The sequence below is a fragment of the Coptis chinensis genome, chromosome 2 (genome assembly GCF_015680905.1).
Source record: "Coptis chinensis isolate HL-2020 chromosome 2, ASM1568090v1, whole genome shotgun sequence".
In the NCBI taxonomy this organism is placed as follows: Eukaryota; Viridiplantae; Streptophyta; class Magnoliopsida; order Ranunculales; family Ranunculaceae; genus Coptis; species Coptis chinensis.
Window position 1 is genome coordinate 101,653,038 of NC_141457.1, and position 112,562 is coordinate 101,765,599.

At 36.4% G+C, this 112,562-nt stretch overlaps 14 protein-coding genes and 1 long non-coding RNA gene across 22 annotated transcripts; 6 read left to right on the top strand and 9 right to left on the bottom strand.

Moving 5' to 3' along the window:
• Window positions 1–6,283: 6,283 nt before the first annotated feature.
• Window positions 6,284–10,552, top strand: LOC147519713 (uncharacterized). Its single transcript, XM_086591270.1, has 7 exons — window positions 6,284–7,083; window positions 7,166–7,308; window positions 7,752–8,023; window positions 8,691–8,845; window positions 9,014–9,276; window positions 9,598–9,660; window positions 10,069–10,552. The coding sequence occupies exons 1-7, from the start codon at window positions 6,825–6,827 to the stop codon at window positions 10,315–10,317; spliced, it is 1,404 nt and encodes a 467-aa protein (XP_086447396.1). The 5' UTR covers window positions 6,284–6,824; the 3' UTR covers window positions 10,318–10,552.
• Window positions 10,553–12,000: 1,448 nt separating this feature from the next.
• On the top strand, window positions 12,001–15,011 carry LOC147519714 (AAA-type ATPase family protein). Its single transcript, XM_086591271.1, has 10 exons — window positions 12,001–12,237; window positions 12,448–12,567; window positions 12,651–12,787; window positions 12,999–13,160; window positions 13,281–13,367; window positions 13,454–13,540; window positions 13,627–13,764; window positions 13,839–14,030; window positions 14,120–14,218; window positions 14,650–15,011. The coding sequence occupies exons 1-10, from the start codon at window positions 12,102–12,104 to the stop codon at window positions 14,722–14,724; spliced, it is 1,233 nt and encodes a 410-aa protein (XP_086447397.1). The 5' UTR covers window positions 12,001–12,101; the 3' UTR covers window positions 14,725–15,011.
• A 1,369-nt stretch (window positions 15,012–16,380) lies between these two features.
• On the top strand, window positions 16,381–30,422 carry LOC147519715 (NAD(P)-binding Rossmann-fold superfamily protein). 3 transcript variants are annotated; one of them, XM_086591272.1, is made up of 10 exons: window positions 16,460–16,754; window positions 18,383–18,460; window positions 18,651–18,743; window positions 20,403–20,478; window positions 20,576–20,657; window positions 27,858–27,897; window positions 27,994–28,128; window positions 29,070–29,207; window positions 29,328–29,606; window positions 30,267–30,422. In XM_086591272.1, the coding sequence occupies exons 1-9, from the start codon at window positions 16,540–16,542 to the stop codon at window positions 29,599–29,601; spliced, it is 1,131 nt and encodes a 376-aa protein (XP_086447398.1). In that variant the 5' UTR covers window positions 16,460–16,539; the 3' UTR covers window positions 29,602–29,606; window positions 30,267–30,422. The 3 variants fall into 3 exon arrangements, with proteins under 3 accessions (XP_086447400.1, XP_086447398.1, XP_086447401.1); XM_086591275.1 differs by having other exon boundaries at window positions 16,465–16,754; window positions 18,383–18,515; XM_086591274.1 differs by lacking the exon at window positions 18,383–18,460 and having other exon boundaries at window positions 16,381–16,754.
• A 365-nt stretch (window positions 30,423–30,787) lies between these two features.
• Window positions 30,788–33,880, bottom strand: IMPL2 (inositol monophosphatase family protein). Its single transcript, XM_086591276.1, has 9 exons — window positions 33,322–33,880; window positions 33,152–33,230; window positions 32,964–33,058; window positions 32,825–32,874; window positions 32,170–32,294; window positions 32,003–32,069; window positions 31,808–31,897; window positions 31,539–31,650; window positions 30,788–31,242 (listed from the first exon to the last, which is right to left on the bottom strand). The coding sequence occupies exons 1-9, from the start codon at window positions 33,644–33,646 to the stop codon at window positions 31,172–31,174; spliced, it is 1,014 nt and encodes a 337-aa protein (XP_086447402.1). The 5' UTR covers window positions 33,647–33,880; the 3' UTR covers window positions 30,788–31,171.
• A 3,941-nt stretch (window positions 33,881–37,821) lies between these two features.
• On the top strand, window positions 37,822–38,444 carry LOC147519717 (uncharacterized). Its single transcript, XM_086594175.1, has 3 exons — window positions 37,822–38,125; window positions 38,237–38,308; window positions 38,371–38,444. The coding sequence occupies exons 1-3, from the start codon at window positions 37,822–37,824 to the stop codon at window positions 38,442–38,444; spliced, it is 450 nt and encodes a 149-aa protein (XP_086450301.1).
• A 129-nt stretch (window positions 38,445–38,573) lies between these two features.
• LOC147519718 (uncharacterized) lies at window positions 38,574–39,005 on the top strand. The gene has a single exon (XM_086594176.1). The coding sequence runs from the start codon at window positions 38,574–38,576 to the stop codon at window positions 39,003–39,005; it is 432 nt and encodes a 143-aa protein (XP_086450302.1).
• A 14,718-nt stretch (window positions 39,006–53,723) lies between these two features.
• LOC147519719 (uncharacterized) lies at window positions 53,724–54,119 on the top strand. The gene has a single exon (XM_086594177.1). The coding sequence runs from the start codon at window positions 53,724–53,726 to the stop codon at window positions 54,117–54,119; it is 396 nt and encodes a 131-aa protein (XP_086450303.1).
• A 5,753-nt stretch (window positions 54,120–59,872) lies between these two features.
• On the bottom strand, window positions 59,873–60,960 carry LOC147519720 (uncharacterized). The gene is made up of 2 exons (XM_086591277.1): window positions 60,555–60,960; window positions 59,873–60,438 (listed from the first exon to the last, which is right to left on the bottom strand). The coding sequence occupies exons 1-2, from the start codon at window positions 60,855–60,857 to the stop codon at window positions 60,220–60,222; spliced, it is 522 nt and encodes a 173-aa protein (XP_086447403.1). The 5' UTR covers window positions 60,858–60,960; the 3' UTR covers window positions 59,873–60,219.
• Window positions 60,961–63,322: 2,362 nt separating this feature from the next.
• On the bottom strand, window positions 63,323–67,522 carry LOC147519721 (uncharacterized). Its single transcript, XM_086591278.1, has 4 exons — window positions 67,318–67,522; window positions 66,612–67,075; window positions 64,515–64,552; window positions 63,323–64,412 (listed from the first exon to the last, which is right to left on the bottom strand). The coding sequence occupies exons 2-4, from the start codon at window positions 66,922–66,924 to the stop codon at window positions 63,438–63,440; spliced, it is 1,326 nt and encodes a 441-aa protein (XP_086447404.1). The 5' UTR covers window positions 66,925–67,075; window positions 67,318–67,522; the 3' UTR covers window positions 63,323–63,437.
• Window positions 67,523–76,890: 9,368 nt separating this feature from the next.
• Window positions 76,891–77,378, bottom strand: LOC147519722 (uncharacterized). The gene is made up of 2 exons (XR_015214275.1): window positions 77,299–77,378; window positions 76,891–77,174 (listed from the first exon to the last, which is right to left on the bottom strand). It is a non-coding gene; the product is annotated as an uncharacterized LOC147519722 (long non-coding RNA).
• A 3,005-nt stretch (window positions 77,379–80,383) lies between these two features.
• LOC147519723 (uncharacterized) lies at window positions 80,384–81,710 on the bottom strand. Its single transcript, XM_086594178.1, has 2 exons — window positions 81,156–81,710; window positions 80,384–81,061 (listed from the first exon to the last, which is right to left on the bottom strand). The coding sequence occupies exons 1-2, from the start codon at window positions 81,708–81,710 to the stop codon at window positions 80,384–80,386; spliced, it is 1,233 nt and encodes a 410-aa protein (XP_086450304.1).
• A 357-nt stretch (window positions 81,711–82,067) lies between these two features.
• On the bottom strand, window positions 82,068–86,211 carry LOC147519724 (uncharacterized). Its single transcript, XM_086594179.1, has 5 exons — window positions 86,182–86,211; window positions 85,829–85,885; window positions 85,525–85,711; window positions 82,948–83,952; window positions 82,068–82,747 (listed from the first exon to the last, which is right to left on the bottom strand). Exons 1-5 carry the CDS (start codon window positions 86,209–86,211, stop codon window positions 82,068–82,070), a joined length of 1,959 nt encoding a protein of 652 aa, XP_086450305.1.
• Window positions 86,212–86,669: 458 nt separating this feature from the next.
• Window positions 86,670–88,835, bottom strand: LOC147519725 (protein VACUOLELESS1-like). 2 transcript variants are annotated; one of them, XR_015214276.1, is made up of 4 exons: window positions 88,603–88,835; window positions 87,537–87,625; window positions 87,366–87,423; window positions 86,670–87,245 (listed from the first exon to the last, which is right to left on the bottom strand). XR_015214276.1 is itself a non-coding variant. In XM_086594879.1 (4 exons), exons 1-4 carry the CDS (start codon window positions 87,765–87,767, stop codon window positions 86,991–86,993), a joined length of 432 nt encoding a protein of 143 aa, XP_086451005.1. In that variant the 5' UTR covers window positions 87,768–87,802; the 3' UTR covers window positions 86,670–86,990. The 2 variants fall into 2 exon arrangements, 1 of the variants encoding a protein (XP_086451005.1); XM_086594879.1 differs by lacking the exon at window positions 88,603–88,835 and adding an exon at window positions 87,738–87,802.
• A 5,302-nt stretch (window positions 88,836–94,137) lies between these two features.
• Window positions 94,138–96,048, bottom strand: LOC147519726 (uncharacterized). 2 transcript variants are annotated; one of them, XM_086594881.1, is made up of 3 exons: window positions 95,570–96,048; window positions 94,803–94,858; window positions 94,138–94,626 (listed from the first exon to the last, which is right to left on the bottom strand). In XM_086594881.1, exons 1-3 carry the CDS (start codon window positions 95,652–95,654, stop codon window positions 94,495–94,497), a joined length of 273 nt encoding a protein of 90 aa, XP_086451007.1. In that variant the 5' UTR covers window positions 95,655–96,048; the 3' UTR covers window positions 94,138–94,494. The 2 variants fall into 2 exon arrangements, with proteins under 2 accessions (XP_086451007.1, XP_086451006.1); XM_086594880.1 differs by having other exon boundaries at window positions 94,138–94,635; window positions 95,570–95,961.
• Window positions 96,049–106,283: 10,235 nt separating this feature from the next.
• On the bottom strand, window positions 106,284–111,137 carry LOC147519727 (poly [ADP-ribose] polymerase 1-like). Of its 4 annotated transcripts, none has more exons than XR_015212329.1 (6): window positions 110,962–111,137; window positions 110,603–110,652; window positions 110,291–110,477; window positions 109,816–110,006; window positions 106,693–107,524; window positions 106,284–106,619 (listed from the first exon to the last, which is right to left on the bottom strand). XR_015212329.1 is itself a non-coding variant. In XM_086591280.1 (6 exons), the coding sequence occupies exons 2-4, from the start codon at window positions 110,650–110,652 to the stop codon at window positions 109,983–109,985; spliced, it is 261 nt and encodes an 86-aa protein (XP_086447406.1). In that variant the 5' UTR covers window positions 110,962–111,115; the 3' UTR covers window positions 106,284–107,295; window positions 107,442–107,524; window positions 109,816–109,982. The 4 variants fall into 4 exon arrangements, 2 of the variants coding, with proteins under 2 accessions (XP_086447406.1, XP_086447405.1); XR_015212330.1 differs by having other exon boundaries at window positions 106,284–106,889; window positions 107,442–107,524; window positions 110,962–111,122; XM_086591280.1 differs by having other exon boundaries at window positions 106,284–107,295; window positions 107,442–107,524; window positions 110,962–111,115.
• Window positions 111,138–112,562: the final 1,425 nt, after the last annotated feature.

Sequence of the window (112,562 nt, forward strand, 5' to 3'; positions counted from 1 at the left end):
CCAAGGAAAGACGCCAGATGGAGCAGGTTAGCCAAAGATATGTTTTGTTAGATGGGGATTTGTACAAAAAGAGTTTCAACGGCCCCCTACTGAGATGCATAGGGCCACAGCAGGTGCAAGAAGTTTTGGCCGAAGTACATGAAGGTGATTGTGGAAGTCACTCAGCGGGTCGAACCACGACCCATAGATTGATATCGCAGGGATATTTTTGGCCTCATATGAAAAAGGATGCGACAGAGTATGCAACAACTTGTGAGAAATGCCAAAGATTTGCCCAACTAATCCATTCCCCGGCAGAGCCACTCCATAATGTGTTTAGTCCGTGCCCGTTTGCCATGTGGGCACTCGATATAGTGGGGCCGTTGCCCGCGGCCAGCGGCAAGAGAAGATTTATGTTGGCCGCCACTGATTATTTCACCAAGTGGGTAGAGGGAGTGGCGCTCCAGCAAGTCAAAGAGGAAAATGTGAAGAAGTTCCTCTGGGAGAACATAATATGCAGATTCGGTTTACCCCATACAATCATTGCAGATAATGGAACACAATTTACTGGAGGAAAAGTACGTCAATTTCTTCAAGCCTACAAGGTGAAACAAAAGTTCTCGACGCCTTATAATCCGGAAGGGAACGGCCAAGCCGAGGCATCAAACAAAATCATCATGGACAATTTAAAGAGAAAATTGGAAGACCGAAAAGGAGCGTGGGATGATGAATTGAATCATGTGTTATGGGCTTATCATACTACACCGCGGACTTCGACGAAGGAATCACCATTCGCAATGGCATATGGCGTAGAGGCTGTCATACCGGTGGAAATGATAGAGGAAACGACAAGAACCAGGGCCGTGGAAAGGGGTCTTAATGAAAATATATTAGCCACTGAGTTGGATATAATGGAGGAAAAAGAGATACGTACTCGCGATAATGACCGAGGAGGAGTATCATAGAAGGTTACAACGACAGTATGACAAACGAGTGAAGCCGCGGGAATTCACGGTTGGGGACTTGGTGCTGCGAAGGGTTACACCAGCCACTAAAAAGGAGAATGACGGCAAACTGGGACCCAACTGGGAAGGACCGTATGTCGTGACGGCAAAGGGAAATTCGGGTACTTACAAATTAGAGACCCCGGAAGGGGTAACTGTGGAGAAACAATGGAATATAAGAATCCTGAAAAAATTCCATGAGAGGAGCAGTGTGTAGCTTTCATTGAAACAAGCATCTTTTGTGTAATGTATATATGTTATGTGCGGAATTCTAAGTCAATGTAACAAAGATTGCATTCCTGGCTCAATAACTTGCATAGAAATTAATCGATACTGTAAAGGGGAGAGCCTTCGCGACAACATTCCCGAATCCAATCGGGGCAAAATGAGCCGCCTCTATCAGCTTCACGTACCGTTAAGATAGCCGGGGATGAGTCCTTCGCGGACTATCGTCCGAATCTAATCAAGCAAAACGAGCTGCCCCTATCAGCTTCACAAATCGCTCAAAGACAGCGGGGGCGAGCCCTTCGCGGACCGTGAGTCCGAATCCAAATTAAATTGAGCTGCCCCCTATCAGGCTTCACAGCCGTTTAAAGACAGCGGGGGGGACGAGCCCTTCGCGGACTATACGTCCGAATCTAATCAGGGCAAACGAAATGCCTTTATCAGGCTTCACAGCCGCTCAAAGACAATGGGGACGAGCCCGCCCGGATCGTGAGTCCGAATCCAAATTTGGGGGCAAATTGAAGCTGCCTTATCAGCTTCCACATACCGCTTAAAGACAATGGGGGATGAGCCCTTCGCGGACTATACGTCCGAATCTAACTGGGGGCAACCGAAATGCCTTTATCAGCTTCACACCGCTCAAAGAGCAGGGGGAGATGAGCCGCCCTTCAAGATCGGAGTCCGCATCCAAATCAGGCAAATTGAAGCCGCCCCTATCAGGCTTCATAGCCGCTCAAAGACAGCCCGGGGATGAGCCCTTCGCGGACTATGGAGTCCGAATCCAAATTGGGGCAAACCGAAATTTGCCTATCAGCTCCACACCGCTTAAAGACAAATGGGGATGAGCCCTTCGCTGGACTACTATCGTCCGATCCAAATTGGGCAAAATGAGCGGCCTTATAAAGGCTTCAAACTGGAAGAGAGCGGGGATGAGGCCTTCGCCTTCGGTGGTCCGAATCAAACCGGGGGCAACCCCCCAAAAGCCCAAAGCGAAGCTGGGGACAAGCCCTTCGCGGACCGTGGAGTCCGCGATGAAACTCAAACCCGACCCGGCTTCACAAATGTCCCAAAGCGAAAGAATGAGGGCAAACCTAACTTGTGTAAAAATTATGCAAATGGTAAAGGCAGGAGGAAGAGAGCTCTTCACCAACAGTGCATCCAACTAACAAGGGACAATCATATCTAATGTCCAGCTAACGGAGTTTGGGATTGCAAATGAAAAAGGGTTAAGTCAATGTAACATATTGATCAATAGCTTTATGCATAAAGAAGTTAAAATACGTTGTAATCAAACACAACGAAAAGCGAATTACTTTGCAAAAGGAGCACAAAAGTACTAGCTACAAACAATATGGTTCCTGACAAAGACAAAGATAATTGTTTAATTATTACAAAACCAAGGCCATCTACAAAGAAAGTAAGCCGAGATAGGTTACTACTGAGGCGCTGTAGTCGGTTCTTCAGGGGAAGTATTTTCATCTTCACTGATTGGGATGCTGGCATCTTCATTCGCCTGTATTGGAGAAGGGACCGCGCCGTGGATGGGAGGCGTGACATCCGTGGTAGGCGTCTCAACAGCTTCAGATGGTTCTCCAAGGGATGATGTCCCTACAACAAGAGGAGGAGGGGGAGCGATCGGCCCGGCGGCGCTTAAAGGCGATCAAGTTGTTGTTGCGAGTTCGTCGCGATCTTTTTTCAGAAAGCAAGCGCCGAAATCGATCCGCGGCCTCTTGACGACCTTATCCACGCGGCTTGAGTGGCAAGCCTCCCGCCTCTCGAGGTCTGTCCATTTTGAATTGACACCCGCCACGTAATCGCGGTGTCCGTCCCCGCCTACCGATCTCCTTATGAAGCTTGACCGCCTTTGATCCGGTTCGCGTCCCCCTTCTCTCCAGCTTGCGCATCTTTGCTTTCCAGCCGCCGTATCGTGTATCTCGTGGCTTCGCCCGGCGTCCAAATTCTCCACGGTCTTTGGTCGCCACGCAAAGACATAGCCGATGTCTAGACTCACTCACCGCAGAGACACAAAAGGTATAAGAGTAGCACAAAGAATGGATAGATACCATTAACAATTGGTAGACACTACCCACTAGCCCAAGACATACCTTTTCCCATCCAAAGGTAAATGGAGGCCCCGGGAAGCAACGATACCGGCATCTCCATAAGCTTGATCCCGGCGGTGAGAGCTGAAAATAAAAAGAGGCGGCAACGGGGTTTTCCAAAGCCGAAGTCTCGTGTCGTCACATCGCGTCCCTCGCCTTAAACTTGGGATGCCACACCTCGGCAGGCCCAGAGGTTACCGACCAGCCAAGATCGAATCCCGCTCTAGGCGTCGCGATACCACGCACTTCGGAGGTTCATTACGGCCTGTAGTTGGGGAAGGAACGGCGGCGGAAGTTTTAGCCCTTTTGGCGGGGGGCTCTTATTTGACAAGTCAACAGGAGCGTCCCCATCAGAGTCCCTGTCCCAAAGCTTGTATTTGTTCACATCCATGGCGGTGGCAGAATGGGGAGCGGTATTAGCAAAGAAAATCGTCCTCCCACTCACCACACGACGAGTAGGAAGGAGGAAGGGTTTCCGCGGTAGTAGCCTTGTTTTTAGTAGCCGCGGCACGTTGAGCAACAGCTCGTGAATGGGAGATTTTCTTGGTATAGTTGAAGGACTTGTAAGACGAACGTTGTCTTTTTTGAGGTGGGGATGGTTTGGGCTTCCTTTCTTTGGGGGGCGGCAGACGATAGAGGGGGCCTTGGTATTTGCCAATGTTATTTAGAGAAGGGTCAAGTAGCAGAGGGGTGGCTTTTTCCGGATCAATGCCAAGGACTTCACACTGTGAACTACCGAGTTCGCGGAGGGATTGGAAAATTTCTGAGTAAACACCGTTGTATATTTGGGATCGCGAATCTGGTCTCCAACCTACATCACCAAGAGCAAAGACAAATTAGTGACAGGGGAGAGATAAATATCGCGACTCCTAACGCTTACTTACCACTTGTTAGAAAAATGGAGATGCCTCGGAGAAACTTCCGGAGGAGGTCCGCTGGATAAAAATTTACCGCATTACATACAACGGTAATGCGATGCCACACTTTGTCGGTGGTAATGTGAAGAAGGAAAGACTTCTTTTGAGGATCGGTGCAAAAGGATCGGTATCCCACACCCCCCGCCTTTAGTGCTTTTCTTTATGTAGAAGTGGGCAAGGATATCACGGAGTTGTATTTTGGGGAGTGAGTCTCATTGTAGTGGTTGGCGCATACATAACACGCCCGTTGCCTATGCCCCGACACGGAGGAATGTTGAAATGGTTACGACCTCGACGCCAAGGGGAGTCAAAGGGGAAACGTAAGTTTACCGCTATCCGTCCCTACAAGAGCTACTAGATAACCGTGTCGCGATACTAAGTGAGGAAAGTGGGTGACGCTTGCACACATGTTCGAGATTAACGTCACCGGAATGCCGTAAAGCGGCCTTAACGACATCTAGATTGGGTCCGCGGTAATAGGGCCGGCTGGGATGGCGAGAAGGTGTCCCACCGAAAGTAGAGGGAACAAAGGGGATCGGTAGAGTTTGAAGCCGGGGGATTGGATCGTCCGCGGATTGATGGCTAGATCTAGGGGTAGAGGATCCAGATTGGCCTGATGTGGTGGCGGAGGATTGGGTGGAGGAGATGACCTCACATTCCGATGAAGGCATAATGGAAACAGTGCAAGGAGGGAAATTCAGAAAAAGATGGATGCGCAATCTAGGAAAAGAAGATAATGAGGAAGCAACCTCCAAAATAAACAGTGAATGCACAAATAACGAGAGGAAAGGAATGGAAAATAAAAGACAAACCTGAAACAAGAGGGCCAAAGCAATGGGAGCGTAACCAAGACGTGCCGGAGGTTGCACGAAGAAAGTGACGACTGGAAAGGGGGAAGAGGTTGAAGAAGATGAAGTGGAAATTGAAGAGAAAAATGGCGAGGGTTTACTGTTGAGGGTTTTTGAGGGTTGTGAGAGGAGAGAGAGATTTAAGCGGGATTTGAGGGGGCAGGCAAAAGAGTAACTGACCGACAGAGAACCAAAGGAATAGGGACGCGTGTCATCTCGATTTTCGAAGGGGCAGCCTACGAGGCGCGTGCGCCGTATTTCGCCGTATTTCCAGTTGGCAGTACAGAGGAAGCACGTGGAACACGTGCTGGGAAAAAGAGAATATGTCAGAAGTGGGAGGATCAAACAAGAAGAATTCAGCAGAGGGTGTACGGAAAGAGAAAGAGGAGTTCTCGGCACCATTGCCGTCCGCGACCAACAATGGGGCCGAGAGGGGCATCTCAGATAGGGCGCATACATGACCTAGGAGGTTAGTGGTGACAAAGGGACCGGATCGCGGTATAGCGAGGAAGACGAGGTGCATAGGATCGATCCAGCGGTATCCCAACCGCCTGAAACCGCCGCGAAACATGGAGAGTGGGAGAGCGGCACCGGAACTGCAAGGTAAATCATTGGCGATGCGGGAAAGAGAGAGGATATAAGATAGAGAGAAGAGCGCCAGAAAAGAGAGAAAAGAGAAAACAGAAAAGGAGGAGAGAGGAGGAAGATTAGAGGTTGTAATCACAGTCGATACAGTGTTGTTACTGATCATACATTATGTTGATGTATGAATTTATGAACAATAATAGGTATAATAATTCATGTGTAATGGTATGAACAATGATTGTTCATACTCCAGTAGGTGTTCTTATTGACCATACATTATGCTGAGGTATGAACACTCGTGTGTAATATGTATGAACAATGAGTGTTCATATGAACAGTGATTGTCCATACTCATGTTGAGGTTGTCCATAGCTCGGGTTGTTCATACCACCCCCCTAAAAAAAATGTATGAACAACCAAATAGGTATCATACGAATAGTGATTGTTCATAACTCATGTTGATGTAGGAATAATGATTGTTTATACAAACAATGGTTGTTCATACATATTCCAATAGGTATGAACAATGATTGTTCATAGTTATTACTGACCACACATTATGTTGAGGTATATGAATATTGATTGTTCATATCCTATAAATAGGTTCATTGTCCATACTATATACACTGGGTCATTTCGGTTGGCCTGGACCATTTATTATTTCGCATCAAGAGTATACTTGATCTTTCATCTATCCAAACCGTTTTTAATTTTGTGTTAAGGGTATATTTGACCTTTCATCTAATTTGCGAGTCATTAAAAAACAAAAATTGGTTACGAGAATTATTTTTTGTCCGAGAGAGAGAAGGATTCCGTTTCCGAAATCTCGGTAGACATTCATAATTTCGTACTCGAAATCTCGGGCTTTGAGTTGGGCCTTGTATAATAGTCAATGTGGAGGCCTATGTAATTTTCTGATGGACCATAACACAACCCCCGCACCCCACTTATGTCCTGTTTGCCTGTCTCCACTTTCCTATTCTGTTTCATCAAACATCGAAACTCAAATTTCCTAAATTTCTTCAAACTCAAGTGTGCAAAATTCTGCATCAATGAAGAATACCAAACATAACTCATCCTCTAGAAAAACTTGTCTCATTCTCAAAAAATCCTAGAAAAAAGATCCAAACCCTAATAAAAGATTCTTTTATATTATAAAATAAAATGGCCAAACATTCAGTGGGGTGGATCACATTTCAAAAGAGATACTTATTAATGTTACTTGTAATATTTTCTGTTTCAACTGCAATTGTATTTGTAATTAGAGCTGCATTTGACACATGTGATCGGCATTATGAGAGTGGAGCTAGTAATAATCGAGTTAAGATAACTACCCAACCCGTTGGTAACAACAATCTTGAATCTCTTCATTTCATGAAGTCCAAGCTCGTTCTTCTCGTTTCTCACGAGCTTTCTTTATCAGGTACGAATTTTGGAAATTTGAGCTGTTTCTTTAACTTCTTTTGTTTCGAGTTAAATGAGTTTGGACATCTGTGTGTATTTAGGTGGGCCATTGTTGTTAATGGAGCTAGCGTTTTTGTTAAGGAGTGTTGGTGCGCAAGTTGTTTGGGTTACGAATCAAAAGCCAACTGGGACGGATGAAGTTATATATAGTTTAGAACACAAAATGCTGATTCGAGGAGTGCAGGTTAGTTTTTTTTTTTTGTTGTGTTAGTTGATAGAGCTTAGAACATGTTAAAGGATTAGAAATGCAGTAGGATAAGGGTCAGGTGGGTTACTATGCTACTCGTTGGTGACTTTTGTTTGTGGAACTCATAGTATGTTGAGTAGCTGGTTTCGACGGTTGCATTCCCTTGCAAAATCACGATAATAGATACAAAATTGTTACAAGGAGTACGTTTGTGGCGCCTTGTTTGGTTATATTCTGTTTATTACAATATCAATGTTTTCACTTTTTCAGTGTACATGTAGATCCTTTGTTTACTGTTGTTTGTGATATATGGATTCCTGCACACTCACATGATTATTTTGAGCTGCTGTTTGGTTATAATGATTAGCATGGTCTAGAATGGTCCCTGATGTGACACTTCGATATCTGCCTATGTTTAATTGGTTTCTATGCATTGTCAGGTGTATTCTGCAAAGGGTCAAGAAGCTGTAGATACTGCTTTGAAAGCTGATTTGATTGTTTTAAACACAGCTGTTGCTGGAAAGTGGTTGGATGCTGTTCTCAAGGAAGATGTACCCCGCGTCCTTCAGAAGGTTTTATGGTGGATTCATGAAATGAGAGGGCATTACTTCAAAATGGAGTATGTTAAGCACCTCCCTTTTGTTGCAGGTGCCATGATTGATTCGCATACAACGACTGAGTACTGGAGGAATAGGACTCGAGAGCGCCTAGGGTATGCCTACTCAATGGTTTTCTGAAACTAGTTTATGTTTGAATTGTGCACATAAGTGTATCATGCACTGTTACTTTAGTAAGCCGAGAGAACTTAGTGTGTAGTTCGATGCAAGTAGTGTACAAATAATTTTTTTTGTTATGATTGGTAAAAATAAGTTTGGCTCGATCTGAGCTGGAACATGCTTTATCAACGCATAAAAATCAGAACGGAAGGATCTAAAAGTACATTTGTATACTGTTTCTGTCTTAATTTTTTTTTCACAAAAACTCATAACAAACTTAGTTCCAGACTTCCAGCCTCATGATCAAGGTTTGACTATTTTTCGTAGACTATCAGTGAATTATATTATCTTGAACAAATTCCATTAATTTTCCTAGAAAATCCTTGCTATCAATTTCGCCCGTCATCCTCAGATCAATTTTGTTATATTGTTTTTCTTATCAAGTCAAACATTTCATAATATACTCTATCCTATTTGGATGTTTCTCCGTTGGTCATTTGATAATTTAGAAGGGCCAGTTGGACACCTATGATTCTCAACTGTTTGTTGTCCATTTATATTGCCTGGAGAAAAACTTTACCTATCTATTTTATTACATTGATTTTCAGAACTGCTCTTTCATTCTTTTCACCTATTATTTCTTTTGGTCATTCTGCTTTGCAGGATTAAGATGCCCCAGACCTATGCTGTGCATCTTGGAAACAGCAAAGAGTTAATGGAAGTAGCTGAAGATAGCGTGGCGAAAAGGGTCTTACGTGAGCATGTACGTGAGTCACTTGGAGTGCGGAATGATGATATACTCTTTGCCATCATTAACAGTATGTCTTTATTGTTTCTTAAGTAATCAGTTGGTACTTGGTCACCATCCTTTAGAATGAAATATTTTCTCAAGGATTCTCGAATCCAGTTGTAGTTAACGTTCATTTTTTTTTTCTGTACCTCTTTCTTTAAATTTCTGTTGTTTGAACACTGGAAATCTGTAACAGGCGTTTCACGTGGGAAGGGTCAGGATCTATTTCTGCGTGCCTTCCATGAAAGTCTGGAGCTCATCAAAGAAAAGAAATTACAAGTGCCTTTGATGCATGCAGTAGTAGTCGGAAGTGACATGAATGCTCAAACCAAGTTTGAAATGGAACTCCGTAACTTCATAGCAGAAAAGAGAATTCAGGATCGCGTTCACTTTGTGAATAAAACCCTGACTGTTTCCCCTTATTTGGCTGCTATTGATGTACTCGTCCAGAACTCTCAGGTAGTTGTCAGTCTTATACCAATCTTTTTATATCAGTTTATAAGGAATGTGTGGGTGTCTTTCGAGGGTGGGGGTGTTTATATCATACTTATGTTGATACCCAGGTGGCCAATATTGTTAGCACTGTTTTGAGGGGTGGGGGTGTCTTTAAAGAAAATTCCTAAAGGATGAGTAATCTAATATGCTGATAGTAGCCAGTTATTCTTTTGAAGTGTTTTATTTTCCACATACAGTTTCTTGGATGTATTTTTGTAACATCCAACTGTGGTTCAGGGAAGTATTTAAGAATGAGAAAAGGCTTACCTATTTTATTGTTTGTAGGGTCGTGGGGAATGCTTTGGGAGGATAACAATAGAAGCTATGGCATTTCAACTGCCAGTATTAGTAAGCCTTGTCGCAACCTCCTTTTTCTATATTTAGTTTGTTACATGCATGTCTACGAAGTATCTTGTTTCCAATTGTGACTCATATCTACTTTCCTAGTGCTTTTGTAATATTTTTCAGTTGGATCCATGATACAATATTGAAGTCAGCTCAATTAGCTGAACCATATCCATCTAAGTAGCTGGTTAATGGTGGTGAATTGGTGATTCCATTATTGTGCATTACTATAACTGTTTTATTGAGCAAGCATTCCTATGACAAAGTATCACCTCTTAAAGAAGGAGTGTGTTGACATGCCATGTTTGTCATATTAACCAAATTATTACTATCACCATGCTCATATTAACTAAATTATTCATATCCAAACTCTTCTCTTTGTAACATCACCCCAAAAAAATCATGTTTCAGGGAACAGCTGCAGGAGGCACTAATGAGATTGTGGTCAATGGGTCCACGGGTTTGCTGCATCCTGTTGGGAAAGAGGGCGTGACACCCCTTGCAAAGAACATTGTGAAACTTGCCACTCATGTTGAGAGGAGATTGACAATGGGAAAGAAAGGTTATGAGAGAGTTAAGGAAAGGTTTATGGAGCAACACATGGCACATAGGATCTCTTTGGTTTTAAAAGAAGTGCTGAAGAAAGCGAAGAGCCACTGACATTTATGAAATGCACAATTCTTTTACTGATGAATGTGAATTATAGCTTCTGACTGCAGTTTTTAGAGGAGTTAGTGGGCTGTTTCTTCAGAAAACTGCGGTATTGTGAAAATTGATGTATAATTTTGCCTTGTTGTAGTGTTTTCTGTCTTTGTGTGGTGTCCCTGGAAATTCTGTACATATACACATACACATAGTGGTGGTAATTAGTCCTCCTACTAGCGTTCTCAGTCTTTATACTCCGTTTTCATTCTTTGAAATATTTGGTATCCCTTTGTAGTTTCAGATTACAAATGGATCCAGAGCGGTAAAAAAATATAAGACTTGGTATGGTTACATCACGTTTTGATATTAATTGCAATCCGGGCTTTCAGCCCAGCAAATAGATCAGTTTAAACTAGGGGTGACTTCGGATCGGATTAACCTCTTTCGGAATTTTTCCAAATTTTTTTCAGAACCTAATATGCTAGCCAAATCCGATCTAATATTTTTTCGGAATTAAAATATATTTTCAATTTCGGAAATTTCAGAATATTTGGTAAATTTTCAAATATCTTTATACTTTCAATTATTTTTGGAATATTATACGCTAATGTTCATTGTAAAGAGAGAAAATCAGGTCCAGAACACCAATATACCAACAACAATACGTACTTGTTTACTGAGAAAATCTATTTTCATTCAAACAAGTGATTCAACAAAAAATAAGAAAAAGAACCTTCAGCCACCAACAACAAGCATTGCATTCTGTTGAGGTCTGGGTATTTGTAATGTTTCAATCTTTTTTCGTGTGTGGAAATTGAAGTATATATTTTTGTGGTACAATTTTTAGAATAAATTGGCAATAATATCGGAAATTTCGGATCGACTATATATCGAAACTTTCGGATCGGATATTGGATTGGATCGGTTTTTTGAGTTATATCCGAATCCGATCCAATTTTTTTTTTTGATCAATTTTCGAAATCGGAAAATCGCCCATGAAATTTTTGAGTTAGTTTGATGTATTTGCATACAAGTTTCGATTTTTTTTTGATTAACTACACCCAAAACAAATAGATCAGTTTAAACACGAATTTATTAATATTGGTTTACATTGCAATACATGCAAACACGTATCTATATCTTAATAAGTTAATATTAAATCTCCCACAAGGGGTATTTTTGGAGCTCTATTAAAATTCCATGTCATTTATTTCCTATTTGAAAATATGGGAATCTTTTTTTACAACGGGAATTCTTCTCCTATTAAAACAAATTATAGCATTTCTAATTAAAGCGAGAATTATTCTCCTATTAAAATGGGAATTTCTCTCCTATTGAAAAGGGAAAATCTAACATATCTAATTAAAATATAAATTATTCTCATATTAAAACATGATCTCTCCCTCAATTGAAAAAATGGGTTTTTAAAACTTTATTTAAAACAATTTGTTAGAAAATTAAAACGGATTAGCGACTAAAACGGTAGTCCCAATTTTTTTAAAAAAATCTAAATGTTTTCAAAAGAACTGGTGCGTATGCACGGGCCTACAAACTAGTATCTATGTAAATCAATGATTATGACTTTTGACATATAAGTAGGTCAAAATGGTTAAGTGGGCCAGTCAAGTTTGGGCCTGAAACCGACTGAATCCAGTTCGGGTTATAGTTTCCATGTCCAAATAAATTTCGAATTCGGGCACCACAAGAAAGAAGCCCAAATCGCATCACTTCTTAAACAAGGCAGAGTTGTTCTTTTATAAACTAAAACCGGGTGTTAAGCTTCTTTATTGAATCTGAACATGGAACAACAACAACAACAAGGTGGTGGTGGTGGTGGTGAACAAGATGCCGCGGCAGCACGTCGACGCACGGTCGTAACAGACTACCGTAAAAAACTATTGCAACACAAAGAACTTGAAGCCAAAACTCGAACAGGTTCCTTTTTTATCCTCTCACTCAATTACAAACCCTAGCTTTTTTATTTCTTGAATTAACAAATTGTTAGTTATTAGAGTAAGAAGAATTTTGTGTTTGATGATAAGAATTACGTGAGTGTTTTAAGTTGGAAAGAACACTTTTTTAATTAACTTTGGAGAAAAATTGGATCCACGTCATTGATTTAGACTGTGAATGTTGAATATGCAGGGAGGGAAGCTTTGAGAGCTGCAAAAAAGGAGTATGCTAAAACTGAAGATGATTTGAAGTCTCTTCAGAGTGTTGGCCAAATTATTGGAGAAGTTCTTCGACCTCTTGATAATGAGCGATGTAAGTCTTTCATGCGCTTGCACTTGTTTCCCATCAAAATTGACAAGGAGCGACTGTTTAACTGATAAAGTTTTTTTTTTCAGTGATTGTTAAAGCCAGTAGCGGCCCGAGATATGTTGTTGGCTGCCGGAGTAAAGTGGATAAAGAAAAATTGACTGCAGGAACTAGAGTGGTTCTTGATATGACAACTCTCACGATCATGCGTGCCCTTCCACGTGAAGTAAGTGATTGATTTAACATTCTTCATTGGATTGGATTATGACTTGTTGAGTTTGACTGGATTGTAGTTGGTGCCCAGTTGTCCACCTATATATTGTCAACTATACCTGATTGTTGTTGGTATTTATCCTAGCAAGGATAGCCAAAATGTATTTTGTTTGTTGGACTATTTGTGCTTGTGGGTATCTTTCTAATCCAATAGTCTGTTCCAGGTTGATCCAGTTGTCTACAACATGCTTCATGAAGATCCGGGTAATGTTAGTTACTCTGCAGTTGGTGGATTGTCTGACCAGATTCGAGAACTAAGGGAATCGATTGAGCTGCCTTTAATGAATCCTGAACTGTTTCTTAGAGTTGGAATTAAGCCTCCCAAGGTTTGCTATTTTCTAATCGTGCATTAATTTATCTTTCAATCCATCTCAGTTTGTGTGTCTGTACCTTTATTCAATGTGTCTTATCTAAGATTCTTATTTATGCAATTTATGTTTTTGCAGGGTGTTCTTCTCTATGGTCCTCCTGGAACAGGAAAGACACTCTTAGCTAGAGCTATTGCCAGCAACATTGATGCCAATTTCTTGAAGGTTGGGTCTTGGTCGAGATTTATCTTTCTGTCGCAATATCTTCCTTTTTTGTTCGGATGTGATTAATTCTGATTGTCTGCATACAGGTTGTTTCAAGTGCCATAATTGATAAATACATTGGTGAAAGTGCAAGATTGATACGCGAGATGTTTGGATACGCTCGTGATCACCAAGTAAGAAAAACAAATCTGTGTGTTAGGTTTTCATTGTGATTTATATTCCATGTGTGTGCTCATCAACTGTTTTTTCTTTTGTTTAGCCTTGCATCATATTCATGGACGAAATTGATGCCATTGGAGGTCGCCGATTTAGTGAAGGAACAAGCGCTGACCGTGAGATACAGAGAACGTTGATGGAGTTACTTAATCAGCTTGATGGATTTGATTCGCTTGGCAAGGTGTGTATAGGAAATAGTAATATCTTGTTGGAGAAAGTTTTTAGCCAACTAATTTAGTACTTATGCCATTACAGGTTAAAATGATCATGGCAACGAACCGACCGGATGTCCTAGATCCAGCTCTTCTTCGTCCAGGCCGATTGGACAGAAAAATTGAGATTCCATTGCCAAATGAGCAATCAAGAATGGAGATTCTGAAGATTCATGCTGCTGGCATTGCCAAACACGGAGAGATTGACTATGAAGCTGTTGTAAAACTTGGTGAGGTGAGTTGTGTTCTTAATTGTTAGACAGTTTTACTACTTTTGTTTATCTAGGTTGGTGTGCAAATTGTTTTACTGTAACCTCCTTGCAGGGATTTAATGGAGCTGATATGAGGAATGTCTGCACTGAAGCTGGGATGTTTGCTATCCGTGCTGAACGTGATTATGTCATCCATGAAGATTTTATGAAGGCAAGTCTCTTTATGTTGATCATCACATTCTTCTATATGTGACTTAGCTTTATTGGGTATAATGGGTGCTAGTTTTGCTATGAATTGCTGACTGCAGTTGCCAGTGAGTTGTTATTGTAACAGACCTGAGGTTACCAAAAGTAATCATAAAAAGGAAAAGAGATAAATGTTCACACTTCACACACTTTTTTTTTGGGTGGGTGGGTGGGTGTCACGCACAAATAGAGACACCTTTTAAAATGCATGTCAAGGACTGCTATGTTTTATAAAAACTCATCTGCAACTTGTCTCTTCGTGGTAAAATTAAAAGAAAATTGTACGTTCATAGTGAATGCATATTGTTTCATACTCAAGCTCTGTCTGACATTTGTGATGTCTACTTTTTTCATGATTATTGACTAAATTATATCTAATTTGGTTTACTTGTCCAGGCTGTTCGGAAATTAAATGAAGCAAAGAAATTGGAGTCAACGGCTCATTATAATGCAGACTTTGGCAAGGATTAATTTGAAGAATGCTCATCATTTGAAAGCCATGGACGCTGAGGCAGTGCAATCCTCACACCTGATCCGCCCTCTTCTTACTTTTCATATAAGGTCCTTGTCCGTTAAGAAAGATGCACCGTTTGCTTGTTTGTTATTCTGTAAGATCTCGGGAGTTTCAGTCCCAGTCTTAAAAGGATTGACACCGACAGGGTGTGGCATTATTACAATCTCTTTGTCGGTTATGTTTGCCAACTGAATGTTGAACTGAAACTTTTAAGAAAATTTATTTTTCGTGCTCTTGAAGGAAACACATGCTTGCAGTAAATATGATACTGTGGTATGGTATAGGAAACACACGTTTGTCATTATATTGGCTTAATCTTTTTGCTGTGGCTTAATCATCCAATCCCCGATCCTTGGTGCAATGCTTGACTAGCCTGCCAGTTTGCCTGAAGAGTGTACTTTGGGTAGCCCATGATCTTCAGACCTCGGTGATAATCAACTGCCAGGATGCACTGGAATGAGGAGTTAGCCTAAAGCAAACTCGCAATTACTAGGCACCCTTCCGGACTTTAGACTTACCATTGCATGTAAGTGCAGTATTCAAGAGTTATGGTCAGCTGTGGCGAAGTTCACCAGTCCGTGCCCAATTTGTGGTTTTGCAAAACTTCTACTACCTAGAATTCAAGTTACCCACTGACGTAAAAATAGTTGGCATTTAACCTAACTAATTTAATTAAGGATTTCATGCCAAGAATTAAGACCTGAAAAAAGAGTGTTTTCAATGAGCGCCTGTACCTCAAAGTCATTGAGTACATATACAAAATAATCATTGTATTCGAGAATCTCACAGTTCACAGTAAACATTCATCATTTTTGGACATCGCCCTTTTTTTGTGAGGTTAGAAAGTCCCAAATCTTTGAGTATGACTAACTTCGAGATCATTCTCGCTAAAAATCAAGATCTAACTCCGTGTCGTGTTGTTTTTGGTATGATTTTCTTCATGCCATGAAAACTTCATATGGAGATCAATCTCTACACTATATGATAGCCACACTATATGATAGCCGGGTATTTAGCAATCCCTCTCCACTGTTGAGTAGGCAATTTGTAATTTCCATAGTTGCTCAATTTCAAAACACCTCCCCCACAAAAATTAGAACAAACCCCCTATTTATTAATAATTTAGAAAATCCTCCCTAATATCATTTTAAATTATATAATTATCCACAATTTCCCTAACTAATATTAGAACAAGCTCTCTTTTATTAATAATTTAGATTTTTTTTTTTCTAATGTCACTTAAATAACATAATTATTCCCTATTAAAAAAATGGATGAGTTTTTCCTATATAATTAGGATTACCAATTACAATTAGAATCCAAAAAAATCATGTAATTATTTCATATTAAAAAAATAGATGAGCCTTTCCTACATAATTACAATTACCAATTACAATTAGAATCCAAAAAATTCATGTTAACTATCGAACTCGGTTTCAAAACTTTAAGACTTTATAAAAAAAAAAAAAAAAAAAACAATGTGCAGCCTGGTTTGCATACTTGTAGAGATTAGAGAGAGGAATAAAAAAGGAACCGTAAAAAACTCAGAGAGGTCAAACCGAAATTGGACACCTGGAATGTCGGTAAATACCGTCAAACTATCGATTAATATCGGTAGAAAGAAAAATAGGTTAATATCACCGTGACAGCTGGAATAATACTTGTTTTCCAAGTTTGTAAATCAACCGACCACCAAACTCTACAAAACTTCCAACATCACAACGCAGTTCCACCGTATCAACTTTTTCAGTTCTCATTTTAAATTTCCGAATATGCAAATCTGTTCCATGTCAGTTTCATCTTTCCCCAGTGCTCCTCAATTATTCCGAGTTCGTCATGGAAACTCACTTGGTTTTCCCAAAGTCACGTGCAATGAAAAAGAGATTTTGGGAGGAGGATCTAAGAATAATAACCGCACGATGTTTCTTCTAGGGTTTGGCTACGTTGCTCAGTTTTTCGCCAAAGAGTTGATCAAGGACGGCAACTGGTAACGTTATTTTTTTATCAGTTTTAATTCTTTAAAAATAAGCTCTTTTCATTCTTTGGAAGTTTTTCGCAAGAATATTTTTCTGTAGGTTTAAGCATAGTTAACAACTTAGTTGAGTGCTGGACAATGCAAAAGAGGGATGGCATTATTGTTGAGTAAACACACTCTTTGCCCCTCAGTAACTTTTCCAACATCTCCTTCATTTGGTTTCTGGGGTGATTTTTCAAAATTTGTGTTTTTCATTTTGTTTTACTATGGTGACAAGTCCCGTTTGCGTATTTTACATATAGTTCAGGTCTCAAAATGATCTCTTTTTGTTTACCTCTTTCTTGATGATCTGTTCTGATTCAAAAACATCCCTCACTCGCGATCTTTTTCTAAAATAGAGTTCAGATTCAATTGGTTTTAAAAAAACAGTTATTTATTTGCTTTTTTAGATTCCCCCCTTTCGTAATATTCATTTCTCTTAATGTTATGCTTTTAATTCCTGTCTTTGACTTTGTTGATTGTATTATTATAGCTGATATTTCAAAAGTATTGCTTATATATCTCAGTTATTTATGCCTTTTTAAGCGATTTTTATGTAGTTAATTTCAAAATTTCTTGTATTTTTGTGAAGCGCTCTCTCTCTCTCTCTGTCTAAAATTTCAAACTATATTTTTTTTGTTAAGCCTGCCTTTATTTCTTAACAATTCTTTCTATGCTCTCTATTTAAGTAAATAATTTGGCACATATGCAATATTAATTTTTCGATCTTTTTTTCCTCCATATCATTGAACTTTTTAAATCTTATTAGTTGGTCTTTAGGTTATTTTCTTCTTTTAGCATGGATAAGGACTTACGATTGGAGGCAAAACACAACAAAATGAAATGATCAGAGCAGAGAAAGGAAAAAAAATAATATCGTGATTTCTCTACACCAATATATTTCTAGCTGTAGAGCCTGTAGTTGGTTAGTGGAGATTGGAGAATCTTCTAGAGGGGCACCTCTGCAGTGCACAACAGTGTAGACTTGGAACATTATTTGGCAGGAACATTCCACGCGCCTGAATAAGTTGTCCTTTTAGGTAGGGAGTGATGTGGAGCACTAGGCTTGATGAGGGCTCACAGAAGGTATGCTTGTTGCAATCTTGTGTGGGTCTCTTTGACGTGTTCGTTGAGGTGTCTGTTATAGCCTCCAAACTACATTTTCAAGTCATGCTTCCAATTCTTTGTCCAGGAAGTGCTTGCCGAGGTCCGTGTAGTCGTCCGGGCTACTTATTAGGTATCTTTAGTACATTTTTTAACGAATCCTTTCAAGTACAAACACCAAGAGTTTTTTGCAGCAGATGAAAATAATACTTTTAGTATTGGTTTTGGCTGCTATAATATCTTAATTTATAGATAGTCGTAGTTACCCTATATTTTGCTTCAGATAACTTAGTCACCAGTGCATCCTCACTGTCATAGTTTTTCATACAATAATATGTAATTAGTCGTTAGATACGCCAACAAGATCATACTATATTTCAGCTGTGATGTTCTAGAAGTGGTGAACTAGTTGGATGGACTGTGAGGTTAAGAAATTCTGAAAATGCAATTGTTTAGCCTTGTGAGAGCTCTGTTCTAACTCTGAACCCCAATTTTAGGTCCTGGAGATGTATCAACTTTTATTATGAGTTTCGGCACACTAGGAAGGGTACATGCATAAGACAAATTAGGGAAAGGTGTGTGAGCCTGTACTGGCTTTCTCCAATGTGGGGATCCCCCTGAGATTTTAAGGTCATCCTTGATTTCAACTTATTTATAGTTTAGATTGTTGATGTGGTATCCTGTATTATGGCATTATGGTCAGAGTCCATAATGAGTTGGCAACTGAATACTGATGGCAGGTAATCCATGGAAATTGACTTGTAGGAAGGTGTTGGGGACTTGCACAAGTACAACTAAGAAAAAGAAACTTGAGGAAATGGGACTTGGTGTTCAAGTCTTCAACTCTAGTGACAACGAGTAAGTTGACTTTTATTCAATTCTAGTAGAATTATGATTGTCTGTTGGGATTTTCAGGTGTTGAAGTTAGTACTTGGTGTATCTTACACACATTTTGATTTATTTACTCAATGTTTAGGATACATACACTGATCAGAAGCATAGAAGTTTACATTGAAGACACTGTTAAGACGGAAAAATAAAATAATAAAAAAGGGGAAAAAGTAATATGTTGAAGATGGAAGTTATTGAAATTACTGACATTGAGCATGACCATGAATCTTGCTTAGAACTCTTTTTTTTAATAGAAATATGCGTTAGACAAGACCTAATTACAATCACGATTCATGAAAACTCAGATGTTCTAAGATATTGCTGGGGGAGTGAGAAATTCAACAACCTTCTAAGATCGCTTGTTATTTGTTTTTTTTATTGAGTAGTACATTTACTTACCTGAAACCATAGGAAGTATTACAACTTGTCCTTTTTGGGTGTCTGTCAAGGATTCCAATCAGGGTTTACACCAATATGATTTTATCACAGTTGTGGTATTTTATATTTGCTGTCATTAATATTTTCATCTGGTGAGTTGTGGGTGGGTGGCTGAAGCAGGAATACAAGCTATCAATCCCGGAAAGACCCAGCTATTTTAATGCCTAGATAAATAGATTTGTGGATGTCTATTAAGAGGATTTGGTCTATAAGAGAATACAAGTTGCTTTGATGGAGTTTGAGATAACCTTCTTTACTTCATCTTTCTTGCTATAGTCAGACCTCAGAAGTATATCCATACTTGTTTTTTTATGTATATCTTGATAGTCCTTTTAAATTCTTGGGAGTTGCTGGTTTTGAATTTTGAACCTTTGTAGGGAAAACATCTACTTGAAGAGTAAAACAGACCAAACTATTACTTCCAAACATTTAGTTTTAAAAGAAAGAGGTTGTTTTAAATTTTTTTTCTTTGGATTGAGATAAACTTTAAAACTATTAGATTATGTTATTTTTAATTAGTCTTTGTTTATAATTATAAAGTTTAAATTTGAGATTTTTAATAACAAATGATAAATGATTAGAAATGTATAATCTTTACAGGATTTAACTGTATACATAACTAGTAACTTTGTCAGGGGCAATATGTGACTGGCCTTGACTGGACCAAAGGACTATCATTTGGGTAAACCCAAGACTTGCGAGATCAAACTGTGATGAAAAAGGGCACAAACTGTTGTCTGTCATCCAGAAGAGCTCGCTAATTAACTACCAGATTAACAAAGTTTTGGCCTCTTTTTTGTTCCGCTCGCTTTATTGTATTAGTTGTATTTTACCTCCTTTCTGTGTTAAGACTCCTCTTAGGGTTTGAACTGGGATAGAGTTGAATGGGGTTGCATCAGAATTCTTTGTTGTTCTCTTAATTTTAATGCATTCATTTTGGTTGTTTTGTATAGGTAAACATTGATGTCATAGATAGTTGGGTTGAACCACTTTAAGTTTTATGCTTTTCCTAATGGCGCTTTAACTCTATTACGCTCAACACTTGTATGTTTCTTCGTGGAAAGAGATTTATGTGATTTTTAGGGTTTAAAGTTGTGAAAGATGTATATGGTTAAGAAATTTATTTTAGTCGAAAAGAGATCCAAGTGATTCGTTTATGACTTATATGATCATTCTCATTTGTTTCAGGGTAAGTTGCTTGAATTCATTAACAGATGCTACTCATCTTCTCGTGTCCATTCCTCCCATTACTAGTGGTGATCAGGTAAGCTAGAATTATTTTTTCTTTTATTTATTTATTTATTTATTATTAATTTTTTGGCTTGCCATGTGGCTCATTGGGTTTGTTGTATATTTCCTAGGTGCTTGATCGACATTGGAACCTTTTACAAAGTAAACTATGCAATGAAAATTTGCAATGGTTGTGCTACTTATCATCAACAGGTATTATCCTAGAAAAAAATCTAAAAAATCTTTACGAGAGTTCTATTTTGTTGTAACTATTATAATAAATCTGCTCAGTTTTGTTGATTAAGTATTTTGTATTTTGGGCTCTTTGGTTTAAGGCAAATAATTACGTTCGTATAAAAATGTTTCTAATGCAGTTTCCCATGTGCAACTCAAGATAACTTGTATGATGTATAATAAGTGGATTAATTTTTTCCTAGAGTTTTGATGTCGAAGCAATTCTCTTGACCACTTTGTATAGAGTGCTTGTAAGACCAAACTAATTTCGAAAATTAATGGTTGGTTAGATGATGTTTTGGAGCAAAAGAAAATAAGTTTATTTATTTACTTCTCCAGTATTTTGCTTATACCTTCCTGGTATTTTACTCCTTTTTTGCGATAATTTATATTGATTTATGTTATATATATATATGAGGAGGGATAGAGGCACATTTTTATGCGCACATTATAGTCATATTGTAAATGAATCCAAGCAAAATTATGGACTTAAAAGTTGAATTAAGGGCTGATTTTTTGTAGATATGATCTACCCACCATGGAGAACGTGTTCACAAAAATTCATCTCATTCAAAGAAGTCTAACATTAGAACATGCTCATAAAACTTTTAGACCGTTAGATGAAAAGTTAAAAAATGAACACTAATTTTTTACATGGTTAAACATATCTAAATATTATGATTTTTTGTGAGAATGATCTTCATGGTGGGGAGATCATCTCTACAAAAAACTAGGCCTTAGTTTATTTGTATGTCGAAAATGTGGCTATAATGTGCGCATAATGAATGTACCTCTATCCCTCCCCAATATATATATATATATATACAACAATCTTACAGCAAAATTTCGGCCGATGGATTCAAAGAAATCCAGATCAAGATTAAAAAACGAAATTTCAAAATGGACCTCACAAAATATGAAATTTCAAAAGAAAGCTCACAAAATACAAAATTTTAAAAGACAGCTCACAGAAACTCAACAATGGTTTTGAATTCTTTCCTCTTGATTCCAAATTAAACAATTTGTGCTGACAAATTAAACATAGGTAAACACGAAAAAAAAATCAAATAACCTTTATACAATTCGTCTAAATCATCTCCAAATTCAAACCACCGAAAATTCAAACCCAAAATCAAACCACCCCAAATTTTCCTTCTTCCTTCTCCAAATTGAGAACTCAAACTGAAAATTTAAAAATGGAGTCACAATACGAGGGACAGTGAGTGGATTGGTTGTGAGAGTTGGGTAGGTTTTATTTGAATTGGGGTTTTGCTTAACTGTGGGTTTGGCACCGGTTCATTTGAATTGGGGCGTTTTCATATCAACTGAAATTGGTAAATTCATTATTTTTTTTTTGTGGGTTTCATTTGCGAACCAGTTTGTGGGTATCACTTTTTTTTGTATATGGTATGTTGAATTTTAGTTGTATGATAGTTTTTTGTAACTTTTTTCATATGAAGCAATCAATCCGATCCATTTGTTGCAAATTTTGGGAAACTGAGTTTATTGTATACATGCTAGCTAGTTCTTGCTTCTGTGGTTCTAGTCTTCCTTTTGCTCGTATGAACGGATTATTTTTAATTTTGCTTGTATTTTGATGGTCCAACTAAGTATAGGTGCGTGATATTTATTATATTAAATGCCATACAAAAAATTAGACATTTTGTTATTCAATGATGCTTCTCTAATGGACAATTAGAGAAAGCAAGAAATTATTGAATGTTAATCTTATATACTAGAAAGTTTGTATAATAGATTGATGGTTTGTATGTGTGGGATATTAACTCAATAGATTCGTGTACTTTAGGTTTTGTTACTTGTAGGTTTATTGTTTAATGGAGTTTATTCTTTATTTTGGTTGACATGGGCATTGTTGATTTTTAGAGAATTGGCTAGTATGAGCTTTTACCCTACACACTTTCACCAAGTATAGGAAATTACCTATGTTGTTTAGTATTTTTCATATGTTTTTCTGAGAGTATATATTGGTAGTGGAATCGTGGGAAATTTTAGGGATGTCCATCTTGCCCGAAACCTGAAACCCTCCCAAAACCCGAACAAAATACCCGCACCGAACCTTGTCCAAACCCGACAAAACCCGAACCCGAACCGAAATACATAGGGTAGGGTTTGGTCACACTTTCTAAACCCGGCCCGACCCGATAATTTAGCCCTAAACCTGTTAAAAGGGCTAAAAAATCCGAAATCGAACCCCAAATCCGGTTTCAATTGCATACTACTAATCTCATATAAAAAAATGAGTTAGATAAATATTTGGATTATGATCTCATTCATGTTTACAATGATGAGTTATTTAATATATTGGATTATGAAAACATTTATGTCGGGATTTCCAATTTTTTCAATAATTGCACGTGATCATTTGTATATAGTTCATTCCAAGTCCATCTATTTTTAAATCATATCAAATAATTATGTCCGAGTATAGGTGATAATTACTTCCAAATTCATTAGAAGTTTTATTTTGTTTAAAAGATTGGTGGATAGCCGGAGAAGGAAAAAAATATAGATATATATTTCAAATAAAGTTTTTTATTGTCTTTTTTCATTTATATTGGGCTTTATCCTATTTGAAACCCGAACCCAATGGGTATCCGAAATATAGGGTTAGAGTAGGGTTTGGTCACACTTCTTAACAAAATACCCGACTTCGAACCTGACCCGCTGAAAACTGGTCCGGATTCGGATAACCCGATACCAGTTCAAAACCCGAAAAGTCGGGTTCGGCCTGGGTTGGGTACCCGGTTGGACATCCCTAGGAAATTTGAGTGTAAACACATTAGCAGACGCTTTACCTTGGTGTTTTTTTTATTAATTGTTTTTTCATTTGATTATTTTTTTTTTTTCTCTTTGATAAATAGTGAAATTCCATCAAGAAATGAGGTGCCCAATATGTGGAAGTATATTGTTTAAGAGAATTTCAAGAACATCAGCGAATCCTGGACGTCGTTTCATCGTCTGCGAGAAACATTTGGATCGTCTTCCGAGGGAAATGAGATGTATTTTCTTCAAGTGGAATGATAACGAGGACAATTATGGAAGTTGTTTATCGTCGAATATCAATGTTGAATCAAATTATTGTTCTACTACTCCAGCTCCAATTGAGAGTCCGGTTTCTATTTACACAAGGAGGGTAACGACTTATTCAGAGATTAATTTTATCGGGCATTCGTATAATATTTAAATTTAGAGACTAACAACAATTTAAATATTATACGAATGCCGATAAAGTTAATCTCTAAATCAGTTGTTATCCTCCTTGCGTAAATAGAAACCAAACTCTCAGTTGGAGCTGGAGTAGCAGAACAAAAATTTGATTCAACATTGATATTCGACGACGAACAACTTCATAATTGTTCTTATCTCATTTCCCTCGGAAGACGATTCGAATGTTTCTCGCAGATGATAAAACGACGTCCAAGATTCGCTGATGTTCTTGAAATTCTCTTAAACAATGCACTTCCACATATTGGGCACCCCATTTCATGATGGAATTTCACTATTTATCAAAAAGATAAAAAAAATTTAATCAAATGAAAAAACAATTAATAAAAAAAAATAGGGTGAACTAGTGTTACCCCCCTACTAGATGAGCCAATTAGATTCCCCTAGATGATGGGGATTAGGGTCTCCCCCCTAAATACACACAAAAAAAATTCGGTCAACTCACTTTGACTTTTTTTTTTTTTTTTTGTATTTAGAGGGGAGACCCTAATTTCCCATCTAGTGGGAGGGAAATCCTAATTGGCTCATCTAGTGGGGGGTAATATTGGTTAACCCAAAAAAATACTAAGGTAAAGCGTCTGTTAATGTGTTTACACTCAAATTTCCCACGATTCCACTGCCAATATATACCCTCAGAAAAATTTATGAAAAAAACTAAACAACATAGGTAACAAACAAAGCTATGCTTGGTGAAAAGCAATTTAAACAAGGACTCACATTAAGTGAGTTAGATTTCCTATAGTTGGTGAAAGTGTATAGGGTAAAAGCTCATACTAGCCAATTCTCTACAAATCAACAATGCCCATGTCAACCAAAATAAAGAATAAACTCCATTAAACAATAAACCTACAAATAACAAAACCTTAAGTACACGAATCTATTGAGTTAATATTCCACACATACAAACCATCAATCTATCATACAAACTTTCTAATATATAAGATTAACATTTAGTAATTTTTTGCTTTTCTCTAATTGTCCATTAGAGAAGCATCATTGAATAACAAAATGTCAATTTTTTTTTGTATGGCATTTAATCTAATAAATATCACGCACCTATACTTAGTTGGACCATCAAAATACAAGAAAAATTAAGAATAATTCGTTCATACGAGCAAAAGGAGGACTAGAACCATAGGAGCAAGAACTAACTAGCATGTATACAATAAACTCAATTTCCCAAAATTCGCAACAAATGGATCGGATTGATTGCTCCATATGAAAAAAGTTTCTTCTATCTAATTATTCACACATAAAACTATCATACAATTGAAATTCAACATACCATATACAAAAAAAATTGATACCCACAAGTTGGTTCGCAACTTGAAACCCACAAAAATAATAATAATGAATTTACTAATTTCAATTGATATGAAAATGCCCCAATTCAAAAGAACCTTGCCACTTGCGGTGCCAAACCCACAGTGACGCAAAACCCCCAATTCAAATAAAACCTACCCAACTCTCACAACCAATCTACTCATTGTCCCTCATATTGTGACTCCATTTTTAAATTTTCAGTTTGAGTTCTCAATTTGGAGTGGTTTCAATTTGGGTTTGAATTTTCGGTGGTTTGAATTTGGAGATGATTTGGACAAATTGTATGAAGGTTATTTGATTTTGTGTTTACCTATATTTAATTTGTTAGCACAAATTATTTAATTTGGGACCGAGAGGAAATAATTCAAAACCCTCGTTGAGTTTGTTGAGTTTCTGTGAGCTCTTTTTCAAGTGGGAATGACGTGGTTTGGAGAGAATTTGCACACTGGGTAGTATAAATTGAGGGCATTATGTGATAGCGAGAATAGTACGAAGAAAGAGAGTCACCAAGAGGGAGAGAGAAAATAGAAATTTATTTCCCTATTTTTAGTGCGTGGGTTTTTTTTAGTTTCTTTCTCACGTGAGATTCTATTTTTTTTGTCTAAGTCCGTATAAAGATGTCCGTCTAAGAGCCGGGCTATATATATATATATAGCCCGTTATAGCCCCATTTTTCACATACAAATGAATTAAGATGTGGTTTTTTGTGGAGATAATCTCCCCACCATGAAGATCATTTTTACAAAAAATTATAATATTTGGATATGTCTAACTATGTAAAAATTAGTGTTCATTTTTTAGTTTTTTATCTAACGGTCCAAACATTTTGTGAGCATGTTCTAAGGTTAGATTTCTTTGAATGAGCTGAATTTTTGTGAGCATATTCGCCGTGGTGGGGAGATTATATCTATAAAAATTCAACCTTTAATTCAACTTTTAAGTCTACGATTTTGCTTGAATTAATTTACAATGTAGCTAGAATGTGGCTACAGTGAATATGCCTCTATCATTTCCGTGTGTGTATATATATACTTAAGTTAACTTTAAAAGTAGCTACTTAAGTTAACTTTAAAATAAGTACGTAAGTAAAACTTCATCTACAAAATGAATTTAAACCTATTTTTTTGTGGATATGATATACTCAATATTAAAATCATCTTTACAAAATTTCAGCTCATTTTGAAACCTCTAACATTAACAAAAAACAATTACAAAAATTCAACATTTCTGGACCGTTAGATTTATTTTTAAAGATGACAACAATTTTTATCTATGTTAGAGGTTTTCAAATGAGCTGAAATTTTGGGAAGATAATCATTATGGTGAGTGCTTCATAACCACAAAAAATTAGGTTTGAATTCATTTTGTAGGTGAAGTTTTACGTTGCATTTCATTTATTTTAAGTTAACTTAAGTAGCTACTTTTTAGAGAATTACTATATATATAAATATACTATGAAGCACCGATACGTCCCTAAGGGTGAAGTATCCGTGTCTGATACGTGTCCGACACGGATACGCCCCGATACGTGTCGGATACGCAATTTGGAGTATTATATTTTATAATTAATTTTTTAATTTCCGATATGCGGGGGACAGTAATCTCACACATCCAAGAAATTTTTTTGGAATTTCAACAAAAAAAAACAAGTGAAAAAAAATCCAAGTTAAGAAGAGATGCAAGAGAAGAAAGATGAAGTGAATCCAAGTTATACATGTAAGTTGCTACTTAATGTGTTTGAATTGGTCATTTTATGAAGTAGAATTGTCATTTTAATTTGAATTTGGTGAAAAATGCTCAATTATATAATATTTATATATATATTATTCAAACGTGTCCATGACGTATCTGTGTCCTATATTTTTGAAAAATGCCGTGTCTGCGTATCGGTATCCGTGCTTCCTAGTATATATATCATTTTCAGTTTTGAGAACAAATTGATTACGTTATGTTATTCCTATTAAAGTGTTGAGCTTCATGATTTTGCTTGGCTTGAATGACGTTGTCCATAGCTAAGATGGATGGTGGTTGTATTTTGTGCATCGTCTTTATTTATTTTTGGTTCACATTCCTTAATGGTTTTGTACAATTTTGTTGTTTCTTTCCTTTTTGTTGTTTTGTTGTTGGTTTTTTTTTCCCCCTCTTTTTCATTTTTTAACTTATCAATTGAACCATCTGTTTCTCAATAAGTACTCTGTGCTTATTTCATTCTAAGGTTAAGATTTACGGTCTCTAGATCGAAATCGAATCTTCTAGGCATAGATTTACGATGTCCAACGATAGTACACTAACTGCAAGAGTTGTTGTGCATATTGAGTCAGTGATTACAGGATATCATGGATTTGTTTCTGGCTCCTTGGCTAATGACCTGGAATGTTTCTGCCTTTCCGGTCCTCTCATGACCACCTTGTCTTTTATCCTGTGGACATGTTTATAAATGTGAATATGAATTTCAATGTTTTATTTATGAGCACTAATCCCTTTTTCCTGATACATCTGGCTTAAAGATTTTCTTGTACATTTTAATGAGCTAAATATTGTGGATTGTTTGCAGTCCTTTGCTTTACGACTTGGGCATTTTAGATGGTCAGTGTCTCTTCTGATTTTCAGGTGTGTATGGGGATTGTGGCGGTGCATGGGCTGATGAGGAGTAAGCAATTGTACCTGCACTAAGTGAAAATGGCATGTAACTGCTTATGGAAGAAATTGAGTCAGATTTCACTGACAATTTATTTTCCAATGGCAGCTATCTTACCAAGCCTATGAGTGATTCAGGTAAAGCAAGGTTGGTTGCAGAGAAACAATGGTTAAATCTAGGACATGATCTTGGAGTATCAGTGCAACTATTTCGACTTGGAGGTATCTATGGACCTGGAAGAAGGTATTCCCAATAAATATATATGAATGATCTACTACGTAATTGCATTGTTACATTTATTGTGTGTCGTCATAGCTTGTATTGAAGACAATTATCGACCATAAATCTTTTAGTGGCTAGTATGTTAATAGATGGATAACAAGAGAAATTATTGCTATCATAAGGTCCAGAAAATATTTAAGTTATGTATCATAGAGGACAAGGACAAAATGAAAAAGTTCCTAAAATGAGATCGTACTTCCTTACTTCTTAGATGAGTGGCAACCAGGAAACTTATGTTTCTAGAGAATTGCTAAAAACTTAATATTGGTAAAACATATGATAGATTGATGACAAAGAGGTCTGGTGTAATATCGATGTTTTTCTTAGCATAGTTGCATGTTTTAGTAGTGAAACTAGTGAAAGGTGACTTGGTATATTAATACCTCCAAAAAAATCAGCCCTTAATTCGTGGTGTAGGGGTCTTATGTGTAGGTATTTAGCGTGATAGTGAGAGCAACTATGGATACACTAAGGGTTCATATTTAACTTGATATATAATTGAATGGAGAAACAGGGATCTTAGGAATTTCAGCTGACTCCATGCATCCTAGGGACTTCTTGACTTGGATATGGTTTTGTGATATCTGACTATGTCTTGGTTGTGTTTGTACTCCATTTTTCTGAATTTTTTTTGTTACTTACTTCTATAAACTATGTAAGTAAAAATATATTATACATATATCATTATTGGGAGAATACTGTTGGAAAATTGATTTTCTGGATATTCTCCCTGTTTGAGTTATTTGCTGGAAAATGTTCTTCTAGCAGTAAAACTAGTTTGTCGTTCACATCACCACATCCATATAATATTTAACTTCTTAGTCTAGTCTTATTTGTGCCTTGATTTTCATTAATTCTGCCGTACTTAACCATTTTATCTTATTAATAATGATGTCTTTCAGTGCTCTGGACACCATACTTAAGCAGAGATCTTTGACAGATAGCCAGAGGCTAAGGGGAGCTAGACAGTATACATCCCGAGTTCATGTTGCTGACATTTGTGAAGCACTGAGAGCCAGTATTCGCAAGCCATCTTCTGGGTAGAATATATGTCTCGTCTTTTTTCGTTTTAGGACTGGAAGTGGGATTATTCTAATTTTAGTCCCTGTGTTAGTGTGTTATATTGTAGACAAGCGACTTACTAATGATGTTTGTATCAGGAGAATATACAACATTGTCGATGATGACCCAGCCTCGCGTGCTGAAGTATTTGCATTTGCTCATACCTTAATTGAGAAAAAATGGCCTGGGCAGATCAAAACAAGAAATTACTCTGATATGTCAGGTTCAAACAACCAGGCACAGGTACAGCCGGGACAGAAACGTGTCTCAAATGCTCGATTAAAGAATGAGTTGGGGGTGCAGCTTTTTCATCCAACATACAGATCAGGGTTAGAAAGCATTATAAAATCAATGGAGAACCCATTTCACTAACTTCGGCATGTAAATATAGAGAATTGCTAGCGTCCTGACCCTTTCTGGGGTGTCAAAAAAAAAAGTCCCATTTAAATGGTTCTATTTTTATTCACAAAGTCGGACCAATTAAAGTTGAATTAACTTCTTTCCTTTCTCTAATTTTCTTCTTCTTCTTCTTCTTCTTCTTCACCCATCAATCCCCCCCACCACTCCAGTCACTGCCTCCAACCACCACCGGGTTTGAACCATTCTTGCATCTTTTTTTATTCATCCAACATACACAAAAGTGAACTAAAGAATCATGTCCCAAACAAGAAAAAACCCGAATTTTTGCATGGAATGTTGGAATATTAAGAAGAGCTAAAGATTTTAGGTATTTACTTGATGGAAGAAGTTCTTGAGTTGATCCTTTCTTTCTTAAACATCTATCTTGTCATTAACCATAAACAATTCCTCAAAATTTCATGATGGAAAAAGAACAATAGTTTTTTTTAGCTAAAGCCTTTTAATTTATAAAAATCAATGGAGAAGGTGGTGATGTTTAAATAGATAGTGGAAAGGAAATAGAAAGGAGGAAGAGAGAGAGTTTGCAGGTGGGAGAAGATAAAAATTAGAAATAACCTATTTTACAATTTTTGGTCACTTTTTTTTGTTTCTTAAGAGGTAGAACGGTCCTCCCCCAGGCATGTAAATATAATTGAACAAATGAACTTTCCCAAGGGTTTTCGGTAAGACCCGCAAACTCAATTTTTCACGTTCTTTTATCTTGCTTTTGCCAATCCACCAAATATGGCGGATTTGTTTGATTTTACCATTAGACTTTTTGAAGATCTTGAAAACACACTCTAGAAACTAGATGGTGGACTGGTCGAGGCATGTATCTACCTTCACATCTTTTTCTTTTAAATCTGACGAGATTGATTTTGTAGAATCTGAGACTAATACAACAGAAAATAAGATACAACACAACTTTGGCGCTGAAACCCCAGGAAGGAATTACCATACACGCACTACTTTTACTAGGTTTAGTGAATAATGTGGTCAGTGCAACTATCAGTGCCTTTGTTCTCGAAGATTTAAAGAAAACAATTGCCACGTACTGCCGGCACAAATTTACAATTTCCCTGGGCATCATCTTCCTTTCATACACTCATGAATGGTGAATTTTCACTAGTAACCTTGTTCTTCACGCACTAGAGAGTAATACTGTTTTAATAACTAAACATTTTACTAAAAGAAAATATCATATCCGAATAGAGAGTCGCCAATACATGATGGGTTTTCAACACCTACTTGAAAATTAGCACCTACCTGACGACTGAGGGTCGCTATAGGCTTGTTTAGATAAGCATTTACTCATCCAAAATCATCCTTTCTGATTTATACATACCACAGCGCCGTAGCGAATATACATTCTGCCAACGGGCGATGCCCCAATATAAATTCTTGATCAAACTTGAAAGGAAGAAAATCAATATGGTTCCCTGTTTCTCTTCATACCAATATTTTCTGGAAGAATTTCCTTCAGAGTGGATAAAACAACAAACTTGGACTTCATTTTCTCATTCTGATAACTTAAACATTGTCTTTACTGCCACTGTAACGAGTCTAAAGCCTGTTGGTGAAGCTGCTTATCTCCAGCTGCCAACACGTTGAAATCTGAAAAATTACAGGACTTTCTTGTTAAGAAAAAAAAAGGCAGGAAGAGTTTTGACAAAATAAGATACGGCAGAAAAGGAACTTTATAAGTTGGAGCTTTAAAGGTAGTCTTAACTCATGAGAAGTTGAAATGAACCTGGAACTCTTAAAAATGTTTAGAAGAAGAACCAGTTGTTTGAGTTCTTTAAGAGTACTCAAGTGAGACTGCTTGGTCCTCAGGTGGTGAATAATTTTTTAACTTAAGCAATAAGCGTAAGGAAATTGTTCAAGGAACTCTTGATGGAAAGAAACCATACTGGCTGGATTTGAATCTGAAGAGGCCTCCCAGTGTAGTTGATTACCCCTCCAATCAGTTATCGAACCTCCAGCACCTTCTATCACCGGCACCAGTGACAGGAAATCATAGGGCTGAGTAACACAACGATCCGGATTAGTAACAATACTACAGTATTTATTAGGTTCGGCATAACCATAAACAACAAGAGGCAGTATACCCAACAAACAACAGGATATGTCTTAAGCACCTGGATATGTCTGAAGCGAAGAATGGGAAATGAAGTCTAACCTTGAGGCCTGATTCAACAACAAGATCGACAAACCCAGAAGCCAAAAGTGCATATGCATAACAGTCACACCCGTATAATGGAATTTTCACCTTCATGGCATGAAGAGAGGAAAGTTAGAATTGGCTGGCTAACAAAATTTGTCACACTGCTTTAAACTCCACTGCCAAAATTTTAGTTTATGGATATGAACTGACCTTACTTCTAACACGATCAAATGCCTTTTCAGCATCACCACTGAACAGATGTGGGCTTGTAGTGTACCTGGAAAGAAAATTATGGGCATAACTGCATAAGTAACAATATCATTCATCTATCACGATACTCTCTAAGAATCACAACCAAGAGAAAAGGAAAAACATACAAATAAGCATGGGAAAGTTTTGAACAAGAGCGGGTTGAAACTTCTTGTCCGTTTAGTGTAGTTTGCCTTCCAGTCATCCCAATCCATCTTTCTCTTAAAATAGGTTGATCAATAATGCCAACAATCTGAACGGACATGAACTTCATCAACAGTCTAATACAGGTTTTAACTAGTTTGTGGAACAGAATAAGAAATGACAATAGAAAAAATGTAATTACACTTTGGTGCAATGGTCGTTTGTTATTTACAAATCACGTAGGTGCCCATGTCTTCTCCTCAACATCAGTGAAAACAAATGCAGACTCACCAAAGTTTTTCTTATATTCATAAGCTAGCATTTGCTAACACTAATACGACTTCAATGAATATCAACTCACCAGCAACAAATACATGTATGTGAGCTCATCTAAACAATCATTCTAGATTTGCAGGAAAAGAAATAAGGAATTCGAGATACATTTTTTATACAACAAGTGAAATAGACTACTGTATGACGGGCAGGGCCTGTCTATGTCCATAACATATATGTTTATTTTGCTCTTACATAAATAATTAAACACAATACCCCATGAATGTCATGAAGAAACCACAAAATGCTACGACTTTCATTACTCAGCTTAAGAAAATGCTAATAAGTTTGTAACAGTAATCATACCGATTTTCCCTTGTGTAGAAGGGCAATGAGAGTACCAAACAAGGGCTTCCCTGAAAACCAGTAACTTAATAAGTCAAATACTCAATTACATAAATTAAAAAAACAACTCAGCTGATAGTAATTTCAACATAAAAACTACCTGTAATGAAACTCTTTGTACCATCAATTGGATCCAAAACCCAAACATACTCAGCAGTTTTCTCTTCACACTTCCACCCATTCTCCTCTCCAAAACTACAATCCAACTCATCTTTAAATAGCTTTACGCTAAAAATCATATATTTTTAAACTAAAAAAAAAAAAGAATAAACTCAAAATACCACTCACATGGCATGTGAAGGAAAATTCTCCAATATAATCGATACCATTGCCTCTTCTGCAGCTCTATCAGCAATAGTAACAGGACCTAAAACACACAAAAAATTAAAAAATTAAACTTTACTCAAATCCCAATTAACTAAACAACCCCGAATTCAATTTACCGAAAATCTACTTACTTAAATCTTCTTTATCGAGAATTTCGAAACTTTTTCTGAAATATTTACGAATAACTTCACCAGCTGCATCAGCAACCTTATTCCCAACTTGAACAAATTTATTTAATTGGTCATCTTTTAATGTTAAAGATTGAGTTCCATTTGAATGAGTGGAAGAATTTATACTCATGTTAGAAAAGAATCTTGTTTGTGAAGAGAGAGAGAAAGTTGTTAATGAAGGAGTTGGGAAATGGAGATTATTATTTTTTCTTGTGGTGGAGAGAGAAAGTGGTGGGAATGGATTAAAGAATGGGTTTTGAGTAAGGGGGTGTGATTGTGAGAGCATTGTGTGTGTTGTTGTTGTTTAAATAGGCGGGAAAAGAGAGTGATGAAGAAAAGTGAGCGAGAGATTGACGATTGGAGCTGTAAAAGGTAGAGAAATGCAATGTGTTGGATTTATGGGCTTTGACGTGGTGCGCACCGTTCTTTTGCTTTCTTTAAAAACTTGGCAGTACATTACATTGTGTTTCGGAGTTCAGACTTTAAAATTTGTTCATTTGTCCCTCAGCGGAAGTGTTGCTTACACTACATGCCTTAGCCCTTAGTAAATATTCAAGCTCTATCTTTCTCCCAGTGTTTTCAGAATGTCATCTTTTATATCCTTAAATAGTCTCCAGACAAATGATTATATTATCAGGTTTGGAGCATCTTTATTAGGGGTGGCAGATTTATACATGACCCGCTAACCCGACACGAAATTAGCGGGTTTAGATTGGGAAAAAAGTATTTTTGGGTCATTTAAGGGTTGACCCGTCAAACCCATCAAATAAATGGGTTGGATTAGGGTCACACATATTAACCCGGTAATCCGTTAGTATACCCTATTAGTTCCCGGGTTCAATGGGTCGGGTCATCAACGCGTATGACCTATTTTAAGTCCTTAAACATATATATTTTCGTATTTTATTTAATCTCATAATCCCAATTACCTAAAACAAAATACTAAAAAGAAAAGGATCAGCTGGATTGAGTGGCATCAGCTGGCAATCCAACATATAGAATATTATAGATTCATTCAATAAAAATATGATAACATTAACATTGAACCCTTACCCTAGTCTCAATTCTAAAAAGTGAACAATTAAACTGTCAAAGTCACATTCAAGTATTCAACCCCAATTCCTCAAACCCCTTACTTTGATTTACTTGTAATTCATCTTTTTTTTTTTCCCTTTGTTTACTTAGTTTATGCCTCAAATCCCTTACCTTGATTTACTTGTTTGGTTCAGGCATTCAGTAGATATGTTTCAACAACTCTGCGCACTTTTGCAAGTTATTTTATTATTTAGATTAATAAATATTTTTTATCCAAAAAAAAAACTTACAGATTATCTGTTAACCCGATCCAAAATTGACCCGTTGGCTTAGCGAGTCACCCGTTGGATAACCCGTTACATATGCGGGTTGGGTTTGGATTTGACAAACTTGATACGATTAATAATTGGGTCGGCTTTGGGTTTGCTCTCCTAACACGTGACCCGAGTATGACACGACACGAAACCGATCCAACATGACCCATTGCCACCCCTAATCTTTATGGTGGATATGGAAATGTCGAAATAAAAGTCGATTTGATGGTTCTCAATCTGATACAAGACGTACTCTTCGTTCGATCAATGCACTAGTATCGAATGTTCTAAATTGGACTACAGATTCAACGAATCAGTTCACTCAAGAACTCTTCTTCCAGTATTTTGGAGTTTTCCAAGAAATGGATGGACAAAAATAAATACAGATGGGTCTTCGTTTGGTAATCCTGGTCCGAGTGGAGCTGGTTGTTTATTTCGACGGGATGATGGTTCTTTCATTTGTGTAGGGTTTGTACCTATTCCTTATGCAACATCTTTGTTGGCTGAAACTTTTGCTATTCGAATAGCACTGCGCTTAGCTTCACAGCTTAGAATTCCTCTAATAGTTGTTGAAACGGATTTCAGTTTCCTATGCGATCTCCTTAATCATCAAAATAGCCAAGTTCCATGGGAAATTAAGGAAATTGTGGAAGATATATGGGAATTGATAAGTGGAATTCCACAAACTTTGATTTAGCATTGTTATCGTGAGTGTAACTCTGGGGCAGATTGTCTTGCAAGAATGGGATCGACACGAGCTCAACAAACAGATTGGTCATCCTCCCATTAACTACATAATGAAAACTATCCCTTTCTCCCTGTTTATAGTGAACTTTGGTTCTCCACACCTCCTGTAGGAACCGTTATTTCAGAATGCAAAATTTCTACAAAACGCGAGAACCCATGCGCAGCGGAATCAATGGGGTTCTCACGATTTTGAATAGAAAACATACCTTTGAATCCGATTTAGATAACTCTGAGAATCCAAGCCCTTGATCTTCTGTTGTATTCCTTTAGAACAGATTGGACGTTGTGTGAGCAACGATCTACCAAACCCCTTCTTTCTCACAAAGCTAGATCCAATTTTAGATCTATCTTTCCTTGCCTCTTTTTCTAATCCAGTGAATAGTGAATTTTGGCCAAAGAGAGATTATTCTATTTATAGGCTACAACAGGGACCATGAGGAGAAATTAAGGTTGGGCCTCCTGACGGGCTTAGGCTTCCCATGTTCGCCCAGAACACACGGCCCAAGTCCGTCAACAAATGGTTTATTCAACTAAAGGCCATTGTTATACTACCGCCTTAATCCTAAATTACGTGTCAGCGTTTATGGGCTCCATATTATATGCTCGTTGATCTCCCTGTGTTTAAGATATCACATGTCCGTTGATTAAGTCAAGTTACTGACAACTACATTAATCAACTTCTTATGTCCTTGAGTAGTACCACTCAACCTCATTGTCATGTCGGAATAAATCCACTTGCAGGGTTTACATGACAATCTTTTTGAGCTCCTCAAGGGGACATCATCAACCCGACTTCTTGCGGGACACGGATTCCTTCTATAATCAACAGCACACCTTACATACAATGTCGTTACCCAATCCATTGAGTTTGTTGATTCACAAATGAATCTCACTCATTGATGATTTAAAACAATGTACAATGCATGTAAGTGCCCGTTATTATATCCGGATTAGGAGGACAAACATCCATAATAACAGAGACGTTTGTTCTCTTATATAGTCAGTATAAAGATAAACAACTTCACTTGGTCCTGTTCAATACACACAAAGTGTACTAGTGTAATCCTATAGTCAAGATAGACTAATACTATATTATACTACAACCGTACTAATGGTTTGTCCAAATCCATCTAGGTTGTGAACGATTACTTATACTTTATAAGGTACTGATGATATGATCTTCTGTGTGTTCACACCATATCATCTACAACATAAAGTATTAGACACATGCATATAACTAATAATATATATAATATGCATAACATTTGCCCATATGATTATCATTCAAAATATAAAGAATTAGAGTTAATACAAAAGTAATACTTTTAGTATATAACCCTATCACCTCCATCTTTTTTATGTAATATTCATAGTATAGACGCTACTGGTGTGGTGTGTGTATAGATACCATTTGGTGTAATTAAGTAATTAATAAATTAGTTTAGTTAACAAAAAAAAAATGTTGCTTATACTGGCTGGACCTATAACCTCGACTTGGTTCAAATTCAATCACTTCAATGTCATTGCTTTATATAGCCATTTCGTACTACACCAAGAGAAACCAAAAAAAGAAAAGTCAGAAGCTTAAAGGAACAGATGTGATTGAGCCCTAATTTTGTAGTGGTGTCATACACTAATACACTCATATATCAAGTACACTCCTAGAGTCTTAGAAGCAACAGAACTATTGCCTATCATGAGCTTGGGATTTGGGACCATCATCCATCACCATAATCTTGTATTGTGGCCTCAAATCCGGTCGCATAACCGGATTTAAGAGCATCTCTAGGTGGTAGTATAACCTGTGTTTTTCTTTAAATTTGAAAGAAAAGTTTAAAATTTCTCGGAATTCCATCTCTAGGTGGCCTCAAATCCGGTCGCATCACCTGCTTGTTCGCATTCTTGTTCGCAAATTTGGCAATTTGGATGTGGATGCGACGTGATATTAGTAATGGCGCGCGCTATTGCATATGTCGCCCCAATTTTTTTTTACTTTGACCAGCATCACGTGCGCCAGTGGTACCGCCCGCCTAATGTCGCATGCTCTAACGGGCAAAAAACGGCCGGAATTCTACATCCTATATCTACACTCATCTCCTTCTTCATTTTACATACTCTCAACCTCAAATATTTTTATCAAACAACTCAACCATTTCACATCAATCCTTAACAAACAACTTAACCATTTCACATCAATCCTTAACAAACAACACACACACATTGCCAAAAAATGGATCATGAAGTGTATGAGATGTTTCCCTTTCAATCTTCATCTTCATCTTCATCGTCGTCTTATTCTTCATCTTCTCCAGTGGAAAACTCGGTAGATAGTCTTAATGAAGAATTTGTTAACGCCATTCCCCTTATGAAGCACCATTTGGTTGTACATGCTCTGAAGGCACCACATGGTGGTTCAAAGAAGGGTCGAAAAGTGAAACATAGAAACTATGCTCTGACTTTGGAAATCTTGAAGGCCAACTACTTCGTCGATCGTCCTGTCTTTTCGAAAGAGGATTTCAAACGGCGCTTTCGTATGAAAAAATTTTTATTTCTTCACATCTTCAACGATATTCAAACTCATTTTAAGTACTTTCAGCCTAAATTTAATAATGTTGGTAAACCTGATATAGATCCTCTGATCAAGGTGGCTGCAGCTTTGCGTATTCTTGGTTATAATACGGTGGCTGATCAACTTGACGATCAATTATACATTTCTAAGCAAACTGGAAACTAGGCGTTGAGGCATTTCTGTGATGTAATTATCAAATTGTATGGTTCAGTCTACTTGCGAAGGCCAAATATTACAGATACAGAACGCTTGCTTGCACATTTTGCCATACGTGGATGGCCGGGTATGTTGGGAAGCATTGATTGTATGCATTGGGAATGATATAATTGTCCAATTGGATGGCAGGTGCTTATAGTGGTCATTCTGGAAAACTATATGTTATTCTCGAAGCTGTTGCAATCGAAGACCTGTGGATATGACATTCTTTCTTTGGGATGCCAGGGTCATATAATGACATCAACGTGTTGGACAACTCGCCGGTATTTGAGCACTTGATCAATAGTACTTCTCCACCTGTTTATTTTGATGTAAATCAACATAGCTATAATATGGGTTATTACTTAGCTGATGGTATATATCCTGACTATGCGGCATTTATACAAACAATTTCAAACCCTAATGTTCTAAAGACGAAGTGGTTCGCAACGATGCAAGAAGCTGCAAGGAAAGATATTAAAAGAGCTTTTGGGGTTTTGCAAGCTAAATTTGGGATTTTGGCAAAACCTTGCACATTATGGCATGTGGAGACAATAGGTACTGTTATGAGAGCATGTATATTGCACAATATGATAATCGGAGCTAAGAATAAAAATTATGAAATGAGGAGGTACATTCCTGATCCAGAAGGGCAACCACAGATCCCACCTACTCGGGAACATTACATTGAGGGGACTCTACGAGTTCAATCAAAGACTATGCATGATAGACTTAAAAGCGACTTTGTCGAGCATCTATGGAGCATTAGGGGTGACCGACGTTGATTGTTGTAATTTAATTTAATTTCGTAGATGCATATTTATTTTTAATCATCAATAAACAATGTTAATCAATTTCTATTTTATTATATATATATTTTAATTTAAACTAACATATATTTATATAAAATTAAAGTTTATTCATATTAAAAAAAAAACACATTAAGTTACATAGTTATAGAAAATAAAATTATTAACATTAACCACTCACATTACAACACTCTAACCACTCTTAAACCTTTTTCCATTACAGCATCTAACCACTCACATTTTTCACACACTAAACACTTCAATAGATCAAGACCTTTTTCTTCAAAGTTCGCAAACTTTTTCAGCTCTTTAACACCATCACAACCATTTGGGCATGATATCTGTGTATAGGGGCAATACATATACCAATGATCATCCTCGCCACAACACGTGCATATCAACAAACTGTCTCTCTATATATATATATATATATATATATATATATATATATATATATATATATATATATACGACATATATCATACATGCATTTCAAAAATCTTACTTCTTCACCATCTTCGTTACAACTTCTATATATGAGCATATATATAACCTTGACAATGTGGTGCTTTAGGACATCTTTTGTTCATATACTTGCATGACAATGCAATGTGTTTTCTTGAGGTGCAAATTTGGCACCTTTCTTGATCGAGTGTATCAAAATAATAGGATTGTTGAGTTGATTCGGCAACGTTGGTATATTGACTAGTTTTCAATGATAAAGAAGAAGTCATAGTTGTGGAGATAGTTTTGGAGCGTTGGGTGTGAATGAAGCAATTTGTGAAATCCCAGACTTTCTACTCGATAGCACGCGACAAGAATAATGGCGGCTGGTATCTTGGCCACAGTGGTGGTCTACACAATCAAATTTATGGGTCGAAATTTGCGACCACCTAGAGTTGGTCGAAATTTGCGACCAGCTTCTTCAAAAAAAATTCAAATTTTAAGAGTATACTACCACCCCCTAGAGATGCTCTAATTCTTGAAATAAATTAACGGAAGTTTAGAGAAAAAAAAAAAAATCTAATATCCCACTTGTAAAAATTCTAATATCCCACTAGTTTTTTTTTTTTTTTTTTAACCATCATCATATATATTAAGGAATATTTACAGACACTCAATTCTCTTGCATAATGTCCGTTGGAGTGAAGCTTCCCAAAAGCAGCTATGGTGTGAGCAGTTATATTACATGTCCTGCTGACCCATTTAAAACAAACTTTGTCTAGTAATGGCAAAATAGATAGTGCATCATATAGGTAAAGTTGAGAAGTCCATGAGATATTAGCTTGTCCCTTCTCCAAAAAAGACCTGACATTTTTGTCGTCGGTTTCAATTTCCCGTTGCATTAGTTTGAACTTCCTGCTCCATTTGATTGCTTGGAGCATTCCTTGACTTTCTGCATCTTCTGCTGTGAGGTCCCATCCATTCCCAAGTCCTACAACAATAAAATCACCATTAGTATTTCAAAACATAGCCATAACTAGATTGTTTCCTTTTAACAAAGGAAGCATCAGTGTTGAGTTTGAAGAAGTTGGTTCCGTTCACCACACTTTTTATATCAAAGTTTATACCATGCCCCACAACTTCACATACAATGTGAATTATAACCTAGTTTTTTGGATGTGTTTAACTAACCATAAAGATCACCTCTATAAAATTTCAACTCATTCGATAATGTTTAAATATATCAAAAGATGATTGCAAAATCGAATAATCTAAGTCGTTAAAAAAAATTCAAAGTTGACAATGATTTTTAACTAGGTTAGAGATTTCCAAATGAGATGAATTTTTGTGTAGATGCTATCTATGATTAGTGGATCATATCGACAAATTATTAGCCCTTAACTCATTTTGTAAGGGGGTGTGGTATAAACCATGGTATAAAAAGTGTGGTAAACGGAACCCATATATATATATATCATGGTTTTTTATTTTATACTACGCCCCTTTACAAGATGAGTTAAAAGCTAATATTTTGTAGATATGATCTCCTAACTATGGATATATTTTCCACAAAAATTCGGCTCATTTGGAAATTTCTAACCTAATTAAAAATTGTTGACAACTTTAATTTTTTTTTAACGGGCCCGATTTTTCGATTTTGCAATCTTCATTTGACATTGGTAAACATCATGAAATGAGCTGAAATTTTGTAGAGGTGATCTTCAAGGTTTGTTGGACATATCCACAAAAAATTAGGTTCTAGTTCATCTTATGGGTGAAGTTGTGGGCCATGGTATGAAAATCATAGTATATTAATCCCTCCCCATCCATATATATATACTAGCTTTCGAACCCGTCCTACGAACGGGTGCCGTTATATTAAATTATTGTAAAAAAATATTAGCAACTATGCATAGCTATGAGATATTAAAATTATATTAATCAGTCATTCAAATTTCTTGCACCACTCTCTATAAAAATGAAGCATCAAACCTTGATAAAACTCATCGACTTTTTGTTGTTGTTAAGTTTAATAATAGAAGTTTGATTGAAATTTTGTGAGAATGTCTAATGTGACGAAGATAATATTGAAGCTATTTGAATAACATGACATTCTTAATCATAATAAAAAAATTATGATAAACACTACTTAAAATGAAAAACTATATTTGTTGAAACATTTATTCCCTCTACTTATAATACAAATATGTTTTAGGGTTATTAGTTCAATGCATTTGCATTAAATTTATGATTTTCTATTAATTATTCTTTGAAGTTAGTTCAATGTAGTACATTGCATTCAGTTTCCAATTTCTCATTAATTATTCTTTGAGGTTAGTTCAATGCAGTTGCATCAAGTTTTCGATTTCCCATTAATTATTATTTGAGGTTAGTTCAGTGCAATTGCATCCATTTTATAATTTCACATTAGTTATTCACTAAGGTTAATTTAGTACAGTTGCATCCAATTTTTTATGTTTAATTAATTAGTCTTTGAGATTAGTTCAATACATTTGCATCAAGGTTCCAATCTCTTGTTAATTACTCTTTGAGATTAGTTCAATACATCTGCATCCAGTTTTGATTTTCCGTTGTTTATATTTTGAGGTTAGTTGAATGCAGTTGCATCCAATTTTCGATTCTCGTTATTTATTTTTTGAGGTTAGTTTAATACAGTTGCATCAAATTTTCAATTTCTCATTAATTATTATTTGTGGTTAGTTCAATACATCTGCATCCAATTTTCAATTTCATGTTAATTGTTCTTTGAGGTCAGTTCAATGCATTTGCATCAAGTTTCTGATTTCCGGTTAATTATTTTGTGAGATTAGTTTAATGTATTTGCATCCAGTTTTCGATTTCTCGTTTATTATTTGATAAGATTGCATTTGCATCTAGTTCCCGATTTCCAGTTAATTATTGTTTGAGGTTAGTTCAATGAATTTGCATCCAATTTTCGATTTCCCGTTAATTATTTCTTGAGGTTAATTCAATGCATTTGTATCCAATTTACTATTTATGTTTTAAGGTTAGTTCGATGCAATTACATCCGGTTTCTGATTTCTCGTTAACTATTCTTTGAGGTTATTTCAGTGCATATTTGCATTTAGTTTTGATTCCCACCAATTATTATATGAGGTTAGTTCAATGCAGTTGCATTTGGTTTTTGATTTTATGTTAATTATTTTTTGACTTTAGTTCAATGCATTTGCATTCAGTTTCTGGTTTCCCATCAATTATTATTTGAGGTTTGTTTAATGTTTAATGCATACCGTTTACAATTTCCCATTAAATATTTTTCAAGGATTTGCATCCATTTTCTAATTTTCCGTTAGTTGTTCTCTGGCGTTAGTTTAATGCAATTGCATCAAGTTTTCGATTTCTAGTTAATTACTTTTTAGTTTAGTTTATTGCATTTGCATAAAGTTTTTGATTTCCCGTTAATTACTCTTTGAGCTTAGTTATGTATTTGAATCCAGTTTTCGATTTTCTTTTAATTATCCAATGTGGTGTGTAATACCAACTTCTACTGATCTATCTATATTGTCCTTCCAAACATGACATAAAAAATAAATTATGTTTGATTTACTATGTTGGATCATCAAAGATTATCTAGTTCCTAATTTCCCATTAATTATTCTTTAAATTATGCATGACTCACTATATGGAATCTGCAAAGATTATCTACGAACGGGTGTTGTTATATTAATTATTCTAAAAAATATTTGTAAATATACATAACTATTATATATTAATATTATATTTGTCACTCATCCAAATTTCTTATAACGTGAAAATCTTACTCTCCATTAAAAAAAACTCACATTTGATAAAACTATTCAATTTCATTTTGTTGTTTAATAATAGAAGTTTAATTGAAGTTTTGTGAGATTGCCTAATAAGGCAAAGTTCATATATATTGAAGCTACTTGAATAGCAAGAAGTTACCAATCATACGGAAAGAGATAAGATAAACACAATTTTAAATGCAAAACTATACTTATCGAGACATTCTCACAACATATAATCCAACTATGTTTTGAGGTTAGTTCAATGCATTTGCATCCAGTTTCTGATTTTCCGTTATTTATATTTTGAGGTTAGTTCAATGCAGTTGAATCTAATTTAACTAATCGATAATTAGAGAGACCATTCATGTCATGAATAATCCCCCTTCCAATGAAATTCAGTGCTAAAGGACCAACATGAGAAAAATTGACTTAGAGCAAAGTCCATTGTTGGCCAATATATCTGCAACTCTATTACTTTCTCAATAAATATGGGAGTAACGAAACTCCATTCTTGAGACAATGAACAAACAATTCCGTCACCTGGCAAGAAGCCTCCATGGAACAGATTGAATATTTGAAAATATGCAGTGCCAATTTGGAGTCGCATTCCAACCAAAGTTTATTCCATATTTCCATCCTTTTCGATGAGCTTCCTCTATAGCTAAAATAACTCTCGTTAACTCAGCAAACATAGAGTTCTGAATTCCTAGCCTCCTAGGTAGGCTATAAAACAACCCTTTACAAACCCTCTTGAATTTCTAAAAATTGCACCACATGATGAATGACCAGGCAAACAGTGTGCAGCACCATCAATATGCACTTTGACCCAAGAAGGAAAGGGTGGATACCACCAAACTTCAATTATTCTAGGTGCACGAGACGGGCGTCCTGTGACTCTCAGTTGATGTTGAATTGACATGTCTGTCATAATTTGTGATTATCAAATCTAACTTGATTACGAGTTGTCCATATGATCTAGAACCCATTAATTATGGAAGCATGCCATAAGTCCTTTATCCGATTGCTAAATTGCACCTTAGATGCCTTCTTAACAAAACATAATGCGTCTTCATCAAGAGATAGTCTTCTCTTAAATATAGAAAAAACCCAATTCCAAACACAGGAAGCAAAAGAGCATTGGAAGAATAAATGACATGCTGTTTCTGCACAAGGAGTTTCACATAGTATAACACCCCGCTTTTTATTTTATTTTTCTATAATAATAATAATAATAATAATAATAATAATAATAAAAATAAAAATAAAAATAGATAAAATAGATATATGATAACTATCAGCTTAGGGATAAAAGTCCCGTAAGTAAATAGATAAGTGTTATCCTTGTTTTTTGGTGAGGTTTTTAAAACTAATAAAAAAAAATGTGTTTTCTCACGTAGAGTTTCTGGGGGAAAAACACAACGAGAGTTTTATACAAAAAAAAGGGATTTTACTGAAAGAAGAAAAGGAAGAGTTTTATTCTGAGACCTAACTGATAGTTGGAGCGTAATACGGGTGAGTAGAGAATATCTCACTTCAATTGAATATGAAAGTTCTTACTCTTATTACTCTTACAGCATGTTTTGGGTTTACCGACAAAGATATAATGATATCCGTTTTCTGCTTTACTGCTCATGTTAAGTTTCTGTGTTTACTCACTCTGTATGTATAGCGGAGGAATTGGAGAATACCTATTGTGTTCACATGATAAATTTTATATTTAAATTTATATGGTTTAACTACTGTTTTCTCTAGTTCAAAAGTGTCTCCAGAAAATCTGCCCGATCTATTGAAACAAAACGAGGACCTAATTTGATTTGATTATGATTACTGTAAATGTCGAGGTGAACTAGGTAAGTATCTATGCGTCTTAGTGAGTTGAATTGACGGCGATTTGTTGGTGTCGTGAGATGAGGGCTGTCGAAGCTTGGAGGGAGCATTAATGGCGTCGCCTGTTTGGATTGTTGTTTGAACTCTTGTGTTATTAAGTTGTAAAAAGGTTAAATACTGGATTGGGTGGGGCAGTTGAAGCTCCAGAGAAGCCATTAATGGTGTCGAATCTGGTTTTTTCAGTATAATGGAATCTCGATTTGTTGGTATATAGGTACATGGGGTTTTTCTCCAGGAACCAAACCGCTGGGTTCATATTGGATATAGATGGCCAGTGGTGGCTGCATAGGTGGTGGAGGCGCTGGTGAAGGGAGGAGGAAGAAGGAGAAGAAAACGTGCTATTGTTTTCTTTTTAGCTGGGCTTGGGCTTGGGCCGGAATATGGCATGTGGGCTTAGATGTTTTAAACTTTAGATTTTCATTTTTGGACTTAAGTTTAGACTTTGGGCCTTAGTCTCTGGGCTTTTGGGTTAGAGGAGTTTAGGTCTGGTTGACTGTTGTTGACCTGGCTGGTTGAATGTTGTTGACCATTGGCAGGTTGACTTTGACTATTGACCAGGGTTGACTTTGACCAGTTGACTCAAAAATTGATTTTTAACTCGGATTATGATTCGGCCTATTAGGATAGGTCTAGGACTATTAGCATGCTTGACTTTAGGCTAAGACCTTTCTAAATATACTTGTGTACGTGTATTAGCTACTATGTGATAATTCAGTCTTTTACGATATACAACGTTATGACACTTAGACATCCATAATAATTAATAACGCGTAAACCAAAAATACAAGAAACAAGATACTATTTCGTTCTCTGAAATAATACATGCAATAAAGTTCAATAATGTGTAAACAAATTTACAGCACCCTTTTAGAACTCTCCACGCCTCAAGTTTTGGAATTGAGTTTTATGATTGATGATGTCATATGTTAGGTGGGCATTTATTGAATATGTCATAAATGGCCCGTTAGCGTTATATATGGCTATTCATTGAATGTGCCATGAATGACCCAGGTATTCATTGAATGTGCCATGAATGACCAGATTATTTGGACTGGCTTAAAGAGGAACTAAGGTATTCGCCTTGCGGGTTAGTTGTATTCCTTGAGTGTACGAGAATGTATGGTTGGGTATTCCTTAAATGTGGCGGGAATGACCCAGGGCATTCATTGAATGTGCCATGAATGGCCCGTTAGTGATATGATAGGTATTCTTTGAATGTGGCGGGAATGACCTAAGGTATTCATTGAATGTGCCATGAATGACCTGAGTTTTTGTGCCCAAAGAGGCTGTGAAATATGTGTATGAAAGCCCAGAGGTGGCTATGATATTGTGGTCACTATACCAAAACAAGATATCCTTAACGGTTTCTGGCCCTTACTAAAAATTTTTGTAACGCTTTTTATGCGTAACTGTTTGGGCGTTATTAATGTGTTAATTTACTTAGTTATGGTTTTTCACCGTTACAAATTATTTATAGTAACGGTTATTTAGCGTAACTGAAATTAATTACTAACGGTTTTTCACCAGCACGTGTGTTATTTATTTCTAACAATACTAACGGTTTCCTTTAGATTCTAACAGTTATAAAATGTAACTTTCTTTAGCTATTAGTAACAGTTTGTATAAGTTGGTAATGTTTGTTAAACGTAGAATATGTGTTACTAATTGAAGCATTTACTAACGGTTTTTTCACCCATTGCTAACGCTTTTACTTCCACACAAGTGTTACTCAATGAAGAGATTAGTAACGGTTTCTTGCCGTTACTAAACAATTTTGTATTTAAAAAAAATTATTTTTGCCCTGCCACCCATTTACCATTTACCTGCATAACATGCCTCCCTTTTATTTTTAATGAATTCCACAAAAGCTATCAATAAACATAAAACCTCACAAGTACATCTGATCAAATACTAATTTTTATTACTACCAAAAAGTCATACATAATGAATGAGTATGCGGATTTTGAAATTTACAACTTATCCGTGACTTATCCAATTTATTGATTGACCTGCCTTCAGTACTTCATTATGGCCAATTAACAAAACCTCGTGACAGAATTTGCTACAAAGAATGCCGGTAACACCTAGTAACCACGGTAACAATAAAGAATCAACTCCCAAGTATGGAAGACCAAAATGATAAGAGAATATAAGTTCTAGATCATATATTCACACCAAAATGATATTATATTGATATTATATGCAAGAAAACACAAGTGCAAACTCACCTTTAACACACCCATGACATTAGCTAAGGAAGACTTCATCTCATTCATTTCCCACTTCAACTAATGTGTAGTATGTGGAGATCTTTAAGTGCACAAGATACTTACGAATATAACGGAAAAAAATAAGAAAGTAGTGATATCATAGTTTCTACTTCATTTTGTCATAAATTTCTACCCATAAAAGACCTGAATAGACTCTCCCGAGGGTGTACCACATAAGAGTTGACGTTCCATTGTTACGTCCCATGTCCCGGCCCAATGCGTTTTTGCCATAAAAAAAGTCGAACTAAACATACAAATTAGATGTGAATGTCTTTCGTCAATAGGTAGGTAAGATATGCTCAAACTAACCTTTACAGCAGTAAGACGAGTTATCTCATTACCCATCCGGTCAACGAGTATAGGGAGGAATGTAGGCAATTCTATTTGAAGATTATCACCAAAGGTTGAGATGACAAGGCCCACGCAAGAAATAGCACACTATTTAACTTCCTGAAATTAGAACTCCCAAAAGTTATGTCACAAAAATTCAGAAATAATGCATGCTTCTTCCATTCCCCCATAAAAGAATCTAAAAAAACAAAATAGACAAAAGAACATCTATTGATCGATATTTATCAAACCTAATATTGATCTTGGTTTACTAGACGTTTCAAGATGGCATTATAAATTGGATGGACATAAGGTTTAGAGTCAAAATCACAAGCCTACAAAACATATATATCTTTACTTGTCAAATATATATTATAATAACAATCGTTATTATTATTATTATTATTATTATTATTGCAAGAAATATATCATTTGAAATTTTTTGTCACCATCAACTGCAACTACAATCACCTGAAAATTTGGGCATTAACTCGGACAAGCTCCCCACATACTCTTAAGGCCTCAAAGAAGAACTTTGTAATACCGCCACTAACAAAGATACAATATAGGACTAGATAGGACCTGAGTGAAAAGAACATCAGTGAAAATACTCAAATAATGTATCACATCATCATACACCTATGAAGCATTCCATCGCTTTGAATTGGAATACTAAATTGAGGCCGTACATAACTACATACATGTTACAAATGAGAGATCTACCCGCAACAAATAACACTTAGAGTCTAGGATGAGACTATTCAAAGGAAACTCTTAGAAGCTAAAAGATTTGAAACTATTGCTCATTTCCAAACAATCACAATAATGAAAAACGTTTGATGGCAGTATGACATAATTTCCATTGGTACCTTTATGTAAGGGTGGAAAACCGAAGGTGAGTATGAAGCCATAACCAATATTGTAAAAATAAGAGCCTCAATCTTTAGATTTGAGGTAGAAGATTTGTCCTAGAAAAGAAAGGTGAATGCACGGATGAGTAAAAAAAACTCAGTAAACGAGCCAATCACTTAAAAACAGAACAAAAGGTGATACTTACATTTAAGGCTTTTTCAATACCAGAAACAAGTGAACCAATATGGTCAAGAAGACAAATCGGCAACACCACAACGAGTTAAAGATGGAAAAACAGTCCAAGGCTCCACCCTCCGGGACCGGCATAATTGGTTTGCACAGGCGGAGTTAAAAATGGGTTAGTACTTTCTTCAACCTACTAAGCAAACAAGCATACATATACTGCAATCAAATTGAATTTTTCATTGAAGGAACACAAGATATCAAAATAAAAATCGCACCTTTGGTTACAATTGAAGCAACTAACACCAAAGTTTAGTTGTGAACTAAACATAAACCCAAGAAAAAGAAGGCAAAGGGTGGCGGCAGCAGTGTTGATGAAGGGTGGCGTCAACAGTATTGATGAAGGGTGGCGGCGGCAGTGTTGATGAAGGGTGGTGTCAGCAGTGTTGATGAAGGGTGGCGGCGGCAGCAGTATTGTAAAAAGGCGGTCGTGGCTAGAGAGAGAGAGGAGAAGAACAAAGATAGAGGCGATGAAAACTATAAAAGAAGAGAATTAGTTTAAGAGGGAGAAGAGAGACGAGCGCTATGTTTCAATTGTTTTTAATTCCCCTCACCAAACTTTAATTAATTTATTTATTTTCTAATATTATTTTAACCTTTACGGTTTGTAGTCGAAGCAAAACTTTCAAAATACGTTACCAATTAATTCTCAAATAAGATAAAATTAAAGCAACACTTTCTGAACCATTTAAACGCCCAAAAACCGTTAGGAACCTAGTTACGCTGGGAAAACGTTAGGAACTAAAATATCTGGGCATTAGTAATATACTGTTTTGGTGTAGTGGGTATTCGGTGGGAGAGAGGCACACAGGAATGTGTGATTTGGCAAATGTGTGGAGTGCAAATCGTGGAGTAGGTACTAAAGGGTGGGTGTATAAGAAAAGTAATTGATTAATTGATAAAAGAAATTGATTTGATTATGCGAGTGTGTTTGGTCTTACATTTGAATACATATAGGATATCTACATATGTTATTTAAAATTTCTAACTTTCTTTTGCAGGAGGGTAGGACTTAATAATATTTTGTGTAGGGACACGGTCCTACCATTATACAGCAGTGAATATCGGTAAGTTTTAATTCAATTATTTAGATATTAAAACGAGTTAGTAGAATGAGTTAATATAATGGAAGTTTTGCTTGGGAAGAAACTATGCCGGTTGAGATGACAGAACTACCTGTCTTCCAAAATGAGAATGATTAGGTTATGATAGATTTAAAGTGTTAGTTGGATAAGTAAAGACTGGAAATGTTTATATGTGGTTAGTTTACTCATACCAGCAAATTCCATTTTGCTAACCCATGTTTGCTTTGTTTTGGCAACGTGGGTGTGTTCTTGCGAACATAGGTGGAAGGCAGTGGAACTGGGCGTGTGATTTGGATTCTTGCCTGGAGCAATCCGTTAGTTCTTTTATTAGGTCTGATTCTTATTGAAATGATGTAATAACGTAGTTTATATTTTCAGCATGACATGAGAACATGGTAGTGAGGACTATTATTTAGAGAGTCTGTTTGATGTTTTGTTTGGACGGGAGATAGCTTAATAAAGTGATGGTGGAAAATTGTTGGGATTATTTTAATTTAAGATGATTCTTGTATGATGTGGGTTTTAGGTTTTGACATGTGTTGTATCTACCCCGTCATAGCCTGGGTTTTTAGACAATTGAACCGAGTGATGTTTGAGATATTTATATTTCAAATATTCATTTTGTAATTGTTTAGAAAATTCGGGCTGTGACATTTTTGGTATCGGAGCCTAGGTTAGCTTAGATGAGAAAGTTTAAGTGATCCTCGGATGTGGAATATGGGTTATAGTGTTGAGAGTTTTGGATATATATGAATATTAACGGAGTTTTGTTTGAACTGTAGATCATGGTTGAGACACGTAATGGTAATACTACTGAACCTGCAGTGAACACTCCAAATCTGCATGTCGAGGACAAATGAATCGGTTGTTGCGGGCTATCGCGAGAATAACCATCCTGTTCATGGAGATCCTTTTGCTAAGCGCAATAAAGAGTTTGGTACTCTTGGTGGGTAGCGATTTACTGGTGTTGGGACTGCGATCACAGCGGAGTCTTGGATTCAAAGTTGTGAAAATGTATTTGAGCGTATGCAACTTACTGAGGTTCAGAAGCAGGAGTTGGCAGCTCACCAACTTGATGACGCTGCTAGGTTTTGGTAGCGAGCTCTCACCCATAGTCTGGACACTAGAACTTTGACTTGGGAGGACTTCAAGATTAGGTTTGAGAGTAAGTTCATTCTAGAGGCAATAAAAGAGCAGTTGGCTCAACAATTCTCTGAGTTGACTCAAGACAGGAAGTCTGTGACTGGGTATGTGACCAAGTTTAATGAGTTGTCGAGGTTTGCTCCCTATCATGTGGATACTGATAAGAAGAAAAACCAAAAGTTCATACGTGGGTTAGAGAGTCACTTGTCCAGCAAGTTGATTCTTTTTGACGGGGACACTTTTGATCGTGTGTTGGACTTGGCATTGAGATATGAGGACTAGAATGCAGCCCTAAGAGAGTCGAGGGGGAAGAGGAAGTTTGGTGAGATACTAGTTGTTGGTCCTAGGCCTTTTGAGAGCAGGCAGCTGAATATGTTTAGGCCTTATGATATACCCTCGAGGGTCCGTTTTAGATACCACCATCCCGGGGGTTTCGTGGAGGATTTCATCGCCAGGTGGTTATAGGCCATCAGCGCATCGGGTTATAGCTATAGACCTCCGGAGGAATAAGACCTCAAGGGAATAAGTGGTAGAGGCGGTCTCCCCGTTTTAGGGTCGAGCTCCCACTCTTCCGTGATCGACCCGGCCCGAAGATTACTTTTACTCCGCACTGACCAGCGAGCCATAGTTCATGTTGAAAGGGCTTTTTGGAGTGTAAAGAGTGGGTCATTTATCTCGTTATTGCCCTACCAAGCCGGTAATCAAGAAAGCAGAGCACCGGCACTACCACTCGTGCTAGAGCCTATGCAGCTATGCCAGACACAGGAATGTTGAAGGTACCTTTAGTTCATCTCAGTTTACATTCAGAGTTTTGTTTGATTCGGGTGCTTCACATTCATTTATATCTCGTCAGTATGTTGAGAAAGAAAGTTTTAAAACTACCCTTTTATCTAAGCCCTTGTGTGTTAAGACACCGTTAGGAGCTTCTGTTACCTTATATGATGAGTGCAAATGTTTTAAGTTATGTTTCTTAGACCATGTCTTTATGGTAGACTTGATCGTTTTGGGGTTTGAGGGTTTCCATTTCATACTTGGTATGGACTAGTTGACACGTTATCATGTTATCTTGGATTGTGCGAGGAGGGAGGTTATAGTGAATACACCTAGCATGCCGAGGTTGATTCACACCTGTGTTACTAAGGAGGACTCGGTGATGTCTAGCTTCCTGTGCTCTATAGAGATATCCACGAGGGATATCAGCGATGTGGAAGTAGTGAGAGACTTCGAAGATGTTTTTCAGGAGATTCCAGGGTTGCCACCCAAGAGGGAGGTGGAGTTTCGTATAGACTTGTTACCGGGGACTGCTCCAGTTTCGAAGTCGGCTTCCCGTTTGGCACCTAAACTTTTGGACGAAATGAAAGTGCAAGTCGAGGAATTACTCAAGAAGGGGTAAGAGTTTAAGTTTTAGTGTTTTTGTTTGTGGCTTAACCATATCTTTTGAGTATAGGGGTTTGAATCTTTTAAGGTGTGTATGACAGGTTCATACGACCGAGCAACTCACCATGGGGTGCGCCTGCTATTTTTGTTTCAAAGAAAGATAGTACTTTGAGGATGTGTATTGACTTCAGGGATTTGAACCGGTGACTATAAAAATAAGTATCCACTTCCTAGGATTGATGATCCGCTTGGACCCGGTTGAAAGGGGCTAAGATATTTTCAAATTTTGATTTAAGGACTGGTTATTATCAGATGGGAGTTGAAGAGAAGAGTATTCCTTTGACTGCATTTAGAACTCGGTATGGGTTGTATGAGTTTTTTGTGATGCCTTTTGGGTTGGCGATGCACCTGCATTCTTTATGGACTGATGAATCGTATTTTCAAGCCCTATTTGGATAAATTTGTGATTGTTTTCATTGATGACATTTTAGTGTATTCACAAAACACAGAAGAACATAAGATGCATTTGAAGATAGTGATGCAGACGTTCAAGAGAACGAAGTTGTATGCTAAGTTTAGCAAGTGCCATATTTGGGAGGAAGAAATTCGTTTCTTGGGACATGTGGTATCTAATGAAGGGATTCTTTGTAGACCACGAGAAGGTTCTTTGTAGTGAAAGAATGGAAACAACCAACCACCGCTACGAGATTAGGAGTTTCACGGGGTTAAAATGGATATTATCGGAGATTTATTGAGAAGTTCTCACTTATTGCACTCAAACCACGGTTAACTAGGAAAGATGTGAAGTTTGTGTGGACTAATGATTGTGAGAAGACTTTCTTAGAATTGAAACAGAGGTTGACTACAGCTCCAATTCTAGTAATCCCGACTAGAGGCAGAAAACTAGTGGTTTTTACAGATGTTAGTGGAACTGGTTTGGGTTGTGTGTTAATGCAAGACCAGAAGGTGGTGTCGTATGCTTCACGACAATTGAAAATACACGAGAGACGTTATCCTACTCATGGCCTGGAGTTAGCGGCAGTGGTTTTTGCTTTGAAGGTGTGGAGACATTATTTATATGGTGAGAAGTTTGAGCTTTACACAGATCACAAGAGTTTGAAGTATCTTTATTCACAGAAAGAGTTGAATATGAGACAGCAGAGATGGATGGAGTTCATAAGTAGTTATGACTTCGAGATTCAGTATCACCCAGGCAAGGGCAATGTAGTTGCGGATGCACTTAGTTGATTGCCTGGTGTTTTGACCACTCTTATGGTGCAAGAGTGGAAGAGTTTAGAGACTATAGCAGCTTATGATGTCCGGATTACACCAGATACAGATGAGGGATATATATGTAGTTTGGAGGTTAGGCCGGTGATTTTCAGTAGAGTGATTACCATGCAGCATAGAGACCGATTTCTTTTGAGTCGGTTAGATGATCTGGTCATTGATATTTTAGATAATTGTCCATCTGATTGGGCAGTTGATTCTGAGGGAGGATTGAGATTTCATGAGAGATTGTGTGTACCAGATGACGCAGAGTTAAAGAATGAGATATTATATGAAGCTCATCATTCTCGATTTACAATTCATCCTGGAGGAACGAAGATGTACCAAGACTTGAAGAGGACCTTTTGGTGGGAAGAAATGAAAAGAGATGTCGGATAATATATTTCTCAGTGTTTAACTTGTCGCCAGTTAAAGCGCGTAACATCGAGAGGCCTTCTCGGATTATTGCGACCATTAGAGATACCGATTTGGAAATGGGAGCACATTTCTATGGATTTCATTGATGGCTTGCCTAAGTCTCGGAGAGGTAATGAATCTATTTGGGTTATTGTTGATCGCTTAACGGTTTTGCTCATTTCATTCCTATTGACGCATGTGAAAATACTGAGATAAGTTAGTTTCCTTATACATTCGGGAAGTGGTCAGGTTACATGGGATTCCAGTGAGTATTGTTTCAGATCGAGATCCTTTGTTCACTTTCGAGTTCTGGAAGAGTTTTCAGCGTGCTATGGGTACTAGTTTAGCAATGAGTACTGCTTATCATCCTCAGACAGATGGGCAGACGGAGAGGGTGAATCAGATATTAGAAGATATGTTACACTCTTGTGTAATGGATTTTGGTGGAGGATGGGAGGAGCATTTACCTTTGGTGGAGTTTGCATATAATAACAGTTTCCAGTCGAGCATTGGTATGGCACCCTTTGAGGCTTTGTATGGGAGTCCATGTCGATCACCTGCTTGTTGGGCAGATGTGGGAGACCGAGTATTGCTTAGGCTTGAGATAGTGAGAGAGACATCTTAACAGATTAAAGTCACTAGAGAAAGGATTAAAACAGCACAGAGTAGGCAGAAAAGTTATGTAGATTGAAGAGGAAATGGGTTGAGTTTTCTATAGGCGATTTTGTGTTTTTGAAGGTTTCCCCTATGAGAGGAGTTATGAGGTTTGGCATGAAAGAAAAGTTGAGTCCACGATATATTGGACCATATGAGATAGTAGCCTCCGTTGGTAGTTTGGCGTACCGTCTTGCTTTGTCGTCTAACTTAGCGATGATTCCTGATGTCTTCCACGTGTTTATGCTACGGAAATGTGTGAAAGATCCTACTGAGGTTGTTTAGCCAGCAGAGCTAGAGTTGAACGATGATGTAACTTTTAGAGGCTTGAGTAGATAGATGATGCCGCCAACTTTTAACCCCGAGAAGCAAGCCCGCCAATAAAGTTCCCATCACATTGATTTATCCCATAGATTGTGTGAGCCCTAACACCTATTGTTAGGGGATTGTAAACCTTTCTTTGGTAAAAAGCTAATCTCGTTCAACATGCATCTAGAAATTTGAATTTCCTGCTTTCCAGTAAGACATTCTTATTGAGACTAGAACTCATGGGGAAGAAATTGGCCCTGCTAGTAGGTAAGGCTTAGCTCCTATAGTCCTAGATTCCAGTTACCTCTCTTTCCAGCAGCTAGTAGCTCATAAGTAGGAGGAGGATTGTAAACCTGGTAAAAGTCCTTTTAAAGGGAAAATGATGTGATTGGGAACTTAAGATAAGATAAAGGCGGATGCATCCCGAGCTTTTCTTTCTATCTTGAATCCTATAATCCTTTTAATATATTATAACACCCCGCATTTTCTTTTATTTTCCTATAATAATAATGAAAATAGATAAAACATATATATGATAACTATCAGCTTAGGGATAAAAGTCTCGCAAGTAACTAGATAAGTGTTATCCTTGTTTTTCGGTGAGGTTTTTAAAACTAATAAAAAAAAAGGTGTTTTCTCACGTAGAGTTTCTAGGGGAAAAACACAACAAGAGTTTTATACAGAAAAAAGCGGTTTTACTGAAAGAAGAAAAGGAAGAGTTTTATTCTGAGACCTAGCTGATAGTTGGAGTGTAATACGGGTGAGTAGAGAATATCTCACTTCAATTGAACATGAAAGTTCTTACTCTTATTACTCTTACAGCATGTTTTGGGTTTACCGACAAAGATATAATGATTTCCGTTTTCTGCTTTACTGCTCATGTTAAGCTTTTGTGTTTACTCACTCTGTATATATGCGGAGGAATTGGAGAATACCTATTGTGTTCACATGATAAATTTTACATTTAAATTTATATGGTTTAACTAATGTTTTCTCTAGTTTGAAAGTGTCTCTTGAAAATCTGCCCGATCTATTGAAACAAAACGAGAACCTAATTTGATTTGATTATGATTACTATAAATGTTGAGGTGAACTAGGTAAGTATCTATGCATTTTAGTGAGTTGAATTGACGGCGATTTGTTGGTGTCGTGAGATGAGGGATGTCGAAGCTTGGAGGGAGCATTAATGGCGTCGCCTGTTTAGATTGTTGTTTGAACTCTTGTGTTATTAAGTTGTATTTCTTGGTTTAGTGTTGGTTGTAGTGGAAGGGTTAAATACTGGATTAGGTGGGGCTGTTGAAGCTCCAGAGAAGCCATTAATGGTGTCGATCCCGATTTTTTCAGTATAATGGAATCTCGATTTGTTGGTATAGGTACATGGGGTTTTTCTCCATGAACCAAACCGCTGGGTTCATATTGGATATAGATGGCCGTGGTGGCTGCATATATGGTGGAGGCGCTGGTGAAGGGAGGAGGAAGAAGGAGAAGAAAACGTGTTGTTGTTTTCTTTTTTAGTCGGGTTAGCTTGGGCTTGGGCCGGAATATGGCATATGGGCTTAGATGTTTTAAACTTTAGATTTTCATTTTTGGACTTAAGTTTAGACTTTGGGCCTTAGTCTCTGGGCTTTTGGGTTAGAAGAGTTTAGGTCCGGTTGGACCGTTGTTGACTGGCTGGTGGTTATTCTTTGTTGACCATTGGCGTGTTGATTTTGATTGACCGACTGGGGTTGACTTTGACCAGTTGACCCAAAAATTGATTTTTAACTCGGATTATGATTCGGTCTATTAGGATAGATCTAGGACTATTAGCATGCTTGACTTTAGGCTAAGACCTTTCTAAATATACTTGTGTACGTGTATTAGCTACTATGTAATAATTCAGTCTTTTACGATATACAACGTTATGACACTTAGACATCCATAATAATTAATAACGCGTAAACCAAAAATATAAGAAACAAGATATTCTTTCGTTCTCTGAAATAATATATGCAATAAAGTTCAATAATCGTAAAACAAATTCTGAAGACCCTTTTAGAACTCTCCACGCCTCAAGTTTTGGAATTGAGTTTTATGACTGATGATGTCATATGTTAGGTGGGCATTTATTGAATATGCCATAAATGGCTCGTTAGCGTTATATATGAGTATTCATTGAATGTGCCATGAATGACCAGATCGTTTGGACTGCCCTAAAGAGGAACTAATGTATTCGCCTTGCGGGTTAGTTGTATTTCTTGAGTGTACGAGAATGTAGGGTTGGGTATTCCTTGAATATGGCGAAAATGACCCTGGTCATTCATTGAATGTGTCATTAATGGCCCGTTAGTGATATGATAGGTATTTCTTGAATGTGACGGGAATGACCTAAAGTATTCATTGAATGTGCCATGAATGACCTGAGTTTTTGTGCCCAAAGAGGCTGTGAAATATGTGTTTGAAAGCCCATAGATGGCTATGATATTGTGGTATTCGGCATGGCCCAAAATATTGCCGAGATATCCGATATCTCGCTGATATATCTCGGTAAATTGGTACACTGATATCGATATTTCCGACATATATCCACCGAATATTGAACCCCTTTTTTCCGAATATATGTTTCCGATATGAAAGTTTATATCGCCCATATAATTCGCTATCGATATTTATAACTTAATATTGAAATTTACGAAATTTTCCGACCATATTTTAATAACTTATTTTATTTTGAAATTTGTTAATAACTTAAAAAATTTCAAATATCCGGATATCCGATATATATCGGTAGATATCCGATATTTTAGAAACTTTGATCCGTCACCAAAAAACGATATATCCGATATATCCAATATATTTCGGTTTTGGGTACACCGATATATTAACCGATATCGAAATTTTGGTCCTTGGTATTCTTGGGGAGAATGTGAATGTGATTTGGCAAATGTGTGGAGTGCAAATCGTGGAGTAGGTACTAAAAGGTGGGTGTATAAGAAAAGTAATTGATTAATTGATAAAAGAAATTGATTTGATTATGCGAGTGTGTTTGGGCTTACATTTGAATACATATAGGATATCTACATATGTTATATAAAATTTCTAACTTTCTTTTGTAGGAGGGTAGGACTTAATAATATTTTGTGCAGGGATGCGGTCCTACCCTTTTATACAGCAGTGGATATCGGCAAGTTTTAATTCAATTATTTAGATATTAAAACGAGTTAGTAGAATGAGTTAATATAATGAAAGTTTTGTTTGGGAAGAAACTATGCCGGTTGAGATGACGGAACTATCTGTCTTCCAAGCTGAGAATGATTAGGTTATGATAGATTTAAAATGTTAGTTGGATAAGTAAAAACTGGAAATGTTTATATATGGTTAGTCTACTCATACCAGCAAATTCCATTTGGTTACCCATGTTTGCTTTGTTTTGGCAACGTGGGTGTGTTCTTGGGAATATAAGTGGAAAGCGATTGAACCGCGTGGCATTTGATTTGGATTCTTGCCCGAGTCCAGTTAGTTCTTTTATTAGGTCCGATTCTTATTGAAAAGATGTAATAACGTAGTTTATATTTTCAGCATGACATGAGAACATGGTAGTGATCGAGGACTATTATTCAGAGAGTCTGTTTGATGTTTTGTTTGGACGGGAAATAGTTTAATAAAGTGATGGTGGAAAATTATTGAGATTATTTTAATTTAAATTGATTCTTGGATGATGTGGGTTTTGAGGTTTTGGCGTGTGTTGTATCCAGCTATAAAATATGATTTTTAAATTGAACCGAGTGATGTTTGAGATATTTATATTTCAAATATTCACTTTATAATTGTTTAGAAAATTCCGGACTGTGACACATAGGGAAAGGAAATAAGCACTTGTACGTACTCGGTCTCGAATCTCCCATGTTAACTCTAGTGGAAGAACCCAATTTCCATCAGCCACAAAATCTATAAGAGTTGACTGCACTTTTTTGGAAACATTCAATTTATCTGCAATTTGTTCTGAAAGCCAACAATCAGTCCAAAAATTAATAGACTCCGTTTCCAAATATACGTTGCACTTTATTTGTCGTACGAGTACTCTTTATCCTACTAGTTAAGGAATGAGGTTTTGCTTTATCTTTGGTTTTTAGCCAACGCCCCATGCCCCCATGGATTGATAGTCACTGTATACATGTGCTGATTAGAAATACGAACCAACAGGCCAAGTGGCCAACACACGAGAAATACACACCATGAGTGATGGGTTTCAGTCTTTCAGATGTATTGGAAAAATAGTCCAAGCTATCAAATGGATTGTATCAGACGAAAAGTACGCATTGTGAGCAGATAAGCAGTATCTTAACTCTAAAATTTGTATCTATCTTGGTGCTGTTGAGAATCTCCATCTATCTTTCGTAATAGTTGTGCGTGGCTCTCCCATGTATATTGCTTGTTGTATTTTTTTTTTCGATAAAGTCTGCTTTTTGTATCTGATTTCGGTCATTTTATTTACAAAAATCTTATACCATAAAGTATAAGATTTAGAAAAGTGCTAAAAACGTAGAGAATTTTTGGACTGACGTCGATCGTTTTGGGAGATTGTCTCAATGAAACCAAGTAGCAATTGGTGGCATTTTTCTTTTCCAAACTTAAAAAAGGTATCAAGGAGAGCCAGAAAAGAAAAAAAGATATTGGTAAGATTTTGTCCTCTTCTCGTTTACAATTACAATTTTGTATACTAAAGCTTCTGAAACAAACGTTACAAGTTTATAAATTTTGTTAAAAGTTTAAATCATCCATCAAAGCAACCATTGTACAAAAAATCAACAATTTTAAGTTGGAACACAAACAAATAACAATTTTGTACTCCCAGACGTCCCAGCTACCGCTTGCTAGATAAAATATCAAACAAACATATTTAAAAACAAAAGAAGAAAAAAAAAAACAAGATGCACTGCTGAAAAGCTACAGTAACACAGATTTATAATGTAAAAAACATGCACACAACAAACAAACAACAATAGCCCAGTAACATATAAATGGACACCATCACGTAGCACTTATTTTTCACCATGTGTACCAAACGAACAGAGCACTCAAGGCACTAGTAACTAGACGTTCATTTTGGCACCTACATATGCCTTGCTACATATCGTGTCTAATTATGATGACCAGGCAACTTCTCCTTGATTTTTTCCACCATTCCCTTCTTCTCACGAGTCCCAGTCGCATAGCCTCCCCCTGTAGTACCGGGAGTAGTAGTAGTAGTAGCACCGTACCCCGGCTCATTCTTGTGTCCACCTGGCAGCTTCTCCTTGATCTTCCCTTTCACTCCTTTCTTTTTCCTTCTTCCGCCCATACCATCGTCCTCAGATGACTAAGACAGAAATGGTCCAAATTAGTGAAGGTCAAAAGAGAATTTTTATGACTTAGCCAGGTATCTCTAATTTATTAAATGTTAACAAATGCACGTATGAAAATGGTTTAACTTACTGAGCTAGAGCTTGAACTCCCAGAGCGATGAAGCATGCCAGTAACTCCTCCTCCATGTTGCTGCCCAGTCCCAGTGTGACCAGTCACACCGGTATGCCCAGTACCTGTTCCAGCACCATAACCACCGGTCACGCCAGTGTGCCCAGTACCAGTACCAGGACCCGTACCATAACCACCAGTGGTACCAGTATGGTGAACAGGGTTGCCGTATTGGTCTGTCTGGCCAGCAGGGTTGCCATATTCATCCCTTCGTGGAACCAAGTTGCCATGCTCATCAGTAGTGCGAATTGGATAATCTGCCATTTTTCCCTTGCACAAAAACTAAATACTAGACTGCAAAATGCAAATGCTTTGGTCTTGAAATAAACAAGCTGTATTCAGTAAGCTATTAGATGAAATGTTTGATAGAAGCCACAGATGTGATCGTGTTTATATAGCATAACAAGTGAGTGACTAGTGTCTTAGTGAGGTGACAATGCGATTACACGTGGTCCTCTGTCTACTTTGGGGAGCAATCGTGGCAGCATTTCGGGAGGACAGGAGTCAAACTTTATTAGCAATGTAAAAGTTAGATATTATCCACAACTTTCCCATTGAAGTCAAACTACTGTTTAAGTCGGTGAGTGGCCACGATGCTGGGTTGCTACAGCATCCTTCTAACCAAACGTTTATCCTCGATATCCATAAAAGAGATAGATTAACAGCTACCACAACGGAGACGTAGCTGAGCGCTATCGACCGAAAGTGGACCGTGGAAAACAGTTTAATGAATTCAATAATAGTAGATAGAAAAATAGACACTTGTCAGTAGTCAGTACTCACTAGCCTGATCGCCGCATAAGGTCTTGAAGACAAAATCAAATAAAGAGTATGTTCCTCGGGTAAGTATCCAAGGCTTAATTTGAAGGCCATAGACCCATTGTCAATGGATTTGATGGAGGTTGTGTACTTGTGGCACATTTTTGTTCAATGTTATCCATCTACTCTATGCTTAAAAGCCTTAAAAACAGTGTTTGCCCGGTCTTACTTAATCCCAATAATTGGAAAAGTAGTGGTTAATATATCGATGTATTTAAAAACCGAAATATATTGGAAATTATTGACCAGTCAAAATTTTGTTTTGTATGTCGATATATTAAAAATATCATAAATTATATCGAAAATATTGTTGATATTAATAAAAATCAGTCAAAATCAACAATTTATATTGGATATATCATATATATTAGTTGATATATATCGTTATATTAGAAATTACGATATATATTGGAAAAAAAACATATTCAATATTCGGTTGAAATATATCAGATATTTCCATCTCGGTGTACCCAAAAAACAAAATATATTAGCGATATCTCAAATATATCGGCAATATTTTGGGCCTTAGGTCATGCCATAACCTACAAAACTCAATCCTCTCAAACAGTCCTCTCTCCCCTATATGAATAGGGTTTTATTGGCGCCGAGACCAACTAGTGAATGGCGTGGTAACCCTGCTGCTCTTCATGGGTGTATTCAATTTTTTTTATTTTTGACGGTCGGTGTAAATGGTCAACTCGGTTTCCTAACTGTTAAAAGATTTTAAGCGAGACGTTCAATGCAGCAATTAGAACCACTAGCCTTTTGGGCACGCTCGATGAGCGTGAAATTTACCGTGAGCTACATGTTCATATGTATAAAGATTGTTACATATAATCATCTACTATACAATTTTGCTATTTTGCATGTGAACATATGTAAAGGAGATGAAATATAAAAGTTGAATCATGTATAGACAGTATAATTCATAATTGCATAAATGATAGCTCAATTTGATTAAAAGCTCGGCTGAAATATACAATCACTCCAGTAGACTAATGCGTAGATGAAAGCTCAATTAAACCAAAAAATTCAAATATAAATAATTGGAACCCGAACCCAATCGTGTTTATAAAATTAAACCGATCCAAAAATTCCAATTCAAGATATAAATGTTCACAAATGTAAATATATTGAATTTGTGGTGTAAAATAATGTAAATTTCAAATTTTAGAATATATCAAAATTTCATCCAAAATTTCAATCTAGAATTTTTGAAATTTTGGATATGAGAGTGAAACTGTGAAAGAGACGTGAGTTATGGAAGAGAAAGAATAAATAGAAATAGAAAGAGATATGAGATATGAGATATTGAGGAAAAGATGAGATGAGATATTAATTTATTAGGAGAAAGAGAAAAAAAAAAGATTTAAGATATTGAGGAGAAAAAGAAAATAGAAAAAGGGATGAGATACGGTAAATACGTTTATACCCATCTTTTACCTCACTTATTACATTATTTTGTTTATATATTAATGAAATAATTGAAAAGCACCAGGGACAGTTTTGGTATAGAAATTATCTAACTTGTGAATTTGTCTTTAGTGGGGGTATTTATTACATTATTTTGTTTATATATTAATGAAATAATTGAAAAGCACCAGGAACAGTTTTGGTATAGAAATTATCTAACTTGTGAATTTGTCTTTAGTGGGGATATCTAATGTTCGTTTTAACCCTTCACACTATCAATTATTATATATTTTTGTTTTGGCAATAACTGAAATAAGTGAAAACGGTTAGGAGCAAAATTGGAAAAAAAAATCCAGTCGACCCAAAATCTACTGTTAGTCAAAGAGTTATCTTTACAGAGTAAAGATATGTCTTTCTGCTTAACTATGCAAATTTTGAGTAGTTTTTCACTTTTTCTAAAAATAAATAAATAAATAATAAAAGTTGGATCAACACCATGAACGGAACTTTGGCCGCATTGAGATAAATAAATCTAGATCAAGTACATTAACACAATCAGCATATACAGAATCACAATCACTCCTTTAGTACCAGCTTCAGCTGGAAGGATGCTCACCCCTTGCGGTATCTTGCCCAGAACCCCTTCCTACTAGGAGATTTGATGGTAAACTCATTATCCAATATAGATTTAGCAGACTTCGATCCAAGAGAGAAGTGACGCCTCAAGAAAGGTTTTGCAAATGAGCTTTTCATGCTTGAACTGGAACCCAGCTTGGGACCCTTTCCCTCTCTTCTGGTACTTATCCAATGATCAGGCACAGTGTAATCAAAGTGTATATTGCTATCTACCACACGATTTCTAGAAATTCTGTTTCTTGCCTTGGAGTCTATATCTATCTTTACGGTTTTTCCCTTCTTCAAAGCCTGCTTATCTCCAGTTGTACAAACTGGGCAAGGTGGATCAAACCTATTAGTTTCGGATGTGGTGTTCTCCAAGCACTCTGCATGATAAACATGCCCACATACCAGGACAGCAACCACTGAGAGCTCCACACCAACAATGAGTTTTTGGGCGACCCAGGGAGATCTCTCCATCAAGAGCTTCAAACACACCCCACAGGTTCGTAGATCAGTAGAATGGGAAGCTAAAACATTGCTGTTAGATCTGGTGACCTTACCACGAGAAGAGTCCAAGGTCTCACTATCAAATGACCACCTCTCTCTTTGGGAGGAGGCAACGAGCTCAGAGAAGGTAGACATTGACCAACCATCTGAAGACCCACCACCACGGGAGCCAACTGTTAAGTCATTGCTGCAAGTTGATATGGATTGCCTGCCTTCAGATATTGAGTTGTTTGGTGATTTGAAAACTGAGCTTTGACCATCCGAAACCTGTCTCTGTAAGTTAAATGAGTATCCAGGTGAATGACGAGCCTTCCACGATGGAGTGAATTCGGCAGGCAGTGGACGGCACCTTGATGAAGAGTCTCCTATGGGCAATGAAGAAGTAGAAGCTACAGGTATTGAAACTGGGAGTATCAGAGCCAATGAATCTGCAACTGCTGCTGATTCTTTCAAGTCTTTCACCTATACAATAGTAAAAAAAATGCATAAAATGTCCACGGAAGCAAGATGTACTTTCCTCAGAAATATAGCACCAGATTTTTCCCTACATTTCTTCAAACTCACCTCAGAAAGGGAACTGCTCCTCATACACGTATCAGTTCCTAGAACAAATCACAAAATATTAGTTGTGAATTTGTGATACACTCACAACAAAGTATAAAAGCCTTCAAGGTAGTAAATCAGATTCTTAGGTTAGAGGAAATGGCCGAAGTCAATATGTTAACAGTCATCCAAAAAGACACTACTAACACTTCAGATCAAATAAAGACCAAAGAGGTGCATGTATAATGAAGGAAATCATAACAAAAAAGAACATGATATCATTAAGGAAAGCTCATATTTAACGACTTTCTTTAGTCTACATGTTAGGTTCCAAAATATATCATATACACTACTGTTGGAGACCTAATATTGATTAGTTAAAAGGATAGACCACAACTATTTCAAAAGCCCATTATCAAAATATATATATATATAAAGCTAGCAGGTACCAGGTGGTTCAGCTGGTAAGGTTTATGGGAGTTCTTAGCACTTCGCACAGACCAGGGTTCAAATTTTAAAACCAGCCCAGATTACATAAAATTTTACCAAACAAAATAAAATAAACTAAATCTTCAGAGTCTAGTAATGCAAGAGTTACAACTCAAACTAGTTAAATGAGACATGCCAAAACAATGTACAGGAACTTGCGAATTTCCTTTCAAGCTAATACTGTCTTGTCTGTAAGCACAAACAATTTTCCTCCAATATCTCAGAAGTTATATCGCCACGGGTTCTTAGAAAACTGTTAAAAATGGTTAACTGACCCTTTTCAAGCCTATAAGTGTAGAAGGCTAGAACATGTGAAGGTCCAAGAGAACAAATGAGCAATGCCATCAACATTAAATATCCATATCAACAACATACCCAAACCGAAATTTTTACTTCAAAAAGGAACGCTTATAAAACAGGCATATGGAGCAATATGAAGAAGTAAGAAGGAAATGTAGAAAAGACTATGGGACATCACAATGTCCATCACTGTGCAGATAAAATACAAGCACACAGTTTCCTTACATATGGTCATGAACTTTTGTAAAAAGTGATTTTACAAAATTTTCTTAGTCATTGGTTTGATTGAATCAAAAAGTCAACATTCGTCACTTAAACTAATTCATTTTATTATAACACCCAAGTTATATTCCCACGACTTCCATACGTACTTGTGACTGTGGGAAGTACCTTGATTACTCAAGACACCTCCCAGGGCACTAAGAACTAAGAAGGTGAACTTGCAAAAAACCAGTGCGACTACTCAGATGCTGCAAAGGCAGTACGCTTCAGTTAGCTATGTCATGGAAGAGCAAAACAACGTTTATTTACAAGGCAATGTAAAACACTTATTTACTCTCTACAACTTTCTCAATTTCTCAACCATCAACACATATTTTATAGTAAAACTGTTTACCTACCTACCTACATTACTACACATATAAACTTAAAGACATGTAAACAAGTTTTTATATTAAGTACGCCCAAAATTTCTAAAAGTTTGGCACCTCTGGTTATGGTGTAAATTAAAACCAAACTCTATTTGAAAATTCAAAAGTAAGTCTCATATAGTCATACTGAGAATGGATCGGATAGCCATGTCCACATACATCTCCTCGACTTGGGAAAATAGAACCCAGCTAACGAGAATCTAGGTATCAATGTATTATTGGGTGATTTGGGTCACAAGAGCATTACAAAAGACGATGTAAGCAATTAAAAATAACAAGATACCAAGAGGAGACCTCAGACATCATCGCCAAAGGTTTGTTTCCTCTAAAAGGTAACCTGACTACCCTCAACAGTACAAAATTTACTCCTTCCAATTTGACAGAGACATGTACCCCGGAAAGCTTTTCAATAATATACTTTGCCGATCAAAACACTTTTCATGACAAGGAAGTCTAAAAAGATTAACAAAAGCAGCCAGTACATTTTGCACTTCAGTGGTGAAATGTCCGAGTTTTGCGTGTAACAGAATAGGGAAAGTGACAGACACTAAACTCCGAAAAAACTTAACAATGTTCTAATTAATAGAAGAGGGAAATTAAGTATTCATACACTTAAACAATAAACAAGGCATATAAATATAAAAATAACATGAAACAGAAACTATTTCAAAAGATTTACCAGAAGCCATCGAACTCCCACCAGTCTGGCGACGACTTGAAGACTTATGGAGCATTTCAGTGTGAATATCCATAAATTCACTCCTTGTCTCCGAAAGATCACCAAATTCAACCTCCAAACTGTCCTTTGACTCAAACCCAACATGAGAATCCGCAGATGTAATATCCTCTACTTCATCAGCAACACGGCCTTGATTATCCCAACGACAATTCCATGTAGGCGAAAATCTAACATTCCTAGAAAGAGCTTCACTGCTAGTTCTGCTGGGTAGCAGATTCCTATCCCTCGCAGCAACGCAGCAAGCTGACCCCATTATTCTCACTCATACAAAACAAACAACCCACCCCTCCAATATTGAATTGACTTAACACTCCATTCCCATATCCCACACTCTCAAAACAAACATACTTTTCAAAGTCTTTTGTAGTATGTTTTTCCTTCAAAAACAATTAATGCAAATAGTCCTGTAAGACACATACTCAAAAGTCAACAATAATATCCAACTTAGCAAGATAAAGAGAGAAAACTAAACAAACAATGGTACAGCAGCCAATATGTGTAATAAAAAACGAATCTTTACAAAAATTTCTTCTTCTAACGAAACCAAACAGGTTATAACTAGAAATGAGTGATGAAAAAGGATCCGAAATTTAAGTAAAAGACCAGGGAAAAAAGAATGAAGAAAAAGAAAGAAGTGATTGACCACCTTTAGGTTGTATAGTGGGGATTTATATATATGTTCGTGCACGTGTGTTTATGGAGGGAGAGATGTGGGAGGAGAGCTGGAGAAAGAGTGCGTGTGGTGTGTGGGAGGAGAGGGAGAGTTTAACCAAAAAACCAAACACCTCCGTTTTTGCAAATGACAAGTCTTGTCTGTTTTTCTATTCTCTCGAGAAACGATGATGTGTTGTTAGTTTTTTTTTTTTCTGTCAGGTATTTAAGGCAAACGTGCCACGAACGGCATTTTGTCAAATTTTGCCACGCGAAAAAAAATATATTAACATTTTCTTAATCCAGTGCCGACGTGCCGTGTTACAATTTTAATCAATTTGTTTTTTTTTTTTTTTGGAGTGAGGACGAACAAGTATGAACAGGCGAGGAGGTAAAGTGAAACAATTTGCGCAGTATGAAACATAATAGTTATTGTGAAATGTTGAAATGTTTATCTGTATCTCATAGTTGAAATGAAACTAAAATGTATTGCTAATTTGCTTGCATATATGTGTATGGATTTGTGTCTGCGTGATTGGAAGAATTTACTTCAATCGGTCACTAGTAGTGAGTGTAGATGCTCATATATTAGTGGCAGCTTTCCCACGTATTCAAAGTATTAGCAACTAGATCTGATTTGATGAGGTAGAAAAGGAAGTTTATAGGCATATACACTATTTCAGTGTAGATGTACGTACAGAAACACATGAATTTTTACACACTCGTTATATGACGTCTACTTAGGGCATCTCCAATGGGGGGTGTAAAATTACCTAAGGACTTTAGGCCATTATTTTTTCACTAATTGTATAGTATTGTATAACTTAAATATCCACAATTTTAAAAAAATAGATTTTAAACTACTAATAAAAAAATGTGTGTTGAAGTGGCGTCCGAAGTTTTAAGTTAAAACAGACGTTATTTTAAGTGGACGTCAGATTAACTGATTTTTTAAATTAGAACGATTTAGCACCCCCATGGGAGAGTTTTTTTATATTTGTTCTCTTTACACCCCCAATAAATTTTAAAAAATCATTTTAGAAACTGATTTTTAGAAGAGATGTTCTCTCCACAATAAATATCATTTTCAGAAAAAAAAAATTAATGTATTAAAGATGTCTAGATGTATCAAAATTAACTTACAATATTATAAAATTATTCAATAGTTTAGATTTTTCAAATTTCAAAACAATTTTTGACAAGATTAAATATTTTCATTTGAGTTGATTTTTTGTAGAGAGATTCTTTATTATAAGAAAACTATCTTCACTAAAAATCAACTCTCAATTCATTTTATAAATCACATTTTTGTAGTAGAATTCATATTACGGGCTCGTAATTTTCAATCGAAAATCATTTTCAATCTAATGGCTCTACTTACCAACCAACTTTATTATTTCATAATAATAATCTAAAAAGTCTCATTCCACATGATTGCGATACTGGCCCTGAGCAAATACTGCTAAATGCTTGACTGTTTTGGATCATAAAGATGGCGCGTCAGCTTAATGTTTGACAAACCCTCTTCTTCCTTTGACAATGTGACGGACGACGGGGTCAGCAATAGTATCCATCACATGAATTAAACTTCGTACCTAGTCTAAAAATTGGTCTGAGTAGTTGGTTGGCCGTTGGCGTATGCCTTCTTCCATTCCTTCCTTGCGAGTGGTCCTGGCCGTATGTTTCAACTTCTGTGCTAATTATGTAGGAAGTTTGGCTCGTTTGTATTCGGATATTGCTCCCTCTGTGTTACACTAATGTTCCAATGCTGTACGTGAGCTTACAAATTCGTTAGGTGATGCAACAAAGGCGCTTTGAAGATGCAAATGATCAAGTCTCATTTCTTAGAATATTTGAACGATGTTTTGTACTCTTGTGCTGGTTGCTGTATCATTATATTTATTGGTCAGTTCAAAAGGGTGTGTTTTCATTTCTGAGTAGTCTATTTCCATGATTTTGACTTGTATGATTAACTTAAGATGATGATAAAGTGCCATAAACCACATATATCATCCACATACACGAAACCGTGAATAGACCCGTCGACTCCCGTCGACTGAACCATTATCTGATCCATAATGTGGCATGTCGATTGGACTTAATAATATATATGAATCGCGTAAATATATACTCTATATTTCATACTGATGAAGACTAAGGTTGAGGATTAAACGGTTTAGCGGAGGTGCTTCTCATTTTGGGCTTGATGGTGGAAACTTTTTTTTTTCCACTAATCACCCATTCTATTACTTAAACTTGCGTCTAGTCATAATTGAGTTTAACAATACAATTTGAAAGAGGTCCCAAATCTGAACTTTTAATTGCCAACCCTGCCAGATAAGACCGGGTGTCAAAATGGCCCTCAAGCCCCCAGCCCGCACACCCGACCCGGCCCATAGGCCAAAAAAACTCTCAAAATAAGGTCATCACACATTTGTGGGTCAAGCCTACCCGGCCCTCAAGCCTTTTAAGGGAGGGTAAAAGCCTAGACTTTGAAACTTAAGTCCGACTTTCATTAGGCTCTCAACATTTGTCACATATATTTTAATAAATTTTCATACAATATATTTTATTTTAACATTAATACACTAAAAATCACTTAAAATGAACGTTTATCTCTTAAGTTTGCCAACCTTATAATTTCATTATAATATTTTATAAAATGAATTTAGTTGATCTTAATTTACTAATACAATTTTACCACATTTTTTTTAGTATTTTGAAGGTTTAATTGTGAAATGTATTCAATTTTATCATTTTTAACTAATGTTTATAAATTTATTTTGTAAATCAAATGTATAACATAGTATCCGGACCTTTACGTTTGGCCCTCAAGTCCGGCCCTTCAAGCTCTTGAAAAGTTTGAGGGCGGATAAAGGCTTCGAGATTTAAGCATTTGCCTGACCCGACCCAACCCGACCCTCGAGGCAAATGAGGGTAGGGCTGGCCCGGCCCTCAAAGCATGAGGGCTTCGTTGTTTGAGGGTCGAGCCATCCTATCCTAGCCCATTTGACACCACTAGATAGGAGACATCATCACCTGCCAACCAGCTAGTTAATATATACAGTGTATTAATTAATTCATAGTATATAAGTGTGTAGTCATTGACATTATTATTAATATTTATAATATACATGTTCAATGTAATGTTACAAAACATGCATTTAATAACATACATTCACTATTATGCTACATGTATATATTTAGTAGATTTTTACACCTAAAAAAACAATATATTATAATGTTTGGGTTTGTATTTATTTAGTGTAACTTAATACTAAATTTTATATATCAAAATCATAATAATCAATAATCGGTTCCGATTTCGGTTAAGGTACCTACCAATTTTTTACTATTCGGTTCTTGAAAACCTATTTTTAATGAGTTTAACATTTTAGGACTTAAAACTACTATAAACTGTTTCGGTTCCATTTCGATTTCAGATAATCGGATGCCCATGCACACCCCTACTGCTAGCTCATGGGTCTTCCCATTTAAACTTCTACTTAACCAAAAAAAAATGATAATGTACACTCTCACCGTCTTACTCATAAGTTCTAACTACTAAGAGAATTTATATTTGTAAACTGTTAGGTGTGAAAGAATTTCTCACATTCTATCGGTTCAGTACTTCAAATCATAGTATAAAATATAGCGATATATATTCTATTGAGATTTCAACAATCAATACAATAATATCCACAATATGTAAAAGACTAGTGAGTGCCCGTGCCTTCGGCACGGAGTGTTTAAATTATTATTATTATGTGTATTAACATTTCCGAAATACTTATTGTAGTTTTTGTTACTTTATTATATAGTTGTAAACGTTTTTTTTTTTACAATTTGTATGCTTAGTATATGTATCGTGATTAGTTATAGGCTTGATTTTGAATATGCTCGATATTTAGTAGATGCACAAAGTCAATTCTATGTAATATAAACTAACGCATACATTATTTGTAGTTTGATTGTTTTTTTTTGAAATTTAGGCAACATGGAAAGTGTAATCAACCCAAAAAAACACTTATTTGGGGGATACAGTTTGGGGTAACTTTATTTACTAAATATTTCGCCAAGGGATTGAAAGCATTTAGAAGTAGATAAATAATGCAGAAATTTGACTATCAGGGGAATAATGGTAATAAGAAAACTCAACAGTTTCAATTTGTTTGTTGAAGGTAAGATAGTGGCAAGTGATGATCGAGTTTAACTCGTGATGTATTACAAATTAATCTATGTCGTCTATGGAATTTGAGTCCTGTTCTATATCATCATTTTTTTGCGATTGGTTTCTCCCCAACCGTGACCTTTATTTTCTTGTGCGACTTGTAGATGTTGTCGAAAATATAATTCACTGCTTTTAGATTTGTAATAATTGAAGTGCTATGGGCCTTATAAATGGTGAATCTGTCTTCAGAGGATGTTGATGATGGCATGCTTGTATTTGGAGCTATGATTGGCAGATTATCCATTCCTGAAAAAGGAAAATAGTGATTCAATCAATATATTAGGGAGGAATGACGTAGGAATAATTCCACCGGACAAAAGTATAGATTAGAGCAGTTGCAGTAATGATAGGTTATTATGATTAATTGGGTTAATAATAGAGAGAAAAAAAAAATACTATTTAGAAAGAAAGAATTTAAAATACATACAAACATACCACAATGAAGAGGGGAAGGAAAAGGGTAACTTTTTAACAAATTTTGTTGTTCATCTGGTTGAAAATGATTTATATAGAGTTAGAGCTTAACGTGGAACCTAAAAGTGAAACCCAGTGATAAATAAGTTATAATTGACTTAATTACTAAATTGAGTTTGTTTGCAACCATTAAAAGCGCCGTTAGGCGTGTGTTTTTTTGCCTAATTTTCTAGTATTTTCAGTGTCGGAATGGTTGTGCTCTCAAACGACTGATTCCAATTGAACCTATTTTGGTTGTCGAAGCTGCTGAAGGCTCTATCGTAGATAATTTTGAGGTTGTTGCTATATAGAGTCTGCTGAGTGTGGGCACACTCAATATTGCAATATGTGGGTGGTTATGGAAGTGGAGTTCTTGGCTGGGGAATTGTAGGCTTCAGTGAATGCCTTGACATGATGTCGGGCATGATTATAAAGACCTTGTATTGCAGCATGCTCAAAGTTGCTCCTATTTCGGGCATTACATATTCCCAAACAACAATTCAAGGTTTTAACTCTTTCTTCGCTGATACATCAGCTCAAACTCACAAGCAATATTCATGCCCAACTCAGCTTTCACATACCCACTACCATTCGACCTATTCGGCATCGGATTTTATGAAGACATACTTTACAGAACCAATCAGAATTAGAGTTGAGGCTCAGGTGGTTCAGGAAATTGTGAAGACAGTACCAAGCGTGAATTTTTTAAGTGATTGACATCATTGAAGTCCTCAAAGTCAATGAAATTTATGCTATCTAAAGTCAAAGTAGTTGGTCCAATTCCCATGCAAGTAAAATTGGATGATGGAAGTTTATACCTGTCAATATGCACAGACATAAATAATAGGGATGAATAAATGATAGGAATTTTATACCTTCAGAGCATGTGAAAATCCTGATTGATAGATTGAATTGCGGACAATAGACTGAATTATGAAAGCAATCTCACACGATCACATGAGCTTAACTTCCATACTTTGAACCAAATAACATAGTTTCTTCATACCTGAATGATGAGAAGATTTCTTTAAGCTTGTAAAGTACATAAAAAAAACTTACAAGGCATTTTGTTAGGCTGCATGCATGCATCCATCCCATAACCAAATAGGGGTGAGTGCATAAATTAATATTATTAGGTGTATTAACCATCCATACTTTTTGTAGTTTTTGTTACCTTATTATATAGTTGCAAATGTTTTTTTTTTTCAGTTTGTTTAGTATACGCATCGTGATTAGTTATAGGCTCGACTTTGTATATATATATATATGTTAACAATGCATCGCCTGGTTTGAATATGGTCGATATTCAGTAGATGCACAAAGTCGATTTTATATAATATAAACTAACGCATATATTATTTGTAGTTTGATCGTTTTTTTGAAATGTGGGCAACATGGGAAGTGTAATTAGCCCAAAAAAAACACTTAATTGGGGATGCAATTTGGGGTAACTTTATTTACTAAATATTTTGCCAAGGCATTGAAAGCATTTAGGAGTATATAAATAATGTATAAATTTGACTATAAAGGGAAATAATGGTAATAAGAAAACTCGACAGTTTCAATTTGTTTGTTGAAGGTAAGATAGTGGCAAGTGATGATTGAGTTTAACTCGTGATGTGTTACAAATTAATTGATGTCGTCCATGGAATTTGAGTCATGTTCTATATCGTCATTTTTTTTCATTGACTTCTCCCCAACCGAGATCTTTATTTTCATGTGCGACTTGTAGATGTAGTCGAAAACATATTTCACTGCTTTTAGATTTGTAATAATTGAGGTGTTATGGGCCTTATAAATGGTGAATTTGTCTTCAGAGGATGTTGATGATGGCTTGCATGTATTTGGAGGTATGATTGGCAGATTATCCATTCCTGAAAAAGAAAAATATTAATTCAATCAAAATATTTGAGAGGAATGAGGTAGGAATAATTCCATCGGAAAAAAGTATAAATTAGTAGCAGTTGTATTAATGAAAGGTTATTATGATTAATCGGGTTAATAATAGAGGGAAAAAATAAAAATAAAAAATAAAACTATTTAGAAAGAAATATTTTAAAATACATACAAACATACCACAATGAAGAGGGGAAAGAAAAGGGAAACTTTTTAACAAATTTTGTTGTTCATCTGGTTGGAAATGATTTATATAGAGTTAGAGCTGATTTATATAGAGTTAGAGCTTAACGTGGAACCGAAAAGTGAAACCCAATGTTAATTAAGTTTTAATTGACTTAATTACTAATGTGTTTTAGTTATGGGTATTAATGTGGTTTGAAGTCACACGTTTTTTTGGGCGTAAAGCCCTCATTTTGTTCATAGCATAATTGAAGCATTAAATAACATGTCATTCAGTTTGCTGTATGTTGCAGTTCAGAAGCGTGATCTGTTTGAACACGTGGCAGTGCCGTTCCGCAGTGTGTGTTTTTTTGCCGAATTTTCTTATTTTTTCAATGTTGAAACGGTTATGCTCTAAAACGACTGATTCCAGCTGTACCCATTTTGGTTATCGAAGCTGCTGAAGGCTCTGTTCGCAGATAATTTTGGGGTGGATGCTATATAGAGGCTGCTGAGTGTGGGCATACTCAATATTGTTATATGTGGGTTCTTATGGAAATGGAGTTCTTGGTGCAGGAATTGTAGGCCCAAATTGCGCCTTGACATGATGTCGGGCATGATTATAAGCACCGTGTATTACTGCATGCTCAAATTTGGGCCTATTTCTAGTACTACATATTCTCAAACAACAATTCAAGGTTCCCTAGTTAATGTGATGTAGAGATAACTAACCAAATTAGTTTTTTTGATCAAGTTAGGTTGCGTGTAAATCTAAGTGCATGGCTAACCCTCACATAGTAGTTCAACAGTGAAAATCTTTGACTCATATTCTAAATGGGTAGAACTAAGGTGAAAGAAGTGATACTCATCCAGCACATGGTGGAGCCGATTCCTACTTTAACCAAGCGAATTCATCTTATTGATAATATTCTTAAAAACAATACAATAATATTTGCAAGACATAAGCAGAGATATGTAAGCATGTCATGAACACAAACAGACTTTTTGAAAGGCGAGCCTCCTTAGATATTGCAAGAGTATTAGAGTCAGGCACAATGAGATAGCAACTGAGTGCGTTTCAAATGGGTAGCACTAAAGTATGCTTCGAAAGGAGCACACAAAAAAAACTAAACTACAACAAACATAGCACCTGAACAATATATATGGGCATTTTAAGTAACGACTGGGATGCGCCCTTGTGTTGGCGGGGAAAGTAACTGTCCAAAGACAGTTTGATATTCCACACCATACGAACACTTCCAGACCAAATGCTACTACAGGCCGTTAGAAATTGCTCAAAGTTTCACCCTTTGATACAAATTAATCGGTATAAATACTGAATAACATGTCTAAGATGAACCAACACACACATAAAAATCAGTTCTTTTACACAAAACTCTCATCTTCCAAACATTTATTCCCTGTTACATAACATAACATCTCAAACGTCAACCTGGGTTTAAGCATGATGAACATAGTTACACAACGATGGTTGGCATCCTAGGACGTGCGGACAGTTCAATGCCATAAACAGGTTACTTGATGAAATGTTGAGGATGGTTCCGTCCCTAACGTGGTAACTTATAATTGGCTTATTCACAGCTATGGTCGTGCAAATTACCTGGATGAAAATGCTTGAAGAGCAATCATGATGTTATATGGACTGCAGAAAGGCATGCACAGGATGGGTGGTAACTGCCATAAGCTAACTGCACTGACCCATATCATTGAAGTACTCGTATCCGGTATCAAAGAAACTAAGGAGTAGAGTATAAGTCTGAAGAGAAGGGTTAAGACCAAGTCTAGGGAGAGCAAGAGAGCAGTTTAGGGTTTAGGGTTTAGGGAGGATAGGGAGAGCAAAAGAGGGCTTGTTGATCTTTGTTATTGATTTCCTTAACAAATCAGTCTCAAGGAGGAAGCCCGCCAAGTATGGGAGGTTGCTTGCCACGAGAAGAATGTCTACCCGTCATGCAGTGAGGGAGAAGAGCTCTTGCTACTTGGCTTAAAAATCTTCATGTCATGTCCGATGGGACAAAGAATAACAGCTTTATCAAGGACACTTGCTTGGTTTTATTTGCCCGGATGCTTATATCCGGGGATTGGACCTATGCGTATTGATATAGTGACTGGATGGGGCAGACGCAGTAGGGTGACTGGATCATCACTGCTGTGCATTTTCAAAATATTACAAAACAAGCCAAATGTACTCAGATACACAAAAGGAGAACCAAATTAAAGTAGAAAGAAAAAAAGGAATAAGAAATTCTCAAACTGTAAAAGAAAACTCGGTATATATTTAAAAAGACAGAATTTCACTAACCTTATCGACTGCATGAATTTACATAACCTACAGTTGGGCCTATTTCGGGTATCACATATTCCCAAACAACAATTCAAAGCTTCGCAAGGCAGGCAACAACTTTCACCATACCCGGGCAAAGGAAGGCTGGTGAATAGTGCTCTGAGGAGATCTAATTCGAACAACTCGATAATGCAGACCGTGGGGGTGTCAACCCTTTTAGCATAAGTAGGTTCTCACGTTAGGTACAGCTGAATACATAATTTAACGCGTAACAGATTTTTTGGAGTAAGAGAAACAGGAGAATTGAGTGTTAATGCTTGTAGAATATATACTAAAAGACAGATGGACTAACCATAATGGCTTGGGCGAAAGAAGCGAAACGTGTTGAAAGGCATTACCTTTGCTTTAGCGGTTAAACCATATTGCAGGGGGGGCTTAACTCTGGGAGGAGAAATTAGCTCATGGTATGCAAGCGAAACAATATATGGTGAAAAAGACGGGGGGAGGGGGGGGAGGGGGGATAATAGCACCAAGAAGAATTAATTATAAAAAATCAAACCCAAGCATACATCAAATTAAATAAGAGATTGCGTCTTAAAAACACAGCACAAATTAAGAACACATCCTGGCTTAAAGTAGAAGAAACCTTGTGACAATACATAGTGTCTAACAATGTCACGCAGAGGCAAACTAAAAACGCAGCAGATCTGAAAGGTGGACTGCTGAAGGAAGATAAGTTTGTGAGCACAAAATCTCATAGAAGGAAGAAAATGGTCACATGATTCGATGGATGCCTTGCACACATGTCCTGCATTGGGGAGAAGAAAATAATTAGGTGTAGCGATTGGTTTTTATGTTCTTTACAAACAAACCAATAGAGTAGTGCAAGTGAGTATAAGTGAAATGGAGAAAATGGTTGAATAAGTGTTTACCCACTACATTATCTTTTTTTTTTTTGCTAGGGGGAGTTCAGATTCCATAGCCTGGCTTGACACCTCAACTCCAATAAGCCCGTCATCTAAATCAGTGCTTCGGTTTGTTTTATCCTGCATTGAACCAGATTTAGTTGAATGAAGGTGAATTAATATGAAATTTAGTAAAGGGAACAGAGGATGCGGCCTAAAACTTTATAGCGGTCAGATCCATTGCGGATTTTATCAAGAGCTTGATAGTTCTGCGTTGACATCTGACTGGTAGCTGCAAAGTTTAATGAAAGGGGCAAAATTAACAGTAGACAGTCCCTGGTAAATAAATAATTTTTAGAAATGGAGGAGAGAAAGGGATTACCTGATGACTGATTCTGTATAATAGAAAGTTTCTTGGTGTGAAGAAGTCGAACATATGTTGACGAAGGAAAAACCGCCTGAATTTATAGAGGTTAGAAAGATACATGAAGAGAGGGAAGGAGAATAGGCCCATCTGTTACATGGCAGCTAAACGTGGAATATGAAGATAACCGTTGAAGAAGACGAAGAGCTAAAGGTCTGATTGAATTTTGGGTGAGGTAGGATAGGAAGAAAGGCGTACGGTTTGCTGGTCTTTATGCGCTTGCAATTTATAGTTTGTTCACATATTAATACCATTCAACTTTAATAGAAATAAAGAGGTTCCCACTCCCACACCAACTCCCACTCCTGAATATTGCTTTGCCCGCTTGTCAAAGTCAGGGGCTTCCCTATAACATGGGTTACTAAATATAAGGAGAAAGAACTCAAGCACTAAGGGGATGCAGCAGTGCTGCTTCACATGCTCGAAAGGTCGCCCAACTTCGCTGGATGGTTGCTCTACAGTTATGCATATATACCTGGAATAATTTTTTTGAAAAAACCTGCATTAAGGTCTCTCACAGAAAGCTGCTGCAATACCATATTTTGCTTTCGAATCCGCTTAAGGTTCCATGAAAGATAATCTTGGGGCAGCAGCCATATATAGTCTGCTGAGGGTGAGCACACACAATGGCACTATTGAGTGTTGTTATGGAAGGGGGCGTCTTGGCTTGGGAAGCATAGGCTCCAAAGGATCTCCTCGACATGATGTCGGTATGATTGCAAACACTTTAAAGTGTAGCATTCACAAAGTTGGGCCTATTTATGGTATTCCATATTCCCAAACTACAATTCAAGGTTCCCTGGTTAATGTGATGTAAAGCTAAGTAACCTATTTAGTTTCCTTAGTCAAGTTAGGATGCATGTAAATCTCAGCGTCAGTCTTACCTTCAGACAGTAGTGCACACTGAAAGCCCTTGCCACCCATTCTAAACGGGTGCAACTAAGGTCTACGAAGAGGGACTCAGCGAGGACATGGTGCAGTTGATGCCTGCTCTAACCAAGCGAACTCATTTAATTTATAATCCTTAGTAAAAACAATACTATAATATTTGCAGCACATTAGCAGACATATATTAGTATGCCATGAACACAAACATGTTTTTTAAAAGGTGAGATATCCGTCCACATTGCAAGAGTATTACCATTAGGCACCATAAGTTAGCAACTAAGCTTGTTTAGAATGTCGGGTACTCAAGTAAGCTTCGGAAGGAGCAAACAACAGAGACTAAATAACAGCAGACCTAGAATGGAAACAATATTTTTTGCATTTAAAATAACAACCTGGCTGCGCTCTTGTGGTGGTGGGGGAAAGAAATGGTCGAAAGACACAGTTTGTTTAATTCACACCATAAGAACACTTCTGGTACTTGACTCCATACCAAATTCTGCTTCAGGCCTTTAGAAATCTCCGGCTTTGTGGTATTCTATAGTGAAGCTTTAATCATCTCAGAGGAAAGTGTTGGACACACAATGAATAATATCCAATGAGATTAAATCAAAGCCGAAATGCGAGGAATAAGACCCTACATCAAGCCGGCAAAGAAATTAAATAAGACCCTACACCAAGCCGACAAATGACAAATGGTTTGCATCTGAAACGAAACAACATTTTTTTTTGTAGGATAATATCAAGTAATTGCAAATGCCAAGCGAAACAAACAGGTGCGAATGGAAATATATCATACGTATAGTAGGAATCGGGAAACAGATAAATTTAGCAAAATGAGCAAGGGTTCTCGGTTAAATGCAGTTTTTGAACGGAGACACCATGACCAAAAGCAATTAGAATGTTTTTGCCAAAGTGGTTTTTTTGGTCCAGCAAGTACCGTTGTCAGTGGTTAAAGTTGTTCTAAAAGTTTATTAAATGTGAATAATATTAGGTGATCCTAGCATGTTAAGGCCACACGCAAATTTCAAAACCTATCGACAGAACCATTTCGGAAAACTACCATGTATTGACCACATGCCAACCAACAAAATTTGAGAGTAGGCCTCAATTATGCAGTTTATTCCGTCTGCTAAAAAAAACAGGTAAACACCAGAAATCGATGGATCAAACAGGTTATCTCCACATACAGTTGGCGGGATTGACAACCGTGAATATGGGTTAATGCACTGCATTTTTAAGAGTAAGGGTGGAATAATATTAAGTTTTTGTTAGGCATGTGATATTACCTGAAGTCCATGTAGAATAAGAATGCCTACTTCTCATGCACGGAAAGCTAATGCTTACAAAGAAGTTATCTTTCTGTAAACATTTAGCCTGCAAGTAACTCAGTTATGAAATGCATAAGTTAGGTAAGGATAGATGGAAAAAAAACCTGAACAGAGAAAGGCTCAAATCAGGAATGAGCTGAGCCACACCTATAAAAGGCTACGATAGTGAAACGGTTGACTTACAACAGCATGTATAGTGTCAAGTGCATAATTACAAAGAAAACCAACTATTTCCCAAGAAAGCACGACGGCTACAATAGTTCAGGAGTTATTAGGACGACATACCTATAGTTATAGCAAAACTTCTGGGTAGACAATATTTGTAGTATAACCAGAAGCATCTTGTGGAAGGAGGACACTAATTCTTTTTGATGATGTGCATCTCGAGAGTCTGACGATAATTGTCCATGACTGAATACCGGGGTCCGTAAATCTATCCCAACATACTTGACCGGACTGCCCTTGGGATTTATTAATCGCCATCCCAGTGATCACGAAGTCGATAGGGAAATTGCCTCCTAGTCATGGGAACAGCCATCTCTGTAGTCGAAGGCGTCAAAGATATTCTAGGGAGAAGTACTTGCTGGCCTGTTTTGTCTCCAGTTATAATCATAGCTTGAATCACTCTGGTAGCACATTGAAGAACTATTAGCCGCATTCCATTGCAGAGCCCATCTCTTGGTTTAATATTCCTTAGCAACATGACTGGACTTCCACGTTTCAACTTTAGTTTGAAAGGAGGTAAACTGGATGGATCAAGGGAGTTTAAGAACTCACTTGGGTACTCACCAACGCCTGTATTAGAGCTGCCATTTTTTTTTTTTGCTTTTGAATGAGACCCATTGAGATTTGCAGGTGAATTATGAGTTGCTTCCCTGTCTTGTGACCGAGGGTCCCTATCTCCTTCAATAGCTTTATCCGCAGCCAGATATTCAATAACATCTCCAGGGAATAAATTTAAGGCTTGTTCATTAATCTCCTTGACATCGTCATTACGTGCAGCTAGAATAGTGCGCTCTCTTAAAAACTCAGCTGAAGCGGTGCCCTCCACATTTAATTTTGGGTAAACAGAGTCAATGAGGTCTTCAAGGTTCGAACAGTTTTGAACACCTGATGGTAACTCGATTGTCTCGGTTGGATTTGTGCCAATCTAAATAATCAACCAAAGGAGAAAATTTAGTCATTATGTGTAGAATTTGTGAGAAAACTGTTCAAAGTAAAATATTTCAAAATAATTTTATAACCTCTGTAAGAAAGTTTGCAAAATTGATGTTGTCTGGTTCTGACATGTCGAGACGCATGTTATGAACCAAATGCAAAACCTGGACATGTCTCCATAGTAAAGACCTCCGTAGTGATGCAGCAACAAAATCTTCACGGACACCTTTTGGTATAACAGGAAGAGTCTGTCGAAAATCGCCTCCAAGAATGACAGTGATGCCGCCGAATGTTTTTTTGTTACTACATATATCTTGAAGTGATCGATCAACAGCTTCAACACAGTGCCTATGTTGCATGGGGACTTCATCCCAAATAATAAGTTTGGTCTCTTTGAAAAGTCCGGCTTGCAAAGAGTCCTTAGAAAAACCACACATGGTGTCTTCAAACACATTTAGTGGCAAGCTAAAGGTTGAGTGAGCAGTTCTACCACCAGCCAATAATAAAGATGCAATGCCAGATGAAGCAACCATAATAACGATATTTCCAACACTATGACATGAGGCTGCAATGGTATTGTACAGAAAAGTTTTTCCAGTGCCTGCAGCCCCATTTAAGAAAAAAAACTCTACCTTTCGCATTGTGAACGGAATCTGTCACTGAGTCAAAAGCGGCGCGTTGCTCTCCATTAAGACGGCTAATATTAGTATCGCCTCTTTGTTGCGGTCCCTCATGTTGGAGTTGTTCTTTGATCCCAAATAAGCCTATTGGGGACAATATCTCCCCACTTTTCTTTCGGCAATGGCATGTCTGGGAAGTTGGAAAGGCTCCTCCCACCTTCTATAAGAAGTTGATCCAATAAAAATAAGCCGTAGTCGTTAACTTGTTCTTGAGATGGATTTTGTATAAGTAAAACTGATTTCATCTTAGGCGGAAGGTCATCACAAATATGGACGCCAAATCTGGCCCAAAGTAATTCTGGGCTGGTTGGAGAGCACTCAAGTAGGATAATCTTTGAAACGACGGCAGCTTGATAACCGGTGCTCATTTCGAGGCCTCCTCAAGACATTTCTTCCACTCGCATCATCTTCCAAGAGGCCTCGTCGCGACACACGCCCTTTGAACGTGTTATGCGGAACACCATTGACAAATCTCAATGAATCAAATGATGTGGGGCCCTTTACAACTGTTAACAACAACCGTAGATAGAATCGTTCTCCGGCATTAGGCTTCTCAAAATACATCCGACCAATAGCGGGAGAAGATGCTTGATTCCTGAGTGTCCATTGTTTGAATTTTTTGTTGAAGGCAAAGCGGTGAGGGATCTCTGGATAAGTATACCCTCGGGCTATTGGGTTGGCAGCACAACATTTAAAGAAGGCAGTGAGAGTTGACTCCTGACGCTCTCCTCGAGTAATAATTTCATCCATTGGTTCATTTGGGCTGTAAAGAACCCGATGCATGCCAGGCAAGTGGATTGCCAACCGAACAACATTGGGCACCTCCTCGTGCATCCTAAACTCTAACAGACGCCATACAGCTTCTGGTGGCCCGATATACCTTGCATCAATGTATTGTTGAATCTCATCATCGGCGCCTGCTAAGACGATAGTTGTTTTGTCGAAACCCTTGTAGATGTATTTATGGATATATTTGACTGAATGAACTGATGCACACACTTCAACATTAATGTGGCAGTCAAACTTTTCAGACAGATATGGGTTATATGGAGCTACATTTCGGTTGCCAATCTGTCTTTCTTTGCGCTTTAAACTCTCCCTGTTGCGGCGATATAAAGAGGGTAGCCTTCTTGATCCATCGTCGTTTTCTCAACAAATTCTCATGGGTAATGGAACCTGCACCGTCCATCTTGCATACAGGCAACGTTTGGTTTTTCAGCACCGCACGGACCATGAATCATACACTTCATAACGGTGCGGAGAGAGTAGGATCGCGTGACGAGGTCCGGAATCTCGGCAGATACAATTCGATCCACTTGTTGAGTAGTGCGGATCTTATCCTCATGTTGAAGGAATATAAGAGCATGCATGTGAGGCAAGCCCCGCTTTTGGAACTCTATGGTGTAGACGTGTGCAACGACCCGGCCAAACACACCTTTTTTTAATATTTCTTCCATGATTGCTTTTCGCTTAAGATCAAAAGCGCGTGCAACCAACACAGGTTTGTCAGTTGATTTCTGATGACTTTTCAGCTCATTCTGAATTTCCGGCCAGTTTGGATTTGCTGTGACAGTCATAAAGATGTCTGGATGTTTATTATACCGTGTGATGGCCATTGAATCTTGGTATATTTCATACATATGCCGTGGACTTCCTGTATGAGATGAGGGCAGAATAATACGCTGCCCAACTTGGCTTGGGCTTAGCCCCCGGGCTGCAATATCTGTCAACCCCTGATACAGTTCTGAACGAATTTCGGCTTGACGATTTCTAATCCAACGCAAGCGGTTCTGTTCAGTGGCTGCCCAAGCATCGACAATGAACTGTTGTCCTAGAGGACCACCATTCAAGATCGGGGAATACTCGGTTGGGCGATCGAAGAAACGGTAAGCATAGTATTGCGTCTGAGTCAAGCGCACATTGGCTGGACAGTTGCTGACGACGTTCCACTGGCAGAGATCAGGAGACCAACCGAGTTCTCCTCTAGGAAAGAAAAGAACATAATGAAGGGGTAAATATGCAGGGTTACACTCACTGATCCTCGCTAACCCACCCCCTCTGAAACGTAGAACAATATCTCGGATGTTATCGAAAGCACTACCATCCCCTGGCAAAAGCACAGCTATTTCGTCTGTTGATGGTAGGTTGTATCGACGTCGATCAGTTCCAGGATTGTAGTGAAGTCGTGCCGGAACATTGTTGTCTGCAAGATTTTGGGAATCTAAAATCTCAAAAGCATTCTTATAGAGCTTACAAAAGCCATTGAGCTCTGTGAGAGCAGATTGGATGATTTTCAAGACTTCCTCTGACAGTTTAGGATTTACGGCGGATCGCGGTGATCCAAAGCCTCATTGCCGTCATAAAAGTAAAGTTGTGAATAGACGGGATCCCTGCCTGGATCCGGCAGCAATGCTCCAACTCTATGATAAAGCTCTCCGTGTATAACAAATGATTTTGGCCCCGCCCGCCCGACGCTAAAATAAATGCGGAATGATACCAAGGCTTGTAAAAGCATTACATGCATTGTATTGCGAATGTGTTCCGCGGAATGAGTTTGCGTGTCCACCGATCCTTCATAGAGTGAGTGGAGAGAAGGTGGCAATGGAGAAAGAAGAGGCAACTGAATTTTGCCCCAGAAACAACACATTCCAAACCTCGGCCTCTTCTTAGATGAGTGTGCCAATTTCTCAACTAGCCAGTGAAGAGCGGAACAGTGTGAACAACGCACATCCATCCGACCAAGGAAATGACGTTCTACCGCAGATTAGTCGTTTGTCCAATTGGAACATCCGCCTCCATGTCTTCACATGATATTATTGATTCATTTAAGATACTTATTCCTTCTTCTTCATAGGTTGGTTCGTTGGACGTCCATCGCTTCCGGACATCTTTCAGACTGGACTACAGCAACATGCGAAGCAATACATTATATATATGCATTGGGTGAAATGGCATTTCGTTGACGGATCAAACACTTTTATAGAGGGACAAACCTGTAGATTCGTAAAGGTGTGGTTATCGACTATGACCTAGTTGAGGATAACAACTGCCAAGTTCCACAACATTTTCTTTGCATAGAACATTGTTTTCTCGAGTGGAGTCCCGAGAGGATGACCCAACCAAATATGTTACTTGTGGTATACTGATGGGGTTGGCGCCAAATCGGGAACAATGCTCTTTCCTTTGTCTTTTAGAACACAGGGTTGTTGCAATGGTGAGTGAGAGTTGTCTGCTGCTTCGATGGTACACGACCCATGTTAGGTAAAGTAGAGGCAGAGAGACTCTCCATTTTTCCACGGGCTCTACGTGCACGCCTGCGCAATGCCTTCCGAGTAGGTAGCACAGCTGAAGTGGAACGATTGTTCAAATCAGATGAAGACCGGCCACTATGAGCCTTGGGAGAAGATATGACCGATGATAGATGTCCCATGTTAGTTAAAGTAGAGGCAGAGAGCCTCTCCATTTTCTCCCGGGCTCTACGTGCACGCGCCAATGCCAATGCCATCCGAGTAGGTAGCACAGATGGAGGGGAATGATTGTTCAAATCGGATGAAGATTGGCTACTCTGAGCCTTGGGCGAAGACATGGCTCTAGCCGTGTCCCTTCGAGCACGGCATGAGACACTACCGCGAGATGGTTCGAGAGTAACAAGTACTTATAGGGAGCTGACGATGAGGTCATACCTGAGTTGTTGGATGGTGGTTGATTGGAGCCCCGAAATCTATCATCAATAATTTGACATGATTAATTGCAAGTACTTGATATGGTGACATACATGTGCAGATTTCAAAAAACACATTGCAATCAAGGCCACTTCTCTGCCCGTCATCGTCTGTAGACCCACTTTTTTCGTTAACTTGTAAGACTAAAGGAAAAATACTATACAAACCTCGGCCAATAACAGCTTGAGGTCGGGTTTGCAAATCAAAGCTTCCTTGAGCCAATATCGAACGTATGGATGACTGTAGTTTAGCCAAAAATCAAACATTCTTTAAAGAAAAATAAGAAGGCTAAAAAGAAATTAAGCCGTGATAACATTGTAATACAGGAACATTACCGACAAAATAAATAACATGTACCTTAGTATTGGTTCGATTTTTCTTACGCACCCTTGGCCCAAGAATATCTACATTCGGCTGCAAAATGAGAAAAGTAGTCAAAACATACTCACAGATAGCTTAGACAATGTAAAATGAGTTTGCATGAGAGACAACAGAGAAAATGTTTGTTGTAATGTTCGAATACACTATGGAAAAGATTTTGCAGACATACATGAGGTTCAAAGAACACTTATATGTCGAATTTGTCGTCGTTTTACTTTGTTGCAGAGGCCCCACATCCATCTGCAGGAATGAAAAGTCTCTGCGGTGAGATGCATAAAGGAAATTGTGCTTGATCACAATGGTTCTTTTTTGGAAAAAAAAATGCATACCTGAGTTACTACATCCTTTTGCGTTTCCATGTTTGTTTGCCAGAGCAAAAGAGTGTACGCTACTCAATGCTATGGTTTCACTTGATCTCAAAGAGCTCAAAAAAAAAGGGGGGGATTCGTTGTTCTTGAAAGCTGAGAGAGAGAGAGCAAAAGGAGCTTAATTGCGTGGGAAGACAGAAAGAGAGAGAGAGAGAGTGTTAGGCGGGCAATTTATTTCTCAAATTAATTCCCCCCCGTTAATTAATTTTTTTTTATTTTACACATGTATTCGGTTTTGACCGTAGATTTATACCCCTTGATTTTGATCGCACCCATTCGATCTTTGATTTTAATATTCCTCTTAACCCTCCCTTGTTATATTAGATTGCCAGTCGTACTGTTCATTATTATTGCCAGTCGTACTGTCGTGAACTTGTTTCAAAATAGTTAATGGATTCTTATGAAATGCTTTAGCTTTGCTCTGTGATTCTGTGTTCACACACTTGAACTATATTGCAATTAGAATTGAATATACAAATATATTTTATTGCTAGTTAAATTTTGTTCCAGACAAATTTCATATTACAATATTCTATGAAATTTGAGTGATTCTTTGGACATGTCCAACCTCTGTTTTAGGGAGTTCGACTTTGAGAAGATGATGCGTTTGTGGGAGGTGCTATGGACACACTACCAAGCTGAGCATTTCCACTTGTATGTATGTGTTGCTATCTTGAAGAAGCACGGAAAGAAGATCATGGGTGAAGAGATGGACTTCGATACACTCTTGAAATTCATTAATGAGCTGAGCGGTCAAATTGATCTAGATGCTACACTGAGAGATGCAGAGGCTTTGTGTATATGCGCTGGAGAAAATGGTGAAGCTTGCATTCCACCCGGAACCCCAACATCCTTGCCTCCATACTTGTGTTTGAAAGTATCCTTACTCCATCACACTCTGGAATTAATATAACGGGTTCATCATAAAAATAATTAACGGGATCTCCATAAGGACCAGCCATGAAAAGATTGTAGCACGTTGTGCAATCCACACCAAGCGTTTTGTGTTTTGGAGGTAAGGCCGACTGCATAGGAATAGCAAATCTGATCAAGATCAAACAACTGGAGGTAACTTTTAAAAGCAAGAAGGTTGTGAGTTCTTTTTTCACACAAACAAATAAAGGTTTGAAACTGCACTACATTACCTCAAAATGATAGGATGAACAAATATTAACAGCATGAACAGGTAAAATGGTCCAATCACTATAAGGAATAAAGCCAGTTATCACAAAAAATGAATCCAAAAGTAAATTTGATTACTTTGAAGAGCAATCAAACATGCACCTAAAGGAAAGTAAACAGCTTAAGAGACTTACCTCGAGATAATAAGCATCTTTGTTTTTCTTCTGCTTGACAGAATTACGAATATCCTTGGTGATTGAATCCACTTCATCCGCAGAGTAAGCTAAGAATGCAAACAATGTGATTAGGCAAAAATAAAAAACAATGGAAGTTTGATAATTCAATAAATAAGAAGAAGAAGACAAATTTACAGGTTAGAGTTTAAGTAGCCATACTCTAAGATATTCTAAGATGACGAAAATCATATATTTTCCAAGACCTAATAGTGAATAACATATCGGCCCTCGATTGGAACAATTGACAAAAAGAACTTTAGACCAATAGCATTAGTAAACAACCTGGCTGATCCCACTCCCAATGTAGCAACCTCGTAAGACCATCTCAATCCGGAAAGTGATGGTTCGAGAAAGGATGTTCTCGCCCAAATAGGCACTCTGCCCGATCACGATATCAGCAGGTTCAATTCCAGGACTTGGATGTGCTCACTTCGTCGTCTTTGCGATTCTTAAATCAGTGTAGATCTTTGTGCATCTCACTTCGAAAGATAGGTGGTGCAGCAAGGGGCAATCGATATGATATATCACGCAAAGATCGGTTTAAGGTGGTGAATGAACAAAGAGATGGAGGTGTCATATCTATTGTAAAGTGATCCAATCCGATTCTTGAATCTTATTCCTTCAAGTAGTAAGACGAAGAAGGAAAGGCTTTCTACTCCTAGGACAATGCCAAATGAATAGACCCAAGAAGAGAAAGTTCACTCATTTGATCGGTGGTAATTGGTTCCGCTTGAACGATTCGATTGGAGGGGCAAGACTTTCATTTAAGCAACGTCAATAAATGCTCCAGAAAGCTTTGCGGATCTATCGAAGGGAGAAAAGCCTCATCTCGTGACCTCTTTTAAACCTTTTCTTTTCCGCCGATAATTCTCAAATCTTTAAAATGTAAATATGGAATAATAATAATAATTTGCTAAATAATATGATTGAATTTGCAAGCACACACAAACGAACAATAAAAATAAAAAATAAATAGAATAAGATGATTAAGCAAGATGATTTCGAAGAGATATGGAGAAGGTACCTGGTTTGGTGCACGAAAATGAAGAGTTGAGAATCGAAAACACCCACAGATAAGAGGTTGAGGAAGAAATAATGAAGGAAAACCAAAATGTTTTCGCTGTTTTGAAAAACCTTTGGGTTTCTTTTCTTAAGTGAGAACCAAGGGACGAAGGGTTTTCACCGTTAAGCTCTCTTATTAATTCTCAATCCAACGTGGAGGCATGGCGACCCTCGATTTATCCTCCCTCAAACTGAATCCCAGCCGTAGGTCATAAAACTTCCCTCCCTTATTATATTAGATATTAGATACTTTCTAAGTGTAAAACTGTAAATATCCTCAATATATCGCGATATTATAGGGATAAGTTGATAATTTCTAAATATTGTGATATCTCATCTCCCTTTATCCTTGAGAAATTGAGAATTGCTTTCTCATACCAATTTCTCTATTATTTTAACACCATAGCATTTTCTTTTTTTGATACCAAAACCCAAGTCATCAATCCATAACCAACTTCTCCCCTACATTCAAAATTGTTTATATTCTCTTCATCAGCAAGTTATTGGCATTGAGATCTAAAGGGTAAAACAAATTGAAGATGATAAATTGGAGTTGTGTATGGTTGAATAAAGCTCAAAGATAGGGTTGTTGATGAAGATGGAAAATGAATCAATTATTTTTTTTCTTTTAAATTTCTTATCAATCAATTGACCTAAATTTTCTCATAATTTCTTATATCTTCCAAAGTTTCTTAATCAAATAATATCTTTTTATACCTCTTTTAGAAAACATCCATACAAACACAAAGATGTATAATTGATTTATCAATCACTTAAAATAATTCTTTCTTAATAATTTCCTTTTCTTCTTGTTAGTTTTTTATATTTCTTCTTTTTAAATTCCTTTCATGTATCAATCATGATAAGCATCTAAAACTGTGGTTCAAAACCCCTTAAGAATACTTCATTTAGGCCAATTATGTTTATAATAATTTAAATGAATCACAATTTACTCTTTTTTGTATGTTTCATGGTTTGGAATCGAGTATGTGTGAAAATAAGTCAAATTTGCATGGAAATTGAGCTAAGTTGATAGTTAGGAGAATTCCATGGAATTAAGCCAAGATTCAAGAGGAAAAAACCTTCAAAAAGCCAAAGTCAAAGAAGTCAAGCAAAAGTCAACCCGCATAGCAAAAATGCTTAATAGTTAACATAAATTCAAATAGGTATAACGATTGACTCAAACCTTGGATTAAGGCCCATTATATGTCAAAATGACCAGCTCGAGAAAATATTTCCAGTGATATGAAGCCCGTTTGCACAAGACCAATATGAATAGACAATAATGGTACTACAGTCACACACGTGTTTTTTTAACACATTTTGGGTTTGTATGTAATGTAATGGATTCTAGTGATATTTTTGGCCCATTACTAACCCACACATGTAAACCCTACTTGAAGGGGATGGTTATATGAACTCCACCTTATAGCGACTCCAAAGTTACTCCACTCATAAAAATGAACTTACAAAATGAACTGAGGACTAATTTTTTGTGGATGTGTATATCTCATGATGGAGAACACCCCCACAAAAAATCAGCTCAATTGAATATGTTTAACCTTGTCAAAAATTGTATCGAAATTAAAAAAATCTGGACCGTTGGATAATTTCATAACTTTCTAAATGATTTTTGATGAGGTTGTACATCTTCAAATGAGCTGATTTTTTGTGAGGATGATCTCTATTGTGTGGAAAACATCTCCACCAAAAATCAGCTTCTAGTTCATTGAGTTAAGTGGTGGAGTTCATTTGGAGTTTGTTTTAGTGGAGTTCATATAACCATCCCCCTACTTGAAACATATAAAAGTAGGATAGCCTCCAAACCCTATCATATATTCATATCTTATTTTCATTAGTTCATTTACTAGCATATCTTTTTAGCCTCCATTAATACAAATTTCTTTAGCTTTTATCTTATCTAGTTTTCATGTCTTTTATTATCGGAAAAAAAAAAGTTTTCATGTCTTTAATTCTTAGTGTAAGAGTAGTTCCAATAACAATTGACTAACTCCTCCTCTTTGAGAGGGTTTAATGAAGCCAATTGAAGGAGAAAACTCCATGTTAATAGAAGTAGCTAGCTATTGTGTAAGGTTTTCACAAGTTCATTCTCCATGTTAAGCTCTAAAATAGCTAATGTGGATAAGGAACTAAGGATTAAAATGATCATTTAGAGATAAAGATCTCTCGTTTTTCTTTCATACTAGTTGAGTCTAATATAGAGATAGAAAATCTCTTCTAAGGATAAAAAGTTATACATTTTACTTTGGTTTGTCTATAAATCAAAGTAAATATGAAAACTTATAAGTGTTACATCTTTTTAAACGAATGATTCAACTCTAATGATGAAGTTGAACCTTTCCCATCTCTCTCCCTCTTAAAGTTTCAATTGTCTTATAAATTTGTGTTTTAAAATCTCAAAATTTTAACAACCCAAATTTCTCTCTTCTCCCAATTCTTTCTTCTTGTTTAAAGAATTTCCAACTTGATTGTTCAATAGAAAAGACACCCACCCAACTCCCATAAAATCAACGAATCAAATCATCATTCCTTTTAACGTGAAATTGCCAAGTAAATCATTATAACTTTATTAAATTGAAAAGTTTTCATTACTGACTTGATTTACTACTAATTTAGTTCACATTTTCTTTGGTTTTAGATTTCTACTAATAATCCTCTTATATGTCGATATTCTATTAAAATTTAAAAACCATTGATATCTCTAATATTGTCGATATATCGCGATAAATTATCATATATCATCGACATTTTCAATTGGCACAGTGTAAAGTATCCCCACATAATAGGATATATATCGAGATTTCAAAGGTCGATACATCCCCATATCCTAATATTTTGTATTATGCTTCATGATATCATGGAGTAATGGGAATGAAAAACACATACATTCAAATAGAAAATAAACTTTATTTCATTTTTTGGGTACATCAGCCCAGGGGTGTTCATGGGTCGGTTTTGGTTTGGTTTTTATCGGTTTTGGTTTCGGTTCTATTTTTAACGGTTTCTACTGGGTTTAGGTCTTTCAGTTTTTTTCTTATATTTAGAAAACCCAGATCCATACCCAAAAATTAAGTCGGTTCCGACTCGGGTTTTGATTTCTTCTCGGGTTATACATTATTATTATATTGCTAAAATCACTTTATTTACTTATGTAATCGATATTAAAGTTGGTTTTTAGTGCGATGATATAATTTGTCACCGATATTTTTGTCCTCTCAAAAGAAGTAATGGTCTTAACTTCAATAGCTTTTCAAAGTTTTTTAAAAACTTTAAGTATATCTAATAAATTGTACGTACACGTGTATTTTACGAAAACATGTATATTATACTATATTACTATACGTACATTTGTTTTTATATATATATATATATATATATATATATATATATATATATATATATATATATATATATATATATATATATATATATATATATATATAAAATAAATAATGCACATGTATCACAATTATATCGTTAGTTAGCATTGCACATATTTATTATCCTATATATATATATATGTATGACATGTAATATATCAAGCACATACATGCGTATTAGTTAATATATATAGTGTATTAGCTAATTCATAGTATACAAGTGAAACGTTGATATTATTATTAGGCCCTGTTTGGTAGCCTGTATTGCCCAACCCATACATGAGTTAAGGTGCACTAACCCGAATTTTATGTTTGGTTCCTATATTTTGAGCCTAAGCCTGTAGACTGTATAGTATACTACTATTTGGTTGGCCCAACCACAAAAGTGTGAATATATAACGGTATCCATTGGAAAAGGTTGGATTTCGATCTACATCTTAATAAATAAGAAAATACAGACAAAAAAAAACGAGAAAACACGGCCCTACTCTCTTCTTCTTCACCACTTCAAAATTTTATTTCTTCCTTTTGCCCCACCATCTTCTCTCCACACCATGCTTCTCTTATTTGAAACAAAAAGGAAAAGTGCAATACCTCAAAGCAAAACCCACCGTTTTCATCACAAAAATCTCTATTTTCTCAAATTTGAACATCTCTCTACTCACATCATCTCTTAATTTCTCCAAATTTGAAGATACAAGATGAAACCAATTTGATTTTGGCAATTTTCGAATTGTTGCTACTAAAGAAGTTTATGTAATCTTTCTTTGTAAATTTCTTTCAAGAAAATAGAAATATGGTTTTGGTATATTAATTTGGGAGTTTGATTAACAATCTGTTTTAAGATTGTATTGTATTGGGTTTTCTATCTGAAGTTTTTCATGATTATTTTGTTTGTTTCTGACTTGGGGTGCAATAGGTTTTGAGGAAGAGTAGGCAAGAACCAAATACTTTATGTTATTGATCATCTATGGGACATAAACCACGAGAATTGGATACGTACTCCAAACTTGGTTAAGTACCATGTTGTAAATAAATAATTGTGGAAACAACACAACAAATAGATCAATCTTACACAAGGATTGATCCTTCTCAAAAGACAAGACTTCAACACCCTCCAAGTACTATCCCAACGCTTCTCATTAACAATTAACAAATATATAAAGTAAATATAATAATGCAAAAGAAAACCAACCACAAGACAAGGATATATCGTGGTTCGGTAATTTGGCTACGTCCACATTGGCGAGATCCAAACTTTACTAGATGTCCAGAGTAACAAATTACAAGAGCTCTCAATTCACTCACAAAGAATGAACACTCAACTCACTAAGAATTTCTCTCTTACAATCTCTCTCTTTCTCTCTTTTTGGTTAGGTTAGGTTTCTACAGAAAAAACCTATATTTATACTATTTCAGAAAACTTCCTAAAAAGTCAAAATTAGTCTTTGAAAAAGCGGTGGGAGCGCTGGTCGGCTGGGCCGAGCTTTAAACTCCGTGATCGCCAAAGGCATGAACACGGGTCGCACCTTGTCCAGGCATAATTCGAGCGCGGGTCGCGCTCTTCACACCAAAGAGAAAAAACGTCCTTTTTCTCTACATACCACCTAGATCAGCATAAGTTGTTACTACCAAACAGAGCCTTAACATTTATGATACACGTGTTTAATGTAATATTATAAAATATGCATTTAATAACACACACTAATTATTATGCTATATATATTTAGTAGACTTTTATACCTAACAAACAAAAACTATACATTATAATGTTTTGATTTGCCTTTATTTAGTGTAATATAATACTAAACTTTATATATCAAAATCATAATAATCGGTTCATTCCGATTTCGGTTCGAATACCCATCGGTTTTTTATTATTTGGTTCTAACGGTTCATGTTCTTTATCGGTTCAGTTCTTGAAAACCTATTTTTAATAGGTCTAACATTTTATTTTAAGATCTAATATCGCTATAAACGGTTCCGGTTCTGGTTCGGTTTTGGGTAATTGGGTACCCATGCATACCCCTACATCAACCTTTCAAAAATTAAAAAAAAAAAAAAAAAATCACCAAACGATCAAGTCCTCAAACCTATGATCAGAAGTTTCATGCTTAATCACATGTCAACATCAATAAAATACTAACCTGTAAAAATTTAATGTGTCCACGCAAAATTACTTATCTGCATAAATGCACACATAACAACAAAGCAACATTGCATGATATGAAAACTATAATCCAATGTCGTTGCTTTGTACCGTACCAGAGCTCCAATTCTCTAAGGCAACTGTCTTTGGTATAAGATTCGCATCTAACCGATAATGACTCGCCTGTAGGTACTACTTAGTGGGTAGTTTCTGTATACATAATCAACTTCCACGTAAGAGTATACTGATAATTGAACTTTGGTAACCTTGGACTGATGAACCATTTTGGTGTATTGTTGCATGATTAATTGGGAATGAGTTTGAAAGGAGGCTTGACAAGAGTCGGGGCAGAGTCATACTCTCCGTAGTCTCTTGTGTTGATTCTAAGAAGTCTCTCATGAACTTCACTTGTTTCTCCATGGTAAAAAAACTTACTCTGCATTTCCTACATACAAAGTAGTACGGGAAATAAATTTATATATATTGTAGAAAATGATCGTATAAACGCTAAAGAGCGCCAAATCATAAAGAAAAGTAGCAATCTAGCTAGAATGCGTTTTTCTGTTTTTCCATCTCTTTATATAATCTACCATCATATAAGTAGTGTCGTACCTTTTCAGTTGCAGTCAAGTCCATGAAAGAGTTCTCCATAACTCTCCATTTTCGGCCTGCAGCAAGATAATTTACATATTGTATTAGTTGGACCAGGGAGAGATAGAGAACATTAATTTATCTTTAAGTATTGAGCTAATTTGTTTTTCCAATAAACCTTTTAGTATTGAGCTTTAACATATTCTTTAGCACATAGCAAAATAGGACATATAAATTTGGATAATTGTTAAATATTTCCTAAAAATGCATAATTATTTTAAATCGTCAATTAGTTTATTTGAGACATGTCATGTATATTTGTTCTCCTTGAACTAATAAAGATCATACTTATACCGCCATCTCGCTCCCCTAACAATATCACCTTATCACTAAAAAGTTTTCTTTCATATCATATGATCGACAGCAAGATCATATCACAGATATAGATCGAATGGCTGATATTGTTAAATAGATTTGCTAATCGAATAGTTATAACTTAGCTATGCATCTTTAACATGCACTTGTCACTATCAACTACAACACCTACGAAGTTATATATACGTATGCCTAACATTATGTGCTTGAGAAGTTCACTTATTTAGTTATTTCCTTTAAATTTAGAATTGTAAAATTTGTTATTAATGTCACATTGTCGCCATTGCTATTAAAAAAAAATTACTGCATTCCTAGGAAAATAATTTACCCTATTTACTTCAATTGTTTCTTGGCAAGAACAACAATATATATATAGTTGATAAGCCATTTGTGCAAGGTGTTCAGAAGCCTACCTGCAAGTGAAGTTGAAAGAAGAACGGACAATAAGACGAGGAAGAAGAGCAAAGTAATCTTAGGGACTATTACCCCCATTTTCATCAACTTGATCTATCTAAATTATTTCTCTTCCAGGATATAGAGTGCAAATGCTCGCTTTCTATGTTACAAAACACCTTCTTTAAGGACTTCGATTATAAGATAAATCTCTATCTCGTATAAGATACAAAATTGAAATGGTGACCATGCCACTTTTGTGGTGTTGGCCACTTTGTTGTTGGAGCACTTTAGGTAGGTAGTTAGTGCATTGCTATTATTAATTTAACAGCAACCGAAGGATCAAAAGATCGATATGGGACAATACAACAAGCAACTGCAAGATGAGTCAAGTAGACAATATATATGGCATAATGACTGCATGGGTAATTTCATTACCAGAGATAATCGCTAAAGAACGTACATAAGAAATTGATGATGAAGACCACTGAAAATTTGTTTTACCCCTATAGGCTATAGCTGTCTTGAGTTAGTCCCTAAATTGTGTTTACAAGTTTTATTTTTGTATGACAGAAAGTAGTGCAAGTGCCAACAGTAAAACATATCAATCCTTCAAATTTGATCGTCATTTGATCGTCTTTCTCATAGTTAAGAAGTTGGTCGCTTTGTGCTTTTAGAGTTGAGAGTGTCTTTCAACATAACCACATCAGATATAAAATGGAAAATTATAACCTGAAACAAAACTTGGTGAACAGGGTTTACTCTGTCTTGTACTGTGTTTATGGATAAATTTAGTAGGTACAACAGCGCACCAAGTACCACTCAGAGGAAATTGGTGGAGAATAAAGAGAAGCACTAGTTAGCTTTTAAAAGTTGTTTAGCTGTACTTTTAGTGTTGCACTTGGGGACACGGTGGCCCTTGATTCCATCGGTGCTTTTTCATAAGCCATACCACCGAATCAATCTTTAGTTGGGTTTAGACTTTAGCACCTAAACTTGAATTTTTTGTAAACAATGATTTTGTAATTCCAGGTCGTCGCGAAAAGAAAATGGTGGTGTGAGTAAGAAAAACATGGGCGTGCACGGTGCACCCATATCATGTGATGCGTTTAGAGTTTTTTAGACGTAGACCCCAATTAGAGTCCTTATTTGATGTAGACTCCCAATTTTTTGGACATTTGTTTTGGACCCTCAATTTCACTGGTTGACTGGGTCAACTGTAAGTAAATGCATGTTGACCGGTCAGTTTACTGTTGGGTTTTTCGTGAAGATTTAAATGCCTTTGGACATGTGTCGATATAAGATGCGATTAAAAATAATTAAAAAGACAGCTGAGATTAGAAGGGATTTGAAGTTGGCCTAGATCTAAGAAGACGTGGAATAAATAAGGAAAAATATTTCAAATTAAAAGAAGGTTAAGATCAAAAGAAATAAATTCGGAACTTTACACAATTGCTCTAAGGGTTCGATGGGTGGTAGTTTGATTAACAAATCTGTGAAGGTGAAGTTTTGGTTCTTTTATTCACCATTTGCACTACTTCATACTCTAATTAACAAAATATTAGACCTCTATAAACCCCCCCAAAACAATACATATTAATTGAGTTCATCTCTAAAATGCATTTGCATTCAAAGTTGGGCTGCAACAAACAATGGCCTTGTTGGATTCTTAAACTGTTGCATTCTAGCTGGTGTAATAAAGTGTTGTTGAGGAGATGATCTGGAGCTCTGAAGAATTGGGATGTTGCGAGTAGGGTTGTCAATGGATTAGTTTGGGTCGGTTATGTAAAATTTGAGAACCCGAATCGATAAGAAAATTGGGAATCCAAATCGAATCGAATTGAACCGATAAGATATATTGCAACCTAAAACCAAACTAACCCCGAACAAAAAACTATAAAATCAATTAAATTCTAAATTAAATCAATTAATTTCAGCCACATAATTGATAAACATATACAAAACTAATCATAAATATTGCTAAAATGTCATTTTATCGGTTCGGGTTTATATCGGTTCGGTAGAAAGTAAACCCAAAACCAAACCAATATTTTATCAGTTCGGTTCGGTTTCAGGTCGGTAGATGGCAAATAAAATTATCAAAACTCAAACCATTTTTTATCAGTTTAATTCGAATTGGTTATCGAAACCCATTTACAGCCCTACTTGCAGGGGCTCTAAACTGCTGCTGACACAGTGGTGCAAACTGTTGTTGAGGTGGCAGGGGTATGAAGTGCTGATGCGCTAGTGCTCTGGGCTGCTGCTGATGCTCTGCTGTTGCTGCGTTGCTGCTGTGCTGATGCTACTCTAGGCTACTACTGGTGCTGATGCTAGTACAAACTGCTGCTGTGCTGATTCAGATGCTACAGACTGCTGCTGCGCTGATGTGAATGCTGCTACAAAATGCTGCCAAGTAGATGTTTTGTTCATTGGTACTAGTCGACGCGCCCTTTTTACCTATAAGCATCGGACATATATAAATGGGTATCAATGATACATAACTTACAATACGAAATATCTAACTACTATAACTACTATAAAGAAGATGGTTAAGTGAACACTGACATTTTCCTATTACAATTATTATTAACAGGGAGTGACTCTGGAGGACAAATTGGCAGAAAGAAAAACTCTAGAGTACACGTTATTTTTGTAATCACTCACAAAGATCGGGTGGATGAAAGTTCAAGTTTACTCTTGACGTGAAATAAAAACGGCTCAGATAGATGAAAGGTCAAGTATATCTCTGAAGAAAAAAAATAAATGGCCCGACCCAATTGAAACAACCCGATTATGAACATTGATTGTTCATACCCACAATAGGTATGAACAATCAGGTATGAACAATGATTGTTAGCTATGAACAATGAGTGTTCATACCTATTTGAGTTATGAACAAGCATTATTCATACATATCCATGTATGAACATTGATCTAGTTATGAACATTGATTATTCATACCCACAATAAGTATGAACATTGATTGTTCATACCAACCCATGCTGAACATCAATTATGAACTTATGAACATTGATTATGGCTATGAAAACATGAACCCAAAACAGATATGAACAATAACTGTTCATACCCCAAATTATGAACATTAGCTATGAACAATAGGTATGAACAAAACAGATATGAACAATAAATGTTCACACCCAAAACAGATATGAACATTGATTGTTCATACCTTCTTTAAGTATGAACAATCCGTGTTCATACCCAAAAAAAACATGTACCCAAAACAAATATGAACATTGATTGTTCATACCCAAAACATATATGAACAATAAATGTTCATACCCAAAACAGACATGAACATTGATTGTTCATGCCCAAAACATATATGAACAATAAATGTTCATACCCAAAATATATATGAACATTGATTGTTCATACCTACTTAAAAAAAACATGAACCAAAAATAGATATGAACAATGATTGTTCATACCCAAAACATATATGAACATTAATTGTTCATACCCAAAACAGATATGAAAAATACGTGTTCATGCCAACAAAAAAACATGAACCCAAAGCAGATATGAACAATAAATATTTATACCCAAAACAGATATGAACAATACGTGTTCATACTTAAAGTAGGTATGAACAATACGTGTTCAACAGTAAAAATGAACAATCATTGTTTGATTAACATTAAAATTTTAGAGGATCTTGGTGGAATCGAACCACCATCACCTTTGGATATCTCCAAAGTGCTCGCCCATTTGAACTAAAAATCCACCAGGGTTTAATTATAAAAAAAATGATAATGGTGTGATACTTCATTTTTAATGTCTTTGATTTTTTGGATAATAGTTGCCATCTTTGTTCAACTTCTTTAAAATAACTGAAACTTCGCACAACTTTGTCTATTTCTCGACTTTGGTTTTAGGTTTTTTCTCTCGTAATTTCGTTTGATTAAAACAGGGAAGGGGTTTTGGGTTTTTTCTTTTGTAATTTCGTTTGATTAAAACAAGGAAGGGATTCGATTTGTAGTTTGATGAGGTACGTCATGAATAAAAAAGTCAAGTCAGTTGGAGAATAAAGGGGTTTTGGGTTTTCTCACTCGTAATTTTGCTTATTAACAGGAAAGGATAAAAGTGGCATTTAAGAAATATAAAATAAACCGGGCCAACTTATTTTGTCTTTGAGGGTTATTAAAATCAAGAAATTGGTCCGTGAGTTATTTCATTGATGAAAATGGTTTTGTGAGTCATTATCACAAAACACTGTCCTCTACAGTTGTTTTGAATTGAACCCAATTTCTTGTATTATTAAAATGAATATATGTAATAAGATATGTTATGGAAGGATAAGATTAGTATTTCACCGGTAAAATTCGGACGCGTCTTTCTCATTTTAGCACATTATCCTCAGTTTTGCAAACATTTGCAATATTGTCACTGTTCAAAAAGCTAACCGCACACGTGGATTCTTCTTTCTGAAATTGAGACATTGCCCTCATTTTTTGTAAACATTTTCAGAATTGCCATTGCCCAAAACAACTGCCCGCACACGTGCCTTTCTTTGTATTCAAATGTAACCACGTAGTGATAATTTATTTATTTATTATTATTATTATTTTTATGGTGAAAACATATAGAACGTAGTGATAAAACTACAACCATAGTTGGTGGCATTTTCTCATAAAATTACTTTGGTCACAAAGTAAAAGACTGACCAGGTGACCCAGTCGCCTATTACAATGGGGTCCAAAACAAATGCCCAAAAAATTAGGGGTCTATATCAAATGAGCACTCCCATTGGGGTCTATGTCAAAAAAACCCATGCATTTAGAGCATTCCCAATGCAAGTGAAAATAATTCCCCTCTTATCACCGCCACCTCATCACTTATTCACTCTATTTTCACCGTTTTGGTGAAAAACAAAGTGAAGCTGTGTAATGCAAAGGTGAATAAAATATCTCGGACGGGATGTTAGATTCCGTCTGGAGGCTTTTTGATCTAGACGGAATGCAACATTCCGTCCGGTATTTTGTCTGAAGTTAAAAAAAACCGAAAAAACACGCGAGACGGAATGAAACATTCTGTCCGAAAAAAAAATTGAAAAAAACACACGAGACGGAATCCAACATCCCGTCCGCAGTTAACAAGTCAGCCACTATCTCGGTGAAATGTTTCACCTTGAAATCAACTGGGGACTAAAGTCACTAGTTTTTCACCTCTACATTGCACATCCATTTTCTAACAAAACTGGTGACTATAGTCACAAACCCCCCTTATTCACCTGCATTGCAAATGCTCTTAATAATTTAGCGTCTCGCTGACCTAATTGACCAGACCCTAAAAGTAAGCTAATTTCTACATGAGATATATACTTCAACATGAAATAAGTATATCCTGAAAGACAATACATAGAACAATTCACGTATCAATTTATTGAAAAACAGTTGTTCATAGCGCATCACAAGAATGTATCAATTTATTGAAAAACAGTTGTTCATAGCGCATCACAAGAATGTTGACAAAAACTTCACGCTCTAGTTTGGTCCAACAAATCGAATTCAATAACGGGAGCCGTCCCCGCAACTTTTAGTCCTAACTAGATTTTTGAACCCGTTCAACGAACGGGGACCGATTTTATATGATTTTTTTCATTTTATTATCATGTATAAAAAATTTTACTTCAAAACTATATTAAAATGTGAGTTGTATACAAATGTGGACTTAAGTCATAAGTCCATTTGGTAATCTGTAATACGAACTAAATTGACGCATACAATCCAATTTTATCGCTTAGGCCCATAGTGCACTTCTTAGTGCTATAGTGCATCTTAGACATAGCCCATAATAAAGTTTGTTAACCCATTTAATTGTGGTTGAGTTTAATTTTTTAATGAAAATGTGTTCTTGGTATGAGTATTATTTGTATTAACTGAACTATTATTTATTTGTTACTATTTATCAACGTATGTGGAATTTATAGTTAAAATATTACAAATAGGTCTGCAACTTTGCATAATGTTGTTTGAATATGCTGTAACATTGTTTGAACAAAGCGTTAGAGTGTATTTTGTATGTATGAATAGTATATCAAGCCAAAAAATGTACGAACAACGTCAAAAGCCCAAAGTCTTTTAAATATGTATGTATTTTACGAAAGCCCAAACTTTGGCCCATAGTCCATTAATTGGATGGAGTTTTGTGATGGTGTAGTCGTCTAAACATCGAGTTGTCCATAAAATCGTGTTGGCCTCATTGTTTATTTTAAAAAAGAACCCAATGCATTTATATAAATTTTCCGATTTCTCTTTAATTATTTTTTAAGTTAAGTTACGTATAGTTGTATCCATTTTAATTAAGTTTTTAGGTTAGCTCAATGCATTTGATCTAGTTTCCAATTTTTTGTTACATGATATTTTTTTGGAATTTTTTTTCAACAGTTCTTTTAATGGAGTAGTGTTACACAGACTTTCTTTTTAGATATACTATTGCAACTAATTATTTGGATAATGTTGGTTTGCATTGCAATACACACGGACATGTATCTCTATGTAAATCAATGATTAGGACTTTTGACACATTATTAGATTTAAATAGTAGGTCAAAATATTAAATTAGTGGGTGGGTGTAACATTACTGGTTTGAAAATAAGACACATTGTAAACACTTGTCTATGAGCTTTGAAATGGGCTATGCTATTTTGGTTTGGTCTCTGCTTATTTTCAATTTTGTTTTTTCGGTTTATTTCGTTTCTTTCATTTGTCATTGTAAGACCACGTGAACTGAGATTTAATTGTTCAAACACAAAAAAAGGGATCGGAAGTTCTGATGTCTGAAGTTTGTTTCGGTGAAAGTGTAGAAGTTTTTCCCTCATTGTTCCTTACACCTCTAGCCATAAACCCATTTCCCTGTGTAGAGCATTTTTGCTTGAACTCCTTGTAGTCTCACTTATATTACCGTAGACGCCATGGATGGGTAGATTGTTTTAGTCAAATATTATTTTAGTCTAATTGCTTAAGATACTTAAGAGACAAAATAGGCTAAGTTGAACTCTACCACATAACCAAGGTCTCGTTTTTTGTCAAAGATGGCATCGAGATTCCGGTCTTTGCTGGTCATTATGACGATGGAAGAGATTTGGGAAATGGGCGTAGGCGAGGAGAGAAAAGGGGTTGTTGAATTGAGGCGTACAATTTTTGTGTCATGGCTGCCAGTTTGGCTCGATCAAAGATCTTGGGGCAATTGTGAACTCTTGCTTGGTAGGGAAGAAGATAAGAGACAATCGTAGTTTCAAGAGAAAAGTTAGGTTTTCGGTAGAATTTGTATAAGGTTTATTTAATTTGTTTTTTTTTTTTTAAATTTGAGGAGTCCATAGAAAATTAAGAATAGATTAGGGAGATTTAAACAAACTTGAGAAGGTGTCACTAATTATTATTCCATCCGAATTTTTAAGAGCCAATCATATTGCTCGAAGTGCAAAATAGAGCGATGTGGTGAGGAGAGAGAATGTGCGCGAGCCAATGAGATGAACTCTTGTTGTGGTGGGGAAGTGAACTCTTGTTGTGTGTGCATATCAATGAGATATAAATATTATATTAATCACTCATCCAAATTTCTTGTATCGTAAAAAACCCCACTCTCCATAAAAAGTAATAATCCACCCTTAATAAAATCCTTCGACTTTTTTTTGTTTTTTAATAATAAAAGTTTGATTGAAGTTTTGTGATAATGCTCAATGAGGTAAAGATCATATTGAAGCTACTTAAATAGCAAGGTATTCCCAATTATACAAAAAGAGATATGATAAACGTCATTTTAAATGCAAAACTATACTTGTCGAGACATTCCCACTACACATAATACAACTATGTTTCGACGTTAGTTCAATGCATTTGCATCCAGTTTTTAACTTTCTATTAATTACTCGTTGATGTTAATTAGTTCAATGTATTTGCATCATGTTGCCCATTTCCCGTTAATGATTGTTTTATGTTAATTAGTTAGTTTAATGCATTTGCATCCATTTTATGTTAATTATTCTTTGAGGTTAAATATATGTTTTTGCATCAAGTTTCCGATTTCCCATTAAATATCCAAGGTTGTGTGTAATACCAAGTTCTATTGATAATTCTTTAGTGTCTTTGCAAATATGGCTTTAAAAATATTTGACATGATTCACTATGTGGGATAATCAAATATTAGTCAGTTTTCGATTTCTCGTTAATTATTCTTTTATGTTAGTTCATTGTAGTTGCATTTAGTTTTCGATTTCCCGTTAATTATTATTTGAGATTAGTTCAATGCATTTGCATTCAATTTTCGATTTCCTATTAATTATTCTTTGAGGGTTGTTCAATGCGGTTGCATCCACTTTTCGATTCCCTGTTAATTATTATTTGAGTTTAGTTCAACGCATTTGCATCCAGTTTCCGATTCCTTGTTAATTATTCCTTAAGGTTAGTTCAATGCTGTTGCATCCAGTTTTAGATTTTCCGTTAATTATTCTTTGAAGTCAGTTTGATGCAGTTGTATCCAGTTTCTGATTTCCTTGCTAATTATTCTTTGAGGCTAGTTTCATACAGTTGCATCTAGTTTCTGATTTCCCGTTAATTATTCTTTAAGGTTAGTTCAATGTAGTTGCATCGAGTTTTGGATTTCCCGTTAATTATTCTTTGCGGTTAGTTCGATGTATTTGTATCCAGTTTTCGATTTTCCGTGTTAATTATGCAGTTGCATCAAATTCCCGATTTCCTGTTAATTACCCTTTGAGGTGGTTCAATGCATTTGCATCCAGTTCTTTGATTTCATGTTAATTATTCTTTTAGGTTAGTTCGGTTCGATTTGAATATTTAATTATTCATTCGATATGATGCATTTGCATTTAGTTTCCAATTTCCCGTTAATTATTTTTTTAGATTAGTTCGATGCATTTGCATCCCGTTTCCGATTTCCCGTTAATTGATCTTCGAGGTTAGTTTGATCTAGTTTCCAATTTTCTGTTTCATTGAGATTAGTTCGATGCATTTGCATCCAGTTTTCGATTAGGTTAGTTTGATGCATTTTCTTTGAGGTTAATTCGATGCATTTGCATCCAGTTTCAATTTACCGTGAATTATTCTTTGAGGTTAGTTGAATGCAGTTCCATTTAGTTTTCCGATTTTCCATTAATTATTCTTTGAGGTTAGCTTAACACAGTTGCATCCAATTTTCGATTTCCCGTTAATTATTTTTTGAAGTTAGTTCAATGCAGTTGTATCCAGTTTTCGATTCCATGTTAATTATTTTTTGAAGTTAGTTTCATGTAGTTGTATTCATTTTCCGATTTCCTTTTGGAACCAATGTTTCTTCCATAAAACCTATGCACATTTAATTTCTAGTGGAAGCAGTATTGAAAAATAATTGATGTATTTGCCTTCTCTAGCTCACGTGTCATTGATATAAAGCTACATGTTTTCAATTTTTTTTAAGGGAGTACGATAGTCCATTCCATTTTTAAAAAAATTATTTTATATAAGGTCTATTCCACCCTTCCTAATTCCTATTCCAAGTTACATATTTATAATTCTTCATTTAAAAAGAGCTCTCCTATGTAACCATGGGAAAGACTTGATGTCTGTAGAGTACGTGTGTAATGGTTGATCATGCAAAAATAAGCTTAAGCGCATTTCTTTAAAATTTTGAATTAGAATTAAAATGAAAATTATTAGCTCATAATTAAATTAACAAATAGGTGGAGGAATGTGTCATTGAAATTAGCAAGCATTGTTTATGACAACATTCATTAATCAAGACGGAATAAAAGAGAGGAAATCTGATAACTCAGTTTGTACATACACAAATTACAACATACTAAATACATGAAGCTAAAAATGCTCGTGGGATTACCCACCAAACTGAAGCCATAGAATGTATTTGTATTGCCACCTGTTGCAAATGGGGAGGACAATTCTCATGGTAGAAATGGGGGAATTGAATCAGGGTATTCAAGGCAGAAGCGAAAGAAGTCAGATAAATCCTGTCATTGATCTGCTAACTTGTCGGCACACCCGTCTGCCTCTCTATGCCACCATTGTAATGTTAACTCATCTTGATTAACTACAGATCTCTTTAATATCCATAAATAGTGGTTGAAATGACGAATGCACCTTCTGAATTTCTCTATTTACAACTTGAACCAATAGTAAACAGACCACTTCAATTATTAACTTGGGTGGGTTTAGCTTTTTCGATCACAATTATGAGTGCACAGACCACCATCTTGAAGTCTTCTTTTCCATTATATAAGTGTGTTACGGAAGTTAGCCCCAAACCAAACTGCCTACACAAATTCACGGTGGCATATCCATCAAGGTGGGTTCACATCCCTGTTTATAGTGAACTTTGGTTCTCCACACCTCCATCTTTTCTATATCCATCAAGGTGGCTTCACATCCCTGTTTATAGTGAACTTTGGTTCTCCACACCTCTATTTTTGCTATATAATATACTTAGTATGGACTTGAAGAGCTCAAGAATATCATCACTACCGTCAATCATTGCTTGGATGGACCACCATCTTGAAGTCTTCTTTTCCATTATATAAGTGTTACGGAAGTTAGCCCCAAACCAAACTGCCTACACAAATTCATGGTGGCATATCCACCAAGGTGGCTTCACATCCCTATTTATAGTGAACTTTGGTTCTCCACACCTCCATCTTTTCTATGTAATATACTTAGTATGGACGCTACTGGTGTGTGTAGATACCGTTTGGTGTAATTAACAAATTAATAAATTAGTTTGGTTAAAAAAAAAGAGTAAATGGTTCCTTTCTGTCCTCCTCGACAATGGGCATAAGTGTAGCAGTTAGAGGAGGTACAAAATACTCAAGTTCATGATCAATTGCTAGCAAAGCAAGATGATCAGCAACTCTATTAGTTTCCCGATGCACATGTATTACATTGACACTAACAAATTGTCTAATGAGTTGATCAATAGCATCTGTAATATTGGCACAATGCCATGGTACTATTTCTTGGTGTCGTATGATCTTAACTGCCCTCAATGAGTCAGAAGCCACCTCAACCTTCAGTTGTTGTATTGCTTTGCATCCTTGGAGACCTGCCAAAATAGCTTTTAGTTCTTGAGAAAGAACAGACCGACAACCACCTGCTCTAGTGTATGCCAATAGTACCTTGCCATTTGAGTCTCTAACAATCCCACCAATTCTACAGCCATTTTCTGACAAAGAACCATCAGTGTTTAACTTGGCATTCCCCTTTTTGTCTTCCTCCATATACATTGTACTGGATCTTTGGTAACATAGTTCACTGTTATTCCAATCCTATCCAGTAAATTCTTTAGGCTAGCAGAGTTCTTGACTTCTAACAGCTGATCTTGCGGGGTGGCATGTGAAGCTTAGCTTAGAAAATTATATATTCAGTTACTAAACTTCCACCATTTATTGATTGTTAATGTACTATTACAGCACATGCATCCTATTTCATGGATGAAGTAATCCCTCTTCTAGAACTGGTCGCCTGTATCATTTCAAAACCTTGGATGAAAAAAAAAAAATCTCTTTCACCTTGAAAGGATTTTCACCTATATGTTTTTTTTGTCTTTCTTTTTCTTTTTCTTTTTCTTTTTTTCTTTTTATTTCTCTTTTGATATAATTCTATTTCTTACCAACCAACAGTAGCTGTGAAACAAATGCTAGATGTAAAAACAAATTCTTTTTTTTACAACATCCACAAATAATATCCCAGATGTTCGATACCATTAAATTGTCAACGCTCTGCAAAATGTCAAAAATCAATTTAACAATGGCCACACATAATCATACATTGAATCAAAATACCAAATAAAGTAAACAATACAGCAATGAAAAAACTACCCATAATTACTCAGAAAGATTACAGAGAAATGAAAATAATGACTAACCACCATAAGTAAGTGAAGCGGAGCAGTCGCCTTTGCAAGCAATGCACTCAAGTGACTCCCTTCGACTTAATCTATGAATTCCACTGATACATTATATATAAGAAAATTATATCAAAATCAAAACAAATCAATAATGGATGGATAACTATACATTCACAATGCAACATCAACAACTTCAAATAAGATATTACCATCTTGTAAAGACTGTCAAGAGCATCATTAGTAATAGTATACCCAACTCTAAACGTCGGTACCGAAAGACTCTCAATTCCTACTAACAACACCCTGCATTAATTGTAGTAAAAGGAACAACAAAACCCAATTCCACATTCAAAGAAAGAGCTGGTTTCGAACTTCCACTACAGGGGCAGGAGCAGCAACAGCCGCCTCGACATCTTTCGCAACAATTGTCCCCAACGGTCCACTTTCAACTGCAGAACTCAATTCCACACTCAACTCATAACGCGATGCCACTACTCTTTTCCCTCCATTAGAAGCAGAATGGACCGAAGATGCCATAACAGAGACAGTTGGTAAAGGTTTCGACACTGGGTGGTGGTGGAGAATTGAACTAACAATAGTAACAGTCTCTAATGAGGCTTCCTATTTCAGTGCATAAGAGATTTTCTTAACTTGTATAGCTGTTGTATTGATGCTTTTAAAAATTGGGGCAGAAGTATATATACTTGTTACCCTCTCTAATATTCTTATCCTTCTCCTTTATAGGTTAGGCTAACAGTCACCCCTTCCATGAGCTGCTCGACAATTGGGTCAGAGCTACAGTGGAATAGGTGTAGATCACTAATGAATAGCTTTGTGATGTTTTAATACGTTCAATTGACTTCATGCAACAAACATTATGCTTCAGTCCCATCTCGTATGAAACTCGTGACTGTCTTAAGCTAGTCAGGCCATAATTGGTGCTTACCTTTTGATTCAAATCCCTAGGCTATACTACTGTTTCATGCAGTGTGCAGTCTGGGACTTGTTCCCCGTCGGAAACTCTAATATGTGACATGCATTATTCAAAATGATGTGAAGATAACTGCCACTCGGCTAGTATATGCATGGCTTTAGTGTTTTAATGGCAATAGAGTAAGCCAATTACAGGTACAAAGCATAAAAAGCAAGCAAACTACATGTGCTAAACAGAACCCAAAAAGAAAGAAAAGAAAGACAGACTCAGTTACTCCCACCAGCTCAATACGGATCATGATTTCGTTAGTCTTCAAAGGAGGCAATGCTCAAGGCGGATTATACCTTGCTATCAAATAGTCTCCAATCACTTGTACCCATCTTTTTCCAAATTCTTCATCAGTTTCTCAACCTTCTCTTCTACTATAGCTGTTGTTGGCACTCTTGAAAAACTTATCACACCATGAATACTCCCTCCTCCCTCCTTTACTCATTAATCGGTTTTGGTGCTTCTTTGGACTTGGTATACTTAGAGGGAAGCACAAAATGCATTGTCACTAATTTCTTCTGATCAGATTGGCCACTACTTACACTCTTCGTGACCACAGGTGCTGTCATGGCTATTGTTTCGGATTCCGTTAAGGTTATAACAGGTGCACTCATGGCTATCTTTTCAGGTTTTGTATTTTGGGGTTGTCCGATGACACCAATGTAACTGGCCAGGACTGAAGCCAACATCTCGGTTTCTTTCAGTCTGGGAAGGATCATAGGTGACCTGGGCTACTACAGAAGGGAAATATTTATGGATCTCATGTGCAGTGGTGGATTTCGGAAGCTGATATTTCGGAGTTTCGATTGTGATCTTTCCAAGTTAAGTGTAACTTGGACAATCCCATGAGTTATGAATCCCACACTAAGAGTAGTAACTATGGGCACCTTAATAAATGTTTGCATTTCTTCTCAAAACGCAATGTAAATACTGAGTTACTAACTAAGATTTGATACTTTGTGTTAAAAATTTATTATCCCTTCACTACTTAACATGCAGCCTACAAATTCGCTGCCAATTGGCTCACAACCTCATAATTAACAATGATATTAACTTAAAAGAATTCATACTCCGAGTTAATCATAATCTACATAATAATAGAAATCCCCCGAATACAATTAATTGTGTCAAACAATGAACATTTTGTTAAAGTAGAATATTAAGTACTTATAACATACAATCAATGGCCAGTGTACAATTATTGTGAGTCATTTATGTTTTTGACAATCACTGGTACTAATTTTGTGTTTCATTCCACCTTTGGAAGGTTTTTCCAAAAGTTCATTATCCACATGTGCCTCAGAATTCAAATTTGAAGAGGGCACTTAAGTTTTAGTAAACTAAAATGATGAAGCCTCAAACTTTAAACTAACATTAGCAATACTTTCACAAAATTGGATGAATTCATACCGTTTTTGTTGGTGGAACATCCCTTCCTAGTCAAGGAACTAACAACTTCCTGATCTGAAACAGAAAGGCTCTCCCACCCTAATAACTTCATTCTCTACTTGGGTAGATGGAGATGATTCCATAAAATAGCTTGCATTGTGCCATGCCACCCCCCTTGCACCTTGCCCTTATGGCTTGGTTGATATGCGAACCTAAAAAAAAACAATAAACCATCTCAAAAGAATGGTAAAGAAGACAATTGAAATATATGGATACTTATGAAACCTCTTAAGGTCTACTAAACCTTCCTTTCTGAGATTTTGAGTACATTTAGTACCAATCATATCTGGACACTAAACCCTATTACCATAAACATATACTACAATGAATCCTTTTCAACTTTCAGGTACCCTAAGAAGTAGGTCCTTTTTCATCTGTGACTTTCTAAGATCAGCACTAATTATGGTTTTTTATTGTCGGGGAAAATATGACTTACCTCTCCCTTCATAATTTTCTGACTGCATCTCCTGCAAGTAGCACCAGGAGTTTGTAAAACCTCGATACCACCTACATTAGCAGCAACAGTTGTAATATTTGAGGAAGACATACCACCCTCTATATACTTCCTTATCATTTCCTGATCTTCCCATCCAAGTGAGTTTATGCCTTGAACATCATCAAGGCTGAGATTATAATACAGGGCAAAGTCAATTACATAAAGGACAATCAGCATGGAAATCCCATTTATTCATTTTATTTTTAAATAGAGATTCCTACTTAATTGGAAATCACTGCAAATTATACTTACAATTTGATCTGGTTTGTTGTCCTCAATATGCAAGTAGCATGATTCCACATCTGCATCAAAATAGAGATATAACTCAATGTTTTTTTTACAGGACTCGTGATTTAACACGTCGAATGCATGTCCCTTGAAAGAATAAAGACCAGTGCGGTGAAAATGATGTGATCATTAAGAAAATATGACGAATCAAACTTCAATGAAAAATATAAAATAGAAAAATGGCCGGAGTTGAAGGAAAAAGTTTATTAGAGGCTTTCGCCCATCGAACTTGAGGACTGAACCATTTTACCAAAATAAAGTTTATAAAACCCAACGAAGGAAAATTAACAATTTAAAAAATTAAATAAACAAATAAATCGTACCTGTAATCAATTGAAGGAACTTCAGCAGATTTGAATTTTCAATTTATCTTTTTGGAGAGACTGACAAACTCGCTAGTTTTTTTTTGTTTAGTTTGAGGAACTATAGAAAATTAAGAATAAATTAGGGAGATTTAAACAAAGCTGAGGAGGTGTCACTAATTATTATTCTATCCGATTTTTTAGGAGCCAATCATATTGTTTGGGTTGGAAAATAGAGCAATATGATGAGGAGAGAAAATGTGCGCGAGCTTTTATATATATATATATAGATAGATATGCAATGCAGTTCAAGATATCGTTTAAGGGCTACAAAGCAATTTGTACTAGTTAGAATTTTAGATATGCTACAAGGCCAAATATTTTGATATCGTCTGATATATCAAACTCCTAAAAAACCAATATACATGAGTAGATATATATCTTTTTTGTTAACGGGTCAAAGCTTTATTTTGTATTTAATATATTGGAAATATAGTCGATATATATCGATATATATCACAGATATATTAATAAAAATTGGTCAAAGTGAACAATCTATATCTATAAAGAACATCTTTACAAAAATTCAATTTGTTTGACAACTTTTAACATTGGCAAAAAATAATTGCAAAAACTAGACATTTCTAGACTATTATATATTTTTTCAAAAGTGGACAACAATTTTTATCTAAGTTAGAAGATATCGAACGAGTTGAATTTTTGTATAGATGTTATTTATAGTTAGTAGATCATATGCACAAAAAATTAGGTTTTAAATCATTTTGTAGGTAAAATTGTGAGTGTTTTAGATTTGGTATTTTATTTAAGATACTTATTTAAAGGTTCTTTTAGAAACAAGACTGTATATATTTGATTTGATATATATCAAATACAAAATGTGTTAATATATTTATATGATATATCACAATATATTCCTATTGGATATCTCAAAAACCAATATATATCACTGATATATCAATATATCGGTCTATATTTTCGGCCAGGTAAAAACTAATAGATCTGTAGAGACTCCACAGCACATGATCATACATCACCAAAAACACATCTGACGCAACAACAACAAAAAGAGAGGTGCTACTCTATCAAGAAAATTTGAACATAAAGAAAAGTGATTTAATTTGTTTAATACTTAGTCATGGGAATTTGCCAAAAAAGTGTTAAAACCAAATTATAAGAAAGATTACCTTAAAATAAAAGAAGGGTAGCTAATCGCCATCAGGGCTGAAAATAATGACAATGGTGGTGACGAATCGTGTGATCGATGTTTCTATGCCCATTAAACCTCCATGAGAAAAAGTACACCGCCGTCAACAAATTTAATAATCTTAGGAACCAGCAAGAGAGCTTCACGTACATCCGTTATAGTCTCTCAAGTCTCAACTAGTATACTAGAGATGAATATATCGACATTGTTCTATTACTTAGCTGATCAAGATTGTTTTCCGAGAGTGGTCTAGTTGAGACAAGAGTTAAGAACCATCTCTGATACTAAAGGACCGACTTAGAAAGTCCACACTCTCCACAGACCCATAAGAATCTCGAAAATCCAACAAGTCAATAAGGCCGTGAGAAATTACCAAAGTTCCTGTAGTTTTTTGAAT

Bases quoted from the DNA above. Each gene is read 5' to 3' on its own strand.
- LOC147519723 (XM_086594178.1), bottom strand. From the start codon at position 81,710: ATGCGAAAGGTAGAGTTTTTTTTCTTAAATGGGGCTGCAGGCACTGGA. The intron at 81,062-81,155 runs GTTATAAAATTA...TTGATTATTTAG, and splicing joins TTGCAAACTTTCTTACAGAG to ATTGGCACAAATCCAACCGA.
- LOC147519720 (XM_086591277.1), bottom strand. From the start codon at position 60,857: ATGGCAGATTATCCAATTCGCACTACTGATGAGCATGGCAACTTGGTT. The intron at 60,439-60,554 runs GTAAGTTAAACC...TTTCTGTCTTAG, and splicing joins GGAGTTCAAGCTCTAGCTCA to TCATCTGAGGACGATGGTAT.
- LOC147519714 (XM_086591271.1), top strand. From the start codon at position 12,102: ATGGAACAACAACAACAACAAGGTGGTGGTGGTGGTGGTGAACAAGAT. The intron at 12,238-12,447 runs GTTCCTTTTTTA...TTGAATATGCAG, and splicing joins TGAAGCCAAAACTCGAACAG to GGAGGGAAGCTTTGAGAGCT. The intron at 13,368-13,453 runs GTTGGGTCTTGG...GTCTGCATACAG, and splicing joins TTGATGCCAATTTCTTGAAG to GTTGTTTCAAGTGCCATAAT.
- LOC147519727 (XM_086591280.1), bottom strand. From the start codon at position 110,652: ATGTGGAATCATGCTACTTGCATATTGAGGACAACAAACCAGATCAAA. The intron at 110,478-110,602 runs GTAAGTATAATT...TTATAATCTCAG, and splicing joins ACAACAAACCAGATCAAATT to CCTTGATGATGTTCAAGGCA. The intron at 110,007-110,290 runs GTAAGTCATATT...GTTTTTTTTTAG, and splicing joins AGAAAATTATGAAGGGAGAG to GTTCGCATATCAACCAAGCC.
- LOC147519715 (XM_086591272.1), top strand. From the start codon at position 16,540: ATGCAAATCTGTTCCATGTCAGTTTCATCTTTCCCCAGTGCTCCTCAA. The intron at 16,755-18,382 runs GTAACGTTATTT...CCCCAATTTTAG, and splicing joins TTGATCAAGGACGGCAACTG to GTCCTGGAGATGTATCAACT. The intron at 20,479-20,575 runs GTAAGCTAGAAT...TATATTTCCTAG, and splicing joins CCATTACTAGTGGTGATCAG to GTGCTTGATCGACATTGGAA.
- LOC147519721 (XM_086591278.1), bottom strand. From the start codon at position 66,924: ATGGGGTCAGCTTGCTGCGTTGCTGCGAGGGATAGGAATCTGCTACCC. The intron at 64,553-66,611 runs GTAAATCTTTTG...GATTTGTTCTAG, and splicing joins TGGGAGTTCGATGGCTTCTG to GAACTGATACGTGTATGAGG. The intron at 64,413-64,514 runs GTGAGTTTGAAG...ACTATTGTATAG, and splicing joins GGAGCAGTTCCCTTTCTGAG to GTGAAAGACTTGAAAGAATC.
- LOC147519713 (XM_086591270.1), top strand. From the start codon at position 6,825: ATGGCCAAACATTCAGTGGGGTGGATCACATTTCAAAAGAGATACTTA. The intron at 9,277-9,597 runs GTAGTTGTCAGT...TATTGTTTGTAG, and splicing joins TACTCGTCCAGAACTCTCAG to GGTCGTGGGGAATGCTTTGG. The intron at 9,661-10,068 runs GTAAGCCTTGTC...ATCATGTTTCAG, and splicing joins CATTTCAACTGCCAGTATTA to GGAACAGCTGCAGGAGGCAC.
- LOC147519719 (XM_086594177.1), top strand. From the start codon at position 53,724: ATGGTGCAAGAGTGGAAGAGTTTAGAGACTATAGCAGCTTATGATGTC.
- IMPL2 (XM_086591276.1), bottom strand. From the start codon at position 33,646: ATGCTCTCACAATCACACCCCCTTACTCAAAACCCATTCTTTAATCCA. The intron at 33,231-33,321 runs GTAAGTAGATTT...TGTGTGTTTTAG, and splicing joins TCTCGATAAAGAAGATTTAA to GTCCTGTTACTATTGCTGAT. The intron at 32,070-32,169 runs GTATGTTTTTCC...TTTTCTTTCCAG, and splicing joins AAACTTTCCCATGCTTATTT to GTACACTACAAGCCCACATC.
- LOC147519725 (XM_086594879.1), bottom strand. From the start codon at position 87,767: ATGATTTTCGTCATCTTAGAATATCTTAGA. The intron at 87,626-87,737 runs GTATGGCTACTT...TTGCATTCTTAG, and splicing joins TCATCTTAGAATATCTTAGA to CTTACTCTGCGGATGAAGTG. The intron at 87,246-87,365 runs GTAATGTAGTGC...ATTCCTATGCAG, and splicing joins GTTCATCCTATCATTTTGAG to TCGGCCTTACCTCCAAAACA.
- LOC147519718 (XM_086594176.1), top strand. From the start codon at position 38,574: ATGGGTTATTACTTAGCTGATGGTATATATCCTGACTATGCGGCATTT.
- LOC147519726 (XM_086594880.1), bottom strand. From the start codon at position 95,654: ATGAAAATGGGGGTAATAGTCCCTAAGATTACTTTGCTCTTCTTCCTC. The intron at 94,859-95,569 runs GTAGGCTTCTGA...ATCTTGCTGCAG, and splicing joins TCTTTCAACTTCACTTGCAG to GCCGAAAATGGAGAGTTATG. The intron at 94,636-94,802 runs GTACGACACTAC...CTTTGTATGTAG, and splicing joins ACTTGACTGCAACTGAAAAG to GAAATGCAGAGTAAGTTTTT.
- LOC147519724 (XM_086594179.1), bottom strand. From the start codon at position 86,211: ATGGAAACGCAAAAGGATGTAGTAACTCAG. The intron at 85,886-86,181 runs GTATGCATTTTT...CTCATTTTGCAG, and splicing joins AAAAGGATGTAGTAACTCAG to CCGAATGTAGATATTCTTGG. The intron at 82,748-82,947 runs GTATGCAAGATG...TTAATGTTGAAG, and splicing joins TGAAAAACCAAACGTTGCCT to TGTGTGCATCAGTTCATTCA.
- LOC147519717 (XM_086594175.1), top strand. From the start codon at position 37,822: ATGAAGCACCATTTGGTTGTACATGCTCTGAAGGCACCACATGGTGGT. The intron at 38,126-38,236 runs GTTATAATACGG...TGTATGGTTCAG, and splicing joins TGCAGCTTTGCGTATTCTTG to TCTACTTGCGAAGGCCAAAT. The intron at 38,309-38,370 runs GTATGTTGGGAA...ATTGGATGGCAG, and splicing joins TGCCATACGTGGATGGCCGG to GTGCTTATAGTGGTCATTCT.